Genomic DNA, 141,544 nt, shown 5'->3' with positions numbered 1-141,544 from the left:
GGCAGCGGCGCCTACACTTTGTCTCTACTCCTTGGCTTCCCAATAAACGCTCCAAGCACACAAATTCAAATTCAAATCTTTGCCAACTATAAATAGAGGCTTGCCAAGACCATTTAGAGACATCCCAACTCATCTCTTCTCTCCTTTGCAAGCAATTTCTCACTATCAAAGTGTTTGTGTGATATATTTGAGAGTTTTTGTAAAAATAGTTTGTGAGTTGGTTGTGCTATTGTTGTAAACACTTGAGTGTGAAGCCAAGTGTGTTGTGCTATCATTGTAAGCACTTGAGTGTGAAGCCAAGTGTTGTGTTGAGGCTATCCTTGGAGCCCTTAAGGCCAAGAGTGTTGAGTTGTATCGGCGCGGTGATCGTGTCAAGTTGTAAGGCTATCCTTGGAGCCATCAAGGCCAAGACGTTCGAAGTGCTAGTGGATCCTTGGTTAATCGACTTAACCAAGAAGGGGAGACGTAGACGATTTATCGTCGAACTTCCATAAACATCTCTTATCCCTTTTACTGCTTTATTTACATTACGCATTTATTTACCGCACTTATTATTTGATTGCTTAAGTCTTCCGCTTGCGTACATGCATAATCGCTTTAAATTGCTAAAGTTGCCAATAGAACCTAAATCCCCCCCCCCCATTAGGTTCTAACAAGTTATTTACATCAATCATCCCTGTGAAATATTGAAAATGCACATTTCTTTCCTGTGAAATTTTAATAGGCATATTCAACCCTGGTCTTTTAAAAAATTAGCACATTCGCCCCTTCAGATGAGTGATTGTTGCGCACTCGCCCCTTATGCGACTGGACAAAGATTTTGATATTTTTTTGGCACCAAATACCCCTGTGAAATATTAAAAATGCATATTTGACACCTGTAAAAATATTTTTTAAATCTATTCAACCCATAATACACAATTTTTTATAAAATCCAATCATAAATATTTAGAAAACATTTTTTGTTTTATTCTTTTTTATTTTTTATTTTAAATGTATTATCATTAATTAATTATTTTCTAAAAAATATTATTATTTTATCATGTTATCATTATTTTATTAAATTCATCTTGTATTTCCAACTTTTTCATTAAACATGCATTCATAAACAAGTATTTAAATAGTTTCAAGTATCAAAATATTGAACTAAACTGATAAGTTCAAACACATTGTTTTATCGATTTAGGACTATATATTATTGAACCAAAATTTAAATTTTTCAAAAATATGCATTGCACAATTTGTAATAAATAATAAAAAAAAATAACATGCTTATATAATTTTAAATCGAAAAAGTAACATTCATGAACTTATCATTTGGTTGAATATTTAGGTATTTTTAGATATTTAAATCCTTATTTATGAATCATGTTTAATGGAGAAGTTGAAAACAAGAAGTGATTTGATAAAAAATGATAACGAGATAAAGTAATTATTTTTTTAAAAAATAAATTAATTAAAAAGTATAAATTTAAAAATAAAATTAAAAATAAATAAAATTTAAAATGTTTGGTACTTATCATTCACTTATTATTTTGATTTAATATTTTGGTACTTTTAGGTATTTAAATCTAGTTTATGAATGCATTTTTAATGGAGAAGTTGGAAACAAGAAGAAAGTTTAATAAAATAATGATAACAAGATAAAATAATAATATTTTTTACAAAACAATTATATAATCATAATAAATTTAAAATTAAAATAAAATTAATAAAACGAAAAATGTTTGCTAAATATTTTATAATTAGATTTTAATAAAAATTGTGTATTATGGGTTAAATAGATTTAAAAATTATTTTCACAGGGGTCAAATATGTATTTTTAATATTTTACAGGAGTATTTGATGCAAAAAAAATATCAAAATCTTTGTCCAGTCGCATGAGGGGTGCGTGCGCAACAATCACTCATCTGAAGGGGCGAGTGTGCTAATTTTTTAAAATGACAGGGCTGAAGATGCCTATTAAAATTATGAGAGAAGTGTGCATTTTCAATATTTCACGGGGGTGATTGATGCTGTATAGATAAGTTAAGCCTTAATTATTATTTTTAAATAAAAATTCAAATTGGTCTAACCGATTTTAAAAATCCATAACATTGAACCGAACTAAACAATATTTTTAAAACCAAAGGGTAAAAACCAAACTGAATTTTTCAAAAATATAAATTAATTTGTTATTCGGTTAAAACGATATTTTGCTCATCCCTCGATTTGGATTGTATAAAGAGGTATGATTTCGACCAGTTTAAGTTGGAAGCATCAATATACATTCATCTGTTGTAGTATAATTATGCAAATGGTAAATAAACATAGTTTTACTCTTACGATGATATATTAACAAACATCAGTCAACAAATTTTATATAATATTCTTTTATTTATTTGTAAGTAGAACCCTACAAAGAATGCTCTTGTTAGACAATGAATACTCCCTTATTAATCCAATTGTGTTGGTTTTTGTCATGAGAATAAATTTAATATATTTTTTAAAATTTTATTTTATTATAAACGTACAAGATACAAAACAAAAACATCAAAAAATACTATGAATAAAATTATATGACAAATCTGATGATTTGTGAACTTTCTCTCGGGTTCAGATAAACCCGACTGATTGTCATCCTAATTCCACCCAGTATAGGCTCAATATGTAGTAATAGATACTCTAAGATGTGTCGTGATTTTGTGATTTCTTAAGTAGCTAAAATTCGACTCGTACTATAGCCTGTTGTCGAATGTACAACAAATAGAGCTAAGACACTACACAAATAGCAGTTCAAAGCCGCCAATATCCCAGTCTTATCAAGGTAATCATCAACAAACAAGGCTGACAAGAACGACTACGACAGCGCCAGGACATAACCAGTGGACTAGCCAGCCGTGCATTCTACTAGTCGAGGAATGATGCAAATGATTAAACGAGAAGCAGCAATATATCATCCAATATCAGAGAGCAGGTCACTTCATCATTCACGTTCTCGCAAATGTACGACATAATCCCATTAATTTTCAGCTATTATAATCAAGCACCGAACTAAAATGGGCGGTTGCTGTAACTATCTCAGCAGCACCTTCCAGATCTTTCTCACATACACAAATAACGACCATACAGCAAGCCATGCAGAAATGTAAAGCAACACAATCCCAGAAGACACGAGAGTTCCATCCCCTACAAGACTGCAGATATCCATAAAGAGGACAGTCGAATGGATCAGAGAAATATCAAACAATTAGATTAAGCATGGTTTTTCGTTATTTTCATAATCATGAACAAAAGTATAATGAAATAGCATCAAATAGAAGATGAGAGTAAAACCTGCCGTCTCTGCTAGCCAAAAGGATGGTCAATGCACTCATCTGTGCAGCAGTTTTCCATTTTCCCAAGTTATTAACTGCCACAGCCTAGGAGAGATTTTGTGAATCAGAAAACTGAGCTCAAAATTATTCGATCTTCTAGTATAACTGTAGTTCTAAGTGATGCATAGTTGAGATACAAACCTCGAGAAGCTTTTTGTCCTGAGAAGCAGCCCATTCCCTAACTGCAGACATGGTTATCTATAAGCCAACACTTTTTGTTAGCCACCACATACATGAATGTATCAAACAAACAAAACCTAAACATGTAGAATTTAAAAGCAAACATCATGCTGACAAAGGAAGTCTAAAAGTAACACATCTCAACTAAAACAGTTTCTAACATTAGTAAAGGTAACACCTCAGTGACAAGGATATCTTAGAAGAGGAATATGGTGGTTCTACAATGCCAACGACGACGGATACATCCCAATATTGTCCTTGAATCCTTTCATAGAACTCCAAACACATGCACATCACACCATCCCTGACAAACTCTTTTTGCAGAATGTCGAGGGCAAAATTTATCCAAAACAACTAAATGAGGATGTTTCTCATTGTTCTTTGAGATACAAGGATGGAAAGATGTCTCTACCATGTCAGTAAGTTATGCAATACTTACGTTGGTAAGCCCCAACAAACAGATTCAGGAAAAACTCAAGCATCTCTTCTTGAAAAACATATTACCAGTCCAGTTACGCCCTATTCAAAAGTTAAAACTAAGAAAGCATCTGTGTAGGCCTACATGAAAGATCTTTTTTTATAAGAAACGATTGCATGAAAGATCTTACGAGGTGTACATGTGATATTTATGAATTTAAATAATGTTACGCCTCATAAAAATATGTTCTTGCCTCTTTGCTTGTTCCACTAAATAAATCTTCAAATTATTTTTTTCATTCAATTTATACACAACTAAAGAGTTAGTATGATCCAAACAAATAATTAGATTACAAAGATGCACTAATAGTTGGCTCTGCCAACAAACAGGGTACAGGTGAAAGCAAACAAAATTTTAAGTGCTACAGTTTTACCACACCATTCTACACAGTAAAATTTTTTAGAATGACACCTTCAACATCTATATTAGTATTATGAGAATGATTCTGTAATAAACAAGTGTGCAGACTCTAACCTCTCTACCAATTATAGCAATTGCAGGTACAGTAATCAGCCATTGTGCTTGCCCAAACATACCAGTCTCATGGGGCCTGGTACACAACAAGATCAAGGTGGCAGCAACCATAAGCTGCATCCATTAAAGAAAAAACACCAAATATAAGGTCCTTCAAGAAAACGTGCACAATGTTTAGCAACTCACTAAAAATCAAGCATCAGTTCATTCTTCAGATGAATGCACATCCTACTATTCGTTAACACTTAAATAAAGTAGTACCATAACAGTTCAAGTTTTAGGCTTTTTTTTAGACAATAATAACTGATAACTGATAGTATTCAACTGCAGAATAGAACAATAATCATGATGTAGTCTCTACAATTTTTGCAGATAACCGCTATCGGTTATCCTGAAAGAAATACATCAGGCGTGTCACTAGTTACCTTATCAGCCACTGGGTCCAAAAATGCACCAAAGGGAGTCCCCAATTTCATCTGTTCAATCAAAATTCAACAAATTTGAGTTCACGAGATAATGAAAACACACCTCACCCCTTTATTTCAAGGAGAAGAAAAAAAATTACACCTTTCGAGCAAGGTATCCATCAAGCCAATCCGTAACCGCAGCCACAAGGAAAATAGCAGTTGTAGCTGTTGGTCCCCACCAGCTCTCGACGTAAAAGGCTAGTAAAAGTACAAGTACCTTCGTCAATTCTTCACTGGATATTAAATTGACATATAATATTAATACATGATATTCAAGTTCAACGCTATGGAAAACACGACGACCGCCGAAAGAAAATACTAAATCAAGGTACAAGTAAATAATATCTGGCGGTGAAAAGTAAATAGATAGAAATCGCTTACTGCACCTAATGCTCAATCAGTTGCACAAAAAAGAAATATCTGGCGGTGAAAAGTAAATAGATAGAAATCGCTTACTGCACACGAGAAGTGGCACGGCAGCCACGCGGCCAATGGTTAAGATCGTAGGCAACGTGAGCAATTTTGACGGCTGAGATGGCGGATTATCTCGATGTTTTTGCAATGGAGAGACGTCAGATTCGTAGTATTGGTTCCCGATCTTTCCATTGACAGTGGCATCCATTTGAGCATCGAAATGACCGACGTCTTGCCTTCTCTTTTCCGAATCGGAGCTGGATGAGCAATATTTCTCGCCACGAAATCCTCCGGCGAGACGGTGGCGGTCTTGGCCGCGGGAAATATTCAGGGTGGTTCTACGTTGCGCGGGGTGCGTGCATCGGAGAGTCCTGAACCAGAAGGCGGACGAATACTTTCGGAGGATGAAACCAGTGCTGGCGGTGGCGGTGGCGGTGGCGGCGGCGGCGGCGGGAGAGGAGAAAGAGTTGAGGAATTTGTTGTAGGGCTTGTGGGCGTGAATGGGAATAAAATTGGTGAGTTTGAGGGCGCCTGTCATGGTGGTGGTTGGGGAGAGTTAATTGCGCACGGGCAGCTTAATTTAGCAGCAAGGCTTATGTTAGCATAGCAGGAGATGGGTGGAGAATCAATAAACAATGCCTATTGTTATGCTCCTTTTTCTGACGCTATGTTTGGTCCGGAGAAATACGAGAAAAAACAGGCCAAATATTTAATTTTTTAAATTATATTATTTTGAAAAAATTTACACTTTTTCCTCCTACCATAAAATATAAAATTTATTTTGATAAACCATAAAATATAAATTTTAGTCATATGCATTGGGACGTTTTAAAAAATTTTTTAATTAATTATTTTGTTTTGTAAAACAAAAACTCTAGTGAGATGATCTCTTACTCATGAAAAAGTTTAACTTTTTATGTCAATTATGTAATTATTTCATGATGATCAAATAATTAAATGAATAAAATCATTGTTAAAATTTTAAAATTACGTTGTTAAACATACGTGTTTGCATGCCATCGCATCCAACATTCTTTGAGTTAATAGTTTCAATTCATTAGATTTTGACATATCTAAAGTTTTATGAATAGTAAAAGGAGTTTTAATTTTTTTTTAAAAATCAATGTTTACCTGTAAAAATGATTTTTTTTTTTTAAAAAAAAAAAAAACATATTAGTCCTTCTAGTTCTCTAGCTACATTTCTTAACATCTCTCAAAATACTCGAGTCGAGAACCAATGGACTGTATCATTTATCGTCTCATCCCACGTGTCGTTGATGCAATATAAATGTGCATAGGCAGCTTCAAAATTTGCCACTCACTAGAAGCAATATGCCGTTTATAGCAATGAATACAAAATATTAAGATGTCAAGGTGTGTGAGTTGTACACATCAGGAAAATGGCAAAGAAGGCAAAGGAAAACCTACCATACACAAAGAAGGCAAAGGAAAACCTACATACTTAGCAAGTTCATTCCCCTTTTGTAACTAGATAAGAATTGGAGTAAGAATACCGCGATGACGGAAAAAGAACCTCTTGGACCGACTTTGGGGCGACAAAATCTCGTGACGGCCATGATCTTGGTGCAGCCAATGAATGCATACCTTCCTTCCATCCTTAGAAAAAGTCAAGTAGAACTTAAAGGTTTAGGGCAATACCATCATGCACGACGGAGGTGCTCGTTTGGCAGTATCTCTTTGTCTAATGATGCTATCGTTGTTCCCTTCGAATTCTTGGTGTGGAGGAACCTGAGCCTGACTTCTGTACTGGCTGCGTTTCAGGGTTGTACTTCTGGGAAGCAAGATATGTTAGAGCTGTAACAACGTCGGCCATGAGAGGTCTCATGTTCGGTTGCTCCTGAACACACATTGCAGCAATGGCTAGAGCTTGATACAAGCCTCTAGCTGGGTACTGGCCTTGGAGTACAGGATCGGCCATCTGTGAGAACTTTCTACGGTCTTTAAACAAAGGTCGAGCCTGTAAAGTAGTAAGATTGCATAACGTTAGTGTTGGTGAGTCTTGAATCGCCAAAAAAAGGTGCAGCACATGGTATTTTCGTTATCACAGCGAGCTTCTTGGCACAAATACAAACACTTCGATGCACTTCTACTAATACTGCTAAGTGGAATAACGTAAAACCAACTTTTAATGCTTATTTCCATATTCTGAGGACTATTGAAGGATTAACCAATTCTTTGAATCTTCATTTGTTGGAAGAGGTGCACACACTAATTTGAAACATCCATCTTTCGGTCCTGCAGGAGTTATATAAATTATTGGTTACCTTTGGTTAGGCTTTTCTCCACTCACAAGCCTAGCTGCTTGGTAAAAGTGGTGAAAAGCATGAGACACATAAATGAAACATCCATCTTTCGGTCCTGCAGGAGTTCTTCCTTGGTTGCACCTTAATATCGGAGTGAAAGTGGTGACAAGCATGAGACAAATAAATGAATCTCTCATCGCACTTTGAAATATTAGTTATTATCAAATCCCTCAACTCATGCTTAATGGCATCACATTAAGATAATTTTACCAATTCTAGTCTTCGCTCATTTTCTCTGAATCCACAATTAATATGTTATCTGTCACTGTGACCCCAATTTTTCTATCACATAGATCACGACAATCAACCAAAACCGTAGACAAGACAACCATAAACTATTTTACGCAAAATAAGCAGAAGAATCTCTTACCCAAGCAACCAAATTGTGCTCCCCAGCAGCTCTTGAATTGTCAATAGCCTTTCTTCCTGTGATGATTTCTAGAAGGACAACCCCAAAACTATAAACATCCGATTTAAGTGTAAGCTGTCCTGTCATGGCATATTCAGGTGCACAATATCCATAAGTTCCCATTACTCTAGTAGATACATGGGTCTTATCACCAACAGGCCCCAATTTGGCCAAACCAAAATCAGATAGCTTGGGGTGATAGCATTCGTCAAGTAAAATGTTTGAGCACTTTAAATCTCGATATATAACAGGTGGATTTGCTTTATCATGCAAATATTCCAACCCTTTCGCTGCGCCAGCAGCTATTTTCATTCTTGTATTCCAGTCGAGACGCTTTTTATCTGGTGGAAGGTCTGAGGAATATCCAAACATAAACTATTTGACCAAAACATGGATAACTTACACATCAATTTCACTTGGATTAAATAGAAACGGCAGCAAAATCAAGGAAAAAACAAATAAGATAATAACAAATGTTTTCAATCCTTTGATACTAAAAAAGAGTGCTCTAAAAAACTTTCTTAAGTGACGCTTACGCTTATTTCGTTTATTTTTTTGAATGAAAATATTTTTTATAAACATATATTTATGTTTAGAACTTGGAATATCTATTAAATCTTATATTTATGATAATTCTATCATTTTGTTTAATTTTTTACTTAAAACAATTAAAACTATAGTAAAACTGGAAAATTTCTTTTTAACTCGTACTAATCTCGCTTAAGCTTGAAATACTTAAAACTTGACATCCACGCTTCGACACCCTTCACGTTTCTTAGAAGATCGCTAAAAAGTAAACAATACGCAATTCAAAAAAGATTACCATGTAGATGATCTTCCAACGATCCTAATGGCATGAATTCATACACCAAAAGCCTCTGATCACCATCAGCACAATACCCAATCAAGTTTACCAAGTTTGAATGATGAAGTAGACTTAGCATCAAAACTTCTACAAGAAATTCACGGTTCCCTTGCAAACCATTCCGATCAAGTTGCTTTATCGCTACGATCTGCATGAATCCAAAATAGGATTCATTTGGGATAAAACAAGAACTTGGAAAGGTTGAGTCTGGGGCTCCCAAACTCCACTCAATTTAATTCAAAATTGTATCAACATATCTAAAGACTTATCTAAACTTTTTTTTTCAAAAATTTCCAATCAAATCATTATCTCGTATTTTAAATCAACAATGAAAGTGTTTTTTGCACTCCACAAATTATTACTCCCACTGCATCACAACTTTTTGTTTCTAAAAAATTAGACAATGAAACCCTGCAATTATATTAATTTTTTATACAATTATGCTTCAATAGAGCTTTTCTCCTTTCTATTTCTTAATACAATTCATGAACCTACTTGTCTCGTTCTTTTAACATTCATTTTTCTGGCTCTAATCATTTATATTCATATTATATATTATTATTAATGTAAACTTTTATTCCATTTTTTTTTCTATCTCAGTACACCACACTCTTTCTCGAGTTATAATGATTTAAAATTTTGATTAACTGCTTATGTATAGCTGTAAGTGAAAAAATAGCCCATTAAATGATGACATAACATTTATTAATTGATTTTAATATAAAGTCTAAATAAATTTTCTTTTGGTTTTGTTTGAAAGCTAAAAAAGAACTGAAATTCTAAAAGTTGACGAATGAGCAAAACGAGTACGCAAATTGCAAAATATAAAAAAGATAGATAATAGAAAGGATGGCGTTGCAACGGGCATCAGCAGCGCAAGCTATGGCATGTATGCACTCTTATAGGCATGAGAACATGAACAAGGTTATATGGCATAGAAAGATGTGTATTCAGGCTGAGAAGTTAATGTATAGGTTGAGGTTGAACCTGGTAGACGTGTATTCGGGGTGAGAAGTGGAAAGTTCTTGGATTTATATGCTATAGAAGGAGGATTGAAGTACTCCCTAGAAAGTTAGGTCCATACAGAACATGGCCCCTCCAAGAAATATTTAGGAAGTTCAAATACTGGCTGAGAGAATGGTACCCTTAGACAGAATGATTTCTCGATCTTCACATCAAAGTCTCTCTTTCTTTTGGATATTCAAAGCAAGTCAATTTCAGCGGCATGAAAGGTCCAATTAAGCATTCGGGAAATTGAAGAAGTATTTGGCCGAATTGTCAGTGTAGACCAAAACGAGTTTGAGAAAATGACTATGCACATATTTGTAATTCATAGATAAAATAGGCTTATCTAAATGGGTTGAAACTAAGCCCTCTTCCAAATTTACCAAAAACAAGATGTTTACATTTTTATGGAAACACATTGTTTGTAGGTTTGACTTCTCAAGGAAACAAGCGTTAGAGGCTAATATTTCTCTAAATGGGTTGAGACTAAACCTTTAACCAAAACTACCAACAATAAGAAGTCGGAAATTTTGTGGAAGAATATTGTTTGCGGTATTAGCATCCTATGAAAAGTAGAGTTAGATAATGGGAGATGGTTTCAAGGATCCAAAATCAAGACTTTTTGGAACAAGTCTAAATACGAGGTCTTCCTGAATGATTGAGTGCTGCTAAGGAAGTAGAGGACATTCTGAAGGTGGTGACATCATATCATATTTTGTAAACATAAGATGACTATTGTTTTTAAATGTCGGGTTTTCACTTTAAAATTTTAATTGAAATCCTACAAGAAGTTTTAGTCAATTATAAAATAAAAGGTTTGAGTGAAATGAAATAACAAATCGTGTAGTTCAATCGTTCAAATGACAAGAATAACAATTTATATTGTGCAAATAAGTATCCCCTTCAACACCTATAATATTGTGAATTATATCATCGTCAGTTAAAAAATTAAAATTTATGGAGAGGAGTGGGAGTAAAAGATTGTGTAGGCACTCCCCAATCAACTACTCAAAAAATGATTGTTGTAAAACACACACTTTATTCCTTCTTTTTGCAAACCTAAATATTTTTTTTCACCTTCTTCACACATCATGAACAATATAAATTTCCCAAAGTTATACACAAATAACATATCGTACAATAATGTCGAGCACTATGGAGTTGAAAGCATGACCAGACAACACCTCGGCTTTCATAATTCATAGTTGAGAGAACAAACCTGGTTAGTGCTCTCCAGTCGTCCCTTGTACACTCTTCCAAATCCACCTTCACCCAAAAGACAATCTGCCCTAAAGTTCTTAGTTGCATTTGCTAACTCCCGAAATGTAAATGTATGCGCAGCAATATGACCAGATCCTCCATCTTTAGTAGCCTCAGCAGGATTTGATTTCACTTTTTCTGCAACGAGGAGATGAAAAATATATTCAAAGCCATCAGAAATAGAATAATCATGGGGACTAAATGGAACTTCTATCTTCTATCATTAATTAACAAAAACTTCCTCATAATCATAGAATAGAAGGCATACTTTAACCATTTAACATCAGTTAAACATCAATAAATGGTACATTTTACTGTCGTAAAAAAATCATGAGAAGAGCAAAATTCTGTGAAACTTCACCTTTTTAAGCTCTTCAAACTTTCTGATTAGAAATCCAAACAAGATCCGGGAAGGAAATATATTGTAAAAACATAAACTCCGATGCAATTGAAACTTCCTTAAACTACGAGGCGCACCACCGGTGATCCGACTAGACCGTTCACCGTTATCAGCTGAAAGTTCAAGTAATATTACTCCTTTTTTTCCATTTTCATCCAGTAAAATAATGCTTATCGAGGCAACCAAAAGCTAAAAAATTCTTATCAAATAACCTAAAGTGCAACAGCTGTCTAAAACTAGTCAGTGGCTGCCACCCCTTTTATCTTCTTATGCATAGTACCACCTAGAAAAAATCAATGTAATCGACAAAGATTTATTCTTTGCCACACAACCAATAATTCAGATCGTTTCAAAGCATTTACAGCCAAAAAAAAAAAAAATTAAGCTAGATCAGTAGAACAACACGAGGCCAATTATCCGCACACATTATGCGACCCACATATTCTCTGCTCAGTACATAAATAACAAATAACGCATAACTAAAGCACCACAAACCAAAATAAAAAAAAAAAAAACAACAAATATTTAAAAAGACAAGCGAAGCAAAGTCAAAGTGGCTCTCGGCAAATTACAGAACAAAACCCAAAAATAAAAAAAGCTTTAATTCGTCTTTTGCACTTCCTACGCACCTAAATTTGATGGGATCTGATCTTCAGACTTGATTTCCACTGGCTTCTTCCCTTTCTTCCTCGATTTCCCAGTACAGAGGAACCAACCCATTTCTTCACTCTCTTCCCACCTCTTTTTGTTACTGTGTGTAATGACACAGGAGTGACACTATGAACTTTGAAGAAAGAGAAAGGAAAGCGGAAGAGAGAAGGAGGCGAGAAAGGAGACAAGAGTGATGTACAATTTGTAATTACTCCTCCATTTGCTTGCTTCTTGCTCTTGGTTTATTTGGTTTAGTTTTTTCCAGCATTTGTTTTATTATTATTATTCCAGCATTTGGCAATTTATTATCACTTAATACGGTGATTATTTTTGTAAAAAACATTCCAAATATCATGATAGTCGTTTTTTTTACAGAGTATGTTCCAAAAATCATGATAAAAATTTAGGCGCCAATCATTTTTATCTATGTTGTCACAAAAAAACGCTTATATAAATAGACAACATAATGTCAAAATCACTCTCCTAAAAGCATGAAACAAAATAAAACAAATTTACAAGAGTTTATTTTACTTCGAACCTTAACTACAACACACACTTTTCTATTAGTTATAAATCCGAATTCTCTTGAATGATTTCTAAATAATTGTGTCGATCATTTCGAAAATTTCATAATAGAAAACATCGCGGGCGATCTTCGTTAAAAAATTAACGGCGAAAGTGGGGTTATTCAAATGTCTTGTGGGCAAGTCAATTTTTTTAAAAAAAATGCATATATGCATATGAAAAGAACTACATCTTTTCCCTGTTCTTTTTTCAAGAGATTGAATATCAAATACAAAGAAATTATGCGTTTCAAGGTTCAAAATCAACAACGAAGTTATTCAAAAAAAAAAAAAGTTCGAAAAGAACAGCTGACGTGGAGAGACAAATTTGTCCTCTTAGGTTTCTCATGTGGTAACTAAATTCCAAGGAAGAATGACATTTCTCTTCCAAGTAAGATGAGATGGGGGTAAATCGGGCATCAAAGAAGCTGATGGTTCTAAATTACTGTCTTTTATTTATTTAATTAATTAATTTAATGTCAAATGGTGTTTTAATAAATTTTCAGGTTACCTTTATGTGGTTTGGACGGCAATATTGAATGTCTTAGAGTGGTGTTCAAACTTCGGATAAAATCGAAAAAATCGTAAATTCAATTCGAAAAACCAAACATCGAACCGAACCGAAAAAAGAATTTTGAAATTCGGATATAAATGTTAAAACCTACATTTATTTGGTTCGATTTTGCATTATATATGTCAAAACCGAACAGATCGAAAAAATCGAAATGTTATTAAATTAATAATTTTATTTATATTTTTATTTATATTATATATTTTATGAGATGATATTTAGATAATAAATTATCATTTTTACAATATTATATTTTTTGAAATTTTATAATAGTATTTAAATTTGATTTATTGATTTGTTGAGAAATGACAAAATAACTCAGTTATTCGGAATTACATTTAAAGATCATTATTTTTTTTTTTGAAAGACATTTAAAGATCATTATTAATAATAGGTTACTCTTTTTTTTAGAGAGAAATAATAGGTAACTCTTTATAATATAAGAAAGAAAGACAAAACCCATAATTTATGGAATCCGTGTGCGGCTGAGTCGTTGAGAGAATCTAGGAAAGTCGTAAAATTCTCTTTTTTTTTTTCTCATTTTGGGAGACAAAAATATAGAGTGGTTATGAATAAATAATAATATGTTTAATTGGATGGATTTAAAAAAATTCACTCTCTCACCTTATAAAGATTTATAATCCCGTGAAAAATTTAGGACTAAAAATCATTTGTGAATCCTATTATTAACGGGCCGAAAGATTTATACTCATTTTTAATTTTGCAAGTAAACATAGGATTAGTCGGTATTAATTATGTAATCTTTTATTTATCAAGACAAATGAACGCAGCCTTAAAATCACTCAATAAATAAATATAATAACTTAAAGATAGAATGCATGGTTACATATGTGATTTTTTTTGTCCAGATTTATGAATCTCATCGGGTACTTTTGTTAACGTTTGCAATTAATAAAAAATTGATATTGGTTTTTTATTTTAAAAATCAGATTCGTGAGTATTTTAAACTCAAATTATATATTAGTTTATATCTAATTTAATTAAAATCTAAAACGGATCACATGAAGATTCTAATTATATAAAAAATTGATACTAGAATCACTTTTTATCAAACACTACCTATATCTTATTTTCGGTTTTTAGTTTTTTCATATTTATTTTCAAACACTATCCACTTTTATTTGACTTAATTAATTTATTCAAACACTACCTACCTCTTATTTTTCGTTTTTCACGTTTGTTTTTAAATACTATTCACTTTTGATTTTTCATCACATTTTTTATCATTTATAAATTTAATTACTTTTATTATACAATTTTTTTTTTTTGTAAACACTCTCTTAAAGCATGTGTACCTACTGCGTAGCTCGATGACGTGTAGCTACTAGCTCATCTGACATCAAAATATAAAATATGAGATGATGTGTTCGAAATCTAATTATGACAAATCATCCTCCTATGGCTAAAAAAAATGCATGTGTACCTAGATCATAAAATTTTATTAGATGTATGTACTATAGTGTTCTTCTTCTTCTTTTTACGTTTGTTTCGGCGGATTGTAATTCGTATAATGCCTTTTTACGATCCGCCCCGTACATTGGCGGATCGAGGGGGTGACAGGTTTGGGCTGTAGCCCAGGTCTGCTTTGACCCAAATTAGATATATATATCTTGTTTTTTAAACCAAATTTTTTATATTTTTAGCCTAAAATAATTATAGCTCAGCCCATATTATTTATTATTTTTGATATATTATATAAATTTTATAAATACATTGATATTTCAAAATTTTAATCACCCCTTAATTTATTTTTGGCTCCGCCACTCCGCCACGTATGATCCTTGCAATAGGGAGGCCGCCCCCTATAGTTGCACGACTTTGTTTCTGTTTTCATACATATACAAAATAATAATAATTTACTTATTATTTTATTTTCATTTAATTTCTTCTGAAATAGTTGCATGCCTTTAAAGTATTAGTTAATAAAAATATATTATAAAACACAAAAATTTTCACAAGACGATATCACATGTTATTTTTATGAGACGCATATACAATCTAACTCATGAAAGATTATTAATTTTTATGTCTAAAGTATTATTTTTTACTGCAAGTATGAATCGAGTCGGCTCGCCTCATAAATATAGATTTGTGAGCTACTCATTAAAAAAATGTTATTAAATAAAAATTTTGACTATATGTTTGAGGCAAACGAATAAAAATACATTTTATCTATATTGTACTATTTTATAAAGATTGAGTTTATTAGAAAATCTATTTTTATGCCTTAGTGTAACAAGACGAAATTCCAAAAATAATTATTAATAAAAACATCGACAAAAAATAATATGATAAAATTAATGATCTAACTTGTAACTTCCTCTCCCCATTTTCCCTTTCATGTACATTTCTCACATTGTATGTTTTCTCTTCAATTGGAAAATTCTTCACTTCTCACTTGTTTCAACTGTCATCTCATATTTTACTCAAATTCTACCAATGATTGAAGTTAAAAATTTATATACTCACACATCATTACTATATTATTTATCATACATCATTTATCGTCTCATCCATCGATATAAAAAATATATTTGTGTCAAGACTCAAGAGTAGAGGCTCAAGCATATTTTTTTATGTCCTTCCCGGTAAATGAGGTCTTACCTGTATATGCATTGCCTCAATACAAATTCAAATGTTGAAATTTATCAATACATGTGAGAGGTTTACTATTTTTTCAGTGAACACCACAAATATTAATAAATTTTTATCCTTAAATATATCATCGAGGTAGTATCTCTAACGATAGGATGAAATTATCCGTCATTCCCCCCACTGAGTTGATTTTTCATGGAATGTTTCTGGAATTCAAACATATCTATAAATATTTATTAATTACATTACACGCAAGCAACAAGCAATGTGCTTACTTTACCACTAGTATTTATAATGTAATTACAATTAATTTGATGAAACAGTTCACATTTTATTAAATAAACCTAAGTTAAGAAAAATATAACAAGACCTAACTTAAGAAAATATAACAAGATTTCGGAATGTAGATAACATAATAAATTACAAATTACACCTATATAACACAATGAACTACTATAAAACATTAAAACTTGAGGACAGTGCCCCCCAAGAAAGAATACAGAACGTTATTTTCACCATACTTTTTGCCTTTATCAAATAATTTATCCGTAATATTAATATTAATAATATTATTATAATAATAATAATGTCGAATACACAAGCGAAGAATGATTTATTTACCAAAATGACATAGCTTATGGATAATACTCAAGCAGCTGCGGATTTTTTGTCTTCATGATCATCGAGATTTAGTGCATGAAGCAATTTTGGCCAGGATTCTGGAATTCCTCCAGGAAGATCAAACTCCAACAACTTCCCACGATTACGGTAGAATTCCTCGACGGGCCGACTCTGCAAATTTGGATGTTTCCAAGCCATACGTTATGCAACTGCTAACGATCATACACAGGTGAAGTGGGGAAGAAATCTTGGGAAATAATGGAATCAAAAAAGATCCAAGGCAGTGTTTTCGTTTTCCACGACCAATTTCCCATCTCCAAACAAAAACAAACACTACTATCTTCCTAAGATCATCACATGGTTGATTGCAAAAACTATTTTTGAAACTAAAGAACTTTCAAATAATGAAAAGTTATGAAATTATTGACAGAAAAACAATCCACCAAAAACTTGCTTTAATAAGATGATGGAATTAATTACCATTTCATTGTAAACTCGTATCCGTTCTTTAACAACTTGTTCAGTGTCATCAGACCGTGTAATTAATTTTGATTCACATTGTGGAGGAGGTAGAAGGGGAGGCATGTACATTTTCTGACTTCCATCTTTGTCCTTGATATCAATACATGCAACATTGTAGTTCCCCCCACAGTCACTGCAAATTCGTCTTCCGAGGCATTTTGCAATTAGAGCTTCTTCTCGAAGCTTCAGATTGATTACTAAGTCAATATCTGTCACCTTCTCCAGGATTTCCTGCATAAGAGGGAACGAGACATGAAAGGCTTATCCATGTATATTCCAAAATGTACAAAACTAAGCCAGCTGATGTTATCGTTTTGAAATTCACTTTAATTAAATTCATCAAAACAAGTCCGGAATTTTAAATCCATCGATCCAACTATGTAGAAGTATGTTAGGATTTCAAAAACACACATCACACGTATGATTATATGTTATGAATCATAAATACGAACAACACTCAGTTATGTAATTAAATTGGTATAGATAAGGAAATAAACCTTAGTATACACGTGTGAGACAAAATTCGGGATTAAATCTAACCGAAGTCATAGACAATATCGAAATTAGAAAGAAAGTAAATTTCATAGTGAGTTATACAATTAACTAAGAGCACATGCGATTGAGACAAAATTTGAATTAAATATTAATGGAACGAAGGATAGTATTGAAGTGAGAGAGAGTGAGATATCTAGAAATAATCACATGAGATTTACTGTATAAAATGAATAAAATACCTTTACAAGTTTTTCCGTCTTAGTTTTTCTGCTAAAAAGCAAAGGACATATTTTTGTCCACTCACTTAAAGTTCCAAAGATAGTAGAAATAACAGGCTTTCCATTAAGCAACAAAACTGAATATTAAAATATTGTGTGCACAGAAAGATGATAAAATTTTAAATTACAAATGTATGAGTAATGACTATGTTAATGATATGAAATGGGGAATTTTCAGAATGAGAATTAAAATATGATGGTGATGTTAGTTATTGTTTATGGGGGAAGTGGCAAGGAAAACAATTCCCCAAAATTAATCGAAACAAGAGGATGGTGTGTTTTGAATAACCCGAAAAACAAACCGCCTGCATGCAATAGATAGTTATTAGCTAGTTTTAAAAGCTATTGCTCACCGCCTGTCTTAGAGTTCGTGGAAAACCATCAAGAATAAATCCTGTTTCACCCTTACTCTGAGCATCTTCAAGGCGTTTGGAAAGTAGATCAATAATTATTTCATCTGAAAGCAACTTTCCTTGGTTAACAATCGCTGCCAGCTGCACAAACGCAGAGAGTAAACAAAGAAATGGCCAAATAAGAATACGAAAGAACATAATGAAGGGGGCTTCGATGTATATTGTTACCTAAAATAATAACTAGAGTCAGCACATAGTTGGTATAAGTTGCGTATACATAAGACTCTTAAGCCCAAAAACCATTATCAATCCTAATCTTGCGATAAAGTACTGCATCAAATGGGTATGGGTTAAAAACTTTCCATAGCCATTAAAGAAGCAAATATGTTTCAGGCTAGGCTTCATAAGTGACTTCCCACACAAACACACAGCTAAAAGCAAAAATATGACCAAGCAAATGGGAAGCTCCTGTGATTTATCAGTCACATTATCCTTTGACGACTAAACACCGTTCAAGAAATATAATTCTTAGCTAACCACCTGCAATACGCCTATGAACTCTACGTAAAAAGTCTTTTGTTCCAAAATGCAGTATCGGTTTTCACAAAAATAAGGAATTGTTTATATTGAACATACAAGACTTCAGCCACTGGTGCATATATTGGCCTTCTTAAACTTCGATACTCAAATCTCAAAGAGTTGTCAATGCTTTTTCATCTCCATCTAGTTCATGCTACGTGGATCATAGTCCTGGTTCTAGGTATAGTTCATCATTGTAGAGCGTGCATACACTGAGGCACTACGTGAATTCCTGATCCTTGGGACGATTATAGAGCGTGCATACTATATGATGAAATTTTCACTCGGTTTCGAAAGAATTTCCAAAATATCTCACTCAGAAATGTAGCCATATTAGGAACAGTCAATTCAGTCATTATATAATGTTTGGATGATGCTCATTTATCCATGAGACGGGGATTAGCATACACTTTGGACACCCATCGGTCCTACACGCGATTGATTATCTCATGATATGAACCCAAGGATCTTCAGGTCAAGATATAAAAAGACAGCAATTTATGGTATCAAGGACTCTCAGGTATATGCTCAAGCCTTGAACATTTTCTAACTTCAGGCCATAATATGATGACATACATTAGATTGTGGGAGAGGTTTAAAGTGTCATGTACGAAAGACGACGACGGTTGATGCGAATTAGTTGTTATTGGAGCCTATAGGAGCCTACTACTAAAAGTGTTGCTTACATAGGCTTGTGGGTGTGACATGTGATATATGTTATGAAGGGTAATCAGGATAGTAAAATTTTCTTCTCAAAAACAGATCCTTTGCTTGCCTGACAAAATAACCCCACAATTATGATCGATCTTCTTTCACGCGTAGCATCATTTTACATGAGTTTAATCCTTTGATCAGAAAATATTCAATCATTCCAAACATTAAGAGCTGTTCAGTGCTTCGCGAAAACCGTTAACCCACAATAGCTACGCCAATCTACATTTCAGCTTATAGACCCGTTTCAAACACCTACGGTGGGATGGGTATTTACCATAATAACATCCAAGCTTGCAAAATTAAGAGCTGTTGAGACTTGCAAAATCTAAAATCCCAATTCCTAAATCAAAACACACAAGATAAACACAAGTACATATAACCAATAAAACAAGCAAAGAGGTACTCATAGACACGAAATCACCCCCAACATCAATCAACTCATAATCAGGTGAGTTTTCCCGGAAGGAAATTTTTTTTTTAAAAAAAGGAAACCTGCGAAGACAAGGGCCCACGAGAAGAAAGCTGGTGGCGGACAAGATCGCCGGTGGAGATGTGGGGCACGCCTAGGAGACTGGACAGGCGGGTGGCGTAGGTCCCCTTGCCCACACCGGGGCATCCGAGGAAAACCCACTGCACATTTCTGTTATTTCCCCTGGAATTTTCGTTGGGTATTGCAGAAGAAAGAGCTGATGACACCCTCTGGAGCTCAGTTTGGGTGGATTTAGAGCAGAAATTGGGAAGTGATGCAGGTCTTTTGCGACACAGATTGAGGCGGCTAAGAACCGCCATTGATGTAAAGAAACTGTGATTTCAGAGGTTTGGGTTGACGAAAGTGAATCCAATCCAACCACCAAAGGAGGGAGACAGCAATATGTCACGTGGGTTTTGCTTTCTTCATACAGTGACATTACATTACTGTGTTTTTATCTTCTTTTTTTTTTTTTGAAAAAAATTAATTAATTATTAATATTAATATAATAATAATTATACAAATATATATATATTAATATATTACTCAAAATTGGGGTAAAATTAAATTAAAATTAAATTTTTTAAAAAAAATTATGAAATCTCCTCGTTGTAATAATGATAACAATAATAAATATTTTCCATTGTAATAATCTCAAAACCCTTTAACTGGAAATTATTCAAAACATTAATTTATCACGTTGACATGGAATCCCAGAGCAAGAACACACACACAACATATGTTGTAAAAAAAATTCAAAAATTAAATTTGAAGAACAGAAGTAATTTAATCCATTTGCAATTTTTTCACGTGAAATTTTGTTCCTGTGTTTCCGAATGAGTTTAATAGTTTCACTTTTAGTCCTTTAGTTTTTGTCAGAGTGGTGACGTGTCCTAAGACAATATCGATATTTTAAACATCATGTGTCAGTAATCGGATCAAAATAATTATAAATTAAAACATGCATCAATAACAAAATTTGACCGTTACCGATCATATCGATGTTTTGAAGCATCATGTATTGTTAATCGAATCAAAATAGCTAGAATAAATTTGAAGAGCCATGATAATTCCGAGAGAATAATTTTCCACAAAAAATGAAATAAAATGATTGAGTACTATGTCAATGAAAACACACACTATATAACTCGAACAAATGCAATCAAATGTACACATGACTCGATCCATATATGCATGTCCATACACCAAATATAAAATCGTAAAATGAACACCCCATTAATAATAATAATAAACATTTAAATATATATGAAAAACATTTTCAGGAGAAAGAAGTTGCTTGGTCCGGGGAAGACGAACTCGTTTGCTGTCTTTTGACGTATTTTCTGGCCCAGACATGCTTCCCGTTTATGGAATACTTGGCCTTGTTCCCTCCGACGATGGCGTCTATCACCGCGGTGGAACGTGCCACCATTCGAGCATACAACACCTGCTCCTCTTCCCCGACTTCTTGCATTATCAGATCCTCGATGAAATCGCCGAATCTCCTTAATTTCTCAGTTCCAACATGTATATAATATCAGTCGATCGAGGGAAAATATATATATAGTGCAAAAAATATATATATATAGATTTTTTTTTTTTTTGGTTTAATTACTCACTTATTGAAGAATTCTCGAACTTCAACTTCTGTGATGGGATACCCTTTTGAGAATGTCAAGAAAATGGTCCTATCTTCAGGGAGAACAACTTCTTGATCAAATCCACCATTATTGATTTCCAGAAGCAAATTCCTACTCAACAAATCTCCAACTTCTTCGCTGATCACCATTTGCCGCTGCAACTCCCCCGGAAATCCCCCTCCTCCTCCCGCGAACAAGTGAACCGGAATCCCATATTCATCCACCGCCACCATCGCTGGCTGCGGCTGCGGTTGAGGAGGAGGAGGAGGAGGATAAAACGGTCCGGGATTAACGTTGATATGAGGATGATACATCATCGGCTGTGGCTGCGGCGCTGCAACATTGTTTCTCCTAATTTCTACAGAAGCCATGCTAGATTCTCCGACGTCATGGTCATGATAAGCAGCGGCATTTTCCAGCAAAAGTACTCGGCGCAGAATGTCGTTAAAAGCACGCAAACAGACGGTGGAGATGATCTTGCTGACACCATGCTCCACCGTGACCCGATTCTCGTGAAAAAACCGGAGGCTGACGCGGGCGCTCACGAGTTCCGGCAAAAGGTTGATCCTATCATTCCCATTCAAGAACAAATAGTTATCACTCTCCACGCATTTCAAACACTTGACGGTCTCATCCGCGAGTCGGTTCAAAAACGGGGGAGGAAGAGACAGCAACTGTCTGATCAAAATCTTGTTCCCGCCTTCTCTTTCCAGCCACATCCAAAAAGCCATCACCTTTAGCGACTCCAGCGGCTGGCGGCCCAAGTTTTGGATCAATCTCGCGTAGAGTTCCCTGTCTATGGAGTGAAACAGGTTGAATGCTTCGTCTGAGACTGGTGGGCATGTTTCCAGAGGAAAAAGAGAAGGAGACGGCTCCATTTTTTTTGTGTGTGGTGTAGTGTTGTGGAGATGTAGATATATGTATGTATATATGAAGGGGTGGGGGTGCGGCCATTGTTGGAATCGGTGTGAGGAATTCTTGCAATCTCTATTGAAACTTCTTCCATTTTCAGACGCCTTTTCAGATCCTCATAAGCATTTTCATTTACACAAAAAGAAAGATGTCGTAAATAATATTAGTCAACAAGTGTACTTATATATATATATATATATATATATATATATATATAATATATATAATAATAATGATGATGATGATAATATATATCTTTTCAAGGAAAAAATTATATATCATATAATAATGTTAAAGTACACAAACTCTCTTACCAAATTGTCTTGATGGATGGATTTTGTGACATGGACTTCTTATTCAATTTAGCTCATGAAAAAATATTATTATTTTTTAAAAAAAATATTACTTTTGCTATAAATAAATATCAGATCGATTTGTCTCATAGATATTATTGGATAAGATTGTTTAATAAGAAATTTACTAATATAAATATGTATGTATAATTGTAGTCGTGATTTTTGTTATCAATATTAGTATTTTTTTTTAAAAAAAATCATTTTTAATGTATTATTTTATAATTTAAATTTTTTTTTGTTATGAGTACTAATATGACATTGTATATATATCATGTTGATATGATGCAGAAAAATAATTAAAATAACCAAGAAGAAAACTAGTTGAATAAAATCGAAATTGACGACACAGATAATAAAAACCCCAAAATGGTGAAATAGTAACGATTCTAACATAACAATGATTATTAACTATGCATCTTCTTTTTTTTTTTAATTTTTTGATAATTTTCATTCTTACGAGATACTATATATGTCGATATCATTTTTTTAACGAAACAAACTATCATTAATGATTTTTTTTAAGTTATCATTAACGATAAAGATTATTATATAAGGTGTTCAAAAGATGCGAAATATAAATTGGATGTTCAGTTCACATCGTAGGACTAGAAAATAATAAGCAATTTTAGCAAAACTACGAGCAATAAACATTTGCTTGTTATCACACCAACCCTAGACAGAATCCAGGTTCTCCATGTAACAAAATTGTTCAATTTTCAACAAATAACCCAAACTCAAAGAATAACTTGGTGCACTTTATCAACTACTTCTCTAACATCCACTTAAAATTGCACCATGTTCAAACTAATTTGGGTTATTCATGCAATCACTTCCAATAACCAATTAGTTAGTGTTTGAGAGAGATTTTTAAAAATAATTTTCAGTTTTTCTGTTAACAAAAATTTGAAATTTTGTTAATGAAAAGCTGAGAAATGCTTCCTACAAACTTTTACAAACATTACCTAAGCTTTTTCAAACACTACCAACGGTGTGTTTGGTCATGGAAGTCAATTAAAAAAACACAAATGAGTGTTTTTTTAAAAGCCAAAATTTTTGCTTTTACTTCTATTTTAATTTTAAAATTCATTTTTTCAATATTTATTCAAACGCTAAAACACGGTTTTTTTTTTTTTTTTTTTATAAAATAAAAGTTCTTTAAAAAATTGAACTTATTTAAATGTTTTTTTATCTAATAACTTTTGTATCCAAACACGTTGAATGTCAATATCATGTTAACATCATATAAAAAAAATACTGTAACTCTTTTTTTTTTTAAAAAAATATCCGAAAATGACCATCCAGCCATCCAGGTAACGAAGATCACAAAAGATTATAATTTTCTTATGATAATAATATATATTAATCATTTAAAAAAAATAATAATATATATTATTATTCAAATAATATATTCTGAACATCAGAATCCCAGCAGTCGGTTGCCAATATTCCCTTCCCAGATATTTGGGAACTTTGCTGTCTGATTTTCTCTCATATGTGATGAAATCCCATCACACCATCTCCATTACTCCTTGCTATCATCGTTCAAAAACTTGCAAATTACCATATTTGATTCCATCATGTGGAAATTTGAACCAAAGAGAAACTACAGTTTGCTTCAAATCAAAGATGTCACCCTTTCATATGTACGTGATGATGAAGTTGTTGATATGATTTTCAAGTGCTTGATTCGTTTTTTCCTTTGTTCTTTTCAGCACCCATCAACTGGGGTGGCCGCAATCTCTGTGTTGGAGGTTTCCAGAAACAGAGAAAAGCAAAAAGGCGAGATTTTTTACACTGAGTTCGAGGCAGGATCCTGCCCAAATTTCCAAGAAAAGAGGCAGTGTCGCTGGTGCGGTTGCTCTCATCATTGGGACGAGTATAGGTTCTGGGATTCTGGCTCTCCCCAAGAAAACTTCACCAGTGGTAATTCAGACAATTTATGTGAGGATAATGTGTTGAAGGAAATCTGACCAATTAGAATGATATTTTCATTGTAGTGAGAATCAATTTAGGGGACAGAGAGTGATATTCTGTAATTCTCATTTCTGATTTCCATTTGATCTTTTTCTTGTGTATGCATGTTCCAATCAAATTTCTTTGTTGCTTCTGGATGTTGGTATTTCAGGGGTTGCTTCCAAGTTCGATATCAATAATGATATGTTGGGCATTTTTGTTGATTGAAGCTCTTTTGCTTGTTGAGATTAATGTGGGGTTACGCAAAAAGAAGAAAATAAAAGTAAACAGCGATGAATTAGAGGTTATATCTATTAGGACCATGGCTCAAGAGACATTAGGAGAATGGGGTGGAGCTCTAGCTACGATGACATATGTTTTCTTAGGTTATACTTCTGTGATAGCCTACAGTGCCAAGTCAGGAGAGATTCTATATCACTTGACCAATTCTCCAGAGTCGGTTTCTGGGGTTTTCTTCACCACCCTTGTCACCATTCTGATCACCGTAGGAGGCACTCGATCCACGGATCAAGTGAACCAATGTCTGACAACATCCATGATAGGTACTCGTATGCAGCCTTACTTTGACAGATAATTTAAAGAACTGCAGAGTTTTTCTGAGAATTCGGAATCATTGTGAGTTTTTTTACCGTTGGTGGAACAGGTTTGCTGGTAGCAATTGAAGTTCTTGCCGTTCTTTTTGGAGGGTGGTCGGGATTAGACGGCAGCAGTGGCCACTGGGAAAAAATTCCAGATACACTTCCAGTAATGATTTTTGCTCTGGTTTACCATGACCTAGCACCTGGTGAATAAATATCTCTCCATTTACACTTAATCATGTAAAGGATTGATGTTCTAGGATGAATTATAGAATATCTTGAATGTTTTTCCACCTGATCATATGTGGTTTTCCCTCAGTTCTATGCGCTTATTTGGAAGGAGATCTTATACGTATAAGGGCTTCGATTTTACTTGGTAGTATCATGCCTTTGTTGGCATTGCTTGTTTGGAATGCGATAGCATTAGGCCTATCAAATCAAGCTGATCAAGTTGCTGATCCTGTAGAATTGCTTATGAGGTCGGTTCGTTCGATTTATTGGTCAATATAATTGCTACACAGATTTTGTAATCAAGTATTACGTCAATTACGCTCAGAATCAAACCACGTATATCTATTACCATACAGAATATGAAAGTTCTTTTAACATGTGCACCTTGCGTCTTAAATACGAGGAAAACTCTCATTTCCTTTATTGTTATAATTTATTAAATAATAAATTATATTGCAACACATCTCTTTCCTTTTGTTTTTTGGGTTCTTGATGATGTCCAAAAATAATATGCTATAAATTTGACCTATGCTTGTAGCATTAGATGGAGCGGAGTTTCACTAATGGTTGAGGTCTTTTCGCTCCTGGCAGTCGGAACATCACTGATTGGCACTCTTCTGAGTTTCTCAGAGTTCTACAAGGAGCAGCTTAATAATCTGACCTTGCATACTCCATCAGTGCAAATTCCCGAGGTATTGTGCATGCCTTTGACTTTAATATGTGTATTAGCACTATAGTCGAATTTCCATAATTCTCCTATCAATGAAGTTTATTTTGGCAGAAATCAGGTTCATTCATTTTTATCAGCAATTGGTGGAAAAGAAACAGAACTAATTTTGCAGCAACAGTATTGATTATTGCTCCATCTCTCGCCGTATCAACAACAGTGCCAGATGCATTTTCTGCGGCCACAGATTTTGCTGTGAGTTAAAAGTTCCTCACTTCTCGAAAAAATAAATTAATTTTGAAGTTCTACATGCTGTTTTTAATTACAAACTAATCAGTCCCTCATCAAAAAGTTCAATTTTTTTGTGCCATTTTATTGCAAGGTTTAGAAAATTGCTCCATTTCCCTTCAGTTCTGCCACCTTTTTAAATCCGATCCTTAACCTGCAACATCACATAACTTTGTTCCTATATTCGATTATACTGTGTGGAAAATTTGAAAGTACTAGTCGAAAATTAACTGCATGGAAACTGCACAGGGAGGTTACTGCATGACAATGCTATATGGAGTTCTTCCTCCAATGATGGCCTTGGCAATGAACAGGAAACAAGATCAAGAAACAGACACGATGATTTCAAATGCAGGTCCGGCACTTGTTGGTGTCGGATTGTGTGCTGGTTGTCTAGTAGTTGAGCAAATCATTCAAGATTTATCATTGCTGCTGACCAATTAGCCAGAATGGTGAATGGGGATATTCGTCTTCAATGTTACTTTCTTCCTCCTGAATGCGCCTAAACTCGTCTCCCCCCACTGGAACTAATTTCTTGGTTTTTTTTTTAGGTCTTATATCCTGAATTCTGATCATATTAGCTACTTGTAGGTGTGAAAAAATCAATCTTTATATTTGCACAGTTTCATGCATTCCCAAGGACCATGTAAATATCACGAGGCTATCTCCTCTCTTCAATGACAAGTTTGTCCAGTTCAGGAAAGATGTCCTAGATCTTGATTCCACTTTAGTCTCTTTCTACTATTAATTGTGTAAAATTGTCACAAAATTTGTTATACATAAATTTCATAGGTTATTATATGATTTTTTTTTTTCATTTTATCCATGCATTTTCAATATTCTAATATAAAATCAATAATATTCGATCAAAAAATAGATTATTGTAATCGACAAATTATATTAAAAAGTCTTGCAAAATAAATAAATATTTATGGCAAAAATTATATTTACAAATTCTGATAAATATTTTTAAATAAATAGAAAAAATTCAAAAATCCAAATTTGTTTCAAACAGTATATTAATAAAAAAACTTGCAAAATAAATAAATGATTATATTAAAAATTATATAGTATTTTTAAAAAAATTATTTATTTTACTATAAAAATATGAATGTAAGGCACCGTTTGGTTTGGTTTGAAAATAATACATGCATATTTTTATTTTCCAACATCTGAATCATTTTTATGTTAATTATTTTTAGATTTTCCTAAGAATTATGTTTCGATAAAATTTTATTTTTTTTTATTTTTATAATCAAATATCTACTGAATTATGACGTATCATTATTTTTAAATTTTTTTATAAGTATGTCGTAACCAAATTTTATTTTTTTATAAGAATTTTTTTAAAAAAATGTGTTTTAAATTTTTGTTTTCTTAAATTGATAGAAAATAATTCAAACCAATTCATTGAAGGTGAATTTTTATAATTAAATAAGAGGTAAATTGACACAATATATTTGTAATAACAAAGAAACTATATGAAAATAATTTATTTTTTGATTTCACTTATATTTCTATATTATATGATTATCTTTACAAATACAATATGATATTTAAGAAACCAATTAAAATGCTGTGTTTAAAGAGTTCAAAAATTTTATATTATTTTCTAATATAACATGTTTTTATTAATAGATTATTACATTATGAAACTTATTCTTTATAAAATTTATGGTGATGCTATATATCTATATATTATATTAAACAAAAATTTTGTAGAAGTGTAAATATTGCTTAAATATTTTAAATGATCAGTTATTTTATTGTCATAGTACAAAAAGTATGTGAATTCTTCTATTGCTATATTTGTTGCAATCCTTATGTAATTCATTATCTATTTCAGTATGATTAATTCATCATTTTTATTAGTATCTTACTATTATATTATCATAACAGGTTTTTCCTCTCAATTTACCTAATAATTCTATATTTTTCATGATAAAAAATCATTATTACCCATAAATATTAATATTAAAAATAGAAATAAAAATGATTCGCTTATAACATAATCCACAAGAGCTTTTTTTGCTTATTAATTTACCTCATACGTTTAAATTTTTTAAGACAAAAAATAATAAGATTCATTTATAAAATTAAAAAATAGTTTATAAGAAAAAATAGGTTGTAGAAATTATGCATTATTTTATAATTTGTTTCTCATTATTTTTTTAGACTGAATTTAGGAATATGATGATAACCATTAAAATGTTGTATCCAATGGGTAAAATAATAATAATAATAATAATAATAATAATAATAATAAAAATAATAATAATAATAATAATAATAATAATAATAATAATAAATGCATCAATTAACCTAATAATTATATATTTTTCAAGATAAAAATCATTATTATCCATAAATATTAATATTAAAAATAAAAATGATTCACTTAAAACATAATCCACAAGAACTTTTTTGCTTATTAATTTACCATATACTTTTAAATTTTTTAAGACAAAAAATAATAATGATTCATTTATAAAATTAAAAAACAGTTTATAAGAAAAAATAGGTAGTAGAAATAATGCATTATTTTATAATTTTCTTCTCATTATTATTTTTTTAGAATAAATTTAAGAATATGATGACAACCATTAAAATGTTGTATTCAATGGGTAAAATAATAATAAATTCATAAATTAACTTAATAATTCTATATTTTTCAAGATAAAAAATCATTATTACCCATAAATATTAATATTAAAAATAAAAAAAAATAAAAATGATTCACTTAGAACATAATCCACAAGAGCTTTTTTGCTTATTAATTTACCTCATACTTTTAAATTTTTTAAGACAAAAAATAATAATGATTCATTTATAAAATTAAAAAATGTTTATAAGAAAAAATAGGTAGTGAAAATAATGAATTATTTTATAATTTTCTTCTCATTATTATTTTTGTAGAATGAATTTAGGAATATAATGACAACCATTAAAATGTTGTATTCAATGGGTAAAATAATAATAATAATAAATGCATCAATTAAATGAATGAACAACACATTGATCTTTATAAATTTCACATCCCAAATTTGTCCTTAAATTTTACACCATTTTTTTACTCATGCCCATGAAATTAATATCATTAATTCATATCTTTTGGGCAATGTAGTAAATACACAATAAAAAATTTTGCCCTTTATTCATACTTTTATAGTAGAAATAGATAAAATTAAAAAATAGTTTATAAGAAAAAATAGGTAGTGGAAATAATGCATTATTTTATAATTTTCTTCTCATTATTATTTTTGTAGAATGAATTTAGGAATATAATGACAACCATTAAAATGTTGTATTCAATGGGTAAAATAATAATAATAATAAATGCATCAATTAAATGAATGAACAACACATTGATCTTTATAAATTTCACATCCCAAATTTGTCCTTAAATTTTACACCATTTTTTTACTCATGCCCATGAAATTAATATCATTAATTCATATCTTTTGGGCAATGTAGTAAATACACAATAAAAAATTTTGTCCTTTATTCATACTTTTATAGTAGAAATAGATAAAATTAAAAAATAGTTTATAAGAAAAAATAGGTAGTGGAAATAATGCATTATTTTATAATTTTCTTCTCATTATTATTTTTGTAGAATGAATTTAGGAATATAATGACAACCATTAAAATGTTGTATTCAATGGGTAAAATAATAATAATAATAAATGCATCAATTAAATGAATGAACAACACATTGATCTTTATAAATTTCACATCCCAAATTTGTCCTTAAATTTTACACCATTTTTTTACTCATGTCCATGAAATTAATATCATTAATTCATATCTTTTGGGCAATGTAGTAAATACACAATAAAAAATTTTGCCCTTTATTCATACTTTTATAGTAGAAATAGATAAAATTAAAAAATAGTTTATAAGAAAAAATAGGTAGTGGAAATAATGCATTATTTTATAAATTTCTTCTCATTATTATTTTCGTAGAATGAATTTAGAAATATAATGACAACCATTAAAATGTTTTATTCAATGGGTAAAATAATAATAATAATAAATGCATCAATTAAATGATTGAACAAAACATTGATTTTTATAAATTTCACATCCCAAATTTGTCCCCAAATTTTACATCATTTTTCCACTCATGCCCATGCAATTAATACCAATAATTCATATCTTTAGGGCAATGTAGTAAATACACAATGGAAAACTTTGTCATCTATTCATACTTTTATAGTAAAAAAACAGATTTTTTTACAAAAAAATGCTTATATCAATTATCACGTTAGAAAAGTAATTTTTTTCGTTAAAGTACAAAAAATCATAAAAACTTAAATAGACTCCTTTTTTACAAGTACTTATAAATTAATTTTTTTTATAAAAGTGTTTTTTTAAATTTTTAATAAAATATTTTCAAAGTTGTTTAAAGGATAAATATGTGTTTGGACAACTGATCTATACAAAAATTTAACATTTCAAAAGTAATGTGTTTTGATTTTGTTTTTCATTTTAAAAACATCTAAAAACATTTATCAATTATACTAACTGTACTCGGATAACACTTTTTAAAAAATATTTTTCAAAAACATTTTACAAAAATTTTATTCAAATATATACTAAGTTTTTTCATTTAAAAAGACTAAAAACATTTTTAAAATCCAAACGGAACCTTATTTTGATAAATTTATACAAGTTACTCATAACTACGGGCTTTAAAAAATTCACCGTAAAAAGTAGTTGTACTCTTACGTAACGCACCAACCATTTATCCAGTTGCATCAATCATCATATTTTAAGACTAAAGAGAAAATGATGCTGCCTATATAGGCAGACTAGCTATAATATATTTCACACAAGAGTCCCATGAATTCATGATGTGGAAAGTAGTATCATCAAGCCAAACCTAGTCCAAATTTTTGGATGACAAAATATAACTAATGAAATCCCTCCAAAGCAACACAGAGTATAGATAAAACTTCTGAACAGTTAGGAAAAGAATGCATGAAATACTTAGTCGAAAGACCATTTAATGAACGCGGTGGCGAAGCAGTGACATGAACCATCCAGTTCCTCTACTCTCCAAACCAAACCTCGTTCATACAAGATACGTCGATTCCTCGTAGACAGACAACATCCTGGTGGTAAAGTAGAATATCCCTGTCAAGTAGCAAAGCAGTCTTAGGTATGTGTTAAAAACCAAGACTTCAAGTATGATGAAACACATGGGACGCGTGTATGTATGTGTTGGAAAAGCTGTTTTCCATCACTCAGAACTCCCATGATCATCTCATTGAAGTGTAGAGAAACTCAGATGGGCTAAACGAGCGGTTGGAATTTTCGTTGCAAGTGTACCTGATGTGTTATAGTTGGAATCATGGAATACAAGGAAATGCTAGAGCAGTGGAGAATCTGATCCAATGCAAGCGCTTGTAGATTATGTAATCCAGTCTCTAGCATGTCGACTGCAGCTTGGTTGGCGTAAAGGCATATTGGGGGAGACTGGCAACCAAACCAGAGAAGTTGGTTAGTTTTATTGGATAGATAGATGTAATAGGGACTATTTATTTCTCTACATACTCATATATGTATGCGTGTGTGTACATGTATAAATCAAAATTTACATACCGTGAAAGAGAAACACAGTATAGCATACTGGTGATTTTGAACCAGTTCCGAGTAAGGTCCAGTACTCGCGCGGTGGAAGTCACACATCTCCACACCTAAATATGACCTGTTCCAAACGAAAAGGATTGAATCAAGTAATGTGTACTCCTATTGAAACCACAAAATCAGAAGTATAAACTCATAGGCTAAAGTCGGCAGCTGAAATCGATAGAACATGTCAACTGCACTAACATAATATCATATTAGAGCATGGAAGCACAAAATCTATGAATAGGACTTCAGGAAACTTGGGAGTAATCTTAGAATCTCCAAGAATCAGTATGTGGTTTTACTTGCCTATAACTTTGGCATATCCGTATAGCAAGTCTGTTAATATCATAGGCCGAGTCTGGTATGGTGTCGAATACCATGGGTACATTTTCATCTGTGGCGTACTCAAGATTTGATCCGGACGGCATCAGTCCCTGACAAATGTTCTTTACGGAGGAAATCACATGTTGAATATAATCCAATGCCATTGACCTTACGTCCACCTCAAATCGGGTTTCGAAAGGAAACTGGAAGGCCAGAACCATCATAGAGCAGGGGTTGTTTATGGCTGAAAATGGAGTGCTGGAACTTGATGCCTCATTTGCTACACCAAAGGCAGATGGCCAATTCGCCTATCAAATATGCAGACACAGTTATGAAAACAACAGATGTATCCACTGCATGACAATGCCTATATGATATTATGATAAAAATCAAGAACATATAATGTGACAGAATTTAAGAGATGAGGCAAAACTTTCAAGGATTGGAACAAACCCTCCTGGAACCCATTGAGACGATCCGAAATCCAGAAGATAATAGAACAGTGTCACTCGATAATGTTTTATCAATGTGGGCAAAGATAAATTCTGAAGATGCACCAAAACAAGTATCATCCATTGATTCCAGTCCATTGACAACCTGCATTTTTAACTAGCAGAGTATGATATCTATTCAAACATTCATTAGGTGTTCATCCTTTTCCTCAGAATATTAAAATGGTAATTAATGCATCCCCTGCAGTCATAATGGGACAAGGTGAGGATGTCACCTGCAAATGATACAATTCCCCAGAAAAGCCAATGTGTTGGAGATGTGAAAACCTTTCGAACCGAATAACTTCCAACACCTAAATTAGAAACAAGAATCAGACCACATGCATCCAACATTTAGCTCAACTTTTCACAAATCGAATCAACCAACCTCATCCTCATGATTGGTGTGGCCAAGTAGCACAGCTTTATCAGAGAAATCGTGCGTGTTCACTCCTGGATATCCAAAGTAAGGAGCCTTGATGATTGCTTTAGGCTTGCCATCAAAGTTGAAATCCATCCAAGTAGAACGGTGATCTTTCAGCAGTCCCACCAGCTTTGCAGTGGAGATGTTCTGCCATCAATAAACACATATACACTCGTTGAAAGACACGCTTATGCGATACTAATGTGAACAAAATGGGCGAAACTTGTTTTAATCAATGTCGAAAAGTAATAAGACAATAACTCACTTGAAGTAGCACAGTTGTTTTCACACAAATGACACCATCATAATTCGTAGCAGATCCCATGTTATTAGTTCGCTTCATGGATACAATGGCACCTTTAGGGGAAACCATATTCATCAATTGCCACCCATCTTCATTAAAACCATTGACAGCATCATTGAAGCCCCTAAACAAAATGAAACAAGAAAATATATATATGGAAAAACGTGCTCAAGCACATAATCTCATCAACTAAAGCCTCATGGCATGACTCAGAATTAGCAGCTTATGTAAAAGCATATGATTGAGTTCTTCTACTCATACACGTGTACTCCTCCTGCAGTCACACTAATGTTTTTTTTAGCATCTCACTAGTAGTACCGTCCGAACAAGCTAGCAGGCTGGCCTGCAATATTTACGGGTCGGGAAATTGTCAACTCAGCCAACTTATTTTATGAGACAAAATGGACCTAGCCCGTTTTGACAGTACTAGACACTAGTGCCTTTTGCTTATCTCAAAATAGTAAAGGCCCAAGATCAAAACTTTCTCAGTTCTCATAACTCCCAAGACATCATGCAACTGTACTAGAGTCACATTTTAAGGTGATATCAAAACCTTTACAAAGTAGCCATTTGAGCTTAAACCTCATGCATGTCTGCAAGACTAGAAAACCATGCTGCAACGAATCGAGATAACGATTTGAGAAATGATTCAGCAGGCTTACCTGCTTAGTCTTTGGCCAAGAGATTTTACAAAGGCAGGTTCTTCTCTGTCATGTGGATTTTTCGTTTTGCCAGGAATTGCCTTACTTGTCAGGTGACCAATATATTGAAGCGCCTTATAAAGGGGGGAAAAAAACATGCCTGTAATTAGTTTGTATTGAACTTGAAACAAACATTTTCTTGAATACAGTACAATTAGCGAGGCATGGAAAAAAAAACAAAGGAAAATGTTGGATTACAATCAAAGATTTAATAGGAAGTTGAGTAAATGAAGTATACATGAATACTTACGGTTAAAATCATCTCCTTGGCAATGAGTTCAGGTGACTCGTAGAGGGGTCGCACAAGCTCGGGAACAGATGCTGCCTGCAATAAGTATAATAGCACTAGATCGATTTTTGGTTTTCCAATCGGTCAACATTTGGTCTTAGTGTTTTTAGTCCAATTTTCGCATATATGCGGATAATGTAGCTGAACATAATGATATGACATTGAATATTACTGATTTATCATAAGATATTACGAAGATACTACGACTAAATATTGACCAATTCGAGGACTAAAAGTCAACATAAACCAACTTATCAGACCAATTTTGTTATTTTACCATTAAATTATTATTTATAATAAATTTTGGATAAATCAATTGTATGTCCTTCTCATTAGCATTTGTTCACAAAGTATTGCAATGTATTTTATTGATGTTTGAGCGAGTAAATTTTAGAAAGCAATTTCTCATTTTACTCTTATTTAATGAAGATTTTAATAGAATAAAATTATTGTATAAATTATAATAGTTAATGATATTAATTTAATAGGGGTAAATTGGTAAAAAAAAGTTGGAAAGAGAACATTAAATATGAAAACTTGACTATATATTTGGGATCAATAAAAAAAAATATAGCTTAAATGATTGAGATAGAGGGAGTCATATATTTGAAAACGAAACAAGCTGTCAAAGCAGAAAATGTAGCTTGAGCATTAGCTGTATAGATATATCAATGGGAAAATGTTTTTTTTGTCCAATAAGTTGTTTATTTTTTGGCTTTGGTTCATTAACTTTTCAAATTTTGGTTTTGGTACACTAACTTTTAATTTTCAGTGATTTTGATCTAATTGCTAACGTGGCAGCTAGACACGCCATCATTTTCCGATGCCACATTAGCATTTTTCAGTGCCACATCAGCAGTTGAACGAAAATACCCGAAAACTAAAAGTTAGTGTACCAAAACAAAAATTTGCAAAGTTAATGAACCAAAACCGAAAAATGGACAAATTAATGAACCAAAAAAAATATTTTCCCCATAAACTTGGAGAAAACAAATCAAACTCATGTTTAAATCTAAAATAATTAAGCACATATGTACATGATCCCTAGTGTGAAGTAGAATTACACGCAGTTTTTGGTTCGTTGGCACCCCTATCATCCGTCTCGTAAAAATCAAATTTTAAATTTTGAATCGAAGATCCGATGATTGTTCATTTCGATAAATAATAAATATTTACGTGCCCACAGAATATATATCACGAACCTCCAAATCAAAGTGCCCAACTAGATTCAACATTGATCCAGCTTCACAGGGGCGAATCAAGTAGCCACTAGCCAACTTCTTGCCTCTCACAAATTCTATTGCAACAGGTGAGCTTGGAACATCGGAACCACCATTAATTGACCTCTCACATACCTTAAAAATACCATGAATATATAAAAAGTTGCACAAAAAATACAATAAATCAACAAGTATATATAGCTATATTGAAGGTAAACAAAATAAAAGTAAGGGAAAACCGTAATTTTGGACATTTATGTTTGTCACTTTGCGATTTCGGTCATCTATGTTTTCATATTTCAGTTTTAGTGTACGTGTTTCGATTTTTGGCAATTTCAGTCCTTTTTATTCGAAAATGATTACGTGACACTATACACGTCAGCTCCACATCAGCACTGTATTAGTGTCACATTAGCGCTACATCATAAAAATAACTAAAATTGCCAAAAAAAATAAAGATAACGGACTAAAACTGAAATCTAAAAATATAGAAGACCAAAATCGCAAAGTGACAAACATACGAGACTAAAAAAACAATTTTCCCTAAAAGTAATTGTACGTACTACGAAGCTTCCATCGTCCAAAATCGAAGTGTATCTCAATGTCCAGAAGTCTCGAGCACAAGCCAAGGTGGTTGGAGCATAATACTGTTCACAATCAAATTGTGTTAGAGAACTTCATGTGGCAAGCCAAGCACATGCACGACGACGTCGAAACGTCACCGTAACCTTCGGTTTCGTGTTCGATAGGTGTATCGTATACTGTAGAATATATGTTCCAATTACACTATATATTTTCTGACCTGTGTATAAACTAGTTCAATGGTTCCCCAGTTTTTCGCAGGAAATATGGCGACAACGTCTAGTTTTCGACATTTTGGAGACCATGAGCATATATCTTTGAGAATTTCAATGAGCTATCACGAAAACATTGAACTTAATTAGTAATTTTTCAGCAAAGTGATGACATATCAGCAATTATCGGTGTGAAAGGTATATCATCATTTTTTGGTGTCGCCTCAGCAGAGACGATAAATAATTAAAATTGAAATAAAAGTACAAAATAGTAGACTAAGAGACTGTAAATTGACCGACAAAATGACAAAAAAATATAATACATGTTATAAAAAAAAGTGTCTTGAAGTTCGAATGGTCGCGTACCTTGAGAGGTTCGAAAGGAACTACGGTGCATGCCCGTGCTGCAACTCCAGCGCAACCATATGAGACATAAACTCCACCAATCGAGACGGGACCATGCACCTGAAAAACGAATTTAATTAAAAAAGGAAAGTGACGGTTGAATCGAAACAGGTTGGATCCTCTGGGTTCACCCGCCACCACGTCCTGCCAAACAGTGGATTGTGACGGGCTACGAGTCGGCTCGCTCCACCAGTCGATTTTAACAGTTCTAATAATTGGATTGATCAGTAAAACGTGCATGGGCATTTTTTATCTAGGAATTAAACCTAAGTTAACCCGGAGAACAAATATAGCATGCAACAAAAGGCTAGTCCACAGCCAGCTCCCTTTCGTCACATGTCGAAAATTTCAAGTACATATATATATATATATATATATATATATATATATATCTTAGGTTGGAGTTGCACACACACACACACATATATATATATATATATATATTCACGTAAAAAAAACAATAGATAATACCATGCGAAGTTACAACTTAATTAGAACCTGATCTTGCACGGGAAAAGGAAGCCAGTTGATAGCAGAACCAGTAGCTTTAGAGAGGAATTCGTTCCGAGTTTCGTCGGCCAGAACCACAAGTCTATAAGCATTAAGCATGTACATGAAAAAGGCCGATTACAAGTTACTAGAAAATCGATCATGTTGATTATAACAAAAGTTATTTCATATATATATGGTCCATTCTTGTATATATGTATGCTGCATATGCACATATATACCCTTTGTTGTTATCAGCATTCATGGATGGCTGAGGCCAGAGAACCCGAGGCAGCTCGGAGACCCGTGGGCTAGTCGCAGTAACCTGCAACACAATTATTAATTTATATATTATTAAACTAATTTAGTGAGTAAAATTCATGTTTTTGCGTATATATATATTTCAAACATGAAAATGGAGTGTATAACTTCACAAGAAAAAGGGAAAAATGTTTTTTTTATCCATTAACTTGTCCATTTTTTTTGTTTTAATTGGTCAATTAACTTTTCAAAGTTTGGTTTTGATACATTAACTTTTAATTTTCGGTGATTTTGGTCCAACTGCTTATGTGGCAACATGACATGTCAGCATTATCCGATGTCATGTCATCATTTTCCGATGTCATATCAGTTTTTCAGTGTCACATCAGCAGTTGGATCAAAATCACCGAAAATTAAAATTTAGTGTACCAAAACCAAAATTTAAAAATTTAATGGACTAAACCAAAAAATATTGGACAAGTTAACAAAACAAACAAAAAAAACTATTTTCCCCTAGAAAAATTTTAAACACAGAGGGGGGCCATCGAATACAGAAAGACTGCAGACATATCAAATTTACACATATTTGATTTAACATTCATTATAACAAAAATGTCTATTACAATAAATTTATCAGCACAATATTCAACAGTGGAGCCAGGAATATTATTAATACTAGTTATGTAGCACACGCGTTGCGTGTGAAATATAATGTATAATATTAAAATTTTGTGTTTCGGAAATGCATGTGAGTGAGTAGTTAAATTTTTAATTGAAGAGAAAATGGAAGAAACGACAACCTGAAAATTTGGCTGCAATTAAGGGGCAAAACAGTTTTTATAAGGGTGTCAAATATTATAATATAGTATAGATATCCCATCTAGGATTTCAATATCAAACTAATCCAAAATTAATAGGTGTAACAAATTTTAAAAAAATTGGACCACTCGGACGACAATATTGTCATAAAAAGACCGAAATTGTATCAAAGTAATCTGTATAATTTTTTTTATATATATATAAACTAATTTTGAAAATTTTTTTATATATTTTTTTCAATATGTGTGAACGATACTAGTATAACATACAGCATGGAGTTTGCCCCGCGAACGGTCATTATCACGTACGAGTTCCGCTACCCTTTTGAGCAAGGCATTGCTCTCTTCCCTTAGCAACTTGTTGGCCACATTTAGTTTCTGGTTCTCTGCCAAAATCTCCTCATGTTCCTTTTTCTGCTTTTCGCGGCATCTAGGGATACATATATATGGAGCAAAGATAATGTAAAAACAAATGATCAAATGAAGAAAAACAATTGGTATATTTTTTCACAAGAATGCTGATGTGTTACTATATATATGTCAGCACCATGCGGAAAACATATTAAAATTATGAAATAGAGAATGACTGCAGAGTAATACGGAAATTTGACAAATTAAATCTGAAATAGAAAATAAAGATTAACACGATCCAAAAATGTAGGGAATATGTAGCCAGTAGTACACGATATTATAGACTTTATATGTTTTGCAAATATATGGATTATTTAACTCACATTGTGTAATATTCTCATATCCTAAATATTGATATATATATATATATATATATATATATATATATATATATTTGTCCGATTGTGACTCAATTTAAGAAATTAATAAATCACTTGTATAAATTTTTGTGTGCTTTATTAATCCACAATCCAAATGTTGCATATTCAAAGTTTTTGTTGATTTTTGTTTTTATATCATGAATTTTTGCCGTCCTCGTTTATATATGTATAATTATAAATATTCCGGTTTTTTTTTCAGTTTCGATTTGTATTAATAAAAAATATTAATTTTGGTTTATATAAGTTTATTTGTAAATCAAAATGGCTCCTTTTTCCCTTTTTTTTTTTTAAAAAAATTTTATTTTACCTCAAAATTATACTCTCTTAGAGAAAGTTAATATGAATAACGACAATCGACATATACTCTTATGCTGATCAATTGTAAAAAAAAAAAAAATCAATTTAAATATAATTTAGTTTTTTCCCGTATTTTCTCGATGCGTTTATTATTAATCCATACTTATACATCTGAAATATAAATTTTATGTATTTAGGTAATACTTACATATATAAGAATTTCATAGGTCGTGTTTTTTTCTATAAATTTTAAATAGTTCAAAACTGAACCATTTAGCCCCTGAAAATTATAAAGAATTGATCAGACATTATGTACTTCTTGAAATACGACATAAATATCAAAGTGGAAACTTTGATATATTAACCAACTTCTGCTGAAAAAATTTGGAAACACTAGCAAACATAGGTAACATCACGTTAAAATCATCAAAATATTAAATTAATGATAGTAAATTAGTAATTAATAAACAGATCGAAGCACGTGAAGAAAAAAAAACGGAAAAAAAAAATCCAATGTAACACCAAAAAATTTTCATTCAAAGTAAAAATTTAAAAAAAAATGGAAGAAAATGTTTCCACCTGCGGTTCTGGAACCAGATCTTGAGCTGCTTGTTGTCGATACCGTTCAACGTAGGCTGTTGATGAATTAAATGTTCGCGTTGAGAACGATTCGGATTTGAGCACTCCACGTAAACTCCTTCAAGAACCCTAATCTGTTCATCGGTGTATCGAATATGTTTTCCACCCTCTTCACGTCCTGGTCTCCTTCTCGCGGCGGCGGCGCTATCGGTTTTAGCCATCTAAGCGAGAAAAATGCTATAAATTTTAGGTTTTTAGGTGTAACAAAAACAATCTAAATGTTGCCATTTATAGGACAGAGGCCTCAACCTTAGTTTGATAATTTTATCAAATTTATTTTGAGAATATCACTTATAATTTGCTGTGCTGGATCCTTCTCCCTTTCAAGCATATTACAACAATCTCACTCAGTTTTGTCTTCTTTCCAATTTTCCATACATCATCAACCCATAGTGACAAGTATTACATAATCTTTATTTCTTCTCACCAACATATAAAAAATGAAATCGTGAAGTATTTAATTTATTGTTGTCTAACATTTTTCCTTCCGAAATATCGCTCCTTGGATGAAGATTGAAGAATTGCAAGAAATATATATAACCTATTTTTATATGCTAGTGAGGGTACTCGATGAATTATGTTATATCTCTTAATTATATATATGCACGCATGCATGGTACAAACTTTGTGTATATCACTAGCTAGGATTTGCATGCATGCAAAATTTAGTTAGAGACCCTCAGAAGTGGTCTCGGGGAAAAGCCCATAGTTATGACACCAACCGAGGTGCAACGGCGTGCTAACGTCATATCGAAACATGTTTTTCTATTATTATTATTATTATTATTATTATTATTATTATTATATATATATATATATATATTTTGATAATTTCCCCCTTTCAAGTGGATAAGCAGTATATATCCCAAGATGTTGAAATTAAAGGCCAAACGAAGAGGCTCAATAATGTCATCATGAATATCGTATCTAGTGTTCTAGAAATGGTATTAAACACAAAATGTGATGAAAACGCTAGATATTTTTTACCAAAAAAAGGGGAAAATTGTCAAGCGTCGTTCAACGCGCTTCCTCACAATTAAGCGTAAATTTTTTTTAAATTTAAAATTAACCTTTCAATTTCCATCAATAAAAATTCTTTAAAAAAAAATTTTGTGCAATAAATAACATGGAGGAGTATTTGAAGGGAGATTTTGAAATGACTCGATGTTGCAGGATGTGTTTGAAATCCATCATATATATTAATGACTCAAAAAAATTAATTGAGATTTGAAATTCATTATCAAGTAGATTTACACATACGAACTAATTGATTTGCTATTATAGATTTGAAATCTTTAATTTCTAATTATCCCATCGATCCAAATGCAACTTTACTTTATTGGGATTCAATTTATTATGTCGCGCGGGCTTCTGCTCAGATGGACACTACATATTATGTTGCACTTCATGGATACGATCAAGGTTTTGAAAAAAACACGAAGTATGACGTGGAGTCGAGAACATGAAGTTTCCAAACAAAAGAAACCCATCGCGCGACAGTCATCTCCCATCAAAACCATTCAGAATAAAAAATCTGAACACTTATAAATAAAATAATATCAAAAAGCACAAAAGTGAGCTTTTAATGACTAGAAAAAAAGAAGCCGTATAAAATGACTATTTTGCCCAATAATTTTAATTTTATTGAAAATTAAGTTAAAGGTAATGGTAATTTCAAATCAAGTTTCACCAATTAATTGAAAGTTTGTTAATTAGACAGTCTCTACTTTAATAATATAGTAAGATATATGTATGTTATTTAGCCTATTAATTGGTATTGATATAGGATAATTAAAATTTTAATAAAACTTTAAAACATGCTTTTTATTTTTAAACTCGTACTAAACCAGTTTAAATTTGTAAACTTAAAACTTGATCTCAACTCCCACGTCATACTAAATTTATGTATTTTTAAACTATTTTTAAACCAGTTTATTTTTAAACTAGATTATTTATTAATAATTATTTAATTATATTATTATGTATATTTTTAACTATTTATTTTTAAATTTTTATTTATTTAATAATCAACTATTTATGTTTTGAATTATATTATCAATTTAATAAAATAATAAAATTAAATATTTTAAAATAATTCTTAAAACAAATTTAATTAAAAATTTATTCATTAATATTTGTAATGAATATCTATATATAAATTATTTCGATATCATTTATAGTTTAATTATTGTGTCTAAAAATATTTTGTGTAATAAATTATAAGTTGTTGTGAATAAAATAATAAAAAATATCTCGAGAATATTCTTTTTAGTACGTGTAGTACTTTAGAATTAATGGGTTGAAGATCATTTTTGTGTTTGGTGTATGAATTACACTATCTTGAAGTTAGTGTTATACCAATATAGTGTAATGAGTTAGAGATGATCTTAGTCGACATCGAATTAAGGGAAACATTTGCGGGTTTCATCATATAAAAATAAAAAATAAAAAAAAGAAAAGAAAAGAAAAGAAAAAGAGAGATTTCAATGTCCTACATGTAATCATAAATAAATAACAACATATTTAGTTTCCATCTGCAAAAAAGATATATCAAAATCAGACAACAATGTCCTAAATCCTAAGACAAAAATCAAAATAAAATAAAAAAATACAAACCACAAACAGCAATTAGTAAATATTGTAAATCCTTTACAGATCAATGCCAACCATGCTGATCCGAGTTACCCTGAGTTTGAACACAGTATTGCTCGCAAGCAGGCTCGCAAGCAGCAACGGTCGCGTGCACGAGTTGCATGCACGTCGGCATGCAGTATTTCGCGCATTCGGGCACTGCGAGACCCTTATGGCAACCTAAAATGAGTGTCAATGCGCATACGAATACCAAAAAACCTGCAATTTTCTTGGAAGCCATTGTTTTCTTTTAATTTTCTCTTTGCCTGTACGTGAAGATTAATTACTTTTTATGTGAGGATTCGAAATTATAATAAATGTTTGCGTTTAATTGTGTTATATGTTTGCTGTTGATCAGCAATGGTTGAGAGAATTATAGGGAGGGGAGTGTTTTTTTGTGACCATTATTGTTTGAAGGATTAATGTTACGTTGGTGGTGTGTGTGAATACATATATATATTATAATCAGTTTGTCTTGCTCAAATTAAACATGCACGAGTCAGAAAATTTTGGTTTGAATTAAATAATTGGGTTTAATATATATATATATATATATATATATATATATATATATATATATATATAAAATTTGAATATGTAAATGTAATAAATCAAATTCGATTATTTTTTTAATTTAAATCTAATTGGCCTAATCGAATATAAATTGAGAGTATTTGGGTTTAAATCGAGCTTTTCAAGTATTTTTTATTTTTTAAAAAGAGTCAACTTTATGTTTTATGTTTTTTTTTAAGAAAAGAGAGTCAATTTTGTGTTTAGTACAACATTAATTAGAATAATGCTAAAATTACAAAGTAACAAATATAAAGTACCAAAAATCAGAACATGCAGAACTAAAACTGAAATATGAAAACATAGAGGATCGAAATCGTAAAATGACAAATATAAAGGACCAAAAAAGCAATTTTCCCTAAATATTTATTATGTACAGCGATTTACAACAATTATGTCATGAGATTCTACTATTAATTATATCGCAAGATTTTATATTCAATGTATAATAATATTTTGATAAATGAAAATTTTATATTGAATTTTTTGTATTGTAAAAATTGATGTACAAACTTCGTTGTACATATAGCATTACTCTGTTAATCAACCTTTCAAAAGAAAATTGAAAATGATAATGCATAGCCAAAAAAGACAAAAAAAAAATGCAACATTGTGGGGTATATTTAATTAATGCAGAAATTTCTAGTAGTTGGATTGGATTTCAATTAAAACTTCAAAAAAGTAATTACTCATGCTTATAACTCATCATGGTCTCGAATCTCGTATAAGTTTTTACGTTCGATAAATATCTAATTTTAGTTAATCTATAACTTGTCAAATTCGACGATTATCTCCACGCACTTTGAGAAATTTTCCAGTGGATCACACATTTTATAATTATCTTAAGTAAAGCACACTTAACTATTTCATAATTGTCCCAAGTAAAGTACACTTGAGTTATTATGTGATGAACTTCCAAAAAGAATATGCACCTATGTGATATGAGGAGTATCTATCAAATTTTTTAAGTCCTCCTCAATTGTGTTCTCCTACCTACACAGTCTTAAAATTCCTCTCATTAATCCGGCACAATATTGGTTCATTCATGTCTTCCTTCGCCTAAAAGTCTGCCAGGAGCCGCTCATTGTTTGTGCAACCTCTTGACACTGACGATCACTCCTCACCCTCTTATCAGCCCCGGGCGTCACATAATCTCTCTCCCAATTAAAGAAAAAACAGAAAGAATAAAAACTCCTAAGAATTTAAATAAGTTGTGCTTAGATTTGTCGATTCGAGTTTGGTCCGTCGGACCAACCCATCCCGCTATTAAAAAAGGGCAGGTTGGGTCATCATTTTGTCGCCCGGTCAAGAGGCGTGCCGAAACGGACTGACCCATTTGGGCCACGGGTCAAGGAGGGGCAGGGCGGTGAAGCAATTTTTTTTTAATTTTTTTTTTACATTTTAAAAAGGGAACATAATTTTAGAAAGGGGTAATTGCATACACTACCCCTGTGAAATATTACGATTACTAAAACCTCTTTATGAAAAAAGAATGATATATCATCTCACGTTTTTTTAATGTTGAGCATATGCATGCCCATGTTTTAAAATTTTGAGCATACAACCTCTTGTCCGTACGTGTTTTCAACGGTATTTGTGCTCAAAATTTGAAAACACGAGAGATTGATAGTCATAGATTTTAACAATCTCGTGATTTCATAGGGATAGTATATGCGATTATCCCTTTTAGAAATTCATTTAAAAATATAAAAATTAGTTATTATAGCATCATCCCATTTTATTATTTAGTAATAATGTAAAATAGAGGTTTGATCCGATATCCGGTTAATGAGATCCTACACTAAGAGTAATACTTAAATCATGAATCCAATGGTTCGTATCTTTACACATAGACGTAATTAATTATATATAATTGACGTGACAAATCATGTTAAATTAGATCTATCATTTAGGTAATACAATAAAGTAGGTTGAACTCTACCCGATATCCACTTTGAGCACCTTGGTGAATACTGAACTAGCATGACATTTAAATAGATTCGGAGTCTTCTGAATATTTATTTTCGAATAATAATAATAATTGAAATAGATCATATCATAAACATATTCCAATTTTTCAATTGGGATCAAACCATCTCTAACCCGAGCCAGCTTCGAACCGAAAAACAAAAAAATTATATATATATATATATATATATATATATATTTAAAAAAAAAGGAAAAGAAAAGAGAAAAAGTGGGCTCAGACAAGTAGAGAGCAGGAGCTGAAGGGTTGAGATTACTGATGAACAAAGAATGTCAAGTGGGCTGAATCGATCTTCTAGCGCTCCTCACAAGAACGCTCTCCCTCCTCAGGAACTCCTCGACGATCTCTGCAGGTATTCTTGTGTTTTATGTATTGCAATATACTGAGATTGGAGGTTTAAATTGATTCGTTTTCAAATTCACAGTTTTAAGTCAATTGATTTTCTGCATTCTCTCTCGATGAAGTAATTGCTCTTAATATTGGGATAACAGGGGAGAAAGTCAGGCCTCCAAGAATTATAGGAAAATTGCTTGTCTTTAAGGGTTTGTGGGTTGTCCGGAACAATGGTTTGCTTATTTTTGATATTTTTAGGTGATCTTTGAACAGTGCTAACGAATATTTTTTTTGCTGAATTATCATACGGGCGAAGTGGGTTGAAAGAATTTCTACTTTTTGTTTTCAAGTGGAATTGGAAACCACGGGAAATGCGTTGGCTTTTCCCCTTCACGTTTCTCGTCAGTTTCCTCCTTCTGCATTGTTGATACATGGTAACAATATAAGAAATTGTGTTGATGGACGTCCAAGTTGGCTGCAAGTTAGATAGTTTGGGCAAATTAACAAGCTTATTGTTTGTTCTTGGCGAATCGCAAATGATCGTTCTGGTCAATGACTCTTGGTGCAAAAGCCCTCTTCCATTTTCTTGAACATATAGAAAATTATTAGCTGCGCTTTTGAGCACCGTTTTAGTTCCTATGATACAGATGTTTTTAGGAGTTGATAACTTGGCAATCTCATGATTCATTATACATCATCCTTGCTCAATTTGCACTATTGTTTGAATATTTTATCTGTATTTTGTGTTTCTTATGTTTAAACCATCTCCATTTGTTTGGCAGTCGTTTTGTTCTCAACGTCCCTAAGGAAGACCAGCAGTCTTTTGAGAGGATTCTGTTTCTTGTGGAGTATGCTCATTGGTTCTATGAAGATAACTCAGTTGAAAATAATCCATCTTTGAAGTCATTAACATTGAAGGAATTTACTTCGTTGTGTATCCTTAGCCCTTGTCTGTTTAGTTGAACATTTTTTGTGTCCTTGTTTAAACTGTGTAAGAGGGTTGAGTTGTTGTCTCATTGCAAGTTCACTTCTCCTTTTTTACATGATTTTAGTCCTGGAATTTAATTTGTCTCAAGAATCGTACTCCTAAGAAATTGAAGTTCCCAACCTTGCTAAGTATTCATGAGCTATTAGATATTTTCATTCTTTCCTCTGGTTGGTTGAGTTTTGCTGAAAAGTTGAAAAATTCAGATACATGTTTGATATATTTATAGCTATCATACATAGTTCTTCACTTCTTCTATTACAATGTTCTTTATCTTTTAATCTCGAATGGAGGATCAGTTGTAATGTAAAAATTGTTTATATTTGATTATTTTCGTGCTCCTTAATAAGTTGCAGTATTCAACAATTGTGAAGTTCTGAAACCATATGTTGTCCATATAGATGACATATTTAAAGACTTCACATCATACAAAGTTAGAGTTCCAGTAACAGGAGCCATCATTCTGGATGAAACTTATGAAAGGGTTTGGTCTTTTGCTCATAATTACTCTTTACTATTTGGTCCTTGAGAAGGTGAATTTGGTGAATATGTTGGGGATTTTTGCATGACAATCTTTTCCCCTCTTTCGCTGGAATCTTTGTTGGTTGAATGTTCATATTTATTGACATTTATTTGCTCTGTTAACCTAAAGAAAAAACAAGCCGATTAAATTCTTGGAAGTTTATTTTCTAGTCTTTGTATAAGGAGATGAAAGCAAGCTTTTGCAGTGTTACTCATTGGGCAATCGGATGTTTCTATTAGTATTATTGGTTTATTCCCCCCAACCCCAACGTTTAACTTATTTTAGCTTTTTGTTTATTTTTCTTGTCACAGTGCATACTGGTGAAAGGATGGAAAGGGTCTAGTTGGAGCTTTCCCCGTGGGAAGAAGAACAAGGATGAAGAAGATTACAACTGTGCCATTAGAGAAGTATGCTCATCTTCTTGTGCTCATTGTATTGTCTTGCATGATTGGTTAGAGCAATATTATATACAGTGCTCTATGAATTTAATTGTGATTAAATCACGGCATGTATGTAATATCCTCAATGTTGTTTCATTTGTCGCGACATATAAGAAGATTATATACTTAAGCTTGGCTTCAGAATTGTGCTCTTGTCAGCGTCATGTTTCCCTATTAATTGCATGTGATGTTGCAAAGGATTGTTGTTATTTGAATTCCATGTCTTACACTCTTACTTCATCATTTCTGATATGCAGGTCCTAGAGGAAACCGGTTTTGATGTTTCTAAACTATTAAACAAAGACGAGTATATTGAAATGATTTTTGGACAACAAAGAGTGCGTCTATATTTAGTTCCTGGTGTGAAAGATGATACGTCCTTTGCTCCACTCACTAAAAAAGAGATAAGTGTATGTCATCTCTCTACTCAAAACTTAAAACTTTTGGATTCGGTCATCATGGGAATATGATTTGTCCATGTGGTTTTTGGAACAGTTTGTTGTCTTTTCTTTGGCTTTCTTCATGGGTTTGTTCCGCTAACCTTACTTTTTAGGATGCTTTGATTAAGAAAATCAGTGAAATCAACATGCTATGTTATGAGCAAGTTGGTTGTGCTTTTTGCACAAATACATTCATGAATTCTTGGGTTTCTGAATTTGCAACAAAGCTGCTCAATGCTAGCCATGTTATGTTCCTTTATGATGTTTACAGGAAATTGCATGGCAGCGGCTTGATGATCTTCAACCAGCAAATGAAGACGTCATATCTCGTGGGATCACCGGCCTGAAGCTATACATGGTTGCTCCTTTTTTGGCGTAAGTAGATCGGCATAGGCTATAAATATTTGAACTCCTCGTTGACTTTGTCAGTTTTATAATGGTGTACGATTATATTGCAGATCTTTAAAGTCATGGATCTCCTTGCATCCACCTCCTATAGCACCTAGATCAGATAGACCTACGAAAGGTCCTCTCTTCTTCAATTCCACTTCTCTCTCCTAATATGAATTATGCGTGAAGCCTCAACTGTTAAATATATTCTGGGAAACAAATGTGCAACTGTTTTAGATCCTACGCACCTTAGGGCTTAGACTGTGCCCTTACTTGAATGTCCTCTGTAGCTCAGATATGTGACTATATCAGTGCCTTCTCTTGATTCCGCCGACAATTTTATTTCCATGGTGCAGGAATTACAGTTTGGAAAGCAAAAAGTGGTTCTACTGGAAGCAGCACGACAACAGCTGAGAACCAGCCAAATAAAGCAGTAGCAGACATGAATCTTCCCGATTCACGACCTGGAAGAAGCTTCAGAAACTTTCACTTTGATACAGGTCCAATATTTCAAGCAATAGATGCTGCATTCTCTTCTTAGATGAAGTTGCTCTTTGCAACGCACGTTTATGCACATAATCTCATATGTTTTGACCAATGAAAAAGATTCGTGAATCATGACCCCTTTGTATGGACTTATACCTCATAGAGTGTGTTGGTAGCTGTTGTCGCTGTATATTTTGATTTGTAATGAGCTTAGGATGTGCGTACACTGTATACTCGAATTATTTGTCTGTCACAAACTGGGAATGAAAATGTATATCACATCCGCCACTATGACTACTTTTTGACAAAATATGATTAAAAAGTTCGACATTTTAATACATTAAATAAATATTGTTTAAAGTGAATTATAGAATAAATTAATGATAAATAGAGAGGAATAGTTTTTGAGATTTAAATATAAAAAAAAGTGATAAAAAAAAAATTGATGATGTAACCTTGGATTATAATGTATTTATCCGAATAAAATGGTTTGAATGACCTTGGACAAATAAATATATAATATCTATAATATCGAGGGAAAGAGAAATTTTTTGACCAATTAGGAAATACATGTAAATGTAAAATTCATTCAAAAGTGAAATGAGCTACATGAACGTAACAAACATAAGCCCATTAGAAATGGGCCAGAAAAATGCAATCCAAACATAAGGCTGTCAAATATAAATAATCAATGAATCTCTCATCCTCAACTTCAAACACACCTTAAAAACGAAAACGTTGCAATAAAGATGAATAATTTGTTGTTCATAGAACTACTAAGATCGTAAACTTTAAAGTTAAAACTTTAACACCGTAGATTTGAAATTCTTCGGTCCAAATGTATCAACCTAAAAGAAGCTGAAAACTATAACGAGCCGAATTTTTCAGGACCAAATCTTGATTTGATTAGTTGATATCCAACCCCAATCAGATAACTTTATTCTTCGTAAAACCCACAAATCTAAGAAAAGAACAGGATCTGCACGGATATATATCAATCCCACACAAAAATACAACAATCCAGCTTTTGTTGAACATCTATTGTTCTATTGTACCTAAATATTATAGCCGCCCCAGTGACTGATGGTAAAACATGGTTTACACTAACGGACCATCGTCGATAACAATCTACATTTCGCATGGTAAATCTTGGTTAAGTAACAAACATGGCAACACCTCCCCCATTCAACGAATCGAACATTATCGATTGCCTTCTAGCCGCTGCCTCTTGTAAACCACTTTGCAACACGTTCTTGGTTTCAAGATTCTATCTAGGCAGATACAATGGAGTAATAAACCCCTGTGAAAAGAAAAAAAGAAGACTAAGGTGATAGTTTTAAAAAGAATATCAAAGCTAAGATGTGACGAGTAGTAAAATCATGAACAGCAATCAACTACTAAGATGAATACAAGATTAAATGGGCATTTTTCCCTCAAGTCACCGGACATTCATTCTCCAGATAAAGAGTTCTTGCTTCTTCACTTAAGGTAGCAGTTGAAAGAAAAATCAAAAGGGGTGAGAAAATAGACAAGCAGGATAAGAATGCAAATGCCAATCAGTAAACATCAGATTTTGAAACGGTGAGTCCCCTTTAATTATGATTAGCATATGCCATAATAAAGTATCATGATGATGTATTATAAGTAAAATATTCAGCAATGAGTAGAAAGTTACCAAACTCCAAAGCTACAACATCAAATTTGGATCTTCCTGACACGGTGGTGGAAGAGCAAGGGGGGAAATCTTTACTGAGATTACTGGCGAGTAGCCTATCTCGTAATTAACAAGCAGTGGCCCAAATATGTTGAACTTTTCTGCACTATTGTGAGCAACTTCAGCATCAGAACCCCGCTTAAATATCACTTTTGCTCGACCAGACTCATGATCAACTTCTGTCTCAGATTCCATCAAAGGCCCAAACCGCCTGAACATTTTATTAAGATTTATTTCAGAAGGAACACAATTTCTCTGCTCAAAGTTCAATATAAGCTCCGCAGGTGAGGATTCTTGCTTCTTCCGTCTAACATTCTCATCTGAATCTGCAATGATGGTTGGATAGGACCGGGTGGAAAGCCTCTTTCTAGAATGTGATTTACGGCCTGGTTTCGCTGATTTTTCTCCATCAAAGGGCACTACTTGAAGATTGTCAGCCCCGTTCTCGCAGTTATGCAACAATTGTTCCTCAGAATAGTTCTGGACGATCCTGTCTGTCCAATAGGAGTCATTGACATCATCAAATTCAAAGTCTTCAGCTGATCCTCCAGCTGCTGGAGCAGCTCTTTTCTTTCTACCACGTCTATTCAAAGCACTTGAACTTCTAAAACCCTTGAAGAAAGTAATGACTGTATTTAGGAAGTTATGCCGTTTGTTGGGTTCCTGTGCCACCAGTTGAAGCTGAGATAGCATCTCGTTTAAAGAAGAATCCCTTGGAACATCCATACTCTGCCTTTCAGATTGTTCAAATGCCTTCAGAGAACCATCATTTACTGTTTCATCATTGAGACCCTTGACCATAGATGTTGATCCTGTTAGTTGGCAGGCTACTCTACGGATGCATTCACCAATGTTAAACGAAGGTTTTGGATTGGCTGAAATAGTTACTTTTGCTGCAGGAACAGCTAGCCTTTTCTCTGACCCATCAGCCAGAGGATCCAGCGCTTTCCGCTTTTTACTGGATATCGATTTGCTCACATCTTTTGCAACTAATTCATCTTCACCATCACCCATTATTTCAGTCAAGCTTCTCTCCTTCCTAGACTGAAAGCTGTCTTTTGGAATGTGCTTGCTTTTGTGGGAAATGACCATATCTTCACTAGTTTCTTCTCTGTCATTTTCCAGTAATTCCCCGGATGAGGGGAATACAGTCGGTAGGCGGTAGCCCTTAAAGCAACAAAATGCAGACAACTGAGCCCGAGCGATAACAAGATCCAATCGATCAGCTCCCAAAGAAGCACGAGGTGCTAAATCTCTAACATACTCAAGAAGTTTATCCGGTTCAAAAGCAGAAGGACCAGTAGATTGATCCACACCGGTTCTTAGACTTGATTCTTCACGTATCCCAGTATTCTCTACAATCTGAGTTTTAATCTTGTCATAATCATCTTCTGCTACACAAGAACATGCTAGACCCAATTCTACACGTCTAGAAATCTCTTCCAAGGCACAGTCAACGGCGTTTTGAAATGCTTCAGAATTACTTTGCTTCTCGATCTGGGAAAAATGAGGCCTGAAAGGCTTCAACACAGATTCGTCATTCCAAGCAAAGGTTCGATCTCCAAAATATGCTACCAAATAAGAATCTTTCTTATAATATTTAACAGCCCTTTCTGATGCATCTGCAAGATCAAATATCTGTCCAGGCCACCAGGGATAGCTTCTAACTTTACCCCAGACCAAATCTGAGAGGGAAAATGTACCCTCATTTTCTGGTGGTGATAAATAACCTGGTTGGTTCAATCGCACGGAGCTTGCAAACTTTACTGGTTCCTCGATCAAAAACTTTGGATTTTCACTCTCATAAGCAGGCTCTTCAGTTCCGAACGCAGGCTCCTCCCTGTAACCCACTTCCTTTTCTTCATCATATGTTTGATCAAATTCTATCTCCTTGTCCACATTCATGAGTGCAGTTTCAGAAATATGGTCCGCCATTATATGAACCCCATTATTTTTTCCAGAATTATCATCTGCTCCTCCAGAACTGTTTACCTCAACATTAGAAGTAACCATATCAGAGACACATGCCTTTGCTACATTACTGCCATCAATCTCCTCACTTCTTTCACAAGCTACATCCCCCTCCAAAACTTTCGGTTGAGATAATGCAAATTTCTCGTCATTATTTACTTCAGCATCTGATGTGCCAGTTAGAGGTTGGTCTGCATACCTCCCAGAATCTGTTTCTACGATTTCCTCATCTCCTACATTACTCGAGCTTGTTATATTCTGTAGATTATCCTCAATATCAGGTTGAATTCCAATCGTGAGGCTCTTATCTTCCTTTATTGCAGCAGTATTTACCCCACCATCCACTTGAGTTGGTTCAATTGAGAATAGATGGTCTTTCTGGACCACTCCAGTTTCTATGTCTCTGTTAGTCTTCAGGCATTCATTCTTGTTTGCAAAACTTAAATCTCCATCTTTGAAATCCAATACATCATCAGAGTCCATGGCAATAGCTTCCTGTTTTTCATTGGAAACATTGTATTCACAAGAAGATTCTACACCAGCATTTGAAATACCATCGATCCTATCAGTTACATCACATTCCATGACAATAGCTTCCTGTTTTTCAGTGGAAATAGTGTATTCACAAGAAGATTCTACACCAGCCTTTGAAATCCCATCGATCCCATTAGTTACATCACATTGCATGCAATCAAAATCTTCTATACAAACTTGATTATTATCTTGATCTTCAGGTACAAGGGTGTCCAACTTAAGAATCAGGTTCTCCGTTTCTGTGGCAATAGCCTCTCCTTCAATGGTCTCTTTTCCTCCATTGGTGCTCGCACTTTCTGCATTAGCTCTCAAATTTTCACCTTTCAACCTACCACTAGATAAAAATTCTTCACTAGATAATGGAGCTGCAACATCTGGAACTGATACCGAGAGATTCAAATCCACAGAATGACAAGGATCAATATCACCATGATCAATGGTGCCAACTGAACTAGAATTAAATAAAACTTCCTCAACAGCAGAGTTTTCACCATTAGAGTTAAGAGTAAAATCAGAAGGTGCAACTTGGTCACAAGCTTCAGCATTAGTTGCCTCATTTACAATAACAGAATCAGCATCCAAGGGATACGGACAAGGAGCAGAATCTTTAGCAGGGTAAAACACCTTTTCTTTGCCTAAATCATTTTTTCCTTCAATAGCAGCTTCCACCGGAGTTCCCAAAACTTCAGTTGTTCCAATGTCAGAACTACTGGCCTTATCAGCTGTTTCGTCTATAGCCACCTTCTCATCAATCACCATGGCAGATGTACTCACTATAACTTCCTCAGACTGTTCGGTAACAGAGTCTGGTGTCACTGACGACAACTTACCCGTTGACGAAATTCCATGATTGCAAATGTCATCGTTTACAACACCAACACCAACACCAACACCAACACCAACACCAACACCAACACCAATCAAAGGTGATTCGGTAGCAGATTCACCATACTCGGCTTCTTGATTTTCAGCAACATGTTTTGGTTCATCCACCATGAGTACCACCTTGGTTTCCTCCAACTCACTTCTGCCTCCTTTATGAGAGGCGTCCATAACCCCCGGAAAATCTTGATTCTCAGACGTATGGCCCTCCAAATCCCCGGCTTCTCCGGCCACATAGACACCTTCGTTTTGACCACTCACACCATCGACAAACACATCAGACCCAACAATTTCCACCATCACTTCTCCCCCATCCCCCTCTTCGTAGGAGTCCTCGGTCTGTTTCTCATTCTGAATAACTTCCCTTAATGTTTCACCGGCTAAGTTAACAAGAACGGGTGACCCTGAAACACCAGCACTACATACTAGGCCAACATCACCTTTCTCATCCTCCATAACCAAAATATCTGAACAAGCAAAATTTCTACTTTTTCAAAAAGAACTCAACTTTACAAAAAATTGGAAAAGATTCACACAACCCTAATGGTAGATAAACACAAATCTACCGAGAACGCATTTGTAACAAAGGCATCTTCAAGAAAATTCCGTGCGTGGATAATTTTGAGAAAACAAGGAGTGTATTGGTTTTGAAATTGAAACAAAAAACAAGAAAAAAGTACCTTCTTCAGGACGTTCTTCAGGTAAATTAAAGCTGGGATTTCTGAGGGTTTTTAGAGAGAGAGAGAGAAAGAGACAGAGGTACAGTAAATAACCCACTGTTGGGCACGATGAGTTAGATTTCAAAGTGTACTAAAATATGATAAAATATGCTTCTCCAACACGAACAGTACTTGTCCTTTTTTGTGGCCATCTAAAATGCGATTTTTGTGCCCCTATATGATGCGACTTCAAACTTTTTTTTTTTTTGGAAAATTAATATTATTATTTTTGGAAAGTGTACCCGGGATGACAATGATCAGATCTAAATCCGATCCCGCATCAAACCCACTCTAGACAAGCTAAACGGGTCCACAAGCAGGTTCGAGGCGGACCTCGGGTTTGGCCAAACCCGCCCCGAACCCGTCCCGCCAATGTATATATATATATATAAATTTAGAGTTTCTTTCAAGTGCCCACCTACCATGCCCACCACCATGTCCACCAATGATGTGACACTATTCTATTGGACCTACAATTTATCACACCTTTATCACATCCAATAGAATAGTGTCACATCATTGGTGGGCATGGTAGGTGGACACTTGAAAGAAACTTTATAAATTTAAACTATACTTGTATATATATAAATTTAACGGTAAATTTGAGTAAAATCCCCATTCACAAAATAAACTTAGTGTTCAGTACCTAAGCTAATAAATCTTTAAATTTAGTACCTGACAAACCTTTTCTCTTATTTTTTACTCCCTATTGCATATTTCTTAAAATAATTTACCATTTTATTTCCCATTTGTTATTCTCTCACCTTCATCTCCTCCTTCACACGCGACTTGGCAGAATTCTTCACCCCAAAAATCCCTAAGCCCCAAATCATCGGCCGACTTGGCTCATCACCGGAAAACTTGCCCAAAGACCGGCGAAGTCGGGTTTATAGTCGCCTTTGCATCGCTTCAAACTCAGGATTGCTTCGCCCCGTCTCCTCTCCTCCCTCCACTTGTCTGTGATGCGATCGTTGATGCCACCATAGCTCGCCAATGCCGTAGTTACTCGCCATTAATACGGGAATACGCAAGCTTCTCCACGTTATTGTCTCCATTCCCATTCAATTTTTCAGAATCTCCTTCCTGTTCGAAATTGTAATTCTCGCAGGGGCCTTCCGCAGATTCGAGAAGCTTGAACCCGGTTTGCGCTCTTTTGTAATTCTTATGTTGTTATGTGCTTGTGTGCTTATTAATTTGTAAAATAGGATTTTGGATTGAAATTTGGTGTAGAAAATGGGATATAGGGTTACGAGATTGGTATTTGAGCACCTACGCTGTGGTTTTTTTTAATTGTAATTCTTGATCGGCTCATTTGAATGTTTCAATAACTCATTTGCGCACCTTATATCTATATGGATTCTATGTTTAAGCAACATGATTAGGCTGTGGGTATTTTTAATTATAAATATTAATTGGTTCATTGCAATCTTCATTGACTCATTGAAGTTTTGTGAATACTCGTTAATATAAATAATTAGATATTATAAACAATTATTAGAAATATTATTTTTAGTACCCACGCTCTCAGGTTCTTGTTCATGGAGTTGTAAAAGCAAACATGTTCGGCTTGCTACATGAATCGAACGAACGAAAATAATTACATGATTTTTTTCCATTACACTTGATTTCTACATGTATAGATTTTTTTACGTTATGCTATCATATATGTTTGATGTATTATATTAAATAAAATATGTGAATTAATATGGTGTGCTTTGAATGAATTTTTCTTCAATTTTTGTCGGTTTGATTGATTTATTTATCTTGTTCGTTTAGTTTTGATGCATAATTTTTGGTTTGTTGGATTTTTTGGTGTGATTTGCATTGTTTTTCTTTGTGGTATTTTATGTCATTAAACTTGATGTTGTGTTGTTTGTACTAAATTCAGAGGTTTATGTTGTATTAAAATTGATTATAATGAAATTATTATTTTCCTGTTATGCAGAAATGGGGAAAAAAAAAATTGTTGATGAAAATGAGGCTCAAATGAAAAGTAAAAGAGATGTCATGTCAAGATGTTCTTCTACTTATTTTAGAAAAATAATGAACAAGGTTGAACCAAAAATCAATGAGAGGCAACGAGTAAGGATTATAGGTACGCCTTTTGGTAAATGGTTGAAGATGCCTAAACTTTCCATCTACAGTACCAGAGTTGATGCGGTATTAAAGAGTTTCCACATCCAATCCTCCTCCTTTATATTTGGAAATGACATTGTCGTTCCTTTCACATCCTTCGAGTTCTCTATCGTCCTCGGTTTGCCGCATGGAGGCCAACCGGTTAACCAAGACCTTGAAATGAAGTCAAACTTTTTGTCACGTTATTTTTCAGGGAAGCTTAGCAAAGCCACGAGAAAATCGATTTCTGAAAATCTCCTTTTATTAGCCGAATCAAATGATGAATCAGATTTAGATGATTTTCTCAGGATGTATATTTTGTTTGCCTTGAATTGCATAGTATTTCCTCTGAGTACCTATTTGACACCTCGCTTCGTATTTTATTATATTGATGATTTGACGAACTTTTTTGGATATTCATGGGGAGATGCTGCACATAGATTTTTATGTGATCAAATTTATTCATATATTGGCTATTCGGAAGGAAAAGTTGAAAGAAAAACATACTTGGATGGTTGTGTTGTCGGGTTGATGGTGAGTTTTTTTTTTAATATTATTTTTATTTTTTGTATCATAACATTTTAATCCTTATTTATCTAGGCTTGGGTATATGAAAAAGTCCCTTCATTGGGAAAATTATCCTGCTCTCCACGTACATTTCCAAGGTTGTTTAAGTGGGGCGATAGCAAGATACCACTAAAAGTAGAAGATGCGGAGGCTTTACTTAAAAAAATAAATCGCACTAAGGTATTTTGTTTTTAGATTCATTTTCAGTCCTACAGAGGTGACTGTTTATTTTTATTTGTGAAAGGTATTTGACATAATTCCATTCGGTGAGGAACTTGAGCTATTTGGTGATAGGGCTGGAAATGAAAAGGTAAACAAATAATTCATGAAATGTATTTTAGAATGCAATTGAGAATTGATGTCAAGTTTTTAGGTGGTAAATTTACAGGTGTCATCTAAAATGAAGGAGGAGGAAATAACATGCAAATTTAGGAGGTTGGAAAAACTTGCAGAGGATCGACGCCTTGAGAATCAAACACTTAGACAAATGTTTTGTGAAACTAATGGAATGATGACAAAAAATATTGGTATTCGGGTAGATGGAGAGCTGGACAAGGAGATAAATGATGGCCAAAATGTTAAGTTGTCATATGAGGAGGCAAAATATTTTGATGAAAATTTAGGAGGATATGATAAATATGAAGATGTTGATGTTGTAACAGATTTTAGTAAAGGTGATGGTGTTGGTTTGACAAAGTTGGATGTTGAAGTAAATAATGTTCTCCCCCAGAATTCTTCTAGAGGTGTAGATGAAAGTGATAAATCTAATGATGTCGCTGGCTCACAAGTAGATGCAATCGATAGTGTGATATCTTCAATTGTGAAGAATGTAATGACAAGGACTGATCGCGTGAAAAAAAGAAAACCAAATATGTTTGTCACTCCTCCAAGTTCCACCCCAAGGCGAAAAAAAAAATCAATCAAGAAAAACAAAGATTTGACTTTAATTAGTGATGAGGTATCATGCATTTTGAATTTTTGCGTATAATTTTGTTGTTTGAAGATTAAGTTATGGATGTCATTTAATATTTTATTTCCTTATTTTTTTTGGTAAATATTTTTTCGCAGGGCGACACAAGTTCGGATGAACAGAAACTATTGGATGAAAAAATTGAGTTGGAGCTTAAAAAATACAAAGGTAGGGAAGATTTTTGTGGTTGTGAAGAAGTCTCAGAAAAGGATCGCAAGATCATAATTGATTATCTCACAGGGGAAAAATTAAGGTATAATTTTTACCATTTTTCTAATTAAGGGGAAAAATTAAGGTATAATTTTTACCATTTTTATAATTGATTTCTTGCTTTTCCTTTATTTAACTGGAGTATTCAACAATACTATTATTCTTGTAGTGGCATCGTGTGGGAAGATGAAAAATTTCGAATTTGTGGATCCGAACTGTGTGATTTGTTGTTTGGGAATTCGTTGAAAGATAATATCATCAATTGTTATATGCAAATTATAAGTGGATATGGTTGGAAAAATGGTTTCGAAATCTTTTGCATGGATACAACAGTCCAGGTTCGTATATTTTGCAATGTTTAATAGTATGTTTTGTATATGAAATACGAGAAGATAATAATTACCAATTTTTATTGCTTAGTTTGAGGTGTTGGGTGCGCTATCGAGGCTAAACACAAGGCGGATATTGAAAGATAATGGCTACCGTGATTTTTTATCAAGTTTGACAAACGATTCGAGGGGAAAATTAGAAGCACTAAATAGAAATTTGATGGACAAGTGCAGGTTTTTGTTCTTCCCAATTTTCAGCCAAAGTCACTGGTTTTTGCTTCTTTACAAAGTAGAGAAAAAGGAGTTTGAATTGTGGAACTCGATAGATACCGCCAAGGCACTTGGATCCGCAAGAGCTTACGTAAGTTAAATATTAATTATTCATTATATCACAAGTATATTTTTATAATATTAAATGATGTTTGGTTGTGATTTTTTCATAGGCAAGATTCTTAGTTGGGTATATGAGGATTATGTGCGGTTATAACATGGGAGAAGATGTGAATCGAGTTATGTGTCGACAACAAGGTGCAGATATGGATTGTGGTGTTTACACATGTTTGTGGGTGGAGTGCTATTCTCGTGATGACGATGTAGCGTGGACGCACGAAAAAGATTGCACAATGAATAGTGTTAGAGCACGTATCGCTGCAAGCATTTTAATTGATAGTAATGGGGTCTTCGGTAGAAATGTATGAAGATTTCATTAGAAATATATGAAGATTTCCTTATATGGATGAAACCATTTTGCTGGAATTATTTGATATATTAGCTTGACTAACAAATGTTTGCACTACATCGAGAACTCATCATATAATTTGGAAAAAATATTTAATCTTCTCTTGGACACTTGATTCTAATTAATACTCTACGGTGATGCTAAAATACTCTTTAATGTGTTATTTGGATATTTCAAGAAAAAAGAACCATATGTTGAATATGAGCATAAAACACCTTTTATCTGGCACAAAAAATCAAATTATTGGCACAATATGGACCCAATTTAGTATAAAATATCGAGAACCCGGCATATAATTTGGAAAAAATATATAATCTTCTCTTGAACACATAATTCTAATTCATACTCTAGGTGATGCTAAAATACTCCTTAATGTGTTATTTGGATATTTCAAGGAAAAAAAAAACATATGTAGAATATGAGCATAAAAAACATTCTATCCGGCACAAATACTCCAAGTATTGGCACAATAAGGATCTAATTTAGTATAAAACATCGAGAACTCAACATATAATTTGGAAAAAATATTTAATCTTCTCTTGGACACTTGATTCTAATTAATACTCTACGGTGATGCTAAAATACTCCTTAATGTGTTATTTGGATATTTCAAGGAAAAAAAGAACCATATGTTGAATATGAGCATAAAACACCTTTTATCTGGCACAAAAAATCCAATTATTGGCACAATATGGATCCAACTTAGTATAAAACATCGAAAACACGGCATATAATTTGGAAAAAATATTTAATCTTCTCTTGGACACTTGATTCTAATTAATACTCTACGGTGATGCTAAAATACTCCTTAATGTGTTATTTGGATATTTCAAGAAAAAAGAACCATATGTTGAATATGAGCATAAAACACCTTTTATCTGGCACAAAAAATCAAATTATTGGCACAATATGGACCCAATTTAGTATAAAATATCGAGAACCCGGCATATAATTTGGAAAAAATATATAATCTTCTCTTGAACACATAATTCTAATTCATACTCTAGGTGATGCTAAAATACTCCTTAATGTGTTATTTGGATATTTCAAGGAAAAAAAAAACATATGTAGAATATGAGCATAAAAAACATTCTATCCGGCACAAATACTCCAAGTATTGGCACAATAAGGATCTAATTTAGTATAAAACATCGAGAACTCAACATATAATTTGGAAAAAATATTTAATCTTCTCTTGGACACTTGATTCTAATTAATACTCTACGGTGATGCTAAAATACTCCTTAATGTGTTATTTGGATATTTCAAGGAAAAAAAGAACCATATGTTGAATATGAGCATAAAACACCTTTTATCTGGCACAAAAAATCCAATTATTGGCACAATATGGATCCAACTTAGTATAAAACATCGAAAACACGGCATATAATTTGGAAAAAATATTTAATCTTCTCTTGGACACTTGATTCTAATTAATACTCTACGGTGATGCTAAAATACTCCTTAATGTGTTATTTGGATATTTCAAGAAAAAAGAACCATATGTTGAATATGAGCATAAAACACCTTTTATCTGGCACAAAAAATCAAATTATTGGCACAATATGGACCCAATTTAGTATAAAATATCGAGAACCCGGCATATAATTTGGAAAAAATATATAATCTTCTCTTGGACACATAATTCTAATTCATACTCTAGGTGATGCTAAAATACTCCTTAATGTGTTATTTGGATATTTCAAGGAAAAAAAAACATATGTAGAATATGAGCATAAAAAACATTCTATCCGGCACAAATACTCCAAGTATTGGCACAATAAGGATCTAATTTAGTATAAAACATCGAGAACTCAGCATATAATTTGGAAAAAATATTTAATCTTCTCTTGGACACTTGATTCTAATTAATACTCTACGGTGATGCTAAAATACTCCTTAATGTGTTATTTGGATATTTCAAGAAAAAAGAACCATATGTTGAATATGAGCATAAAACACCTTTTATCTGGCACAAAAAATCAAATTATTGGCACAATATGGACCCAATTTAGTATAAAATATCGAGAACCCGGCATATAATTTGGAAAAAATATATAATCTTCTCTTGGACACATAATTCTAATTCATACTCTAGGTGATGCTAAAATACTCCTTAATGTGTTATTTGGATATTTCAAGGAAAAAAAAAACATATGTAGAATATGAGCATAAAAAACATTCTATCCGGCACAAATACTCCAAGTATTGGCACAATAAGGATCTAATTTAGTATAAAACATCGAGAACTCAGCATATAATTTGGAAAAAATATTTAATCTTCTCTTGGACACTTGATTCTAATTAATACTCTACGGTGATGCTAAAATACTCCTTAATGTGTTATTTGGATATTTCAAGGAAAAAAAGAACCATATGTTGAATATGAGCATAAAACACCTTTTATCTGGCACAAAAAATCCAATTATTGGCACAATATGGATCCAACTTAGTATAAAACATCGAAAACACGGCATATAATTTGGAAAAAATATTTAATCTTCTCTTGGACACTTGATTCTAATTAATAGTCTACGGTGATGGAAAAATAATCCTTAATGTGTTATTTGGATATTTCAAGGAAAAAAAAAACATATGTAGAATATGAGCATAAAAAACATTCTATCCGGCACAAATACTCCAAGTATTGGCACAATAAGGATCTAATTTAGTATAAAACATCGAGAACTCAGCATATAATTTGGAAAAAATATTTAATCTTCTCTTGGACACTTGATTCTAATTAATACTCTACGGTGATGCTAAAATACTCCTTAATGTGTTATTTGGATATTTCAAGGAAAAAAAAAACATATGTAGAATATGAGCATAAAAAACATTCTATCCGGCACAAATACTCCAAGTATTGGCACAATAAGGATCTAATTTAGTATAAAACATCGAGAACTCAGCATATAATTTGGAAAAAATATTTAATCTTCTCTTGGACACTTGATTCTAATTAATACTCTACGGTGATGCTAAAATACTCCTTAATGTGTTATTTGGATATTTCAAGGAAAAAAAAAACATATGTAGAATATGAGCATAAAAAACATTCTATCCGGCACAAATACTCCAAGTATTGGCACAATAAGGATCTAATTTAGTATAAAACATCGAGAACTCAGCATATAATTTGGAAAAAATATTTAATCTTCTCTTGGACACTTGATTCTAATTAATACTCTACGGTGATGCTAAAATACTCCTTAATGTGTTATTTGGATATTTCAAGAAAAAAGAACCATATGTTGAATATGAGCATAAAACACCTTTTATCTGGCACAAAAAATCAAATTATTGGCATATTATGGACCCAATTTAGTATAAAACATCGAGAACCCGACATATAATTTGGAAAAAATATATAATCTTCTCTTGGACACATAATTTTAATTAATACTCTAGGTGATGCTAAAATACTCCTTAATGTGTTATTTGGATATTTCAAGGAAAAAAAAAACATATGTAGAATATGAGCATAAAAAACATTCTATCCGGCACAAATACTCCAAGTATTGGCACAATAAGGATCTAATTTAGTATAAAACATCGAGAACTCAGCATATAATTTGGAAAAAATATTTAATCTTCTCTTGGACACTTGATTCTAATTAATACTCTACGGTGATGCTAAAATACTCCTTAATGTGTTATTTGGATATTTCAAGAAAAAAGAACCATATGTTGAATATGAGCATAAAACACCTTTTATCTGGCACAAAAAATCAAATTATTGGCACAATATGGACCCAATTTAGTATAAAATATCGAGAACCCGGCATATAATTTGGAAGAAATATATAATCTTCTCTTGGACACATAATTCTAATTCATACTCTAGGTGATGCTAAAATACTCCTTAATGTGTTATTTGGATATTTCAAGGAAAAAAAAACATATGTAGAATATGAGCATAAAAAACATTCTATCCGGCACAAATACTCCAAGTATTGGCACAATAAGGATCTAATTTAGTATAAAACATCGAGAACTCAGCATATAATTTGGAAAAAATATTTAATCTTCTCTTGGACACTTGATTCTAATTAATACTCTACGGTGATGCTAAAATACTCCTTAATGTGTTATTTGGATATTTCAAGAAAAAAGAACCATATGTTGAATATGAGCATAAAACACCTTTTATCTGGCACAAAAAATCCAATTATTGGCATAATATGGACCCAATTTAGTATAAAACATCGAGAACCCGACATATAATTTGGAAAAAATATATAATCTTCTCTTGGACACATAATTTTAATTAATACTCTAGGTGATGCTAAAATACTCCTTAATGTGTTATTTGGATATTTCAAGGAAAAAAAAACATATGTAGAATATGAGCATAAAAAACATTCTATCCGGCACAAATACTCCAAGTATTGTCACAATAAGGATCTAATTTAGTATAAAACATTGAGAACTCAGCATATAATTTGGAAAAAATATTTAATCTTCTCTTGGACACTTGATTCTAATTAATACTCTACGGTGATGCTAAAATACTCCTTAATGTGTTATTTGGATATTTCAAGAAAAAAAAACTATATGTTGAATATAAGCATAAAACACCTTTTATCTGGCACAAAAAATCCAATTATTGGCACAATATGGATCCAACTTAGTATAAAACATCGAAAACACGGCATATAATTTGGAAAAAATATTTAATCTTCTCTTGGACACTTGATTCTAATTAATAGTCTACGGTGATGGAAAAATAATCCTTAATGTGTTATTTGGATATTTCAAGGAAAAAAAAACATATGTCGAATATGAGCATAAAACACCTTTTATCCGGAACAAATACTCCAAGTATTGGCACAATATGGATCCAATTTAGTATAAAACATCGAAAACACGACATATAATTTGAAATCAGCACTTAACATAAGAGTTTAATCATCAATACACCGACCATTTCATAATGCATGTCTCAAAAATAATTACGCAAACAACATCCACCGTTTTGTTCAACCGCTTAAAGATTTTAAAGTCTAACACAACCAACAACGTCTTATACCAACACAGTATTCTTGTTGATTTCAAACCAAAAATTAAATCACAAAATGCCACCAGATCTTGTAGCTCTTTTTCCACAACATTCACTGCTACTTTCTTGGTTTAGTAAACTCTTGTGCCTGCAAGAAATGAAAACAATAAATGAGAGATTGATATAGAATTTTAAAAATTAATAACATCACAAAACAATTAGTATAATCGAATGAAAATATATGGTATTATTGTTTGTGTCAATCAAACCAATTATGGCACTGGTTCTTTGCATGTTCGTCTATTATGTCCTTGTCCATGACATCTCCCACACTTTTTCACACGTTGTTCAACTTGAGAAGGTATTCGCTTAGTCCTTCTACGTCCTGGCTGGCTACGGGTTGTAGGAGCGTAAATGGTAAGTCCGTCATCGAGATATCCCTCATTCATGTTAGATGTTGGAATGGGATTAATGATTCCTTTGTAAGCTTGGCGGTACATGCCCACCTTAAAATATCCATCACAGAATTGATAGACAGATAGAGACTTAGATTCTATACATGCGCAAGCATGCTTGCACGGGAGCCTATATATCTGCCAAGCTCGACATGAACATTGCCATGAATTTAAATCCACTGCAAAAGTTTTGTCCCCATCTACAACCTCAAACTGAGATCCACAAGACTTGAGAACCTTTAAGGTTCGAGATTTACCATATGCAATCGACACATCCTTCTCCTTTCTTGGACTTAGTTCTCGTGTCATCTCCAATGTTTTTTCTCGTCTTTGCTGCATTATGGTCATTATTTGAATGCGTATATTATCTACCATAGCCACAATAGGTAGATGGCGCGCAGGTTTTACCCAATTGTTCCAGCTTTCAACAATATTATTGTTGATGACACCCCATCGCTCACCCAAAAACAAAGAATTGGCCCAATTTTCTGGGGATGAGCTCACAAGAAAATCTTGGGCGAGCGGCATTGAATCAGTTATACTTTTTATATGTTGAGTAAACTCATGTCTTAATGGGGTGTAAGCTGCTTTTTTCAAGACAGAAGACCAATGTTTTTTGTTATGGAGAGGATACCTACGCAACACCTTCAAAAATAAAATTTAAAAATAAAAACCTATTGATAGAAAATAATAAAAATATGACTGAAATATTGTTAAATCAATATACGACAAACCTGTTTGACGAAGTTATCGACCAGATGTCTCAGACAATAAGAATGATAACTACCAGGGAACACAGATTTAATTGCCTTGATCAATCCAGGATGTCGATCAGAGAAAAAAGTATACCTATGGAATACCATGATGTATTGGGATGCCAAGACATTTTTTAAATGGTAGCAAAACCATTCCCAGTTAGAATCATTTTCTGCATCCACAACTGCATATGCCAGTGTAAAAATATCATCGTTTGCATCCTTGGACACAGCGACTAATAAACATCCTTTGTACTTGTTCTTAATGTGAGTTCCATCCAAAAATATTAATGGTCGACAACCACTAATAAAACCAACAAGACATGCGTGAAAACATATGAACAATCGTCTAAATTTTTGTGTCATCGGATCAATTTCACATTCAACAAAACTCCCGGGATTTGTTTCTTTAACATTTTGACAATACCATCGCAACTTATCATACGATCCCTCATTAGTCCCATGAATATCATGCATTGCCATTTCTTTGCCTGCCCAAACTCTATGATACTCAAGTTCTACACCATAATCTCTTTGAAGGTCCTTCATCATTGTACATGGACGATATGATGGCTCTCCCCTTAACTTCTCCTTCACCAAGTTAGCTACCCAAGATGCATTAGCTTTAGGATGACCTCTAGTTCGCAAATTATCGTCCCCACAACTATGGCTTAAGTTGCATTTTCTTATGCCGAATGAATTGTCAGATTTATGTTTTGAGACATAAATTTTCCACTGACATTTTTCTTCGCTGCAAACAACTAAGATCTTTTCACTTTCATTTTTCCTATAAGAAAATGACTTTCTTGTGGCAATAGCATAGTTTTTAAGACAAATCCTGAATTCTGCAGCATCTTTAAATGTTTGGCCGTCACCACGTATGCAATTAACCCAAGAATCGATAGAATTGCTTAAAGTGCAAACTTCAAGCTCGTGACCTCCGTCCGTAGAAACGTCATCATCGAAATCAAACCTTACCATTTCAAATACAAATCAATTGAATACATGAGCAAACAACTCAATATTCGTTTATAAAAAATTTAACTTGCATTAAAAACTATAACACGTTTTAAATATCATTAATTAACTAATATACAAAATAAACAATGAAAAAAAAATTCATGTTCTGTACAAAATTAAATAACCAGCAAAAAATATCATGAAGTTTGTAAATTCTGAAACCTTGCACTTAGACCAAAATAACAATGCAAAAATATTACCTTTCAGCATTTATGTTACCCTGACTCTGATCATCTTTTGCAACTGCTCTCAAACTGATCATATTCAATTTCAAACAAATATGAAGGTTTATCATGTTTCGGACGTCATCATCTTCATTCAGAGTCACTGCAATCTTCTCATGAGGTGCTATGTATTGCAATACCGTTAATTCAGGATTAATAGCATTACATTTTCGTCCTAGACTCTGGAATATCTCCAATAGAGTTGCACCATTAGGAATTGAAATCAAATAAAGACCTTTGGCATAGCGGCAACTTCCAAGAAATGAAAAATTACCGCTCCCAGATCCGGCTTCCATGATCTGGAATATCTGGAAAATTTAAAATACCACAAAGAAAAATAATGCAAATCACACCAAAAAAATCCAACTAACCAAAAATTATGCATCAAAACTAAACGAACAAGATAAATAAATCAACCAAACCGACAAAAATTGAAGAAAAATTCAATCAAAGCACACCATAGTAATTCACATACTTTATTTAATATAATATATCAAACATATATGATAGCATAACGTAAAAAAATCTATACGTGTAGAAATCAAGTGTAATGTAAAAAAATCATGTAATTATTTTCGTTCGTTCGTTCGATTCATGAAGCAAGCCGAGCATGTTCGCTTTTACAACTTCATGAACAAGAACCTGAGAGCGTGGGTACTAAAAATAATAATTACAATAATTGTTTATAATACGATATCTAATTATTTATAATAACGAGTATTCACAAAATTTCAATGAGTCAATGAAGATTGCAATGAACCAGTGAAGATTTATAATTAGAAATACCCACAGCCTAATCATGTTGCTTAAACATAGCATGCATATAGATGAGTTATTGAAACATTGAAATGAGCCGATGAAGAATTACAATTAAAACAAAACCACAGCCTAATCGCTCAAATACCGATCTCGTAACACTAGATCCCATTTTCTACACCAAATTTCAATCCAAAATCCTATTTTACAAATTAATAACCACACAAGCACATAACAACATAAGAATTAAAAAAGAGCGCAAACCGGGTTGAAGCTTCTCGGATCTGCGGAAGGCCCCTGCGAGAATTTCAATTAATCGAACAGGAAGGAGACTCTGAAAAATTGAATGGGAATGGATACAATAACGTTGAGAAGCGTCCGTATGCCCGTATTAATGGCGATTGACTACGGCGGCGGTGAGCTATGGTGGCATCAACGATCGCATCGCAGACAAGTGGAGGGAGGAGAGGAGACGGGGCGAAGCGATCCTGAGTTTGAAGCGATGCAAAGGCGACTACATAGACCCGACTTCGCCGGTCGTTGGGCAAGTTTTCCGGTGATGGGCCAATTCGGCCGGTGAATGATTTGGGGCTTAGGGATTTCTGGTGAAGAATTCTGCCGAGTCGCACGTGAAGGAGGGGATGAAGGTGAGAGAATAACAAATGGGAAATAAAATGGTAAATTATTTTAAGAAATGTGCAATAGGGAGTAAAAAATAAGAGAAAAGCTTTGTCAGGTACCAAATTTAAAGATTTATTAGCTTGGGTACTGAACACTAAGTTTATTTTGTGAATGGGGATTTTACTCAAATTTACCCTAAATTTAAACTATATATAATATTAAATATTAATAATATATAATTATATTTTTATACTAAATAATTAATATATTATCCATAATTTGAATGTATAATATTATTGGATTGAAATGAATTTATTTTATTATGATAAATTTAATATAAAAATGTATCATTATAATGTTTTTTGGCTAATAATTATTAATTAATTACAAATTGATAAATTTTAACTTGTGAGAATATTTTTTTGTCTTAAATATTATTAAAATATATTTGAAATTAAATTTAATGATTTTTATTAATTTTTAAACTCTTAAATTTTTAAATTTATTTATTTTCTGACGGGTCTAACGGGTCTAACCCGGATTGGATCCGCCAGGTTCGCGGGATGGGACGGGCCCAAATGAAGGCGGAACGGGTCCCGAGTTTAGCCAAACACGTCCCGTTGTCATCCCTACCCCTGGGTAGTGAGTTGAATTTTCTAATAATTTTTGTGATTTAATATATTTAAAAGTGCAATTTAGTAATTCTTTTTGTTATTTCCCAAAGAAAAACAATAATTCCTCTAAATTTTAACCTTCCAATCCTCTCTCCATCGTCTCGAATATAAAGTTTATGTTTCATTTTTCATCGTTAAATATATAGTCAAATATCTATATAATTTTTTCTATTTAATTTTCGGTATTTACTTATTCATTAGGTACGTTGATTACTTCCAATAAATTTTTATACCATATTATAGCACTCGTTAAATAAGAATAAAATATAATATTTCTTTATAAAAAATTTCTCAACAAGTTTCTTAATATGTATGGAAACACAAAACATGTCTATATAGAACACAGCAGTTTTGTTCAAATAATGGAATAAATTATCCTTAGAAGTCATCGTGTAATTTTCAAAAATAAAAAATAAAAAAATCATTGTGGACTAAACCCTCTTAAGAATATTTTTTATATATATAAAATATCAATATAGAAGGAAAGCCAAAGAGAGAAAATACGAAAGAAAAAAAATGTTGGAGTAATGTCACCTCCTAGTCCCCTCAATTTGGAAATTAATTTAGGACGTTTATTGCTTTCTAAATCCATTCTTTTGTTACATATATAAGCATTTCTTATTGATTTATTCTATAGCTATATCAAGGGGAAAACATGCAAATTGCAACATCCATGTAAAATATACTAAATTCGCACAAAATTTTATGAAATGGAAAGTTGTTATTTTAAATATCTACATTATAATTTTGGGTTTATCATTTATGAATTTACAAACTCATACGTAGTATCACAATTCACAAAAGAAAATATGATGTTTGTATGTAAATTTGTTTTTCCGATATTTTTTTAACTGTCTCTTAAATAAATAAACTTATACTATATTTAGCAATATTTTTTTCACTATTTTACTAATATTTTTCATGTTAAACAATCCTATATAATTGAGAAGAAGAGAAATCAATTGAAATAATCTTATATTTTGTTGTGTGATAAACTAATTTGGTCCTAAATTACATATATAAAATTTTGGGGGGAATCGACACCTTTAAAAAATATATATATAGAATATACGCCCTTTTATGGTAAATGAAAATTTGATCAATTAACATTTATTTTATTATATGGAGAGTACGTAATTCAATTGGATTTTCAAACTTAAATAATTATATGGCTGTATTTATATTAAAAAAATAGATAATTTATGAGATTAATTTTATTTATTCAAACAATAATATAAGATAAACTTACATATATATATATATATATATAGATATAAAGTTTGCTAATTTTACTTCTTTTATCTCATTCATCTTTTATTTGAATGAGCGGAAAGTTTTTTTCTTGTGGTTAAATTGGGATAATTCCTAAAAATATCCTTATAGTTTCGTTAACGAGTCAATTATATCTCTTTTATTTTTCGAATCCTGAAAATATCCCTTATTAATTAAAAAGTGTCTCGAACATGTCCTTGAAACTAAATAATACCTATTATGCTCTTTATTTCCCAAATTTATTAATAATAAGTTTTAGCCCATCATGCTTCCATAAGTAAATTAAAGCAAATTACCTATTTGACCACACTGTTGCCGGGTTATGTCCACCGGGTTTTATAGGTTGTTCCTCACAACCGAACCACGCGATCGCAACCGATGGTTCCTGACACAGACTCCTTCAGCAGCAGCTAGCACAGCCTTATTTCGTTTCACCTTAAGGCGTATGGTAAAAGCTTAATTTTAAATTAAAATAACATGATAGGGAAGAGCTTCGGAAATTTATTCAGACAACATATTAATACATAAATCAACCTCCTTTGAAGAGAAGAAGATAACTAGTTTAGCTACTCATAGTAGCCTTGTTCTTGAAATACATGAAATTACAGAAAATTAATACAAACGTAGAAAGAGAAATATTACAATGATTTTATTTGTAAGAAAACTGAAGGGAATGATCGATGTCTTCAGCTTCCTCAAATGTCTGTATTTATAGCTGAAGTTCCACTCGTTTCACCGAGAAACTTCAGGGAATCTTACAGCTGTCTTGAATTTTTTATGTCATTATTGATGGCATCTTTTGCTAGTGAGAGAGTCACATGCCCGATGACATCTTTTACTAGTGGAGGAGTCACATGCTTGACTTTTTCTTTTGGATTTATTCTCCTCACATGCCTTCTTTATTGTTGTCGGGGCATCTTTTGCTTTTGCAGTGGGCCCCTGGGAAAATGCGGTTTTTGTGGTCCATGTCCACCTTTACTTGTCTCGGAAAAATCTTTTCGATCCGTTCGGGATCTGAAGGTTTTTTCGAATTCTGGCCCCTTCTGGTTTGGACATTCTGGGCAGATATTCTCTGACCATCTTTCGATATGAGTCATGTTACAAAATTTTCGGCGAGTTTCTTTACTCCCCGGTAGCTTGTTGTTCCACAAAAAGTTCCTCTTTTTTTCGAAGAGTTCTTCCGCAAAAGCCGTAGTTTTTCCTGTCATTGTGTTTAACAGGAATGATCCGTTCACATAATTCTGATAAAATTTGAACGGAAACTTGACATTGTCCATCTCGATGAGACAAACCCAAATACCCCATGCTCTTCTGGTTGAGATTTCATTTTCTCCAAAAGTGGACACCAATGGTATTTCTTCAGATATAGGATCCTTGATAAATCTTTGATTATTCATGTCATGTCTCCTTAGCTTGATGAAATAAAAGGGCTCGTGTGATCATTTCCCTGTTGGTTTTGGAGCTGCACTAAAAAAGTATAACTCGAGCACATCTTCTCTGGACAAATGATCATTATTTGCCCATGTTTCTTGGACTGCTTCCTGAATCCATTTTGGTAGCTGTGATATTTCCTGGAAGCCTGGTGAAGTTGTATAAACCGAGGCTAAAGCTCCAAATTCATACCATAGCTTTACATCCTTAGGATTGACATTATTTTTTAGCCAAACCCTTGGATATATTCCTGCAGCATCAACCCTGCAAGTGGTCGGGTTAATTTCACTTCTTGTACTTAACTTCTCTCATCTTTGTTGATAAACCTAAAATGGAAAAATGACAGCTGGATTAGTATCAATCTTAGATTTGCCCTTGTCAGTGTTGGGCCTAAGATTGATCTCTTCCTCTTTTACCCCAGAGGCGGAGGGTTGACTTGATGAGTTATCCTCATCAATTGTTGCTTTATCAAGATCATCAAAAACTGATGATAGATTAGCGCTTGTTTCTTGAGTATTAAAATCCTCAACATATTGTTTTACAACTGGTGGCTGTATTTCTTATTCTTGTAAAACCAATGGTTTTAACATTTCTTGTTTATGAGAAACCAGTGGTTTTTCTATGGCACGAATAATTGGCCCTTGAATATCAGCCAATAGTTGAGTTTGAGCTTGCATACATCCTGTGATTCGATTGGATACTTTGATCCGATCAGCTTGTTGTAACCTGCCCGCCATTTCGGCACTTATGACAAGCTGGTTGAACTCGGTTTGAAGCAACCCAAGGTGTTCCCTGAGATGCCTCTGCATTTTCATGATGGAATCCACGTCACTGTCTTCCATCTCTTGTTAAGAAATCTGAAAGAATATTTTCATGAGATTTAATAATAACAATATCAAAAATATAATTTTGACATAATGTTTGTCATCTTAATAACCTAGCTTTTTCAGGTTTAGATTCAATCTTATTTCTTAGGAAAGCTTTTACCTGAGTGTTATCAACCTTCAAAGTGAATTTTTTAGCAAGTAAAAATAATGGCCATTTTTCGAAAGCCCTTTTAACTGCATAAAATTCCTTCTCGTTGATATGTCATCTGATAGCCTCAGATTCTGAAAAAAGACCGCTACAGTATCTGCATGGTATTTCTCCATCCGGAGTGATCTTAGTAAGGACTGCTGCCCACCATTCGTCACTGGCATCCGTAAATAACACCAGATCATCTTCATCCACGGGTATAGCCATTTTTGGGAGATTCTTACATATCTCCTTTAATTGGTTTACCCCTTTAGTATGGTCATCGGTCCATATAAACCTTGCATCCTTTTTTAACAAATGACTGAACACCTTTCTGTACATTGCCAAATTGTTTATGAACATCCCTGCAAAATTAACTACTCCTAGAAAATTTTGGAGTTGTTTTACATCTTTGAGTTTATCTGAAAAATTCTTTACATTTTCCACAATATGGGGTTGTAGAATTATTTCAGTTTCATCAATCCCAATTCCAAGGAATTCAATTTTTCTTGTTGCTATGACTGCTTTCTTTTCAGATAAGACCAGTCCTTCTTGTTTACAAATTTTAGAAAAAATCTCTAAATGTTTAACATGTTCATCTATGTTTTTTGATGCTATAAGAATATCATCAATATAAACAAACATGAAGTTGAAATAATCTTTAAAAAGATTATCCATCTTTCTTTGAAATATTTGTGGTGCATTAGCTAATCCCATAGGCATAACTTCCCAGATATAATGTTCTTGTGGTGTAGAGAAAGCTGTGAATTTTTTACTGCTTTCTTCCATCTGAATCTGGTAAAATCCAGATTTACAATCAAATTTTGAGAACACTCTAGCATTTCGTACACAACTAATTAGATGTTCTCTACTGGGTATGAAGTACCCATCAAACTCCAGGATTTTATTAATACCTTGGTAGTTAATAACTAACCTAGGTTTTTCTCTTTTTATTTCACCATGATTTCTGACCAGGAAGCCTGGACTGCTATATGATGAAACTCCTTCTTTGATTAAACCAAGGTCCAAATGTTCCTTGATAATCATTCTCATATCCCTTTGATCTGTTATGTTCATCGGGATATGTTTATACCTAACGAATTCATACTTTTTGCCTTCCTTTAGAGTAATACTGGCTTTGAGTTGATTTCTATCCCACCATGCCAAATTATGCTCGTTATAACTTTCTTTCAGCTTCTTTTTGACATCTTCAAGGGATACCTTGTTTTTTAACTCTATATACCTGTGGTTCAAAGTTGCCTTGAGAAGTTCCATATCCTCTGTTTGGAGTTCTTATTCTGTTGTTATTTTCAACATAGTTTCTCCAAACCTTCTTGGATCTTTCATTTTTGGGTGAAATAATTGTCCTTTATCACCACGCTGGCTGCAGAACATTATCGATATTTGTCGATAAAAGGCCATCTTGAGTCTTTGAACGACAATCTTATGTTCACAAATGGTAGTAAACATAAGTCGTCTTAACTCGTTATCTTGTGTTTACTTTTTAAACATTTGTAAAAAGTTATTTTCCAACAAGATATCAGCTCCTGTATCATTGAAATATATTGGTGATGTCTTTACCTTGTACCAAGGAGTCTGACCTGCGCCTCCCATAAGGATTTCTGCTTGTTTTATTCCTCTGCAAAGAATAAGAATTCTTTTCGAGAAATCTCGTCCAGCAATTTTTGGCAATTTTTCTTCACAGTTTGTAGTGAAGACTCCTTTTTTTGCTGTACAAATTTCTGCTCCTGAATATATATAGGCTGCAAAGTATTCAGCCTTATATTGTTCGTACAACATCCCTATGGGAATGTATATGGAGAAAGGACTTGTTGTCATTTTTTAAAGGGATTACTAAATGACCCTGACATTTTTAACAAACTGTGTTGTAACTCAGCAATCCGATTAAGACTATTCACCTTTAGTTTTCCTAAGGCCTCAGAAGGTAGAGTATGGTTACTTATTTCTACTTATTCAATGCGTTCTAGTAAATAATGCTAATGACTTACTAATTTCAGAAGTTTCTTCTTTCTCTGTTTGTGAACAGAGTTTTCGAATCCGATTAAGGGATTGTCCCTTATCCATTTCTCTTGCTTTTCCATCTCGCATTATTCTTATTGAATTCTCCAAGTTTTTTCTTTTGCCATGAACTCTATTCCTTTTTCAAGGCGTTTCCATGGTTTATGATCTTCCAGAAATTCTAAGCCAAGAATTAGTTGATTTATTTCTTTTCCTGGGATCCCCGAAATTTGAACTTCCAATTCACCGACATTTATTAATCTTTGGTAAGTTCCTTTCGCTTGCTGCTCTAAATAGTAAATCGAGTTACAAGGAAATTGGTTCTTGTGACTTGTAATTTCGAATACTATTTTGACTTCTTTCCATCCTTCTGGAGATCTAAGTTTTCCTATAATTGAAAACTCCTTTCCTTCTAGTGGAATTTCCTAAATAGGAGATTTTTCCCACCTTCGGCTTATCATTCGGCCACCTTGGAAAGATAACCTTCGGGGTTCTATTTTTAGATCTCTGTATAGAACCGGTTTATCTTGTATTTGAATGTCTGTTTCTTGAATTAAAGGAAACTCGATTCTTTCCGGGTATATTGCTTGAGCAAATTTCCCAAAGATTTCTGGAATTTCAATAAACTCATTTCTAATAAATAATTCAGAATGATGAGTATTAGAAAGAGCGTATGAAATTTGATAAGTAATATAATATGGTCTATTACCTTCCTTCATTAATCTTTTTTTTTTTGAAGTTTTGATGCAACGTCAAGGCTCGACTAAAGTCTCTGTCAGCTAAATTGTAGGCTATTCTTGGATAAATAACTCCTATAATTTTTCCTCCATATAGATTTCCTGAGATCGTACCCAGGACTGCATCTTGGAAATTTCTCATTCTTTTATCACATACTACAATATCAATGGGTGAATCTATTCCTTCTTTAAAAGTTTTCTTTATCATTATTTGGATTGCTCCAATATGAATCCAGGACATCGTTCTTGCTACCTCACTTTTCAGCTTTTGCAATTCATCTCTTACTTCTTCAAAAGAATTAATCGCATATCTATTTGATTACTCGTTAACTCTATAGGGATTGCCATTTCCCTTCTGGATACTTTGTAAATCAAATGATGTCTTCTTTGTCTAAGCCCTAGGTTGCCTAAAACTCTTTCTACTTGTCTTGCCGAAAATCCTTGGTACTTCTGTAATGTTGGATTTTCTCTCATAATTCTTTGGACCATATTATGAGATATCGTGGTTTGAATAAAAAACTCAGCCAAACTCTCATGTGTTTCATGTCGAAACACCTCATCTTTATTCTGATTCTGATTCTGATTCATCATCAGATTCTTCTTGGCTAAACAATATCTCTTCTTCGTATATACTTTCATCTGAGGGGATATCCTCAAATTGATATACTTGGACTAGATCTTGAAAGAAGACCGCATCATCCATATTTGGTGTTGCTTCAAAGAGTTTAACTCTTTTTTTCTCGTTTTTTGGACAGTTTGTAGATATATGTCATTTTGCTCCACATGTTCAGCAGTTGCAATCTTGAAACTTTCACTTGCTCTTGTATGAGTTCTTCTGAAAGTTCTTCTAGATGGTGTTCTTCCCCTGCTTTGCGACGAGATTGTTGCTGGGGATGTTCTTGTAGGTCCACTTCTTTTTCCCGATCTATAAGATCTGGCTTTTTGTTTGGACCAAAATGTTCTTGGTTTCCAAGAACTTCTCATTCTTTTATTGTAGGGATTATTTCTGAATTTCTTCCTTTTAAATCCCTGTGATCTGCTCCCAATAACCGTAGGGAGATCATTTTCTCTACAACATAGAGGAGTATGCTTATTAATACCCCTTATGTTTTTGTAGTTATTTTGTAATGCTGCCATATGACACCATTCTGCCAATTTTCTTTTAAGAAAAGAGGCTCGTCTTGCCAACGTATCTGGATTACCTGGAACGTATTTTTTTATCAACATTTCTCTCTAGGGACTTGACATTTTTGCAAAAAGTAGCTGAATAGCTATTTTCTCGACTCCCGAATTTCATCTGTATTTAGTAAATAACATAATGTATTCATCAACTAAACAGATATCGTGCAATTCGAGACTATACAGAGCTTGAGTATATCTTATTTTCTTCTCTGTATCTTGATTATTAAAATAGTCCACTCCTATAAATTGTGCCTTGAATAGGGTGGTCATTCTTCCTCCAATTTCGCTTAGAGATTCTCCTGCTAAGACTGATTCTTTAGTCTCTGGCATGGTCATTTCCCAAGCTATCTTAACAGATCCCATTAGACTTATTTCCAGAAGTTTGATAAATTATTCTTTATTGAGATCTAAAGTTCTTGCTGCTATTCTCATAGCTGATGTTCAATCATCTATGAGATCTTCTCTGTTTTTGAAGTCCATAACATCAAGGTTTAACATAACCCCGTAAGGATGTATCGGATCTAAAACAGTTTTTCCGTAAGAAGTTTGATGTAGTGGTATCTTACTCTTTCTTGATCTGGTTCCTGCTGGATGTGAATTTTCTCCAACATGGAACTCACTTTGTGGTTCTTCTGTTTTAACCACATATCTTGGAGGATTCCCTATGGGTTGTTCACCCTCGGGGGAATTCATTTTTAGATCAACTACTTTGAGATTCGCAAATGAATCTGCAAGATCTTGTAGATCCTCGAGATTTAATCTTTCTAAAGTAGTCATCAGATAGTGTTTTTATCTGCTACTGCTTTTATAAGATTAATCATCATTTCTTCATCAGTTAAAGGTTTTTGTACCATTTTGGTTTTACCTTTCTGATGTAACAAAGGTTTGGTATCAAACGAGAGTGGTAACCTTCCTCCTGTATTTCCTTTTCTAGAACCAGAGGTGTGTTTTAGATTTATAATTTTCGTTTGAAGATCCTTTAGAGTTACAAAAATTTCTTCAATTTGCCGAGGTATTTCATACAACTGATTGCTGTAATATTGTACCGTCTTTTGAATTTCTCTAAGATCTACGAAGAGTTTAGAGGAATCTGGTGTAATTTCTAAAAATTGAGAATTAGAAATCATTTCTTTTTAGAACGTATAAAAGACTCAAGTTTTTTTAACTTCTGTTGTAAATAATCTATTTTAAATAGATTCAATTGTTTATGAGATTTCATGTAAATAAAATACTTCTGGTTCAAACTCTCGTTTGAATCCATGGTTTGTTGAAAATATTTCCTCAACAAAGAAAAGTATGATTTAATGAATAATATAAAGTCTGAATAAAATTACATAAGCTCTGATACCATTTTGTTAATCCTTGGGAACTTTAATACAAAATATCAAAATAAGGGTAGTATAGAAAATTTTTAGTTTGGAGGACATATCAGGGAAATTTTTTGTTAAAATAGGGACGTAATTGACTTTGAAAAGAATGTTAGTATATTTTTGGGAAAGTTAGAAAATTTTGGGGACATATTCATTAATTATCCCGGTTAAATTAAATTGTGACGGCTGATTAAAATCAACAAAATTACAATTTTACATGTAAATTTTTTTTTTTTAAAAGAAAAAGTTGCTATAATAAAATCTATATATATATATAATAACTGAGTTTTTGCCAAAAATAGTAAAATCCCGCCAAAAAAAATTAGCTAAATAAGGAAAACAAACACAATTTATTTCTATTTCTGTCCCATATGCAACACGATATATATTTTATTAATTTTTAAATATAGATCATATAATTGACGAATAATTAGAAATTTATAACATTTTTATTTGCAAAAAATTTTAACTATTAAATGTAGATAAAAAAAATACTACAAATATAATAATTAATAATTTGAAAATTTAAAAATTGCTTAATTTTTTTAAAACATTTAAATAGTTTATAATTTATAATTTCGAAGGTTGATTTATATCATCAATATTTTAATATAATATAATAATTATGTAATTAGTGAAGCTAAGCTCAAATAATAGAGATATTTTATTTATTTTATCTTTAAAATAAAATTATTTTGGAAGTGCGACACTAATTTTATGTAATCTCGCTAATAATAAGGTAACAAAATAATTAATAATATTTCAACCAATAATTATAATTAAAACAATAAAATCAAAAATAATAACAAAAATATAATACAATTCCAGTATAGAAAACATGTAAAACCATATTTAAGATTTAGAACAAATAAAAATAAAACAACAAAAACAATTATAACTTATTAGAAAGTGCTACTCTTATTTTATTTTTCATCGTAGGAGTGTGGACCAAAAAAAACAACTTCAATCAAATATAAACAGTAAAAATCTTTACAAATATTTATCTACAATAGAAAAAGATTTATTTATGCAATCTGGATACTAATAGAAGGAACAAATAATTAATAATATTTCAAACGATAATTAAAACAGTAAAATAAAAAATAATAACAAAAATAGAATACAATTCCAAATTTGATTAGAAACCAAATCTTATTATTATAGTATAAATAAACGTACATTTAACATCTAAGTTGTAAAAAGTTTAACATCTTCAAATTGTCTAGCAGATCGATCACCAATCAATATAACAAAAATATAACACAATTCCAAAATATAATACATGTATATTGCATGTATATTGTAAAATCTATATCAATTTCTATACATGTAATATTTACAAATATTTATCTACAAATAAAAAAGATTTATTTATGTAATCTCGCTAATAATAAGGTAACAAAATAATTAATAATATTTCAACCAATAATTATAATTAAAACAATAAAATCAAAAATAATAACAAAAATATAATACAATTCCAGTATAGAATGTAGTGACCCTGCATGGAATCACCTACTAACTGGCAACTAATAGCAAACATTAAACTTAATACAACAAAATACTTAACAGAGTAAAAACGTGCGGAAATATAATCCATAATTTACATATCAGCTTAGTAATATAATCCAGGCTTAAATCTGTAGTGATACAACCATATCGAAATTCTTAAAAGTAAACATTATACAGCTAGTAAATCGTGCTGTATAAAAACTTTCAAAGCTCCTGCTCCCTAGTCCTGCCTTGAACTACCAGCTCCGTCCATCCTGCGACCTGCCTCATGGAATAGAGTGTCCAAGATAACAACTAGGACGTGAGCGCTACGCCCAGTACATAGACATGAGTAAACATATGTATATAATGCATGCAACATGATGACTGGTACAGGGTCATCCGAAAAGTCATGCTCAGAACCGGCGCCACATGAGTGCTGCCACCGCACGGATCAACCTTTGGGTGCAACCACACTCGTCTAGTACACCAGAGTAGATAGACATAAATGCCCCCGCCGTCGTGGTACCCTCAGTGACAAACTATCGAGTATAGAGCTGAGCGGCTCTATAATCAGGTATAACAAGAAATAGGCTCAACGTGTATATGCACATGACATATGAGTATAGAAAACGGTAAATCATACATCATGCCATATAATAATGCCAAATAAATGCAACATATAAACATGTATACTCGCTGGCAATCTCAGTCAATGTGTACGTACCTCTAGGCTAGTTCAAGTATAATAGATTCTAGGTTCCAAGCCTATATTCAAAAGTTCACCGTATCACTACATAAATTCTATAAGCCTTAACTAAGCTAATAAGTACTCCCAAAACTTAAATAGATTCCCGGACCATACCTTCGTCCGTAGTTAGCCCTTTGGAGTCGCTAGTCCTGAATGACTATAACCTCACCCTGGTTATTTCAGAACCTCACTATTAACCGATAGGGCCCTCAAGTGTATATCTCACACTATATAACTGAAGAAGGAAACGCGGGAATTCGTATTTCAAAACTGAAGCAAATGAGCCCTATTTATAGCCAAAATCTCGGCAACGATCGGAACCACCGATCTCAGGATCGGAGCTTCCGATTCCAGCTCATTCTGTGCATGTCCGACACGTCGGGATCGGAACCACCGTTCCGAGATCGGAACTTCCGATCGAACCCCCGATCAACACTTGTCAAAACTCACGGCTGAGTCATCGAGCATTGCTGGTTGGCTGAGATCGGAACCTCCGTTCCTGATCGGAACGTCCGATCCCCGTGCATCCGATCTGCTTCCGAAGTGGTCAGGATCGGAGCTTCCGAACTGGGATCGGAGCTTCCGATCTGGCCCAAAGTCAAAAGCCCAAATTCCTCTTCCGAAGTCCAATAACACTCCGAAATAGATCAATTACCAACCCTAAATCATGTTTAACATATTATTATCTTAAAATGGGTTCCGGGTTACTACATTCTCCCCACCTTTAGATATTTCGTCCGCGAAATAACATCTAAAGATAAATCAAGATAACAATATGAAACATCAAATCATGTCTTATTACAACAACGGTAATTACATCTTATATGGTAATCAAAAATACAAAGCAAACAACTCAGGATATTCTGCTCGCATACGACTCTCAGTTTCCCAAGTTGCTTCTTCAACGCCTCGGCGCTGCCACTGTACCATCACAAGTGGTATAGTCTTGTTCCGAAGAACTTTCTCCTTCCTGTCTAGGATACAGATTGGTCGTTCAACAAAAGACAGATCTGGCTCTAGCTGAATATCAGTAGATTGAATCGCATGAGATTCATCAGCTATGTACTGTCGAAGCAACGACACATAAAAAACATTGTGTGTACTGGAAAGAGATGGCGGTAAAGCCAAACGATAAGCAACATCTCCGATCTTCTCCAGTATCTGGAAAGGCCCAACGTAACGAGGAGACAACTTGTCTTTCACACCAAATCTCATCACCTTTCTGAAAGGTGATACTCGCAGAAAAACATATTCACCAGGCTCAAACTGAAGTGGCCTGCGGCGAATATTCGCATAACTGGCTTGTCTATCTTGAGCAACTTTGATCTTATGCTTGATCAAATCTACCTTGTCTACAATCTGCTGCACCAATTCAGGACCCTCGACTTGCCGTTCCACGACTTCATTCCAGAATAATGGAGTACGACACCGTCGACCATACAATGCCTCGAAAGGTGCCATATCAATACTACGATGATAACTGTTATTGTAGGCAAATTCAATCAAAGGTAACTGATCCTGCCAAGATAAGCCAAAATCCATGACAGAAGAACGTAGCATATCCTCCAGCGTACGAATAGTGCGCTCTGACTGCCCGTCAGTCTCCGGATGATATGCAGTGCTCAAACTCAGAGTGGTACCCAACACTTCCTGAAAACTACCCCAAAAACGTGAAGTAAATCGCGGATCTCTATCACTGACAATACTCACTGGAATCCCATGTAATCGCACAATCTCCTGGATATATAAGCGTGCCATGCGATCATAAGAATACTCCCGGTTATAAGGAATGAAATGTGCTGATTTTGTCAAACGGTCAACGACAACCCAGATAGCATCACACTGACGTGAAGTCATAGGCAAGTGGGTAACAAAATCCATAGTCACGTGCTCCCACTTCCATTCGGGAATCTCAAGATTCTGCAGTAATCCACCTGGTCGTCGATGTTCAGCCTTGACCTGTTGACAAACCAAACATCTCGAAATAAATTGATACACACTTCGCTTCATCCCCTTCCACCAGAATCTAGTTTGCAAGTCCTTATACATTTTCATACTTCCAGGATGAACTGATAATCGACTCCTGTGAGCTTGAGATAGAATATCATTCCTGAGTTTCGCAACATTAGGTACAACCACTCTATTGGATAGGCACAATAAACCATCTGCCTGAAAATGGAATCCAGATGTATTAACTCCATTGGCTAGACGTGCCAATCGCTGAGTCTTAACATCAGATATCTGAGCATCTCTGATCCGAGAATACAATACCGGCTCAGATAGAATAGTATACAAACGAATCTCATTCCTCCCTTTCTTGTGCTTGAGCGTAAAACTCAATGAACAACACTCTTGAATCATATGAGATATTTCATTAGTCTGAAGTGCAGACAGTCTCACCTGCCGACTCAAGGCATCAGCAGTAAGATTAGCAGAACCTGGATGATATTTGATTTCACAATCATAATCCTTCAGGAGATCCATCCAACGTCTCTGTCGCATATTCAACTCTGCCTGAGTGAATAAATACTTCAAACTCTTGTGATCCGTAAATATCTCAAATTTCTCGCCATAAAGATAATGTCTCCAAATCTTGAGCGCAAATACAATGGCGGCTAACTCGAGATCATGCACTGGATAGTTACTCTCATGCAACTTCAACTGTCGAGAAGCATAGGCAATAACATGTCCATGCTGTGCCAAAACACATCCTAACCCCTGACCAGAGGCATCAGTATAGACAACATAACCTCCTGATCCAGAAGGTAGAGTTAGCACAGGTGCAGTAGTAAGACGTCTACGCAGCTCGTGAAATGACTCCTCACAATCCGAGGACCAAATGAAGGCAACATCTTTCCGTGTAAGCTGAGTCAAAGGCCTGGCCAACTGTGAAAAATTCTCGATGAACCGACGGTAATATCCCGCTAGACCCAAGAAACTACGAATCTCAGCAACCGTCGTCGGTCGAGACCAGTTCAGCACTGCCTCTATCTTACTAGGATCAACAGATATCCCTTCATTAGAAATCACATGACCGAGAAATACTACCCGATCAAGCCAGAATTCACACTTGCTCAATTTCGCATATAGCTTCTTATCTCGTAACGTCTGTAGAACAATCCTCAAATGCTGTGCATGCTCATCCTTGTCATGAGAATATACAAGAATATCATCTATGAAGACGATGACAAATCTATCCAGATAATCTCGAAATACCTGATTCATCAGATTCATAAAGACTGCCGGTGCATTCGTCAAACCGAATGGCATCACCAGAAACTCATAATGCCCGTATCTGGTCCTGAAAGCAGTCGTAGATATATCTGAGTCTCGTACCCGCATCTGATGGTATCCAGATCTCAGATCTATCTTCGAATAAACAGAAGTACCCTGTAGTTGATCAAACAGATCATCAATCCGCGGCAAAGGATACTTATTCTTGATGGTGACACGATTCAACTGCCTGTAATCAATACATAATCGCATCGATCCATCCTTCTTTTTGACAAACAAAACAGGTGCTCCCCACGGAGAAACACTCGGACGAATATATCCCTTATCAAGCAGATCTTGCAACTAATGTTTCAATTCCCTCATCTCTGACGGTGCCAGACGATAAGGTGCTCGGGATATAGACGTAGTTCCTGGTACTAGATCAATACCAAATTCAACCTCTCGAACCGGAGGAAAACCAGGAATCTCATTAGGGAATACGTCAGGAAACTCGCTGACAACCGGTAGCTGATCAATACCCGTACTACTCATGAACATATCAACTGCATAGATGAGGTAGCCCTCCCCACCTGACTCCAAGACATGACATGCCTTCAGAGCCGAAACAAGTGGCATCGGAGGTCGCACACCCTCACCATAAAAGTACCAACTATCACCCTCAACGGGATGAAACTGTACCAGACGCTGATAACAATCCACAGTAGCGTGATACAAAGTCAGCATATCTATTCCCAAAATACAGTCAAAATCCGTCATCGCTAATATCATCAAATTAGCCGATAACACATTACCCTCAAACTCCAGAAGGCAACCCATCACTAGACGCTTAGTTACTACCTCCTGCTCCAACGGAGTAGATACAACTAAATCCATATCTAATGATACATAAGGTAATCTATGCCTCTTAACGAAGCGACTAGAAATAAAGGAATGCGATGCTCCAGTATCAATTAATACAAGTGCAGGAATACCACATAACAAGAAGTTACCTGCCAACATGCGATCGCTTCCCTCAGTAGCCTGCTCCTGAGACAGAGCAAACACCTGCCCTTGAGTCTGGGGACGATAACCAGAAGAACTCTGTGGTGCTGGCTGCTGGCGTGGAAAAATAGAAGCTTGAGATCCAACTTGTGATCCCGATCCACTAGCAGAACCCATACGCTGAGGACAATCTCTCCGCAGATGTCCCTGCTGACCACAAATATAACACGCCCCAGTAGCTCTCCGACATGAAGCTGCAGGATGCTTCCCACCACAGTGGCTACAAAACTCCTCCTTCTTCTTCTTCTTCCCAAAGCGGAAAGTACCTTGTGAACCACGAGAACCAGACGAAGTAGTAGGAGTAGAAGAAGACGTAGGTACAGATGGCACAACAGATTGAGCTCGAGGCTCAACAAATCCACTAGGCTGTGCTGGCATCATCAACTGTCCACGCCTGTTGCTGGTCTCCACAAGACGGCAATGGTTCACCAAAGTCTCATAAGATACCGGGTCATCACAGACGACAACCTGAGAGTAGATATCTTGGTTCAGGCCTTGCAAAAAGATATCATACTTCGACGCATCACTCGCATTGATATGAGGACTGAAAGGTAGCAGATCAAGAAATCGCTGTTGATACTGATCAATAGTCATTGATCCTTGCCTCAAAGTAAGCAATTCCATAGATCGTGCTTGGCGAACAGCCGGAGGAAAATATAATTTCTGAAACTCCCGACAGAAATCCCCCCAAGTCACCTGTCCTCTCTCAGTACGTGCCTGAGCAACCTTGGCATCCCACCAAAAACGTGCTCTATCCTCTAGAACGAATTCTAGAACTTCTAGTTTCTGCTCCTCAGTACACTCAAAAGCTCGGAACGTGCTCTCAAGTTTAGACATCCAGCTTCTAGCTTGTTCAGGATTCTCGCCTCCCACTAAGGGTTTCGGTCCTACCTGCATAAACTTATTAATAGTATAGCGACGTCGACCCTCATGAGGACGATGTTGATCATCCTGATGATGATGGCGACGATGATGATGACCACCTCCCTGGCCAACACTACCGTGACTCTCGTCAGCCATATCCTGAAAAGAATTGCACATTAAAATCCCAAATGCGCAAGAATTACTCAAGACTAAACTAAATCCCAAGTACTAATCCCAAAATCTATACATGCTCTGATACCAAAAATGTAGTGACCCTGCATGGAATCACCTACTAACTGGCAACTAATAGCATGCATTAAACTTAATACAACAAAATACTTAACAGAGTAAAAACGTGCGGAAACATAATCCATAATTTACATATCAGCTTAGTAATATAATCCAGGCTTAAATCTGTAGTGATACAACCATATCGAAATTCTTAAAAGTAAACATTATACAGCTAGTAAATCGTGTTGTATAAAAACTTTCAAAGCTCCTGCTCCCTAGTCCTGCCTTGAACTACCAGCTCCGTCCATCCTGCGACCTGCCCCATGGAATAGGGTGTCCAAGATAACAACTAGGACGTGAGCGCTACGCCCAGTACATAGACATGAGTAAACATATGTATATAATGCATGCAACATGATGACTGGTACAGGGTCATCCGAAAAGTCATGCTCAGAACCGGCGCCACATGAGTGCTGCCACCGCACGGATCAACCTCTGGGTGCAACCACACTCGTCTAGTATACCAGAGTAGATAGACATAAATGCCCCCGCCGTCGCGGTACCCTCAGTGACAGACTATCGAGTATAGAGCTGAGCGGCTCTATAATCAGGTATAACAAGAAATAGGCTCAACGTGTATATGCACATGACATATGAGTATAGAAAACGGTAAATCATACATCATGCCATATAATAATGCCAAATAAATGCAACATATAAACATGTATACTCGCTGGCAATCTCAGTCAATGTGTACGTACCTCTAGGCTAGTTCAAGTATAATAGATTCTAGGTTCCAAGCCTATATTCAAAAGTTCACCGTATCACTACATAAATTCTATAAGCCTTAACTAAGCTAATAAGTACTCCCAAAACTTAAATAGATTCCCGGACCATACCTTCGTCCGTAGTTAGCCCTTTGGAGTCGCTAGTCCTGAATGACTATAACCTCACCCTGGTTATTTCAGAACCTTACTATTAACCGATAGGGCCCTCAAGTGTATATCTCACACTATATAACTGAAGAAGGAAACGCGGGAATTCGTATTTCAAAACTGAAGCAAATGAGCCCTATTTATAGCCAAAATCTCGGCAACGATCGGAACCACCGATCTCGGGATCGGAGCTTCCGATTCCAGCTCATTCTGTGCATGTCTGACACGTCGGGATCGGAACCACCGTTCCGGGATCGGAACTTCCGATCGAACCCCCGATCAACACTTGTCAAAACTCACGGCTGAGTCATCGAGCATTGCTGGCTGGCTGAGATCGGAACCTCCGTTCCTGATCCCCGTGCATCCGATCTGGTTCCGAAGTGATCAGGATCGGAGCTTCCGAACTGGGATCGGAGCTTCCGATCTGGCCCAAAGTCAAAAGCCCAAATTCCTCTTCCGAAGTCCAATAACACTCCGAAATAGATCAATTACCAACCCTAAATCATGTTTAACATATTATTATCTTAAAATGGGTTCCGGGTTACTACATAGAAAACATGTAAAACCATATTTAAGATTTAGAACAAATAAAAATAAAACAGCAAAAACAATTATAACTTATTAAAAAGTGCTACTCTTATTTTATTTTTCATCGTAGGAGTGTGGACCCAAAAACACAACTTCAATCAAATATAAACAGTAAAAATCTTTACAAATATTTATCTACAATAGAAAAAGTTTTATTTATGCAATCTGGATACTAATAGAAGGAACAAATAATTAATAATATTTCAAACGATAATTAAAACAGTAAAATAAAAAATAATAACAAAAATAGAATATAATTCCAAATTTGATTAGAAACCAAATCTTATTATTATAGTATAAATAAACGTACATTTAACATCTAAGTTGTAAAAAGTTTAACATCTTCAAATTGTCTAGCAGATCGATCACCAATCAATATAAAACCAAAATGGCACCATTGTTTCGAGTTATTCGTGATATTAATCTTTCAGATTGGCATTGGGCGCTGAAGTTAAGATTAATACGTTGTTATGATCTACCTCCATACCAAAGCAAGCAAAAACAAACAATAAAATGTATATTCCAAGATATTGAGGTACACAAAATTTATAAGATTTTTATATTCATCTTTTATTATGCTTTTACTAATTTTTTTATATTTATCATTATCTTCAACCTCACTTAGATTTATTTTTTCTCGACTTCAGGGAACGCGTATACATGCAACTATCAAAGATAATGTAATTGATAAATTACGACCAATACTCAGAGAAGGTCGAATTTATGCTATAAAAAATATGATAGTTGCGCAAAATAAAATGACAATCAAAACAACATCTAACATTTACAAAATTAATCTAATTGATTTGATAAAGGTTTGCGAAATAGAAGATAAAAAATTTCCATCAAAGATGTTTGAGTTCAAAAACTTCAAAGATTTGACAACAGCAGAAGTCGTCGATGAATATGAAATTTTTGGTAAGTTTAATATTGAAATGTATTTTAATTATCTTAGAATTTTTTATTATATTTTAATTTGTTAATTTATCCTTTTTTTTTTCTAGATGTGATTGGGACAATGATTTCAAGAGATAACCCGAAAGCTAAAGAAATCAATGGCCGTCCTACAAAGCTAATTGATTTTGCCATTGAAGATTTAGAGTAAAAAATTTTTATTTTCATATTTTATTTTTGTGGAGATTATGAAGTTTAATTATAATATCTTCCATGTCTATTAATGCATTTTCAGGCACAACAAATTGCCATGCACTTTGTGGGGAAATTTCGTGGACGAAATGATGTCATTTCTAAAACATTTTTGTTGATTTAGGGTCAGACCATTTTCTTTGATTTAGTATCATATTTTATTGGGTGTGATAATGTGTATATTTTCGGCCCAATTATAAGTATGTAAATAAAATGTGCTTTTTGTAGTTTATTTTTTATTCATTAAATGCTATTTAAGTTTGGATATTTATAAAATATGAAATAAAAAGATCAAATATTAATTTTTTTGTAATAACATGGTAAATTTTACCTTTTTCAAAATATAATTTTTATAATTTTAATGTAGTATTATTACTTTAGTTAATTTGATGTTTAGTATTTTTTAACTCATATCTACTATTTTGTTCATTTTTATTTTGATAATTTTATTTTCAAAATTTTACTTAAATATTTAAACAGAAAATTTGGATTCAAGAATCAGAATATCCGAACATTGTACTTTGCGCGGTTCATTTAAGATGGTATTGACAACGTCAAAATCTCCACTAAGTGAGATTACAAATGATATGATATTTTTTCCATTCGTTATTACTCTTATTTGTCTACTCAAATGATTATATTTTTTTAACGTCGGTATACGTGCAGCTACTTCATCGAGCTTAATTGATATAGATTCTTCTTCTCAAATACCCAGCAGCTCAACTACAAATAAATCAGATATGATTGATCTAACAATTGATGATGATTTCCCTCACTCTGCTCTTAATACTGGTGACAAACTGCCGTTTGTTCATCAATGTAATTTTTTAATAATTATACGTTTTTTTTTTTCTAATTTTAAGATATTATGTATATTTAAGATATGAGTATAATCATCAATTGATTACGTTTTTTTTGTTTTTTTGCAGTTGAATCTGATTCAATTCCAATTAATTTAGTTAACATATTGGACATTCAACATAGTCGTGACAATCTCGACAAAAATATCTCGATATCATCCATCGGTAAAATTATATTATATTTTTTTATGTTGCTTCGTTTATAACAAGTTTATGTTTTTTTATTTAAATTTATAAAAGAAATTTTATTTTATTTTGCAGTTATAACATATTTATTTTTTTAATGTTACATATTTATTTTCATTGTTTTGTTTTTTGGAATATGCGTATGTTAACAACGTCATTTATTGTTACATATTTATTTTCATTGTTTTGTTTTATTTTATATAGATTATTGGGATATAGGAGATCCAATATACAGATGTGATTTTTGTGGTGCGATATTCTGGTATGAAGAAAGGTTATGCCGAAGTTATAAATCTCGAAATCCTAAATACTCCATGTGTTGTATGCAAGGAAAAATACAACTTCCTCCTTTAAAAAAACCTCCTGAAGTATTGCATGATTTATTAAATGGAGTGGATGATAAAAGCAAACATTTTCTTGAGAATATCAGATCATACAATAGTATGTTTTGTTTCACGTCGATGGGAGGGAAGATAGATTCGAGTTTAAATCAAGGTGGCTCCGCTCCAGTTTTTAAACTTCATGGGTAGAATTATCATTTAATTGGAAGCCTACTTCCATGTGAAGGCGCATCTCCAAAGTTTGCTCAGTTATATATTTACGACACAGAAAATGAAATTACTAATCGGATTTCTGCTGTCAGGTATACATTAAAATATGTCTTATTTTATTTATCGTTTATGTGAATTTAGTAGAAAATATTCATATATGTCAAATAAAAATATTTTTCAGAAAAAATAGCGACACAAACAATCTGCATCTGGAGATAGTCTCTGATTTGAAGATCATGTTAGATGAAAATAATGTTTTAGTCAAGTCTTTTCGGATGATCAAAGAAAGAATGATGGTAGAAGTACAATCCGATATTAAATTACGGTTGATTGGGAGAAGAGATAAGGATGGAAGACGATATAATCTTCCTTCTACTTCTGAGGTTGCTGCATTAATTGTGGGAGATTTTAATGAGGCTTTGGGAGACAGGGATATTTTAATAGAAACACAATCTGGTCAACTTAAACGTATCAATGAGATGAATCCTGCATATCTCTCTCTCCAGTATCCTATACTTTTTCACCTATGGTGAGGATGGTTATCGAGAAGATATTCCATTATCAGAATCCAAATCAAGTGTTGGAGGTAGAAAAAAAGTGAGTATAAGAGAATTTTTTGCTTATCGACTGCATGATAGGGACATCGAATTTTCAAGTATTTTGAATTCAAGAAGACTTTTTCAACAATTTATTGTTGATGCATACACAATGGTTGAATCTGGAAGGTTGACGTATGTTCGGCTGCATCAAAAACAATTGAGATGTGAAATGTACAAAGGTCTTCATGATGCGCTTTTGCGTGGTGAAACAAATGCATCTACACAAGGAAAACGTATTATCTTGCCTTCTTCTTTTACTGGGGGTGCAAGATACATGATTCAGAATTACCAAGATGCCATGGCTATATGTAAGTGGGCTGGATATCCAGATTTGTTTATTACATTTACGTGTAACCCAAAATGGCCAGAAATTGTGAGATTTATCGAGGCTCGAGGATTAAGGGCCGAAGACCGTCCGGATATTGTCTCCAGAATCTTTAAAATGAAGTTGGATGCCTTGATTAAAGATGTCAGAAAGAATAAAATATTTTGGAATGTTAAAGCAGGTATAACATTTTTTTTAAAATATAATGTTTGATATATTTCTTATCTTATAATGATTATTAATATCTTTTAGTACATACAAATAATTAATTTTTAATAAATTGTTTCAGTGATCTATACTGTGGAATTCCAGAAGAGAGGATTACCACACGCCCATATTTTGCTCTTTCTATGCAAAGAAGAAAAATGTCCAGTAGCAGAGACAGTCGATCGTATCATTTCTGCCGAAATTCCCGATAAAAATCAGGATCCTGTTTATTATGATGCAGTACGGGATCTAATGATGCACGGTCCATGCGGTGAGGTAAGAAAAAATTCTCCATGTATGTCTGGCGGTCGTTGCCAAAAACATTTTCCTAAAAAATTTGTTGAAGTGACATCAATTGATGAAGATGGATATCCAATATATAGACGTAGAGATAATGGGCGAACAGTTCTCAGAAATGGTGTTAATCTAGACAATGGATTTGTTGTTCCCCATAATCGTTATTTGTTGATTAGATATGGAGCTCATATGAATGTTGAATAGTGCAACCAATCTCGGGCTATCAAATATTTGTTCAAATATATAAATAAAGGGCACGATCGTGTGACGGCATCATTCTATCGGAGTTCAGATGATGAGAGTTTGGGAAAAAATGTTGATGAGGTGAATATGTACTACGACTGCAGATATATTTCCCCATGTGAGGCTGCTTGGAGAATTTTTGGATTTGATATTCAATATAGAGATCCACCCGTTGAGCGTTTGAGCTTTCATCTTCCGAATGAACAAAATATCATTTTTTCAGATGCAGATGAAATCAGTAATATTATCGATCGACCTACTGTTAACCAAAGCATGTTTCTGGCATGGATGGAAGCTAACAAGAAATATCCGGAGGCAAGAGAATTGACATATGCTGAATTTCCAATGAAATTTGTTTGGAAGCAAGATACACGAGAATTCGTTCCAAGGAAACAGAGATTTTCGATCGGGCGCATTTTTTACGTTCCTCCGGGATGTGGAGACATGTATTATTTAAGATGTCTCCTAAATGTAAACCGTGGTGCCACTTGCTATGATGATATAACTAATGTTAATGGTGTTCAATACCATTCATTTCGTGATGCTTGCTATGCATTGGGATTGTTGAATGATGACAAAGAGTATATCGACGGCATTATTGAGGCAAGTCATTGGGCTTCAACACAATCTTTGAGAATTTTACTTGCTACTCTATTGTCATCGAACTGCATCAGTCGACCTGAAATACTTTGGGAATCATGTTGGAAGTATTTGTCAGATGATGTTTTATACAGACAACGTAACCTATTGCAACACCAAGGTATGCATGCATCAATAAAGTTTTTCAGTTATATTTGTTAATTTTTAAAAGTATATATACATAGATGTGTATGTTTTTTATTAATACCTTTTTTTTTGGTAGAATTGCAATTGAGTGATGATGAAATTAAAAATTATGCATTGGTTGAAATTGAAAAATTATTACGAAGCTATGGAAAAAGTTTGCGTGAATTTCAATCAATGCCATTTTTCGGTGATCAATATTTTCAGACTACTTCACGGAACAGATTAATACTTGATGAGTTGAGATTTGATAGAAGATCTTTGTCTGAAGAACATGATAATCACCTTAATAAGTTGAACTCTGAGCAACGTCATGTGTATGATACGGTGATGAATGCAGTTCATTCAAATAAGGGAGGTGTTTTTTTTGTATATGGATATGGAGGTACTGGAAAAACATTTGTCTGGAAGACTCTATCTGCATTCTTGAGATCGAAGGGAGAGATTGTGTTGAATGTGGCATCAAGTGGTACTGCATCTCTTCTACTGCCTGGTGGAAGAACAGCTCATTCACGCTTTGCGATTCCATTTAATCCTAATGAAGAATCAACATGCAATATCAAACAAGGGAGTCCTCTTGCGGATCTTATTGAAAAATCTAAGCTTATAATTTGGGATGAAGCTCCAATGATGCATAAGTTCTGTTTTGAAGCTTTAGATAAAAGCATGAGAGATATAATGAGATTTGTCAATCCTTCAAGCCTTCATTTGCCATTTGGGGGCAAAACCGTTGTTTTTGGTGGTGATTTTCGTCAAATATTGCCTGTTATTTCAAAAGGCAGTAGGCAAGATATTGTTAATGCAACCATCAATTCTTCTTATATCTGGAGACATTGTACAGTTTTAAGATTGACGAAAAACATGCGACTACAAAATTTAGGTTCTGATGAAGAATGTAATAAGACAAAGCAATTTTCTGATTGGATTGCTAATATAGGAGATGGAAAAATTGGAGAATCAAATGATGGTTATGCGACAATAGATATTCCAGATGAACTTGTGCTGAAAGATTATAACGATCCTATTGCATCGATAGTCGAGAGTACGTATCCTTCGTCAGACATTTCTATCAGTGATACTGCATATTTTCAACAGAGAGCTATTTTGGCACCGACTCTTGATGTCGTTCAATCCATAAATGAATTCATGATATCTCTGAATCATTCTGAGGGAAGATTATATTTAAGTTCTGATATGGCATGTCAATCGGATAAAAGCGTTGGTTTATTGCATGATGTTCATACCCCTGAATACTTAAATGGAATAAGATGCTCTGGAGTACCAAATCACGAGTTGAATTTGAAAGTTGGAACTCCGGTTATGTTGCTGCGGAACATAGATCATTCTCTTGGTTTATGCAACAGCACTAGATTGATTGTGACTAGGCTCGGAAACCATGTTTTGGAAGGAATATTCTGACTGGAAGTAATGCGGGTCACAAAGTACTTATTCCAAGAATGTCTTTGACTCCTTCTGATCCAATACTTCCTTTCAAATTTCAAAGAAGACAGTATCCTTTGATTGTATCATATGCAATGACAATCAACAAAAGTCAGGGTCAATCATTATCTCATGTAGGACTTTTTTTGAGGAATTCCGTGTTTAGTCATGGTCAGTTGTATGTCGCTGTATCTAGAGTTACCAATCCTAAGGGTCTCAAAATCTTGATATGTGATGGCAAGACCAATCAAAAAAATTCAACAACAAACGTTGTATTTAAGGAAGTTTTTCAAAATTTATAAGATAATTTGTTTGTTTTTTAATTATATGATATATAATGCATATTTCGATTGTTTGTTCAATATTTTTTTTAATATTTTTTTTTATCATTAACTGTATAAAATAATATCACGTGCATTGCATAATATATATTTGTTTAAAGAGTTTGTCCTTTTTATATTATTCTAATTACTCACTATAAAATTAAATTTGTTTATATTTTACTTTTATCATCAAATTTCAATTTAATACAATTTAATTATATTATACATAAGATATAGCCCGTACATCGCACTGGTAAAATACTAGTATTAATAATAACAAAGTAAAGCGCACCACATAATTGAATGAAGAGATAACGCTTTCCTTAGCCATATTCCCTTCGAAGAAGAAGAAGAAAGATTGCAGAGCAGCCATGGCCAGCATGATCATGGCTTCCACCAAGAGCTTCATCAACCTCGTCCCACCCATCCCCGCAGCGAAAGCCACTCCCTCTCCCAAAATATCCCTGCCCACATTCCCAAAACCTCTTCAAATTCCTTTCTCTCTGGATGAAAGGAGCGGCGCCGTCAGAGAGAAGCTGAGCAGCGTCAGGCAGGCGGCTGCAGACGTGAAGCAATCAAGAATTCTGCTGAATACGAGTGAATTATTTCCGGGTTTCCGAATTCTAGAATTTCCATCGTTTGGCTGTCTGAAATTTCTGCTGTTGTGTGGAATTTTCACTCTTCAAACTACTGAACAAGCTCTCGCGGGTTCAGATATCTCAACTGGCCTGCCGCCATTTTCGTTTTTGGGGGAACTAGGCGATATTAGCACAGGTTTTGCTTCAGTTAGTAAATTTCTCCCTGCAACTTGAATTATTGCTAGGCTTCAAGCATATAACACAGGCCTTTAAAAAAAATTAACTTTTGAATTTCTACCTCAGGTAAGTAAGTCAAATTTCAATAATCGACTCTAGTTGTTTTCAATTATTTATTCTGCCCTTTTTTTAGTGATGAAATCTTTAGTCTTTCGTGTGAGTTTTTATGGTTTTGTTTGATTGTTTTGGTTCTTCGTTTTAGATAAATTATTGGGCTTGCATGAAATGCTGGATATTAAATTTCACCAAGTACTCTTACTTGCAGGCATTCTTGCTGATATTTTTCTCTGAACTTGGAGACAAAACCTTCTTTATAGCGGTAAGATAGTGGTACTCCGAGGTGCTCTATGTCATTCGTCTTGCTTTCATATGAGTGCATCGTGTGCAATTCGTCTCTATAATCACTGTGAAATATGATCGTTATGAATGTAGATACAAATAAGCCACATATTGAATCAAGACCCCATGTATAACAGGGATGTTAATATCTTATAGAACGTGATCGATGATGCAGTCATTTTACAATTTCCTTATCGAATCATATCCAACTATTTTGCTGGAGTATACACTGATTTCCAGTATGTTACTCGGTGTTATTATACGCATGATAAATACCGGGTTGATTGATTGATATTCTGTGCAGGCACTTCTAGCTGCTAGGAATTCTGCTGCTGTAACTTTTATTGGAACTTTTGGTGCACTCGGGTGAGTTGGTTGATTATGGATCAGTGTCTGTGATAGATGGTCTTTACACTTGTTCCAATATTGATTGAATCCCCTTATTCCCTACCCAATGAACACGACAATGTCCGCTGATTCATACCTCCTTTTCACTGAATAGAGTTTTTAGGGAAGTTATGATTCCTTAGCTTTAAATTTCCATTGCATCAATGAATATGCATGAGTAAGTGTTAATTTGGTTTTGCAGGTTGTATTTATGAATTTACGTGGTCATGTAATCATAACTCCTTGCATTTTGGCATAATCTGGATTGCTGCTATAATATTCTTTTATGTTCTTTAAACATTAAAGATTTTCTTGAAAATATTGGAAGTAGACATGTGATGTCAATATCCTCTGTGCTTTTGCACCGTACATTGTAGAGCTCATGATATCTAGTTGCATTCGTTGTGTTTTATGAACAGGGTAATGACTATCATATCGGTTGTTATTGGACGAACTTTTCACTATGTTGATGACATCCTTCCATTCAGGTTTGATTCCCGAGCATCTTCTTATACAAATAAAGAAGCTTTTCTTCTGGTTTATATAATATTCTTACGCTGGTGCTCTCTGGAGCATTAGCTTTATGGTATTCCGGAGAGTCTATAGCATGCATCCAGAGCAAAATTATTGTGCCAGCTTGCCTGTATCTATCTTTAATTTTGCTATAAAAAATAACTATTTTCTCTAGAAATTATTGGACCACTAGGAACATCAGTGGATAGAAAAGTAGCGGAAGGGGGCCAAACTGAAACTTCAATTTTTTTGAGGATGGGGCAGTAATATTAAAAAGGAGGCGGTGACTACCATTATCGGCCTCACTCTGGCTTCATTGGCTTCCAAGGATTAGTTTCCTATCTTGCTAGTTGCTTAGGCATTTTGTGTGATCGTTTTAATTGGACACATTCAAACTCTCAGACGAAATTGAGGGTGATTTCAAGCTATATTTCCCAATGATTTCATCATTACAGGTTTGGGGATGCCGATTTGCCAATTGATGATCTTGCTGCAGTTTGCCTCCTGGTAAGTGTTTTAGCCAGAACAAAAGCCACCTCATAGTCATTCATCAATGAATCAATTTTTTTATCACCCTTGACTAAAACTTATGGCAACTTGGGTTGATTGTAGGTGTATTTTGGTGTGTCATCCTTGATTGATGCCTCCTCGAGTGATGGGGTAAAAGCAGAAGAAGAACAAAAGGAGGTAAGAATTTTGGCAGAAAGGCAGTAATAATCTGTAGTTGGAATCCTTTTCATTTGTGATATAGTTTAGGAACTCAGCCTGTTATGGTCATCATCCACAAGTCTCCAGATATATGGATGTTTATCACCATGCTGTTTCAGCATCTAAAATCCGTGCCACAATATTTATGGTCCAAATCACCCAGTATTTGAGTCTGGTAGATGCTGTAAATAGATTTACTCTATTTCTTCTCTCTGTTGTATGAAATGATTTAGTGACCCGGCTACTCTTCACTTGGCATGGGTTATGATATTTATCAGTTTTACTGTTGACACATCAGAGTTGTTTGTGGCTTACAAATTTTTGAGAGTAGAATTACTCGGCGTGTATGCTTTAACCATTCGTTTCTTACTTGTTACAGGAGAACCAAACTTCCCAAATGTAGTTCAGTATAATGATGTAACCTTGATACTTCACTGATGCATCTTTCCATTTCATATCTGATTATTTTTTAGAGTAACCGAGTACACGAAACATTTATTGAACTCATATAAAACATTTGATTTTTCCAGGCAGAGCTGGCAGTTTCTGAACTTTCAGGATCCGGAGCGGGCATTTTGGCTGCAGCTAACACCATCTTTAGTACATTCCTTTTAGTTTTTGTTGCTGAATGGGGTGACAAATCTTTTTTCTCCACTATAGGTATGGTGAAAACTTCTTTAGATAATAACTGATTCACGAACACAGAGTGTTGGCTTTTTCTTTTTTCTTAATTCTTTGCGTTCGCTAATTGAGATATTTGTCGTCCTTCTGGATGGTCGAGATTTACTTGCATAGAGCTGAGATTAACTTTTCATTTTTTAAACTTAATTTAAGCTTATTGATGCATTCCTTCAACTAGTCTTCTGTCAAGTATCCCTGGATACATGAACATCCAGGGAATTGAGTTATCTGATTAAATAACATGGTTATTCGCTACAGCTGTGCTAGAGAGAGGGAGAGGCTCTTTTTCTTGTCTGGATTGACTGTAAATTTTGATGAGGAATTCTTATGTGTATGATTGGATATCCAATTTTAAGCACTAGCTAAAATAGCTTTCTTTAGGTTAGACTCAATGGTTTATGAGGTAACCCTGATATCCTCTCTTTTATTTGCGTCCTTAATTTTTTTGGTACTAACTAGTCGTGATCGTTAGAATAAATGCTCTTAACTTACGCTAATGTAAGCGTTAGAATTTAAATACCATTACTAACATGATCCTCTTTGTTTCAGCTCTTGCTGCAGCCTCATCACCTCTTGGAGTCGTTGCAGGGGCACTAGCTGGTCACGGAGTTGCAACATTGGTCATAATCCTCAGCACTTCCCTTGAATTACCTTTTTTCTCTAACAAAGAACTTGTGATCTAATCCCTTATAATAATGACAATGAGAAAAGATGTTTGGCAATCAAACACCACAAATCTACATATACTATTGTGCAAAATGTTTTAGTTAGATGTTATTACAATTCGAGTTGCATCACTAATCATTATTTGAATTCTGAAAGTCATGAATAAAATATTTACTTTGAAAGATGCTGAAGAGTCCAAAATCTTACACTTGTATTTGCTTGTCACTGATGTTTAATGTCTGTATATTGAGTATATTTAAATGAGAGCTGGTAACTCTTCGCAGCTTGCTGTTCTAGGAGGGTCTTTTCTGGGAACATACCTTTCTGAGAAGGTCAGTGGTTACTCTTGTACGTGCATATCGTAGAGGAACGTTAATTATTCGATTGTTGGTAAAATCTTGGATCATTTGATCTAGCTAGCCTAGCTAAGGATTGTGACAATAAACAGGCTATTGCGTACATCGGTGGTACTCTGTTCCTTGTCTTTGCCGCGGTTACACTGATTGAGATCTTCACTTGATGAAATCAATATTGCCTCTGCCTGCATGGAAGAACTTTGTGGGACGAGTATAGAGAGAGTAGAGTGTATTTTTGCGGGAATATATTCTACATGAGAGTTAAAGTCAAGCTGCTCGATCTGTGGAAAATATAGTTTTATACCTTTGAGCTAGGTAGCCATGTCCTTGTTTATTGTATCTATACTTTGTCAAAAGTAGATTTTTTGAATTTTAATGCAGATAACAGGCTTTTGATTTTCTGTTCCCTGTTAAATGTTTAATGAGTTTAGTACACAATCTAGCAAGTGTTTTCTTGTGTCACGTTGTCTTTTTTCGGTATCACTTGAACACACCACCGAAAAAGACCATAAACCAAAATATAATCTAAATTATAGGAGGAAAACCAATAACTAAATAGTTACGGGACAAATGACCAAATCAAAACATAAAATACACAAATTTAGAAGACAATTTTGATCATTTTATTTTTATAAAACGAAAGAATAGTAATATTGAAAAAGCAAAAATTCTAATATATCAAAAACAAAACTATGATCAGACAATTTCACGAGTCAATTTTATTAAACGAACTCTTATTCATCTCAATTCGTAAGAAAACATTATTTTTATGTCCAAAAACATACTTTTCATTGAAAACATACTTAGATCGTTCCATTGTGAAATCGTTTTGTCGTAATATTAGAAAGAAAACAGCATCGTCCATAACATGTTGTCCAAGTTGCTAGAATAGGTATCAACACTTTCTTTGACCAGTATATTGCATATAACAGGATCAGTATAGTATATTTGATCAATATGATTTTCAAGCTATTGTGCTAATCGGTGCGCGAGATTAGACAACAGTTGCCGTGTCCCAAAAAAAAATTACAAATGAGAGCACGTGAGCTTCACGTATGAAAAAATCGCAGCCTCAGCACAAATGAGTGGCATGGGGAAAAGATAACCTTCCCTCACACAGATATCACTCAAACCTCACCATTCATCTTCAATTTTGCAGTAGCAGAGCAGAGCAGCCATGGCCAACATGATAATGGCCTCCTCCAAAACCTTTGCCAACACCATTCCCCCCACCCCAACTCCAAAACTCGCGCCTCTTCCCAAATTATCCCTCCCCGCTTTCCCTAAACCCCTTCAACTTCCCTCCTCTCTCAAGTCTGTCCCTTCCCTCCTCGCCGCCGCCGCCTCCTTCACGCTCGCCAACGCGCCTCCCTCCCTGGCCGAGGAAATCGAAAAGGCCCAGCTTTTCGACTTCAACCTGACGCTCCCCATCATAGCCGCTGAGTTCTTGTTCCTCATGTTCGCATTGGACAAGGTGTACTACGGCCCTCTTGGGAAATTCATGGACGAGAGAGACGCCGCCATCAGGGAGAAGCTGAGCAGCGTTAAAGATACTTCCGCGGAGGTGAAGGCGCTGGAGGAGCAGGCCGCGGCGGTGATGAAGGCGGCCAGGGCGGAAATATCCGCCGCCCTCAACAAGATGAAGAGGGAGACTCAGCTTGAGGTGGAGCAGAAGCTGGCGGAGGGGAGGAAGAAAGTGGAGGTAGAGCTGCAAGAGGCGCTGGCCAGCTTGGAGAAGCAGAAGGAAGACACCATCAAAGCTCTTGATTCTCAGATTGCTGCACTTAGCGACGAAATTGTCAAGAAGGTCCTCCCTGTTTCTTGAATTACATTTACTGTGGAGGGCTGTAATTTATGTACCATTTATAGTAAAACCGATCCTTTTCTTTTTGTTTATATTGATCAATACTCAAAGATGTCCAAGATTTCCCTTCTCTATTAATGAAAAAAATACTCCTATGCTGTTCATTGCAGACTAATGAGATATTCCTTCTTTAGTGCTTTCAATCAATTTTTCTTAAGCAAGTTCTTGAGTTAGCTTATGCATAATAGGCTAATGACTAGAAGCTGTAATAAGATAGTTGGAGTCTATCCTGACTCCAGAAAATATAGGGTAATGAAACAGAAGAAATTGAGCAAATTTTTCGAATGTTTAACATTGCTGGTTGCAAGCTAAATGACCAAGAATTGTGCAAGTGGATTGAAGAAACACTAAGGTAGCTCCTGATGGCAAACTTTTTCAGCTAAGTAGGTGTGCTTGGCGCAGCTAAGTTAGCGGTGTGACTACTTCAGTGCTGTGTGAATACGGAAGTGATTAAAGTTCAGTTACTCTTTTATGAACTTAGATTTGTTCGACAACACTTGAAAGAAGCAGCCATGACTCGACTAAATCCTATTTTAACAATCTAGAAAAATCGTTGCGTTGGTTGCAGAAGAAATATTTAGCTTTCTTGAATCTATCTACTTCTTCATCCTCCATATTAAAGAATCGAACTTTTTCTTACACTTGTTTGTTTGGAGCTACTAGTTTATGTTGGCAGTACTTTAGATGAAGAAGATTATATTTACCACGACTATTACCCCTCAGAGATCGGCTGATTTTCTTTCATCCATACTGAAAGTCAATATTATCATTGCAAACAAGTAAACCCGACGGGATTCCCTTCTTTGTTTGTCTGATTCGAGGGAAAAGGGCCCGTTGGGTTCTTAAAAATCAGAGTCTTTTTTTTCGTCTGTGGATTTACACTTTTCTTAATTTCTTGAGAAATTTGGAACAATGCCAAAACTTTTGGTCAATATTAATATTGAGTAGAGAATACAATTGAGATCACACCTTTGACCTTTCCTTTTCTATTTGGGCTTTTATTCTATGTTCACCGTTATCTATCTAATCATTATATTTAATCGTCTAAGCCAGACAGAATGTAGAATCATATGAAACACATCAAACCTCTGAGCTGGCTGGTTCAAAACAAAGTGTCTCCTTACAGCTCTCAAACCATCCCTCAACCTCGTATATCTTTCTCCCGAGGCTGCTATTTCGAGTAAAATCTCTTTCAGTCGAGGAATATCCATTATATCGACCCGTAGTGAGAAAGCTTCCCACTTCAGAACATCACTAAAAGGCAGCACATAATGATCAGATAGTATCACAGGGATGCATTCAGCATGAATGGCCTCCGCGATCCTAGGGCTAGCTACTTCATATCCACTTGGGCATAAGCAAAATTTGGAACTTAACATAAAGTCATAATAATCTTGATCTTTACGAAGGTATTCATGAACTTGGAGGTCCTTGTCACGGTCTTTCCAAAAGTTGAGGAGGATAGGTCTGATGGGGCCGTGAACACCACCTGCAAAGAATGCAAGGTATGGTCTTGAAATGTTGGATGGAGGTGAAAGCAGCTTGGGATTTATGTTGCCATCATAAAGATTGATTTCTGGCAGGCTTGCATCTTTCTGCGGATTGAACCCTTCAGAGGAATTGGCATTGCACAATACCCTAATCGATGTGTTGTATAAGAATGCATTTCCTTGTGAAGCCAGAGGCCCCTGAAACAAATGAAGCCAACAGGAATTCAACTTTCATCAGAATATTGTCATCATTTGATTAAAAACTTTTGGGTCGTTATTTTATACAGATCAAGCACAAGATGTATATTCATGATTACCCAATCATGGCAAGAGAGCATGAAATGATCAGCTCCTCGAGTTCTATTCCAGAAGGGATGTTTCTTCGACACAAGTCTCACATAATCAGATACAAAAACTTCGAGTGGACTGACATCATGTGAGTTAGGCTTGTACAGGTACTTGACCATCTGCGCGATGCTGAAGGGCAAGAAATAAACTTGAGCAGCGTTAGGATTTCTTGTCCTGAAGCCGTTATTTCCATGCTCTATCTCATGTATGAATCGTCCTTCGCTCGAGTAAATACTTTTGCACGGCCCATCATGTACTATTGGGATCTCCCCTTCTTCATATACATAAACCTTGAATCTTCTTTCCATTTCCACGTAACTCCTAAGAATAATTTTCGAGAGCAAAACCAATTAAAAGATGCTGCAAGTTTTTCGATGACTAGTACTTTGCTTCTGATTATATTCAAATCTTGTTACTTAATTATCGCATTGAATGGCAAAAAACCGAACAAAAATCTCTTCTCGAGAACTACTAACTGATAAAATGCCTCCGGATGTCTGTAGATTTCGGCGGTGAAGAGAATGCCATTACTTGTGTTGTTGGAACTGGCTGCTTTTCTGATTGCCGATCTAGCTTTAGCTAGTCCCAGCTCCAAACTAGTAATATCTGCTCTCCCCTGCAATTACACAACCAAGTAAACAACCAACGGCCATCTCACGATTGTTTTGCAATTCCACAGTTCTAGTTTCAGCACACATACCTTCGAACTTCCCGAGCTTTCAGCCGAATTGGACGATCCAAACTGATCGATAGTTTTATCCCCGAGCAAAAAAACAACGGCGATTGATGCTACGATGACCGCGGAAAGCACAACATGAGCTCCATCACTCTTCCTTAGCAGCACCATATTTTCGCTTTCATGCAGATTGCTGCATGGTCTGAGTAGAGTAGAGGAGAGAGTACTTTGACGGTTATATCTCACAGGGCAAAAAGCGGGGACTCGTTATATTTTCACTCTCTCCAGTAACAAATAATGATTTATATTCAAGCAGTTAAGTGTTTGTTTCTATGAGAGGTCAAATTTTTCAAAAAAGGTCTTGTTTTTTACCTCAAAGTAAGATTGAGTTCCAGCTCAACATAGAATATATTTATCTGATATATTTGTATGACGCTCAAAACGAGCGTTCGGGGAAAAGTTATAATCAATGATAACGCTGTAATTCAATTTTTTTTTTTTTTTTAAGTACGGATGATATCATTGCAACTCAAATTTTTTTTTTTTTTTAAAAAACCATACGTTTCGATTACTCTATCCAAAGATAAGTATTTCCTTTTTGCGGACAGACGAAGATAAGTATTTGAGCTATAGATAATCATGCATTCTTAAAATAAAAAAGAAAAAAGATCTAGCGTGGCAACCGTAGGATGTTGCACGTGGCGCTTGGCCGCTATCATATATATTTTTACTAAATGAAAAAGCCATGCAACGCCGAATCTTTGCCGCAGAAGGTCGAAGAAAGGAATACATGCATTACTTACATTACATACAGTAGTTCTTTCACCGGATCCACACTCTAGTCTAGCTAACCATCGATTCTGATTCTTCTTCTTCTTCTTCTTCTTCTTATTTCCTCTATTCAACGTCTCGATATACAATATATATGTATGTATACACATATATATATGGATCATGTATAATCAATAACTGGTCCAAAGAAAGATCGATCGGCGGAGATCATGGGATTTGCGGTGGGCTGCGTTCTGGGTTTTGCATTGGGCATCGGTTTGATCGTGGCGTTTGCCCGCTACCAGAATGCCAGATCCAAGCGCCGCATTGATTTGGTAAGCGGCACGCGCCTACCATACATGTATTGTATTGTATGTATTAGATCCATATCTTTGATTTCTTTTCTTAATTAACTATGGAAAATATGCGTATTAGGCAGCCATAGTTGCAGCTTTTGCCAGGATGACTGTTGAAGAATCCAGGAAATTACTCCCACCCCTTTTCTACCCTTCCTGGATTGTCTTCTCCCAGAGACAGAAGTTGAGTTGCCCATTTCTTCCCTACCTAGCTATAAACATGAATATTACATGGCAATAGTACCATAATAACGTACAATTAATTTGGTGTTCTTTTGATTGATGGGTGCAGTTAACTTGGCTCAATCATCATCTCGACAAGATATGGCCCTTCGTTGATGAGGTTATATATTAATGTTTTTTTCTTGCATTTTTTTTTAAAACCAAGAACGCCGTTTTCGAGTTTGTTTTAGTTGCATGATGGCGTGCAGGCAGCGTCTGAGATAATAAGGAACTCTGTGGAACCAATGCTTGAACAGTACAGACCGTCGATTTTGGACTCTCTCAAGTTTTCCAAGTTAACTCTAGGCACTGTGGCACCACAATTCACAGGTGAACTACTTGTATTACCCTTTTTTCAATTGGCAAAATCTACAATTCATTGATAAAAATGTATCTCCTAGGTAGGTGCTAGCTCAACATGCATGTTTTAAGGCTTTACATATTCGAAGAGCTTGCTGTACACTGGCTGTGCGTATACTATAGACGGCAGGGCTATATATATATATATATGTTGGTAAAACTTCGGTTTAAGGCAGGATGAGACTTATGTACTTTTTTTTTTTTTTTTTTCTAATATGTGAATTAGGAGTTTCGATCATGGATTGTATAGATGATAATCCCGGGGAAGTTGTTATGGAATTGGATTTGCAGTGGGATGGGAATCCAAATATTGTACTTGAAATCAAAACAAAAGTTGGTGTGTCGATTCCAGTACAGGTATTTTGCAACTTGATATGTGTGCGTGCAGGGATGTTGTATTACTTTCTGATGCATTTCTTGAACATAGGTGAAAAATATTGGATTTACTGGAGTTTTCAGGTTAATGTTCAAACCACTGGTCGACGAGTTCCCTTGCTTCGGAGCTGTCTGTTATTCCTTGCGAGAAAAGGCGAGTTCTGTTGGCTGATTGTAATACATTTTATCTCACTCTGTATACACAAATGTCACACGAAGACACCATATACATGCTCGACCGTAAATATACACGAGCTGAAGCAGGATTTGCGAGGAGAGGTCCAAACCAAGCAATGGTGCAAATGACTCAATGATTAGGAGAGGCAAAACTTGAAGCTTTGGATATTCACATAAAAAAAATTTAGAATCTTAGGTCAGGTCGGGTCGGGTCGATTGACCAGTACATTATTCATGTTGTTTTCCTTTGCAGAAAAATCTTGACTTTACTCTTAAAGTTATTGGAGGTGATATATCTGCAATTCCAGGAATAGCTGATGCCCTTGAGGTTTGGTTCTAAACATTTAAACTTTTTTGCCTTCTCTCCAATACTGGTAAGTTCAATAGTGGAAGTGCCTCAGTGTTCTGTAATGCCTTGATAGAGTACAATAAAAGATGCTATTGAAGATTCCATCACCTGGCCAGTCCGTAAAATCGTACCCATATTACCTGGAGATTATAGGTAAATGATAATTTTCCTTACATAATTCAAGATAAAAGTTTCCTTTCTCAGTTGTTCTTCCAATTTTCTTGTTACAGTAATCTTGAGTCAAAGCCAGTTGGGACACTGGAGGTGAAGCTCATAGAAGCCAAGGAGTTGACAAATAAAGACTTCATTGGCAAATCTGATCCATTTGCCAAATTATTCATTCGTCCCTTGCGTGCCACAACGAAAACAAGCAAAACAATTGTATGAATGTCTTATTTTGAGATCCTATGCTCTTTGGTTTTTTTTTTTTTTTATTTATTTATCATCTCACATCTAATTTCCCAGAACAACAACACAAATCCAATCTGGAATGCGCACTTTGAGTTCACTGTGGAGGATTTATCCACTCAACACTTGACTGTAAGAGTTTATGATGATGAAGGAGTTCAAGCTTCTGAATTCATTGGTTGTAGTCGAGTGGCACTCAGTGATCTTGAACCCGGTAAGGTAAAAGACGTATGGTTGAAACTGGTGAAAGATGTCGAGTTTCCAAAAGACCAGAAAAACCGCGGCCAGGTCAAGAATCAAGATCGATGCTAGCTAGCAGATTTTTAGTTTAAAGATGAGAAAGATAACCATGCAGTGTTTATATGATCATATCCATAACTTCATTGTGGTTTCTGTGTATGTAGGTTCATCTGGAGCTCTTGTATATTCCTATAAGCTCCAGGAGCTCATATTTGAATCCTTACGACCCGGATTTTAGACTGACTAAGTTTGAAAAAACCCTTAAACAAGGAGGAAGTGGAACTAGTGATGGAGGAGATGATTTGAGAAAGGATGTTATCATGCGAGGAGTTGTTTCGGTGACGGTGATATCTGCACAAGACTTGCCGGCTACAGATATAATGGGAAAATCTGATCCTTTTGTTGTGTTGATCATGAAGAAGTCTGAGCAGAAATACAAGACTAGGGTGCGTAGTACTTAAGATGCTCAGCATGTAACACAGCTATTTTGTGCTTATTTTTTTCCATTCTTGATTGTATTCAGGTCTTGAATGACACCTTGAATCCAGTCTGGAATCAAACATTTGATTTTGTTGTGGAGAATGGGCTACATGAGCTACTAATCTTGGAGGTATATGACCATGACACATTTGGCAAGGTAAATGCTCATAGCCCATCACTTAACTAGATATGCTTCGACTCTTTCGATCTCCTATCCTACATCATATATGCATGTGTGTATGTACCTAGGACAAAGTGGGACGATGCGTTATGACGCTTACAAGGGCGGTATTAGAGGGAGAGTTCACGGAGGACTTCCCCGTCGATGGCACTAAATCAGGAAGCTTGAAGTTACATGTCAAATGGACGCCCCAACTAATCATCCGAGACTGAGATCATCTCATTCATATAGTATGTGCACTAGTGTAGCTATGTGATGCTCATTCTCCATGCTGAAAGAGGACAAGTTGTAAAATGAAATCCTTGTAGAATTTTTTTTTTTTTTTGGCCTAAAAACAATATCATTTTAGTAAATTTAAATAATAATATACTTACTAAAAAAATACTTGTGCAATAATTGTGTTCTTAATTTTATGGAAAAATCAGGCATTATCTCAACTCCCTTGACCGAAACTCCCGACCAATGTCGGTGGGCGATAACCATGGGATGTGTATATGGATTCGCAGGTGTTGTGCACGGCAGAAAATCCACCACCAACATTATTCATATAATTGTAATTAATTAATAATTATTGAATAATATTTTTGAATGTTTAGTGATAAAAAAAGCATAGAAATTGAAAGTTTCAGTGGTAAATTTTTTTTATCGTTAAATATACGAATTAAAATTATTGTAATTATTGTTACAATTTATTTTAGCTCATGTTTGGCCTAATCATTATTATTAATTTTTTGACCTTATTGTACTGTCTTGATTAAGTGTTATGGAGGTGTAGGCCCGTAGGGTAGGAGGTTGGGTTTTGAAAAGGAGGAACCCACTTAATAGGAAATGTGAGGAACCCTCTTAATAGGAAATTACTAATAGACTCGTTGATTTGAGTTTGGTCCGTTGGGTCAACCCATCCCACCATTAAAAAAGGATTGGTTGGGTCATCATTTTATCGGTTCGTCAGGATGCAGCCCAAAACGTGCTGACTTGTTTGGACCATAGGTTAAGGCGGGTTAACCCGCCAATTTTATTTTATTTTATTTCACATTTTAAAAAGTTATATTGTAATTAATATTTTAAATATTTTATGTGTGATTGATAAGTTTTGAACAATTTATATTGTTTGAAATATTTTATAAATGATTATAAACTTTAAATTATTTATGATAATTTATTTTAATTGATTAATTTTAAAAATTTATATTATTTTATAATGCTTTATTTATTTTTAATGAGTTTTTAAATATGTATATCATTTTATAATTATTTATGTTTGAATTTTAAATTTTTTAATTTTTTTGAATTTTTTTATTTTTTGTGGGTTGATCCGCCCAACCCGCAACCCATGGCGGGTTGGTTTGGGTTGAGATATTCCCAACCTGCCATCAATTCGGGCCGAGGCAAGGCGGGCGGCCCAAATTGAAAGGACTAATGGCTAATTCGGATATGATACTGAACTCGAATCGAAGAGTATGAGGCGGTCTTTTAGACCTGATTGAATAATCAGATTATTGGATATGAAATTTTTCGGGTTCGGAGATGGAGCGAGTATAGTAGCATCCTACCCATATCAAATTTGAATATCCGAATAAATTATAATATATACTTGTGTATCGATGCACATATTGTGTGATTGTAAAATCTTTTTTAATTAATTTATTTATATTCAAATAGTAGTAATATCATAGTTGTAAAAATTATCTAGAGACTAATCTGCAATTTGAAATGTCGAAATAAAAAAAATAAAAACAAAAAAAAGAACAAAAGTGTAACATCTATATCACACAAGGACAATTTTCGAAAAATAAAATAAAATGTTGTCCTCTTTTTTTCTAATGGACATATTCTTTGTATATATATATATATATATATATATATTAAGTTATTAATTATAATATATTTTTGTAATCGAGGGTTGTATAATTTTTTGTAGGATAATTGTGTTTTATAATTTTTTTTTTTGAGTTGGGGGAGGGATGATTTGTTACAATTGGGTTTTGAACTCGAGACCTCGTCCTATACTTAGGATATTGATGTAAGATGAGCTACACGTCATCGGCTGTTTTATAATATTTGTTATTTCTTCTATAGTGTTAAGTTTATCTTTAATATTTTTGTTATTCTAGAAATTGGGTAAATGTCCATAATTTTTTTTCGAAGGAAAATGTCCATAATTTTATTAAAATAATTTATATTCGAAAAAAATAATGTAAGTGATGGATAGTAGGATATTTTTTTAAGTTACGAGTGGAATTTGATCTTCATGAATATATATAAAATAAAGATACAAGTTGAATAATCGATATGATCGGGATAGGAGGATATTGTCAACTCATTGTCTTTCGATTTTCATAATCAGTGTTTTTAAAACCGAAATAGATCAACCAGTTCAACAAAAGAAATTTCGGACCCTATTGAGTTGGATTATGATTTTTATTTTAAAAAAAAAGAAAAAGAAAAAAAGAAGTCGTAAAAATTGGAAGCTGATATTTACGGGTTGTTGGAATCATCGTTGTCTTTGTTTGGAAGAAATAGGAGTCGTATAGCTCTGTGAAAAAAGAGAGAAAATGGGTGAAGAAATTTGTTGGAATTCTAGTCCTCCCCGATACGAAATCTGTTAACTTGTTGATTCATCTGATTCGATGCAGTGCCCCCTCAATGCCTTCCGATACAATCGAACCCTTTGCGGCTGCGACCCGGGATATCTCTACAACTCCACCGCAAACACCTGCCACCTCTTCGGGGACCACCGGGGTACGGTCATCGATGCCAGCAGCGGCGTCAGCTACGACTTCTCGGTGCCCTTCCCTGGGACCATATTCTCCTTCGACTCCATCAAGAAGTTCACCCAGTCGCAGGCCGTGTTTCTCGAGGCAACCCTCGTGATGCTGCTCAGCTGGCTTGCTTTCTGCCTCCTCCTCCGCCTCGTACCCCGTGGTTCCGACGGCCGCTCTCATTGGTTCAAGATCCGCTGGTGGGTTAGTCGTCTGGACATTTCATTCGCCACAAGACACTGGCTTGATGACCAAAAGCCCGTCCGCAAGCGCAAGACTGAGCTTGGTGGCACTTTCTCCATAGCCGGTTGGATATTGTTTATTGGCTTGTTTGCTGCGTGAGTATTACGAAATTTGCATTTGTTTTCCCTCTCCCCTGCGTTTGGAATTTGGGATTGTATGTGAATCACCACCTCCTCCGGCCTACAGGTTGCTTTACCAAATCATCTCGAAGAGGAGTGTCGAGGTGCATAATGTTCGAGCCACCAACGAACCAGATCTGGCCTCCTTTATGAATGATATCGAATTCAATATTACTACAATATCCAGTATGAGCTGTGCCCAGTTGCGGGGTCTTGGCACTCTGGTTGCCGGGAGTCCATCCCTCGTTGATTACAGGGTCCTTCCACTTTCAACCTTAGCCAACTTTTCTTGTCTGAACACTACTGCTGGACCAACCATTACCATTCAGTGCAATAATTGCATGTTTGTTAGAGATTTGGCATATGTCTCGTGGCAGTTCGTTGATCTTCCTAATAATCCTGCTACTGCTGTCGGCTATCAATTCAATTTAACTGCAAGAAACCAAGCAAGTCGGAAGCATCTGAGTTTTGTCAGTGGGACTCTTAAAAATGGCAGCAACTTTGACAATAAGCCAATGACATACAGAGGAGCAGTTCCGAACATACTTAAATTTAATTTGTTTCCTCGAATATATCACAATTTACACGATCTAAGGCTCATCCAACCTTTGTTTCATGGATTTCTTCCTGGTTCATATTATGTTGAGCCAAGCCAACTCCAAGCATCTCTTGAGAATTCCAGTGATGGACTCATCAACACTACCTTGTCTATCAACTTTCTCTCTTCATATATCATTGAGATTGACAATCAAAATATATTAGGACCTGGTGAGCTATACATGCTTTGGTAATTGTTATGAATATTGGGTCTGTGTTACATATGTTCTTCCTCGACTGGGCTACTTTCCTCCTGTGCGCTATCCTGGTGTTTAAATATTAGTTATGTTCTATATGTTGAAAATGTCAGTGATACTTGCATCATTAATTGAACCCGTTGGAAATACATCAATTATATGTTTTTTTTAATTGTATAGCTGTAACTATTATTCCATGAATGTCTCTGAGTTGATGTTCTGTATAGGATATTTCCACGTCAGATTTTCTTCATGTATTATAATTTCATTTCTTTATCTTTGAAGTTGTCATTGCATAGACATGTAAATGTTGCCGAATTTTTAAGCTACTGATCCAAGGTTTGGGGAGTATTTGTAGGGCATAGTTTGTTCTCTTGTGGTTTAGGGTTATGCATTGCCGTATATTTCGTTTTCGGTTTAAAGTTTAAACCGCAGGATAGAAATCTCAAACCGCACTTTTATGTCAGTTTGAAACAAAATTGCAACGTTGAAAACCATCGGGTTCGGCCTTTTCTTTTCAGGTTTGGATTGGTTTTGGTGTTTGGTTTATGATGCCACCCCTAGATGGCAGTACTGCAGTAGGAAGTTGATAGGCTTTTGTTTTCTTTATTGAACGTGTGAGCCAAGCCTTGGTAGGAGCATTTCCTCGTTGTAAATTTGATGCTTTCTTAATTGTTTGGAATTGAATGTTCCTAGTATAGTAATTTGATATAACTCTGGTTTTCCACAAATGCAGTGAGCTTCCTTGCTGATCTGGGTGGCCTTTATTGCATAAGCATCGGTATTTTTTACTACTTCTTGGTGCAAGTATGTATTACTTCAAATCAATGTGTGCTATTTCATTTGTCATGCTTAGGAACACGGTTTTGGATGTCAGTCCCATATTCACATGTTTGATCCAAATTTTCATTTCTATCATCTGTACTATTCTATGCTATATTAGTAAAGTTGAGGGGATTAGAATAACCAACTTTGGTGTATTTTGTATTGTTTGATAAACTTCTCAAATTACAAAAACACAATATTTAAATTTTTATTTAATAAAAATATCATAAAAATCTATTTTAGAATATCTATCTTATCTAAAACTATCATATCCTAATAAATTATATTTTATCTATATTTCTTAATTTTAAAATAATTATATCACCATAAAATAAAATAAAAAAATTATTAATCAAAAAACATTTTTAAAGTTTTTAATTTTAATATAATCTATGATACACAAAAATAATTTAAAACAAAAAAAATTAATATGTATGCATGTGTAAGCGTGCATAGAGGTGCTAGTAGTAAATTAAACTCGCTTCTTCAAAAACAAAAAAAATATATTAAGCTTGTTTCCTGTGTGAAAGGACTCAATTTAAATTACAAACTTTCTTCATGGACTAGTATTCATTAGAAAATCTTAATTGTATCAGACTAGTATTCATTAGAAACTCTTAATAGTGTCAGCACCTGTACGAGGTTCTGCAGGATTTGTGAACCCGATTTAGATTCTCCTACTTGGTCGTACGAGTCCATCCATGAGTTGAAATACCATAAAATAGAAATTAATTTTCTAGTTATTTTTAATAACGTAGTTTTTTCCATTTCTTAGTTTGAATACAGAATCAAGAGGCTTCGCAATGAGGATAGTGTAATGAGGAATATTAGAAACCGTCGAAAAGCGCAAGAACGCTGGGAGAAAGTAAGCGTTTACACCTCTAAGAAACAATATAGAAATCAAATTTGTAGTGTTGCATTCGCTCTACTTTGTATTTGTTTATTAAATGTTTGATGATTTTTATATAGTTGAGAAAGTATGTGAGGTACACATGGACATCCAGCTCATTGAACAACTACGGAAGTGAAACAAATGAGACATCCTGCACTGGCATAATGATGAAACCATTTCATCGGATTGGCTCATCGCATAAACGGAAACTGTCAAACAGAGCGGATACGGTCAAGTTTAGCAATAAGACCAGCTTGCCCTCAGAGAAGGTCGGCACACTTACACGTCGTTGAATACTCTCACCCTGCTAATCATTAATGTACCCAGATCTTAGTCTTTTTTTTATTGGATTCACTGTAGAAATCTGTGCCAGAGCATCTCGGTACTGTAGATGTCAAATCTTGTTCTACTGAAGCTGAGTTACACATGAAAGACAGATCGTCGTTCTCTGAAGAAGACCCAGTGAGTAGTCCTCATGTTTGTCATTTGAGAGCGTAGTTTGGTTAGATATTGTATGAGTAGATTTTGTCTTTCCTATTTTTTTTCTTTAGATTAAACTTTTTTTTTTGTGACAGAAAGCCAATTAGACTTTGCTGATTGTTGATATTTGCCAGGTGAGATTTTGCTTATATTTTTGTGATCTCTACGTTCAGGATGGTCTCCACCCTGGAAGTTTAGAACCTAGAAAAGATGGACCTAGCTATCTTCCAGCAGTTCCTCAGTTCGGTAAGTCGTAGAATCAGAAACTGGTATAACACTCTTCATTTATTTCTCATAAATTGTTTATGAAGTGAGAATACTTTTATTGGGATGTGATTCCAAAACCAGTTGCTCTAATCTATATATAGTGACTACTTATCTTTGGTGAGGTAGATGGAAGAAACAAAACGAGTGTCCCATCTTTTTCAGAAAAAAAATTGAGAGCTCAGCCATGTTTATCTCTTGCAGAAGTGAAGGGTCCTAATGAAATCAATATCATGGATCTTCAGAAAAATCTTGTAAGTTTGTACGAATATAATGTATTATTGAGGGATAAATTAGTAGCGGCTTGTTCAATGATCGATGCTTTGGCTAAGAAGGAGCCACCTTCCACGGTGCAATGTCACGAGTTTGCATGAATTAGACAACTTACACATTACCGGAGGAATGAATCGCCCATTGAAGCCTGAGATATTTATTTCTGCTGCTAAAGCAATGCAGGAGCCATGCATTGAAGTAACGGAATATTGTCGAAGGATCATTGGAAAATTTATTTTTATCCACACAATTGGATTCCTCCCATCATTCCATTATGTTATGTTCTCATTTTTTTTGTTGTACAATTTATTTGATTTGTAGGATAGTTTGATAGTGAAAAGAGGTGTAATTTGTGTGGTTAAATATATAGTTGATCGGTAGGGCAGTTTGATAGCCAAAAACTTGATGTTTATACTTCATTCTTTGAACCAGAAGTTCACTATATGGTTCATGTATAGATTAGTCGGTAGCCAAAAACTTGATGCTTATGCTGTGATTCTTTTAATTTTTTTTATTTTACCAACATCGATTGCCAGAAACCTTTCTTTTTTGTGTTGCTTGAAAATCTTCAATTTGGTGTAAAATAAAAATATTTTATCGATATATTAAATGTAAATAATGATTTAAAAAAATTACTGAAAAATCTAGTGAATACACCAAGAAACTTCCAATTTTATTTAAAATTTCAAAATCCATTCCCAAAATTTTTATTAATTATGAAAATTAAAAAAAATTGTGCAAATAATTTGATTACTTGACTCTTGAATAATTGAATTCTTAACAATAAATTTTTCTTGAGATAATTAAAATTTTAACAAGTCATTCATTATTCATATTCATAAAAATTTCAAGATGACAGTTAAATTGGATTTTTTTACACTTGCTGTAAATTTTTGTTTAAATACAAGTCTCTTGTACTTCAATGTAATATATTTAGTCTCTAAACTTAACAAAGTGCAACATTAGTCCTAGTTCTTTAACCGTATAGTTGTGGGCACTCATTGTGTAATGATTTTGAAGGTTTAGAGACTAAAAGCATCAAAATTGACGTTGATGCCAGCTTCCATGAGGAGGCGAATCGATGCTGTGTAGGGGATGTAATTCGCAATCACGAAGGTAGGTTGTTGGCAGCATTTGGGCGGTAACTCACAAAACCAAACAGTGGTGATGGGTGAATTATTTGCTATTCGCGAAGGACTTGGAGTCATCCAGATAATGATCTTCAACAAATCCTTGTATTTTTTGATTCATTTTTGGCGGTGCAAGCAATCACGAAACTTACGAGTGATCTGAGCTATGTTGGATTATGTGCGTCAAAAATAAAGGAGTTAATGTCTTTTTTGAGTATTATTTCAATATTTCATGCCGTGAGAACGACCAATGAAGTGGCTCATTCTCAAAATTTGTTTTTAGATCCCCTGCACTTTTTTTGTGGGTGCCCGGGAGTTTTCATCTTGGCTGGTTAATCTTGTAATGAGAGACAATAATTGCTATCAATAAATATTACAAGATTTCATGTAAAAAAAAAAACGTTTCAGTAGTAAAATATAATATTAAAATTAAAAGTATACCTTTACCAAAAATTGTGTTTGAAATAATAAAATACTAATAAATCGGTTATAAAAATTCAAACTCTTTCAAAAATATTAAAACACTTGCACTTTCAATAAAGTATATCTATCATCTTGTTTAATCCACCACACAAGACACGCCTAAAAATGTAATGTAACTTCACAAGTATACATCAAAAGTTGATCTGCCATGGCATTTCACATACCATCAAACTTTCAAAATCACTGCGCGGTTAAAGAAAATATTGTGGAAGTCATAGTGAGTCCATGCATCACAAACTAATGGAACATTCGACCGTGGATGCATTGCGTCACTTCCAACTTCCAAATGCTTACTCTCCTCCGACATGTAAAACCTGTATACACACCACAGTCAAACGAAGAATCTATAACAAAAGTTGGTCTCGGCCAAGGCTCCAAATTTAAAATTTTTGGTGTTCTTACTGAAAGGAGAGACCACACCATTAAAGCCTGACAAAAAACTTGTAAACTTAGAGGAAGTTGAACTATAGTCCAATCGGTCCATTTGTTCGTCTAGATTTGAATGCCCAAGTGAGTGAGTTCCTTGCGCAGCGATTCCACATTCTTGAACTGAATACCCATGAAGCCAACATCAAGTGCCGCTTCAACATTTCTTAATCTGGAGTGGTTAAACTAGAGACGTCATTGATAAGTGATAACCACCAGTGAACAAAAGCAAAAGCAATAATGTCTTGGAAAAGATTGCTAGTTCTGAAAAATATTGGAGACATAAGGTCCACTTAATCACAATATAATGCAAATTTTGGAACTAAAATGTATTCACTTCACAACCTGCACCATGTTGACGAAGAACAAACTTCTGAACGACTTTAGAAAAGATGAGAGCCATCTACTTGCGGCAGCCTAAATTACATATTTGCATGAACTCTCCCCAATTCATTGCATTGACTTCTTGGCATCTCTTCATAATTTTAATAAATAATGATGGGGAAGTGAGATCCTGCCCTTGGGGTAATGCCCTAAGAATACATCTAAATGTTGATATTTTCTATACATGTGGTTGTCACAATTTTTTTAGTGGACCCCACACATAAGGATAAATGTCCACCTTCGGATTCACCTCAGGGTAATTCCTAAAGGCTAGGGTGAAATTTCCCATAATGATGGAATCCTATTCAGTTTTATTGAAATTTTTCATCTACTCACAAATTTTTTCTGGTAGTAAAATTACAAAATGAAAAATTAATAAAAACCATTGTATTTTATAAACAAATTAAAAAAATGAAAACAGCACCTGTCATCGATAAAGATACAAGAGGTTGGGTCAACTTTTAAGTACTTTGAAACATCCTTGTAAAAATCAGGATCAGGCTTCCTTTTTCCTACAGCCACCAAATTCACGACCAAATCATTTGGTACTATGCTGAAACATTGAAAAACAAAAGGAAAACAGAATGAAAGATGAACTGGGAGCTTCTGCTGGTGTTCCTGTATTGTATATATAGAACACTCCATAGCAATAAACAGCAAATATGTATGTGTGTATCACCATGCATCACATTCGAGACAACACATACAATATCTGCAAAACCAAGAGGCTTGCACCATGAAACTTACATTCGCAAAACAATAATAAACAGTAATTTGAAGTAACAGATTACATTGTTACTTATCTTAGATGACAAATTTCAATCATAAGTATTGTGTGTTCAGAGAGAAAAATGATTTAATCCATATTAGGTATAAAATGTTTAGTTTCCTAAAAGAACCACTCATTTGCAGCAGGGGGAGCATTATCCGTGAATATCAAATTGAATTTTCAACCAGCCAACCTTCTCGACATTCACACTGCAAGAATATAAATGTGACCAAAATTTAAAAGATCAATTCAAAAGCCACCTATTTTACATGAACAGAATGTCCAGGACAAGTAATTTGAGAGCTTGAGCTTTTCCTCAATAATTTCATACCTGCGATAGAAAAAACAGAAAACAAAACTAAAAGTCACATTGCTTCAGCAATTTTTTACAAGAGTTTTGGTATTTAAACATACCACACGGGATAATTAGTGAAAGCGTGCATTTCAAATCCATTTTTCTTGAGATCGTCAAGTAATACTTCAACTCCTTCAATATAGGAATACCCTTGTCTCATACAGCTTTTGAGGCCTACAAGCAAGCAATTATGTCCATAATACTGCCAAAAGAAGAAAAATAATATGGCATAAACAATATGTGCTTAGGCAAACACCTATGGCTTAGAAAACGTTAAATCTCCTGGAAAAACAACATTTACGCTTTCCATATTTGAGAAGAAGACTGAAAATCAACTTGGAAGTATTCAGAATAAATCAGCAAGGAAATTGTGAAGATGGTTAGCTGATGCATAAGAATTATCTGCAAGAAATTCGGTCAAGATGATATGCTTCAAACATTCCAGCAAAGACTCTACACAAAAAATACTTGGACAGCAAACACAAATCAGCAAAAGGTCCAGACTATGTTAAAAATATTGTTTGAAGTGTTTCATGAAACTAAGTGCTTCGACTATGGAATTCCAGCAAAGAGAACTCGGATGAGACAGTTGAAGCAGTAAGGAGAGGATTAAACAGTAAAAGACACTACCTCTCTCTGCTCGATGATATGGATACCAGGCAAAGGAATCTCTCATAGGTGATTTATTGAGCAAGATCTAAAGTAAAATTCACAAGTTCGATAAATTATGAAATCGTGTACAAAGTGTGCTAAAAGGCAAACAAAAGTGTTAAAATCTGAGAAAGGTACAGTCACTGTAGCTGGAATAGTAAGGTTCGAAAAGGTACAAGTGTGATGATGCTTAACGATCAAGCTTAAAATTTTACAACTTTAACAGGCTTAGCATGCAATTAAGCGTGAAAAAACATTTTTAGTTTTTACTATAATTTGGATTATATTAAGTAATTGATAGATTAAATAATACATAACTTAAAATTTTTAAGAATAAATGCATAAATTTTCAAGTTATCAAATGCATGAGCCTCAAAATCATAAATTGTGTGGAAAAAATCTTTTGTCGATCATTGTTGGGATCGTCATCCCTTAGTCGCAAAGAAAAAAGGGTTCGTGACAATTTGTTTCAATGAGTTTAGCTTTTTTGTGTTTAAAATTACTGAAAAAAAATTTTATTTAAAAAAAATTTAAATGTTAAAATGTATATTTTAAAAAAAATCAACACAAAATTTTAATTTTTTAAAAATGGCCCTTTTTCACGCTTTTTTGCGCTTTTTTCTCGCTTTTTCCCAAAGCAAAACTTTTTCATCACGCTTGATTGACGCTTTGTCGCGTTTTTTAGAACACAGCTATGCAGCAACAGTCACCGTAGCTGGAATAGTACAAGCGATACTATGCAGCCACCTTAAGAGTTTTCCTTATCTTTTAGAGAATTCCAAATGGATTTTGAATGTTGAAAGACAACTCAGATCCACACCTATAAGTAGCTGAAAGATTTCAGAGTTGAGAAAAGGAAGAATAATTCGAGTATAGTGATGGCCTCTATTCATAAGTTGTAACGAGTAATTGAGTATAGTAATATCATGGGTGCTAAAGTTTTCAGACACTCCTGTAGATCAATATCACTTAGTGGATTCTTTCCTACAGGGAAAAGATGAGATGAAGAAAGATTACAGCACTTTTGGACTTCTATAACCCTCAGGTTCCTTTAATATTTGCCATATTATTTACCTTATTCCATAAACTTGCATTTTTTTTGGTCAAATCAATTTTAAAATAATCAATTAATTTTTAGCAAGGAAAAACGAATCGTCAAAATCAAGTTTGAAGTTTTACAAACTTAATCAAGTACAAAATTTAAGAATAAATGTATAAATCTTTTTAAAAAATATACCATTAGGAGTAACCATTAAAAATTATTTTGGAGTCTTTATGATTTTTTGTTTAAAAATTTTATATTACCAAATATTTAATATTAAAATTTTAAAAGAAAAATGTTAATCTTTATATATATGTAAAAATAAATTAACTTTAAATTTGTCCTAAAAATTAAATCAAAGTTTTTTCTTCACACTTCGCGCTTAATCCGCGCTTTTTAGAATTGCGCTTAATTTGGTAACCTTAGGTTGACCGCTTTTTTGCGCTTTTATCTAGTGTTCTAAACGATGGTAGAGGCGGCCGCCTAGGCACAGGCGGCCCTCGACCGCACTGCCTTTGCATCAGACGGTCTCTTTAGGCGGTCCAAGGCTAGTAGGCGGGCGAGGCAAGTGAGCAGGCGGGTGAGGCGAGCGCAGCGGTCGAGCGGGCGGGTGAGGCGGGTGCGGCGGTCGGGCAGGTGGTCAGTCAAACTCAAGGAATTTAAAAAACCCTAATTATAAAAATGCATTCCACTTTCTTTAGCTTTTCATTTTTTGTTTCAAAAATGCTCCACCATCAGCCACCACCCTCAAACCACCCACATCCGCTAGCCACCGCCGCCTCCAGCTGCCATTTACTACAATTTTTTATGAATTATTATCTTGTTAGTTTGCATTACTATATTTATTTGCACCTTGTCTAAATTGTATTATATTGTATGAAGGTTTTTTATGCAAAAATATATTTAATTACATATGTTTAACAAAAAATTATAACTATTTGTAATTATATTTCATGTTTATATATATTTACCTATAAAAAAATTGGTAAAAAAATTAAATTGCCTAGGGCCGAGGCGGTAGGCGGTCACTGACCGCCCCGCCACCGCTCCCCGCCATTTACAACATTGCTTTTATCAAAATCGAAGTTTTTTCTTCACGCTTCGCGCTTAATCCGCACTTTTTAGAACACTAGTTTTAGAGAGTTATTTCGAGGTTTTCCACTCCATCCTCAAAGACCAAGCTCAAAACTGATTACGGAAGACAGGGAGGTCAGCATTGATGCAATGCAAACACAGAAAGACACTAGGTATTGAAAAAAGTATCAAGTATCAATTTTTATTAAACTCAAAACGGTTTACTATACAGAGGTTAGTGATAGCCTTTAAGAAAACTCTCAATATCCATTTTTATGATACCAGTTGATGTAATGCAAATACAGAAGGACAACAGGAATTAAGAAAACTCTCAATATCCATTTTTATGAAACTCGAAATGTTTTATACCAATGCTAATGATGGATAGTCTATAGATAGAGAACAAAAATATAATCTAATCAAAAATTCAAATTTAACTAGGAAACCAAACAACCTAATCCAAACCAATCCTAAATAAACAAAACATAGATAAACAAAAAATACTTCAAAATATTGATAACACCATCTGATAGTTTAAGATAAAGAAAAATCTGTTAATTCATGTTTGCATCAATATTTAGATACATAAAACTTTTCTGGCCAACGCTCATTGGGAAGATTAGGTTACTCTCTCACTCAAGTCAGCTCTTGGGAAGCAATTAAGAGGTTTAGATAATGAATGGTCAACCACTCCTCTCTGGTGGTGGGAGTTGATCATGGACTCCCGCCTTTAGAAAGATGGATCGAAGTGAGTCTGTTGGGCACAACTATCAAGAGTAGGTCAGTTGTTAGTTTAAAAAGGGCAGTAGACTCTTTCATGCGAAAATTAGTCGGTTACACCTCCCAACTGATTTGCAAGTTTAGTCTTTGTAGCATCTTAGCCTCTCATTCTCAAAGACAGCAGCAATAAGGTCAATATGAATCCAAACGCCCGGTATACTTGCCATTTCTTTAGTTGACAGATGTATGTGACGGGGCCACGGGGGTTACAAACTGACACCCACTAGAAAAGTAATACAGAACATATCAATACATCTAATTTCAGAACACTCAAGCGCAGTTCGTGCATATCAAAGAATGTGCTAAGAAAAACAATCTCACTTTAGAAGTTTAAACAGAGATTGGAAAGAACAGATCACTTTATAAGAGAAAAGTATTTTTTTTTGATCAGATATAAGAGAAAAAAGTATAAACGAATGATTAATAAAGTGTGTTATCCAGCAAGAAAGTAATAAAGAATCTTGAGCCCAAATTTCTTACATATGAGCTACATACATTGATGTTAAATAAAAGCAGGTCATATTCAATCAAAAGGAAAATTTTGCTAACCTTCTACATCAACAGGCCTTCCATCTTTAAAAAATATCTGAATCATCTCCATCTGAAAATTAAATACTATGAATTTAATTAATAGATAGTAAATACACAGGAATGTCATGGGTTTGTAACTGTGAGAGTGAATATCTAAACTGTATCCTCACGCAAAGCCAAGGAAAGTGACTTTCAAGTTTTAACTCAAAAAATGCAATTTACAAATGAGAATCTTCTCATCACAACCACAAAGGAGACACAAGGCAAAGGAAGAAGGGTTGGAGAGCTCAACCTCAATTCTATTGGAATGACTGCTACAACACAACCAAGTAAAGTAGATAAATATTTTCTTCAGACAACATTAATCAAGTGAACACACAGCTATTTTCTTCTCCACGTCTTCGGACAATGATAAAAATATCTAACACCACAACTTACAAGTTCCGAAAACCTCTTTTCCAGGAAAGCATGCTTTGATGGATAAAGTAAGTGTAACCAAGCATGGGTAATAGAATAATTCCAAACAATTGAATGTCATACAGTTTGAAGTGTACCTCATTAATAAGACCCTTTTCAAACTCAATCCAGGCAGTAGGATGCTTGCACTCTAGAAGTTCCTTCATAGGCATTCTGAACAAATATTTCCAAAAGTCAATAGGATATATCCACTATGATCACATTAAGATTTGGACACAACTTAGTGCGACTTTCACACGTGTAAAGAAGCTATAAATGGATAGTGAAGAAATTTTTATTGTAGAGCTAAAAAAGGTGGGCGCAACCAGATTAAGTGACTGTCAGTTCAACATGCAAGAGAAAAACATCAGCACTGGATATCCAATAAAATGGGTCTGAACTCTGAAGCATGATGTGGCTTCACACGAAGAAATAATCTATATTGTTATTCAGCCACTATACGGATTCAGCGCTTTGTTCCTGACTATATGCCCATAACTAAACAAGATGTTCTCAAGCTCCTATCAAGAGCCAACCCTGTTCAGTAACTTGATAACGAAAAAATGTCACTTATTCAGTCATCCAAAATGTTGGAAGATAGACATATGCATAATTAACGCAGGCAGATCACGATGACTTGAAAGGTTAGAACTTAGAAGGACAACTTGTATGTGGCACATTTTGAACTCATGGAATTTTGAACAGTTCAATTGATGATCAAAACAGTAGCCAAATTTTGAAGGCGTTCTTACATAACAAACCACCTAACCGAGTTTGAAGACATTACACATATATATCAACGAGTGCCAAATAAAATCACGGAGCATATACTGCTCCATTCACTGAGCAAAGAAAAAGACAACAGCGGAAATTCTTTAGCTGAAAACCACTTGTCAATTGTCACAACAAGGATTCATTCCCCAAAATATTCAATATCACTCATCCGTCCTCTTAGCCAACCCAATGAACCCATCAATCACATTGAGAAGTACAGAAGAACAGAGGAATCGTTCAAAAATACCCGAAGAAGGCGGGAATGTCATGGTAGAAAGGGTCGCGGACGATGGTGTCCATGACGTCAAAAAGAAGTATGGGCAGCTTCCTCGACGCCGTCTCCGGTGGCGCGGCGGCGGTATTGAGAGGCATTAATCTCTTGGTTGAAGCGAAATTTGGGTGTGATTGAGCTGATTTCAGAATTGAAAAGCTGTTGATGGACAAAATCAGCCTTTGACCCATTCACGATTGCTGCAATTGTCGCCTCGAAAAACGGTTCGAATGATTAATCTTGTGCTAAGTATTTGGAAATGCCTAAAAAATTATGAGTTTTTGTTTTTTTTTTCTTTTTTACTAAATTTTGAAATGTTGATAATAAGTTTATTGTACTGGTAATATATTCATATGATTTTTGGGGATGAGGCGATGCCTGGTCCATATTATCTCACAGATTCTTTGATTCCAGATTGTAACGTATTCTTAAAAAAAAAATTCATATAATTTTTAGCAGTTTCAACACATTTATCAAACTATGCATTATTGCAACCAGGAACGGAGCGCTCGAGCCCCGGTTGTTTTTTTTTTTTACTTATTAGTATAGGTGAATTTTTATTTTTTATTGGGTTTCAGCCCAAAGTTACTATTTTTTTTTGGATTTTTAGCCCATAAAATTTATGTAGCCCATTTAATTTAATTAAGCAATTGAAAAACTCCTGTAAATACATGGCTCCAGACTCATTAATCGATTTCTTTATTTTTTCCTCACATGGTGGTGAGGCAGAAATGGATCGTCCCGGCTCAGTCGTAGGGTGGTTGGTCGGGGATGGCGATGATAGCAGCGCCGCGGTTGTGGTGAGGGTTGGCCGGGGTGACGAGTGGGTGGAGGTGATGGTGCATGGTTAGGTTTCCCGGGTGGTGTTGGTGGTATTGGTGGTGCTGGTCTCAGTGGTGGTGTTGATGGTACCCGTGGACGGTAGTGCTGGTGGAAGATTGGGTTGGGGTGGAGGTGGTGGTGGTGGTGGTGCCAGAGGTGATGATGGGCTGAGGTGATGGGTGGGGTGGTGCGGCTGAGACGGCTGTCCCTCGGCGGCAACAGATTCGAAAGGGAGATTTGAAGAAGGGAAGAAGACGGGATAAAGACGATGGAATTTTTTAAAAATTGGGTCCAATTTGGGCCCAAATTTTTTTAATAAAAAATTAAAAAAAATACAAAAGAAAGAAAAATGAAAAATGATGTCAGCTCAGCTGGGGCCCTAGGGTTGCAAAGGAACATTCCTCTATATATAACAAAATGGAGTCTTGGGCCCTGGGGCCCTAAGGTTGCAAAGGAACATTCCTCTATATATAACAAAATGGAGTCTTTTGACTATTCATGATACCTTTGAATAATGGTGGAGCTAGGATTTTAGTTTCGCACATGCTCGAATTTTTTTGCGCGAAACTCAAAATCTATAGAAGTTAAAATTCAGATTTTTGCAAAAAATAAAAACTTTAGAATTTGCTAAAAAAACCTCAAAAAACTTGTTGTCAAAATTAACCACAAATAATTAAATATTTATCAATGTATATGCAAACTCCATCATTTTTTGTTTTTTTGTTTTTGTTTTTGGAATGGTTTTAAAAAGTAAAATGTGGGCTATTTGATTTTTTTTAATTGGATCACCCGGGCTAATATAACATGAATAATGCTAGAGGTACAACCAATATATCGTACAACGATATTTACAATAATTATGTCGTGATATTTTTCTATTATCTCGTGAGATTTTGATATGATATCGTGAGATTTTGCATTTAATGTATCGTGAGATTTGATAAATTAAATTTTGTATTGATTTTTTTGTGGTGTAAAAATTGTTGTACAAATTTGGTTGTACATGTAGCATTACTCAATATAGCATTAGCCCAAAAATACTACTTAATTTGTTTTTAAAAAATAATTAAACTACATAAAATTTTTTTAAAAAAATTTCAGCTGGGGTGGCAAATTTTTTTATGCATTTGATCTTCTGCGGCTAATTTAGATTAGCCACGATTTTTTTCATTTCCGTGGCTAATTTAGCCACGGTTTTTTTAATTACGTGGCTAAGTTAGCCACGGTTTAATGCCAAACCGTGGCTAAATTAACCACGGTATTTTTAAAACCGTGGCTATTTTAACCACGGTTTTAAAAAACCGTGGTAATTTTAACCACGGTTTTTAAAAAAATCGTGGCTAAATTAACCACGGTTGTTCAAAAAACCGTGGCTAAATCAGCTACGGTTTTCAAAAACCGTGGTTGAAGTTAACCACGATGGATTTAGCCACGGTTTCAAAAATTGTGGCTAAAACCGTGGTTAAAATATTTAACCACGGTTTTAGCCACGGTATCACAATAGTCAAAGTAATTAGCGTACTAGAAAAATCTTTTGCAACTGGTTCAATCGATAAAATTTTGGTATAGGGCATAAAACTCTTAACCATTTGTTAAATATTCACCTATTTTGCCAACTCGGATATCTCTATACGCAAAAATTTAGTTTTTTTCTTATTTTTACAAACACGAGCTTGAGACATCGGGTAAATTATTGGAGACAATGCTCCTTTAAGCATTTTAATTGTATTATGTTTTTATTATTAATAAAAGCAACATTTATTATCAAAAATATTTTCTTGTAATTTGTTGTCTTAAATATCGTAGCAAAATCCTTAATTTATTACATGTAACCATAATTTTAGTATATAATATATATAGAGAAATTTTCAGCTACCCAACCATGTTTTCCCACTTGGTCCGCGACCACTAAAACCCGGTAGTGGGTTTTAGTGATTTTCATTTTTTTTTTCGCATCACTAAAACCCACTACCGGGTTTTAGTGGTCGCGGACCAAGTGAAAAAATATGGTTGGGCAGCTGAAAATTCCTCATATATATATATATACAAGTAGATTGAAATTATAGATAATAAACTTAATCGAGTCCCCAATAAAACTAATTAAAGATTTAAAGTAGGGCAAATTATTTAAAACTCCCCATTACCAAACTTCTCTTTAACTTAACTCCCTACCCACCCTTTTCTTTGTTACCACTCCCTAATGGTCCCCATTTTTGAATATTTTTGAATTAACAATTAATTAAAACTAATCCTTTGTACGTGGCTTTGTTATACCTATCAAACCAGTCCCGACCATGCAAGACTATCGGTTATGCAAGGTTTCCAGTCGATATACTCTAGATTAGGGTCCAACATGCTTCCGTAAGATAAATTAAATTAAAATACCTCTTTGACCATAATGTCGTCGGGTCATACCTGCCGAGTTTTACGAAGTGATCCTCACACTCCAACCACGCAGTCGCAACAGATGGTTTCTGCACAAGCTCCTTCAACGACACCCGGCACAGCCTTAATTCATTTTCTACCTTAAGGCGTATGGTATATAAATTTAATTATAAAATATGAGCATGAAAGAACAAGAGGCTTTAAAGAAATTATTCAGACATAATATTATTACATAAATCAACTCCTTTGAAGAGGAGAAGACAACTTGTTTAGCTACTCATAGTAGCCTTGTTCTTGAAATACATAAAGAAAACTTAATACAATAGAAAGAGAAATATTACAACAATTTATTTGTAAGAAAACTGAAGGGAATGATCGATGTCTTCAGCTTCCTCAAATGTCTGTATTTATAGCTGTAGTTCCACTCGTTTCACCGAAAAACTTCAGGGAATCTTACAGCTGTCTTGTATTTTTTTATGCCATTATTGATGGCATATTTTACTAGTGGAAGAGGCAGCTGTCTTGAATTTTTTATGTCATTATTGATGACATCTTTTACTAGTGGAGGAATCACATGCCTGCCACTTTTTTTTGGCTTTATTCTCCTCACATGCCTGCTTTATTGTTGTCGTGGCATCTTTTGATTTTGAAGTAGACCCCTGTGAAAACGCATCTTTGGTGGTCCTTGTCCACCTTTGCTTGTCTCAGAAAAATCCTTTCGATCCGTTCGGGGTCTAAAGGTTTTTCCGAATTTTGGCTCCTTCTGATTTGGGCATTCTGGGCAGATATTCTCTGACCATCGTCCAATATGAGCCATGTTACAAAATTTTCGGCGAGTTTCTTTACTCCCCGACAGCTTGTTGTTCCACAAAAGATTTCTCTTTTTTTCGAAGAATTCTTCCGCAAATGCTGTAGTTTTTCCTGTCATTGTGTTCAACAGGAACGATCCGTTCACAGAATTCTGATAAAATTTGAATGGAAACTTGACTTTGTCCATCTCACTAAGACAGACCCAAATACCCCATGCCCTTCTGGTTGAGATCTCATTTTCTCCGAAAGTGGACACCAAGGGTATTTCTTCAGCTTTAGGATCCTTGATAAATTTATGACTGTTTATATCAGGTCTCCTCAGCTTGATAAAATGAAAGGGTTTGTGTGATCCTTTCACTGTTGGTTCTGGAGCTGCACTGAAAAAATATAACTCAAGCACATTTCCTCTGGACAAATGATCATTATTTGCCCATGTTTCTTGGACTGCTTCCTGAATCCATTTTGGTAACTGTGATATCTCCAGAAAGCTTGGTGACGTTGTATAAACTGAGGCCAAAGCCCCAAATTCATACCAGAGTTTTACATCTTTAGGATTGACATTGTTTTTTAGCCAAACCCTTGGATATATTCCTGCAACATCAACCCTGCAAGTGTTCGGGTTGATTTCATTCCTTGTATTCAATTTCTCCCACTTCTGTTGATAAACCTGGAATGAAGAAATAATAGATGGATTAGTATCAATCTTAGATTTGCCCTTGTCAGTGTTGGGCCTAAGATTGATCTCTTCCTCTTTTACCCCAGAGGCGGAGGGTTGACTTGATGAGTTATCCTCATCAATTGTTGCTTCATCCAGATCATCAAAGGCTGATGATAGATTAGCGCTTGTTTCTTGAGTTTTAGATTCCTCAACATCTTGTTTCACAACCGGTGGTTGTATTTCTTGTTCTTGTAAAACCAATGGTTTTAGTATATCGTGTTTATGAGAAACCAATGGTTTCTCTATAGCCTTCACAATTGGCCCTTGAATAGCAGCCCATGGTTTTATTTGAGCTTGCATACATCCTGTAATTCGATTAGATACTTTGATTCGATCAGCTTGTTGTAACCTACCGGCCATTTCAGCATTAATGGCTAACTGGTTGAACTCGTTTTGAAGCAACCCAAGGTGTTCCCTGAGATGCCTCTGCATTTTCAGGATGGAATCCACGTCACTGCCTTCCATCTCTTGTTAAAAAATCTGCAAGAATATTTTCATGAGATTTAATAATAACAATATCAAAAATATAATTTTGACATAATGTTTGCCATCTTAATAACCTAGCTTTCTCAGGTTTAGATTCAATATTATTCTTTAGGAAAGCTTTTACCTGGGTGTTATCAATCTTCAGAGTGAATTTTTTAGCAAGTAAAAATAATGGCCATTTTTCAAAAGCCCTTTTAACCGCATAAAATTCCTTCTCGTTGATATGCCATCTAATGGCCTCAGATTCTGAAAAAAGACCGCTACAGTATCTGCATGGTATTTTCCCATATGGAGTGATTTTGGTAAGGACTGTCGCCCACCAATCGTCGCTGGCATCCGTAAATAATACCAGATCATCTTCATCTACGGGTATAGCCATTTTTGGGAGATTCTTACATATCTCTTTTAATTGGTTTACCCCTTTAGTATGGTCATCGGTCCATATAAACCTAGCATCCTTTTTTAACAAAGGACTGAACACCTTTCTGTACATTGCTAGATTGTTAATGAACATCCCTGCAAAATTAACTACTCCAAGAAAACTCTGGAGTTGTTTTACATCTTTGAGTTTATCTGGAAAATTCTTTACCTTTTCCACAATATGGGGTTGTAGAATTATTCCAGTTTCATCAATCTCAATACCGAGGAATTCAATTTTCCTTGTTGCTATGACTGCTTTCTTTTCAGATAACACCAGTCCTTCTTGTTTACAAATTTTAGAGAAAATCTCTAAGTGTTTAACGAGTTCGTCTATATTTTTTGATGCTATAAGAATATCATCAATATAAACAAACATAAAGTTGAAATAATCTTTAAAAAGATTATTCACCTTTCTTTGAAATATCTGGGATACATTAGCCAATCCCATAGACATAACTTCCCAAATATAGTGTCCTTGTGGAGTAGAGAAGGCTGTGAATTTTTTACTTCCTTCTTCCATTCGAATCTGGTAAAATCCAGACTTACAATCAAATTTTGAGAATAATTTAGCATTTCGTACACAACTAATTAGGTGTTCTCTACTTGGTATAAAGTACCCATCAAACTCCAAGATTTTATTAATACCTTGGTAGTTGATAACTAACCTGGGTTTCCCTCTTTTTATTTCACCATGATTTCTGACCAGAAATCCTGGGCTGCTATATGGTGAAACTCCTTTTTTGATTAGACCAAGGTCCAAATGTTCCTTGATAATTATTTTCATATCCCTTTGATCTGTTATGTTCATCGGGATAGGCTTATATCTGACGAATTCATACTCTTTGCCTTCCTTTAGAGTAAGGCTGACTTTGAGTTGATTTCTATCCCACCATGCCAAAGGATGCTCGTTGTAACTTTCCTTGAGCCTCTTTTTGACATCTTCAAGGGATACCTTATTCTCTAACTCTAATCTCTGTGATTTAGAGTTACCTTGAGAAGCTCCATATCATCCGTTTGAAGTTATTGTTATGTTGTTATTTTCAATATGGTTTCTCCAAACCTTCTTGGATCTTTCATTTTTGGGTGAAAAAGTTGTCCTTTATCACCACGCTGGCTGCGAAATATTATCGGCAATTGTCGATAAAAAGCAACCTTGAGTCTTTGAATGATAATTTTATGATCACAAATTGTAGTGAACATAAGTCTTCTTGAATCATTGTCTTGTGTGTACTTCTTAAACATTTATAAGAAGTTGTTTCCTAACAGAATATCAGCTCCTGTATCATGGAAATAAATTGGTGGTGTCTTTACCTTGTACCAAGGTGTCTGACCTACTCCTCCCATAAGGATCTCTGCTTGTTTTATTCCTTTGCAAAGAATTAAAATTCTTCGAGAGAAATCTCGTCCAGCAATTTTTGGCAATTCTTCTTCACATTCTTCAGGGAAGACCCTTCTTTTTGCTGTACAAATTTCTGCTCCTGAATCAATATAAGCTGCAAAGTATTCAGCCTTATATTGTTCATACAACATTCCTATCGAAATGTATATGGAGAAATGACTTGTTGTCATTTTTTAAAGGGATTACTAAATGGTCCTGCCATTTTTAACAGACTGTGTTGCAACTCAGTAATCCGATTAAGACTATTCACCTTTAGTCTTTCTAAAGCTTCAGAAGGTAGAGTATGGTTAATCATTTCTACCTCTTCAATGCATTCTAGTAAATCATGTTCATGACTTACTAATTTCAACAGTTTCTTCTTCCTCTGTTTATAAACAGAGTTTTCGAATCTGATTAAGGGATTGTCCCTTATCCAATTCTCTTGGTTTTCCATCTTGCAGAATTTTTATTGAATCCTCCAAGTCTTCTCTTTTGCCATGAACTCTATTCATTTTTCAAGGTGTTTCCATGGTTTATGGTTCTCCAGAAATTCTAGGCCAAAAATGAGCTGATCCATTTCTTTTCCTGGAATTCCACAGATTTGAACTTCCAATTCTCCAATATTTATCACTCCTTGGTAAGTTCCTTTTTCTTGTTGTTCCAAATAGTAAATCGAGTTACAAGGGAACTGATTCTGATGGCTTGTAATTTCGAATACTATTTTCACTTCTTTCCATCCTTCTGGAGATCTAAGTTTTCCTATTATAGAAAACTCCTTTTCTTCTGATGGAATTTCTTGAATAGGAGATTTGTCCCATCTCCTACTTGTCATTCGGTCTCCTTGGAACGATAACCTTTGGGGTTCTATTTTAAGATCTCTGTATAGAACAGGTTTGTCTTGAATTTGAATGTCTGTTTCCTAAATTAAAGGAAACTCAATTCTTTCCGGGTATATTGCATGAGCAACTTTCCCAAATATCTCTGGAATTTCAATGAACTCATTTCTAATAAATAATTCAGAATGATGAGTATTAGAAAGAGCATATGAAATTTGATATGTAATAAAATATGGTCTATTACCTTCCTTCATTAGTCTTTTTTCCTTGAAGTTTTGATGTAACGTCAAGGCTCGACTAAAATCTCTATCAGCTAAATTGTAGGCTATTCTTGGATAAATAACTCCCATAATTTTTCCTGCGCACAAATTTCCCGAGATAGTTCCTAGAACCTCATCTTGTATATTCCCCATCCTTTTATCGCATACTACGATGTCTATGGGTGAATCTATTCCTTCTTTAAAAGTAGCTTTGATCATAATCTGGATTGCTCCAATATGAATCCAAGACATTGTCTTTGCTACTTCTGTTTTTAATTTTTGTAATTCCTCTCGAATTTCTTTAAAGGGAATTAACTGCATCTCAATTTGATTACTGGTTAATTCCATAGGAATCGCCATTTTCCTTCTGGATACCTTATAAATCAAATTATGTCTTCTTTGTCTTAGCCCTAGGTTTCCTAAGACTCTTTCAACTTGTCCTGCCGAAAATCCTTGGTACTTCTGTAATGTTGGATTTTTTCTCATAATCCTTTGGACCATATTATGAGATATCGTGGTTTGACTAAAGAACCCAGCCAAACTTTCATGTGTTTCATGTCGAAACACCTCCTCTTTACTCTGATTCTGATTCTAATTCATCATCAGAAACTTCTTGACTAAATAATATCTCTTCTTCGTATATGCTTTCATCTGAGGGGATATCCTCAAATTGATATACTTGGACTAGATCTTGAAAAAAAACCGCATCATCCATATCTGATGTTGCTTCAAAGAGTTTGACTCCTTTTTTTCTCATTTTTTGGACAATTTGTAGATATATGTCCTCTTGCTCCACATGTCCAGCAGTTGCAATCCTTGAAACTTTCACTTGCTCTTGTATGAGTTCTTCTAAAAGTTCTTCTTGATGGTGTTCTTCCCCTGCTTTGTGATGAGCTTGTTACTGGGGATGTTCTTGTAGGTCCACTTCTTTTTCCTGATCTATAAGATCTGGCCTTTTGTTTAGACCAAAATGTTCTTGGTTTCCAAGAACTTCTCATTCTTTTATTATAGGGATTATTTCTGAATTTCTTCCTTTTAAATCCCTGTGATCTGTTTCCAATGATCGTTGGAAGATCATTTTCTCTACAACATAAAGGTGTACGTTTGTCTATACCCCTTATTTTCTTGTAGTTCTTCTGTAATGCTGCCATATGACACCATTCTGCCAATTTTCCTTTCAAAAAGGATGCGCGTCTTGCCAATGTATCAAGATGACCTGGAACGTATTCTTTAATCAGCATTTCTCTCCAGGGACTTGGCATTTTTGCGAAAAATAGCTGAATAGCTACATTTTCCTCGACTTCTGAATTCCATCTGTATTTAGTGAATAACATAATATATTCATCAACTAAACAGATATCATGTAACTCGAGGCTATACAGAGCTTGAGTATATCTTCTCTTTTTCTCTGTATCTTGATTATTGAAATAGTCTACCCCTATGAATTGAGCTTTAAATAGGGTGGCCATTCTTTCTCCAATCTCGCTGAGGGATTCTCCTGCTAAGATTGATTCCTTCGTATCTGGCATAGTCATATCCCATGCAATCTTTACTGATCCCATTAGACTCATTTTTAGAAGTTTAATGAATCCTTCTTTATTGAGATCTAATGTTCCTGCTGCAATTCTCATAGCTGACGTCCAATCATCTATAAGATCTTCTCTATTTTTGAAGTCCAAAACATCAAGGTTTAACATAACCCCGTAAGAATGTATTGGATCTAAAACAGTTTTTCCGTAAGGAGTTTGATGGAGTGGGATTTTACTCCTTTTTGATCTGGTTCCTGCTGGATGTGAATTTTCTCCAACCTGGAACTCACTATGTGGTTCTTCTGTTTTAACCACATATCTTGGGGGATTCCCTATGGGTTGTTCACCCTCAGGGGAATTCATTTTTAGATCTACTACTTTGAGATTCGCAAAAGAATCCGCAAGATCTTGTAGATCCTCGAGATTTAATCTTTCTAAAGTAGTTATCAGATAGTGGTTTTCTCTGATACTGATTTTATAAGATTAATCATCCTTTCATCATCAGTTAAAGGTTTTTGAACCATTTTGGGTTTACCTTTCTGATGTAACAAAGGTTCGGTACCAAACGAGAGTGGTAACCTTCCTTCTGTATTAACTTTTCTAGGACCAGAAGTGTGTTCTAGATTTATGATTTTATTTTGAAGATCCTTTAGAGTCCCAAGAATTTCTTCTTGTTTCTTAAGGATTTTTTCAATTTGCCGAGGTATTTCATACAGCTGATTGCTGTAATATTGTACCGTCTTTTGAATTTCTCTAAGATCTCCGGAGAGTTTAGAGGAATCTGGGGTAATCTCTAAAAATTTAGAGTTAGAAATCATCTTTCTTTATCTCTTCAAAATTGAGAGTATTAATCGTAACCTGTCGTAAGAAATCTATTGTGAACAGATTAACTTGTTTATAGGATTTCATATAAATAAAATCCTCTTGATTCAAACCTTCGTTTGAAGTCATATTTTGTAAAAATCTTCTACTCAACAAAGAAAAACATGAATTAACGAATAATATTACGTCTGAATAATTAACCTTAAGATTTGATACCATTTTTGACACAAATTCTTTGTACCATGCTTAAGCACGAAATCTACAGATTTTAGCATAAAGTCTTTAGATTTTGAGCATAAAAAAACATAAATCCAGTACAAGAATTAAACAATTTAAATATTCAAGTTTGGTGGTCCTAGGGAACTATTGCAAAAAATCTTATGGGTAGGGAGTTAGGGTAAAGTCAAGTTTAGGTTTGGAGATTTATCACCAATTTGCTCTTTAAAGTATGAGATCTTTAATCAAAATATCACTAATGCGGTACACATACATTATGAATGTGACTGTTTTATTCGAAGCGTCGATGTTGAGACATCTGGATGACATTTATAAATATTGAGATTTATGTTGAACTTTGACCAAGTTAATTATACATTTCATAACAACTTTCATTATCACTATAAATTTAAACAAGTTATATAGATGATCATATATAGTCTATAGATCAATTTTAATCTTGGAGTGATTGTAAACTTAGTGTAACTCTTAACTTGCTTGTTTAAAATTTTCTATTACGTGTTCTCAATACTTGCATTTTTAGATATAGATTTTACATGAATGACTGAGAATATGAATCATCAACATTGAATTCATTCTTTCTTGTTACTTGTCAGAAGTAGAAAGATGACTAATTATCTCATTTGTTAATTTTGAAGCTGAGTGATGAAACAACTAATTTATAATTGAATTATAAATTGAACCGCTCACAAATTAATGGTAAATGAGGGTAAGAAATGATCGTAAAGATAATCTGTAATCTATAATTTGTAATCTGTAATATGTACAAAGAATTTTTTTAATAGAGACAAGATGACACAAATTTTTTTAGGGTCATATAAGAATATTACACCATTGTCTTTTTCTCTAGAATTTTTTTCTTTTATTTCAACATCATAAATTATGGTTTAGTCTTTGCATAAATTTTAAAATTATAGTATGACCCTCGTATAATAACGATCAATTCAAATGACAACATGACCCTCCATTGATTTCTACAACTGTGATTTTTTCTATTTGAATATAAATCAAATTAATTAAAAAAATTATATAAACACACAAAACATGGATCAGAACAATAGTATCTTTAATATTTTGAAAAATGTTAGTATTACTTGATATCTAAAAGCATATTATTAGAACATAATTTTAAATATAAAATTTTGAAAGATAATATTTTGGATTTGAGAAATCTTAAATAAAAGAAAATAAAAATTATCAATTTTGGAGAAGAAAATTAAATTGGCAAATTTTCCTTCGGAAAAAGTTTGAAATTTTTTTCATTATTTTATTAAAAAGAAATCATCGCCCATTCTGGTTATTGGTTTATGTGGCAGAGTACGTTTTAAAATATTTTATATCTTGGATCCCACCTGATCAGTCGTACTCTATGCTTTCATGTGTTGAAGTAAGGTACATAAATTTATTTTGGATTTCGAGTGTGCATTGAAGACTATAGTTTATACAACTACGAGAGGTACTCTTTTTCTTTTTTTTTTTCTCAGAAATGTTTTTTATAAATTTAATTCATCACTAATTTTGATCACATGTTCATTTTTAATCTATTATGTAAGTACTTATATATGTTGTATTTTGATTTGATCGGAAACAAATTTTTTATATATATTCGGAATTTTTTAGAAGCACTATAATTTCCAACATGAATCATATAAATTCTGGAATAATAAATAAATAAATAAAACTAACGTAAATTCTAAAACAGTAGATATATCCGTGTTATATAAATAATAAATTAATGGGTATATAATATGACGCTATTCGAATTAAATATTCTATGCTGCGACAGAGAGCATATCTGCGTGAATAAATGGTGGAATAAATCCTACTTATAAATGCTCACAACAAAACCAAAGGCAACCAACTAATGCTATATACTCACATCAACATTAAACTTAAATCATTGATCAGAATACGGGTCTGTATGTTTATCTCTTTATATAATTTTAGTTATTATAAAAATTCGGTATTAATTTGTATTTTTTTTTAAATTTTTGAAAATTTTAGTCATTTTCGCAGAAAAATGCCAATAAATGATATGGAATTGTACTTGTCATGAGAATCATGTCAACGTTAAAAAAAATATATATCGAAATTACAAAAACTACACAAAATAATAGGCTAAAATTGAAAATTAGAAACATAGAAGATGAAAGTGATTTAAATATATATAAGACCAAAACTGTAATTTTTCCGTAAAATAACATTTACAGATTTCTCAAAATGTTCATATAATTAAATTATATTATAATAAAAATAATTTATCAAATTTTCAGGGAATTAAGAAATGGTCCTTCAAGTTGGCCTAATTTGAATTTTGTTTATCTATTATAATTAATTAGTCAAGTTTTAGTGTAATGATTATTACTTATTTCGGGTATTTTTTTAAAAATATTTTTCCAAAATCAGGAAAAACTTACAAAACCATTCATCATGTTACATAATTTCTTAATTAAATATCAATTATAATTTCAATAAAGTTAAATATATATATATAATAGCTAATGCATGTACAATATTTTACCATGCACAAAAATATTTAATAGTCGATATAATTTCATTCATATCATACTTATCATATATATATTCATATGTTCATTGATCATATATATGGATGGAGAAAATCTCCAATGCATGCAATCAATATATAATGTCATCACAGACACAGGTTAATTGATGAAATTAAGATTACCAAAAAAATTATATCTTATCTTATCTCACTTTCATCAAGTACACAAAACGATATGATTTTGTATGTATATATTATGAATTGCATGTAACCTTTTTGGTTGGCATATTATTATATGGTTCATGCATGTATTTGATTATTCCTGTGGTTTTGTTCGAAAGCGGTTTCAAGTAATTAATTAAACATAAATGACGTGGTTTCAACAATATTCAAAAGTGACCTCCATTAGTAATGTAGTTCATAATTAATAAACCATTATGTGCACAATTATACATAAATAACATATACGAAAATGACATTCCAACATGTGATTAATTAATTTGACTTAAGCACCAAAGTTTTCACAATTTTATTTATAATATCGAGCTGGCTAGCTAGCTAATCTTCATTCGCACCTTCTACGGACACAAGTGAGAGAATCCACGCCATGCTCATTAAAGATACATTTTGCAAGCATGTCTCCATTCGTACAACTTTACGTAGAGATAGTTCGACGCAATCAATACATAAAGTTATTAGTAATAATTTTTACATAAAAATTAATTGAATAGGAGATTCATCTCACAAAATTAATCTGTGAAATAATCTCATAAAAGTTTTGTGATATATAAAACGAAGAGCTATTTTTGAATATTATTAGTAGAAAAAAATTATAATCGTGTTGAAAAAATATTGATAAGTCGAAGTCAATACAATTTGGATTATGGATCATATGATAATTGATACAAGAATTATAGTATAACAGTAATAAAATCTATATTTTTCGGGAATATAGTAAAACTGATAATGTAAGTCGATAAGATTGTGTCGTTTCTTATTTAATTAATTAATCTAATTTGAGTATTAATCTAATAAATTTATTTCCATTGCAAATTTAGTCATAAAATTATGGCATTACGCCAGATGATTCATGATCATATATATGGCAGGGCCAGGAGGATGCTAGATTTTTGGGTTAGAATCAAAATTTTCCTTTTGTTACTTTATTCTCTTTTCTGTGTCATGTTCCATTAGTCGATCATAGTGCGTATATGATGAACTATTTCAAGTGGCACTATAAAAATTGAATTTGAAGCCAGATTCGTTCCCATAGCTATTTTTTTCTACATACCCAGATTTTCAGATTTTCTAATTCTACGTTTGAAAAAATGAGAGAGTTGAAATTGTTTTGACCAGAAAAAAAAATGTGACTCGTCAACTAAAAAAATGAAAAAAATGGTTTTAAATTGTTTTAGGGGAAAATTTCATTTTTAGTCATGTATGTTTGTCACTTTGCGATTTTGGTCCTCTATATTTTCAGATTTCAATTTAATTTAGTCCGCTATATTTTTTTTTGGCAATCTTAATCATTTTTCTGATGTAGCGCTGATGTGGCACCAATACAGTGCTGATATGGAGCTGACGTGTATAGTGTCACACAATCATTTTCGAATAAAAGGACTGAAATTACCAAAAATCAAAAAATGCAGAACTATAACTGAAATATGAAAACATAAAATTGCCAAAAAAATAAAGATAGCGGACTAAAACTGAAATCTAAAAATATAAAGGACTGAAATCGCAAAGTGACGAACATACAAGACCAAAAAAGCAATTTTTCCTTCTTATTATGAACTGCAAAAAAATCATAACATGCAGGACTAAAAATGAAATATAAAAACATAGAGAACCAAAATCGCAAAGTGATAAACATACAAGACTAAATTTGCAATTTTTCCTAATAAGAATAATACTCACCCACGAAATATTTACTTCATTTGCGGAGCCCTGAAAACTCACACACAACGCTAGCTTTTGAGTGACTTAACACACATATATATATATGCAGAAAGTGGACAATTCACTTCAAAATTTTCCATAAAAATATTAGCTTCAAAAATGTAAGTGCGCGGCGGCACCATAGAATGTAGAATCAAACCAGGGGCCGGAGGCTGGATTTTTAGAATTATGCATCGGCCTTCAAAGATCGTGGAGTATATATATACTCCTCCACTCGATCCCCTCATGACTCATTCATATTTTAAGCTCTAATGCAATGATTACTTTTCTTGGCTAAAATCATCGTTTCTTGATATCAGCATATATACAACTGTGTGTAATTGATTTGGGTTTTGATTGTTACATCGATCTTCGCAATATTATATCTGCGGGAATTAATTAATCAAGGGATGATCGGATTCGGGTGGGAGGATATATACAAGATAGTGGAGGCGATGCTGCCGCTGTACGTGGCGCTTGCTTTGGGCTACGGCTCCGTCAAATGGCTGCGGATGTTCAAGAGCAACGAATGCGACGCCATCAACAGATTCAACTGCTATTTCATCATCCCATTCTTCACATTCCACTTCACGTCCGGGGTGGATCCGTACCACTTGAATTTCAGGTTTCTTGGAGCAGATGTGATCGCCAAGGCGATCGCGGGAGTGGGTTTGGCTCTGTGGATTCATTTCTCCAAGAAGGATCCCTCGTGGCTCATAACTTCCTTCTCTCTGTCCAGTTTCAACAACACTCTGGTGGTGGGAGTGCCTCTGCTCAAGGCCATGTATGGGGGATTAGGGGAGGACTTGGTGGTGCAATCATCTGTCATCCAATCCCTGGTGTGGCTCCCCATTCTCCTCTTCATGTTCGAATTCCGGCGTGCATGTGGTTCCAAGAATATCGGTTCTTGCATCGACGAAGAAAATGGTCCGGAGAAGCAGCTGCGAGCTATGTCTTCTGCCACCCAAACAGTACCACAGTCGTCGAGCGGTACTGTTGCGATTGAAATCGTCGACCAAGATTATGATGACAATACGGTTAAATCATCGGTAGCGCTATCGTCTTCTCGTTTTCTGTCATTTATGAAGAAAGTTTGGGTTAGGCTGAGCAGGAATCCAAATAACTATGCTTGTGTTCTTGGCCTCATTTGGGCTCTCTTAGCAAACAGGTATCATTCATGTACATTTTCTGGCTTGCCTTCTCTCCCTATATATATTTTTTATCTCCTGGACGCAATTAGTATGTGACTATCGACTGACTGACGTGACATTCATACATATAACTATATGCATATAATAATTCATGACCTTATAATGAATATACATGCCATGCAGATGGAATCTGAAAATGCCTGGCATAGTGGAAGGATCGATTCTCATAATGTCGAAGGCCGGAAGCGGAGTGGCCATGTTTAACATGGGTAAAAAAACTAGCAAATATATTCGCACGTGCGAACACACAAACACACACGTATAGTTAAATTTAGTGGTGTCATTTGTACTAAGAGCTGCATGATGAATGTGCATGGCAGGACTGTTCATGGCACTACAAGAAAGTGTACTAGGATGTGGAGTTGGCTTATGCATGTATGGAATGGTTCTAAGGTTTGTGGGTGGACCTATGTCTACTGCTGTTGGATCTCTAGCTTTAGGCTTGCATTCGAACGTGCTTCGAATCGCGATCATGCAGGCAGCTTTACCACAGGCTATAATCTCGTTCGTGTTCGCTCAGGAGTATGGTTTGCACGCTAATCTACTCAGCGCCGCGTAAGTATTCGACATAATGTATATGCATAGTACTCCTTTATATATCTTATTCATCTAAATATTTTGAAGTTAAACTTTGTTGATTTGTTATCATATATTGATCGAATTATCTGTGTTGTTTGCAGGGTAATTTTCGGCACAATCATATCCCTTCCTCTATTGATTGTCTACTATCTTATTTTAAATCTTATTCATTGATGTTGTACTAAAGTCCACAATGGGTAAATGTGCGTGGACTCCAACTCATGTATTGATGTAATATTGACTATCAAACCAAATCAGTGAATTATAGTCTACTAACTCACCTTTTATTTTTTCTCCCTCAATTTTAGTTCTTTTTCATTAGAGCATCATATTAAGTAATATCAGATAGCTAGTCAACAATTTTTTGCGATATATTTTTTTTCAACGTCACATCCAACAAAAAATGACCAAAATAAAAAAGGCAAATTATAATAAACATAGGCCGCAGTTTAACCAACTATATATATTATTATAAATGGAAACATATAAGTTACATTTGTAGCAAGCTTTTGCAATCCCACTAGCCTTCTAAGACAAATTTACGATTTATTTGTGCAGTGGAGAGAAATGAAGCATATATTAGTTGATATGATATAATATCAACCGGTGCTTTTTGAAAGTGCTCTTAAAGAAAAATATTACCACATAATGTTCAAACGTAAAAGTTGATATGATCAGAAATTCAGAATAGCATCATTCTCCTCTAAATAATAATAATAATAATAATAATAATAATAATAATAATAATAATAATAATAATAATAATAATAATAATAATAAATAAATAAAAACACATGATACGACGGTGGCTGTTGTTTATGCCTGAAATTCATCCAATTTATGTCGGTATTCGACAACTTTCAACCATTAGTAGCCTAAAAACGAAAGAGGCCAATATTCCAAAGCAACTTTCAACCGTTATGTGGTTCATGTATTTGATTACATCTGTGGTTTGCTCGAAAGCAATTTCAAGTAATTAACTAAACATAAATGACGTGGTTTCAACAATATTCCAAAGTGAGCTCCATTAGTAATGTAGGTCATATTCATAATTAATAAACCATTATGTGCACAATTATACATAATAATATATACGAAAATGGCATTCCAATGTGATTAGTTTGACTTAGGTATTGTTTTTTAGAGCTTTTAGGAAGCACTTATCAATTTTTCATTCATAAAATTTTAAGTGCTTCTTAAAAGCTCTTCCGAACATTACTGTCTTAAGCACCAAAGTTTTCACAGTTTATTTATAATATTGAGCTGGCTGCTAGCTAAACTTCATTCGCACATTCTACAGACACAATTAGT

General features: G+C 34.1%; 17 protein-coding genes, 1 long non-coding RNA gene and 1 pseudogene across 27 annotated transcripts; 10 read left to right on the top strand and 9 right to left on the bottom strand.

Annotated features, from left to right (window-relative positions):
* Nucleotides 1–2,672: 2,672 nt before the first annotated feature.
* LOC140871721 (CDP-diacylglycerol--glycerol-3-phosphate 3-phosphatidyltransferase 2-like) lies at nt 2,673–6,026 on the bottom strand. The gene is made up of 7 exons (XM_073274387.1): nt 5,412–6,026; nt 5,056–5,153; nt 4,914–4,964; nt 4,489–4,602; nt 3,498–3,554; nt 3,316–3,401; nt 2,673–3,176 (listed from the first exon to the last, which is right to left on the bottom strand). Exons 1-7 carry the CDS (start codon nt 5,905–5,907, stop codon nt 3,056–3,058), a joined length of 1,023 nt encoding a protein of 340 aa, XP_073130488.1. The 5' UTR covers nt 5,908–6,026; the 3' UTR covers nt 2,673–3,055.
* A 634-nt stretch (nt 6,027–6,660) lies between these two features.
* LOC140871579 (probable serine/threonine-protein kinase PBL7) lies at nt 6,661–12,524 on the bottom strand. 2 transcript variants are annotated; one of them, XM_073274150.1, is made up of 5 exons: nt 12,262–12,524; nt 11,192–11,370; nt 8,926–9,115; nt 8,064–8,455; nt 6,661–7,347 (listed from the first exon to the last, which is right to left on the bottom strand). In XM_073274150.1, exons 1-5 carry the CDS (start codon nt 12,350–12,352, stop codon nt 7,081–7,083), a joined length of 1,119 nt encoding a protein of 372 aa, XP_073130251.1. In that variant the 5' UTR covers nt 12,353–12,524; the 3' UTR covers nt 6,661–7,080. The 2 variants fall into 2 exon arrangements, with proteins under 2 accessions (XP_073130251.1, XP_073130252.1); XM_073274151.1 differs by lacking the exon at nt 12,262–12,524 and adding an exon at nt 11,594–11,904.
* Nucleotides 12,525–16,582: 4,058 nt separating this feature from the next.
* Nucleotides 16,583–20,472, bottom strand: LOC140871580 (probable adenylate kinase 6, chloroplastic). Its single transcript, XM_073274152.1, has 4 exons — nt 20,088–20,472; nt 18,303–18,443; nt 17,135–17,407; nt 16,583–16,825 (listed from the first exon to the last, which is right to left on the bottom strand). The coding sequence occupies exons 1-4, from the start codon at nt 20,382–20,384 to the stop codon at nt 16,682–16,684; spliced, it is 855 nt and encodes a 284-aa protein (XP_073130253.1). The 5' UTR covers nt 20,385–20,472; the 3' UTR covers nt 16,583–16,681.
* An 871-nt stretch (nt 20,473–21,343) lies between these two features.
* Nucleotides 21,344–22,582, bottom strand: LOC140871951 (uncharacterized). The gene is made up of 2 exons (XM_073274691.1): nt 21,684–22,582; nt 21,344–21,569 (listed from the first exon to the last, which is right to left on the bottom strand). Exons 1-2 carry the CDS (start codon nt 22,580–22,582, stop codon nt 21,344–21,346), a joined length of 1,125 nt encoding a protein of 374 aa, XP_073130792.1.
* A 1,827-nt stretch (nt 22,583–24,409) lies between these two features.
* Nucleotides 24,410–27,509, top strand: LOC140872251 (uncharacterized). Of its 2 annotated transcripts, none has more exons than XM_073275065.1 (8): nt 24,410–24,615; nt 24,685–24,895; nt 25,098–25,488; nt 25,590–25,730; nt 25,844–26,003; nt 26,300–26,447; nt 26,537–26,677; nt 26,960–27,509. In XM_073275065.1, exons 1-8 carry the CDS (start codon nt 24,470–24,472, stop codon nt 27,152–27,154), a joined length of 1,533 nt encoding a protein of 510 aa, XP_073131166.1. In that variant the 5' UTR covers nt 24,410–24,469; the 3' UTR covers nt 27,155–27,509. The 2 variants fall into 2 exon arrangements, with proteins under 2 accessions (XP_073131166.1, XP_073131165.1); XM_073275064.1 differs by having other exon boundaries at nt 26,294–26,447.
* A 4,052-nt stretch (nt 27,510–31,561) lies between these two features.
* LOC140872228 (homeobox-leucine zipper protein REVOLUTA-like) lies at nt 31,562–40,755 on the bottom strand. 2 transcript variants are annotated; one of them, XM_073275033.1, is made up of 18 exons: nt 40,535–40,755; nt 39,138–39,297; nt 38,031–38,113; nt 37,798–37,891; nt 37,261–37,359; nt 36,903–37,016; nt 36,664–36,747; nt 36,083–36,235; nt 34,842–34,916; nt 34,553–34,665; nt 33,852–34,014; nt 33,551–33,733; nt 33,399–33,476; nt 33,125–33,268; nt 32,654–32,979; nt 32,318–32,423; nt 32,045–32,191; nt 31,562–31,849 (listed from the first exon to the last, which is right to left on the bottom strand). In XM_073275033.1, exons 1-18 carry the CDS (start codon nt 40,753–40,755, stop codon nt 31,703–31,705), a joined length of 2,490 nt encoding a protein of 829 aa, XP_073131134.1. In that variant the 3' UTR covers nt 31,562–31,702. The 2 variants fall into 2 exon arrangements, with proteins under 2 accessions (XP_073131134.1, XP_073131135.1); XM_073275034.1 differs by lacking the exon at nt 40,535–40,755 and having other exon boundaries at nt 39,177–39,198.
* Nucleotides 40,756–45,992: 5,237 nt separating this feature from the next.
* Nucleotides 45,993–49,679, top strand: LOC140871852 (mRNA-decapping enzyme subunit 2). The gene is made up of 8 exons (XM_073274590.1): nt 45,993–46,134; nt 46,898–47,049; nt 47,457–47,584; nt 47,935–48,030; nt 48,321–48,473; nt 48,775–48,878; nt 48,962–49,029; nt 49,250–49,679. The coding sequence occupies exons 1-8, from the start codon at nt 46,052–46,054 to the stop codon at nt 49,432–49,434; spliced, it is 969 nt and encodes a 322-aa protein (XP_073130691.1). The 5' UTR covers nt 45,993–46,051; the 3' UTR covers nt 49,435–49,679.
* Nucleotides 49,680–50,369: 690 nt separating this feature from the next.
* On the bottom strand, nt 50,370–55,271 carry LOC140871622 (uncharacterized). Its single transcript, XM_073274215.1, has 3 exons — nt 55,161–55,271; nt 51,055–54,947; nt 50,370–50,679 (listed from the first exon to the last, which is right to left on the bottom strand). Exon 2 carries the CDS (start codon nt 54,934–54,936, stop codon nt 51,067–51,069), a length of 3,870 nt encoding a protein of 1,289 aa, XP_073130316.1. The 5' UTR covers nt 54,937–54,947; nt 55,161–55,271; the 3' UTR covers nt 50,370–50,679; nt 51,055–51,066.
* A 2,489-nt stretch (nt 55,272–57,760) lies between these two features.
* LOC140871233 (uncharacterized) lies at nt 57,761–58,182 on the top strand. Its single transcript, XR_012147658.1, has 3 exons — nt 57,761–57,848; nt 57,934–58,061; nt 58,126–58,182. It is a non-coding gene; the product is annotated as an uncharacterized lncRNA (long non-coding RNA).
* Nucleotides 58,183–58,281: 99 nt separating this feature from the next.
* On the top strand, nt 58,282–60,088 carry LOC140871950 (uncharacterized). Its single transcript, XM_073274690.1, has 4 exons — nt 58,282–58,839; nt 58,950–59,104; nt 59,625–59,751; nt 59,834–60,088. The coding sequence occupies exons 1-4, from the start codon at nt 58,282–58,284 to the stop codon at nt 60,086–60,088; spliced, it is 1,095 nt and encodes a 364-aa protein (XP_073130791.1).
* Nucleotides 60,089–65,200: 5,112 nt separating this feature from the next.
* Nucleotides 65,201–66,893, bottom strand: LOC140871949 (uncharacterized). The gene is made up of 4 exons (XM_073274689.1): nt 66,769–66,893; nt 66,321–66,645; nt 65,465–66,231; nt 65,201–65,279 (listed from the first exon to the last, which is right to left on the bottom strand). The coding sequence occupies exons 1-4, from the start codon at nt 66,891–66,893 to the stop codon at nt 65,201–65,203; spliced, it is 1,296 nt and encodes a 431-aa protein (XP_073130790.1).
* A 1,842-nt stretch (nt 66,894–68,735) lies between these two features.
* Nucleotides 68,736–94,735, top strand: LOC140871948 (uncharacterized; annotated as a pseudogene).
* A 321-nt stretch (nt 94,736–95,056) lies between these two features.
* On the top strand, nt 95,057–99,636 carry LOC140871716 (protein PAM71, chloroplastic). The gene is made up of 10 exons (XM_073274379.1): nt 95,057–95,541; nt 95,837–95,890; nt 96,215–96,276; nt 96,717–96,785; nt 97,266–97,317; nt 97,423–97,497; nt 98,049–98,178; nt 98,749–98,819; nt 99,150–99,197; nt 99,314–99,636. The coding sequence occupies exons 1-10, from the start codon at nt 95,128–95,130 to the stop codon at nt 99,383–99,385; spliced, it is 1,047 nt and encodes a 348-aa protein (XP_073130480.1). The 5' UTR covers nt 95,057–95,127; the 3' UTR covers nt 99,386–99,636.
* A 659-nt stretch (nt 99,637–100,295) lies between these two features.
* Nucleotides 100,296–101,189, top strand: LOC140872086 (ATP synthase subunit b', chloroplastic). Its single transcript, XM_073274819.1, has one exon. It carries the CDS (start codon nt 100,399–100,401, stop codon nt 101,044–101,046), a length of 648 nt encoding a protein of 215 aa, XP_073130920.1. The 5' UTR covers nt 100,296–100,398; the 3' UTR covers nt 101,047–101,189.
* An 848-nt stretch (nt 101,190–102,037) lies between these two features.
* LOC140872239 (probable glycosyltransferase At5g25310) lies at nt 102,038–103,832 on the bottom strand. Its single transcript, XM_073275049.1, has 4 exons — nt 103,624–103,832; nt 103,400–103,539; nt 102,893–103,244; nt 102,038–102,773 (listed from the first exon to the last, which is right to left on the bottom strand). Exons 1-4 carry the CDS (start codon nt 103,768–103,770, stop codon nt 102,105–102,107), a joined length of 1,308 nt encoding a protein of 435 aa, XP_073131150.1. The 5' UTR covers nt 103,771–103,832; the 3' UTR covers nt 102,038–102,104.
* A 533-nt stretch (nt 103,833–104,365) lies between these two features.
* On the top strand, nt 104,366–107,868 carry LOC140871707 (synaptotagmin-5-like). Of its 4 annotated transcripts, none has more exons than XM_073274362.1 (13): nt 104,366–104,705; nt 104,806–104,912; nt 105,021–105,069; nt 105,158–105,278; nt 105,535–105,665; nt 105,736–105,837; nt 106,114–106,188; nt 106,283–106,362; nt 106,440–106,590; nt 106,675–106,905; nt 107,022–107,303; nt 107,381–107,494; nt 107,587–107,868. In XM_073274362.1, exons 1-13 carry the CDS (start codon nt 104,601–104,603, stop codon nt 107,728–107,730), a joined length of 1,692 nt encoding a protein of 563 aa, XP_073130463.1. In that variant the 5' UTR covers nt 104,366–104,600; the 3' UTR covers nt 107,731–107,868. The 4 variants fall into 4 exon arrangements, with proteins under 4 accessions (XP_073130463.1, XP_073130464.1, XP_073130465.1 ...); XM_073274363.1 differs by having other exon boundaries at nt 104,569–104,705; nt 104,810–104,909; nt 105,019–105,069; nt 107,587–107,865; XM_073274364.1 differs by lacking the exons at nt 104,366–104,705; nt 104,806–104,912 and having other exon boundaries at nt 104,959–105,069; nt 105,162–105,278; nt 107,587–107,865.
* A 2,138-nt stretch (nt 107,869–110,006) lies between these two features.
* Nucleotides 110,007–114,700, top strand: LOC140871253 (uncharacterized). Its single transcript, XM_073273674.1, has 8 exons — nt 110,007–110,618; nt 110,710–111,410; nt 112,173–112,243; nt 113,037–113,126; nt 113,231–113,422; nt 113,514–113,615; nt 113,807–113,879; nt 114,102–114,700. The coding sequence occupies exons 1-8, from the start codon at nt 110,149–110,151 to the stop codon at nt 114,269–114,271; spliced, it is 1,869 nt and encodes a 622-aa protein (XP_073129775.1). The 5' UTR covers nt 110,007–110,148; the 3' UTR covers nt 114,272–114,700.
* Nucleotides 114,701–115,791: 1,091 nt separating this feature from the next.
* On the bottom strand, nt 115,792–123,614 carry LOC140871254 (flavin mononucleotide hydrolase 1, chloroplatic). Of its 4 annotated transcripts, none has more exons than XR_012147661.1 (8): nt 123,273–123,611; nt 122,350–122,425; nt 121,814–121,865; nt 117,777–117,891; nt 117,623–117,693; nt 117,018–117,105; nt 116,186–116,381; nt 115,792–116,097 (listed from the first exon to the last, which is right to left on the bottom strand). XR_012147661.1 is itself a non-coding variant. In XM_073273677.1 (7 exons), the coding sequence occupies exons 1-7, from the start codon at nt 123,485–123,487 to the stop codon at nt 116,276–116,278; spliced, it is 723 nt and encodes a 240-aa protein (XP_073129778.1). In that variant the 5' UTR covers nt 123,488–123,611; the 3' UTR covers nt 115,792–116,275. The 4 variants fall into 4 exon arrangements, 1 of the variants encoding a protein (XP_073129778.1); XR_012147662.1 differs by having other exon boundaries at nt 116,204–116,381; XM_073273677.1 differs by having other exon boundaries at nt 115,792–116,381.
* Nucleotides 123,615–138,540: 14,926 nt separating this feature from the next.
* On the top strand, nt 138,541–140,497 carry LOC140872215 (auxin efflux carrier component 5-like). Its single transcript, XM_073275013.1, has 4 exons — nt 138,541–139,611; nt 139,778–139,863; nt 139,975–140,209; nt 140,335–140,497. Exons 1-4 carry the CDS (start codon nt 138,854–138,856, stop codon nt 140,405–140,407), a joined length of 1,152 nt encoding a protein of 383 aa, XP_073131114.1. The 5' UTR covers nt 138,541–138,853; the 3' UTR covers nt 140,408–140,497.
* Nucleotides 140,498–141,544: the final 1,047 nt, after the last annotated feature.

Source organism: Henckelia pumila, unplaced genomic scaffold (assembly GCF_033568475.1).
Source record: "Henckelia pumila isolate YLH828 unplaced genomic scaffold, ASM3356847v2 CTG_461:::fragment_3, whole genome shotgun sequence".
In the NCBI taxonomy this organism is placed as follows: domain Eukaryota; kingdom Viridiplantae; phylum Streptophyta; class Magnoliopsida; order Lamiales; family Gesneriaceae; genus Henckelia; species Henckelia pumila.
Note: the sequence above shows the minus strand (reverse complement) of the source record. Positions and strands in the feature narration are given on the sequence as shown.

Bases quoted from the DNA above. Each gene is read 5' to 3' on its own strand.
- LOC140871721 (XM_073274387.1), bottom strand. From the start codon at position 5,907: ATGACAGGCGCCCTCAAACTCACCAATTTTATTCCCATTCACGCCCAC. The intron at 4,965-5,055 runs GTGTAATTTTTT...TTGATTGAACAG, and splicing joins ATGGATACCTTGCTCGAAAG to ATGAAATTGGGGACTCCCTT. The intron at 3,177-3,315 runs GTTTTACTCTCA...GGATATCTGCAG, and splicing joins TTGGCTAGCAGAGACGGCAG to TCTTGTAGGGGATGGAACTC.
- LOC140871579 (XM_073274150.1), bottom strand. From the start codon at position 12,352: ATGGGTTGGTTCCTCTGTACTGGGAAATCGAGGAAGAAAGGGAAGAAG. The intron at 9,116-11,191 runs GTTTGTTCTCTC...GGATTCATGCAG, and splicing joins GACTGGAGAGCACTAACCAG to ATCGTAGCGATAAAGCAACT. The intron at 7,348-8,063 runs GTAAGAGATTCT...ACTACTTTACAG, and splicing joins AGCACAATTTGGTTGCTTGG to GCTCGACCTTTGTTTAAAGA.
- LOC140871580 (XM_073274152.1), bottom strand. From the start codon at position 20,384: ATGGCGGTTCTTAGCCGCCTCAATCTGTGTCGCAAAAGACCTGCATCA. The intron at 18,444-20,087 runs GTTTCCTTTTTT...GCGTTTGTGCAG, and splicing joins GTGGGCCCTTGTCTTCGCAG to CTGGCAGCGATTGTTAACCA. The intron at 16,826-17,134 runs GTAATTAATTCC...CCAAATTTGCAG, and splicing joins TACGAGTTTACAATGAAATG to AGTCGGCCCGTCGAGGAATT.
- LOC140871951 (XM_073274691.1), bottom strand. From the start codon at position 22,582: ATGGAGCCGTCTCCTTCTCTTTTTCCTCTGGAAACATGCCCACCAGTC. The intron at 21,570-21,683 runs GTGAGTAATTAA...TGAGAAATTAAG, and splicing joins GTTCGAGAATTCTTCAATAA to GAGATTCGGCGATTTCATCG.
- LOC140872251 (XM_073275064.1), top strand. From the start codon at position 24,470: ATGAAATCCCATCACACCATCTCCATTACTCCTTGCTATCATCGTTCA. The intron at 25,731-25,843 runs GTGAATAAATAT...GTTTTCCCTCAG, and splicing joins TTACCATGACCTAGCACCTG to TTCTATGCGCTTATTTGGAA. The intron at 26,678-26,959 runs GTGAGTTAAAAG...GAAACTGCACAG, and splicing joins CTGCGGCCACAGATTTTGCT to GGAGGTTACTGCATGACAAT.
- LOC140872228 (XM_073275033.1), bottom strand. From the start codon at position 40,755: ATGGCTAAAACCGATAGCGCCGCCGCCGCGAGAAGGAGACCAGGACGT. The intron at 36,748-36,902 runs GTCAGAAAATAT...GATTGTGAACAG, and splicing joins TTGAACTAGTTTATACACAG to TATTATGCTCCAACCACCTT. The intron at 34,917-36,082 runs GTTCGTGATATA...TACTTATTGCAG, and splicing joins TTGGGCACTTTGATTTGGAG to GCAGCATCTGTTCCCGAGCT.
- LOC140871852 (XM_073274590.1), top strand. From the start codon at position 46,052: ATGTCAAGTGGGCTGAATCGATCTTCTAGCGCTCCTCACAAGAACGCT. The intron at 48,031-48,320 runs GTATGCTCATCT...TCTGATATGCAG, and splicing joins ACAACTGTGCCATTAGAGAA to GTCCTAGAGGAAACCGGTTT. The intron at 49,030-49,249 runs GTCCTCTCTTCT...TCCATGGTGCAG, and splicing joins ATCAGATAGACCTACGAAAG to GAATTACAGTTTGGAAAGCA.
- LOC140871622 (XM_073274215.1), bottom strand. From the start codon at position 54,936: ATGGAGGATGAGAAAGGTGATGTTGGCCTAGTATGTAGTGCTGGTGTT.
- LOC140871950 (XM_073274690.1), top strand. From the start codon at position 58,282: ATGAAGGAGGAGGAAATAACATGCAAATTTAGGAGGTTGGAAAAACTT. The intron at 59,105-59,624 runs GTATAATTTTTA...GGACAAGTGCAG, and splicing joins CTCACAGGGGAAAAATTAAG to GTTTTTGTTCTTCCCAATTT. The intron at 59,752-59,833 runs GTAAGTTAAATA...ATTTTTTCATAG, and splicing joins TTGGATCCGCAAGAGCTTAC to GCAAGATTCTTAGTTGGGTA.
- LOC140871949 (XM_073274689.1), bottom strand. From the start codon at position 66,893: ATGATGAAGGACCTTCAAAGAGATTATGGTGTAGAACTTGAGTATCAT. The intron at 66,232-66,320 runs GTTTGTCGTATA...TTATTTTTGAAG, and splicing joins TCGATAACTTCGTCAAACAG to GTGTTGCGTAGGTATCCTCT. The intron at 65,280-65,464 runs GTGTGGGAGATG...CATTTCTTGCAG, and splicing joins GTTGAACAACGTGTGAAAAA to GCACAAGAGTTTACTAAACC.
- LOC140871716 (XM_073274379.1), top strand. From the start codon at position 95,128: ATGGCCAGCATGATCATGGCTTCCACCAAGAGCTTCATCAACCTCGTC. The intron at 95,891-96,214 runs GTAAGATAGTGG...TATTCTGTGCAG, and splicing joins ACAAAACCTTCTTTATAGCG to GCACTTCTAGCTGCTAGGAA. The intron at 98,820-99,149 runs GTCATAATCCTC...AACTCTTCGCAG, and splicing joins GTCACGGAGTTGCAACATTG to CTTGCTGTTCTAGGAGGGTC.
- LOC140872086 (XM_073274819.1), top strand. From the start codon at position 100,399: ATGGCCAACATGATAATGGCCTCCTCCAAAACCTTTGCCAACACCATT.
- LOC140872239 (XM_073275049.1), bottom strand. From the start codon at position 103,770: ATGGTGCTGCTAAGGAAGAGTGATGGAGCTCATGTTGTGCTTTCCGCG. The intron at 103,540-103,623 runs GTATGTGTGCTG...GTGTAATTGCAG, and splicing joins AAAGCTCGGGAAGTTCGAAG to GGGAGAGCAGATATTACTAG. The intron at 103,245-103,399 runs GTTAGTAGTTCT...AATTATTCTTAG, and splicing joins CATCCGGAGGCATTTTATCA to GAGTTACGTGGAAATGGAAA.
- LOC140871707 (XM_073274362.1), top strand. From the start codon at position 104,601: ATGGGATTTGCGGTGGGCTGCGTTCTGGGTTTTGCATTGGGCATCGGT. The intron at 105,666-105,735 runs GTATTTTGCAAC...TCTTGAACATAG, and splicing joins GTGTGTCGATTCCAGTACAG to GTGAAAAATATTGGATTTAC. The intron at 106,591-106,674 runs GTATGAATGTCT...CTAATTTCCCAG, and splicing joins CGAAAACAAGCAAAACAATT to AACAACAACACAAATCCAAT.
- LOC140871253 (XM_073273674.1), top strand. From the start codon at position 110,149: ATGCAGTGCCCCCTCAATGCCTTCCGATACAATCGAACCCTTTGCGGC. The intron at 112,244-113,036 runs GTATGTATTACT...TCCATTTCTTAG, and splicing joins TTTACTACTTCTTGGTGCAA to TTTGAATACAGAATCAAGAG. The intron at 113,616-113,806 runs GTGAGTAGTCCT...CTCTACGTTCAG, and splicing joins CGTTCTCTGAAGAAGACCCA to GATGGTCTCCACCCTGGAAG.
- LOC140871254 (XM_073273677.1), bottom strand. From the start codon at position 123,487: ATGGGTCAAAGGCTGATTTTGTCCATCAACAGCTTTTCAATTCTGAAA. The intron at 117,892-121,813 runs GTTAGCAAAATT...GCTTGCTTGTAG, and splicing joins AAGGCCTGTTGATGTAGAAG to GCCTCAAAAGCTGTATGAGA. The intron at 117,106-117,622 runs GTGGCTTTTGAA...TGGTGGCTGTAG, and splicing joins ATTCTGTTCATGTAAAATAG to GAAAAAGGAAGCCTGATCCT.
- LOC140872215 (XM_073275013.1), top strand. From the start codon at position 138,854: ATGATCGGATTCGGGTGGGAGGATATATACAAGATAGTGGAGGCGATG. The intron at 139,612-139,777 runs GTATCATTCATG...CATGCCATGCAG, and splicing joins TGGGCTCTCTTAGCAAACAG to ATGGAATCTGAAAATGCCTG. The intron at 140,210-140,334 runs GTAAGTATTCGA...TGTTGTTTGCAG, and splicing joins GCTAATCTACTCAGCGCCGC to GGTAATTTTCGGCACAATCA.